This window comes from Oreochromis aureus, linkage group 5 (assembly GCF_013358895.1).
Source record: "Oreochromis aureus strain Israel breed Guangdong linkage group 5, ZZ_aureus, whole genome shotgun sequence".
Classification (NCBI taxonomy): domain Eukaryota; kingdom Metazoa; phylum Chordata; class Actinopteri; order Cichliformes; family Cichlidae; genus Oreochromis; species Oreochromis aureus.
In genome coordinates, this window is record NC_052946.1 from 9,559,904 (window position 1) to 9,703,497 (window position 143,594).

Sequence of the window (143,594 nt, forward strand, 5' to 3'; positions counted from 1 at the left end):
GGTTGAGCAAGCGTGCGTGTCGGCATAAGACGACTCATGTGCAGGCTATTACACTTAAGGATATTTAAATCATGTGCAGCAGCTCACTGAAAAATATAAGCCCCAGTTCCATTATCGGTCTTGTCACATCTTTTCACCATATAACAGAGACTAAGTTTAGTAAGCTGCTACTTTGTAGCATGCAGTGAAAGTGAAGTTGGAGTCCTCCCATCCTCCTGATCCTAATGGATTACCCGCCTTTAAAGCAGCTTATGGAACATGTTCTCCAGGTTAAATAGGTGACTTCAGACCACTGCCTCCTCCAGGTATTGTTTCCCTCAGTGGGATTGGGTCACACAGGAAACTCTGTGAGGAGCCGTAGTGTGCAAAACTCTGCTAACGTCCACCTGTGCACATCAGACGCCTGGGAGACAGTTCCCTCTAGCATATGGATATGGTGTGTCATATTGATTATGCCGTAACCAAGGTGACGTGGTGAAGTGATTCTCTGGTCTGCGCACATTGCTTTTGAAGAGGAGACTCATCGGCCGTGAAATATCCAAAGCACACTTCTATCTAGATGCTATCAGACTCACTGTTACATTTTTTTTTAGAGTGAGTGGGTTACATTTGCTATAAATTGAATATAGATCCAGCACAAAATGATTTTTCTTATATGAAAAAAAAATCACAAGGCCTAATTAGAAAATCTCTGCAGCTGGTCTAATCAGACTATTTCCATTGGGGATATGCAGGCCATTATACCAGCATAATTGTCTGGTATTTTTAGTGAGGTAGATCTCTACTTTATGCCCCAGTGTCTTACTAATACCTGTTGTCTTACAGGCTATAAAATAGCTAGGATCTGTATTTCTTTACAGCTTTGAGATGGAAAAAACCCCATCTCTTATCTCCTTCTGGTTAATTATGTTCTCCCATTTCACTTCTTTTGCTGTCATTGGTCAACCACTAAGCACATACAGGAAGCTTCCTCCGAGCAGCCTGCTTTCATGCATCGTTGAGCTGCCAACTACCCTGCTTACCACTTGTCTGCATGTGGTTCTGTGTGTGTAATCTGACTAAAACTGAAGTACCATGTGTGGACTCGACTCCACGGGGGTGTGATGTCATTCACAGCCTGCATACGTCACGTACTGAAAAAGGCTGTGAGACCAAGAGAGGAAAGCAGATTGTTGTCTCTTTTCTGACTTTGCAAGAAGATCCTGTGCTCAGTTAGTGTGTTTTTACGCCACATTTGTTTACGGCACATTTGCTTACGCCATCTGCCGCACAATTGTGCTTGTTGCATGCTGATATTGACTAAACTATTGGTTTAGGAAGTCCAATAATAATAATTTCCGTCGGGATTTAGAAGTAGTATTAAAAAAGCACCAGGAGTCAGCCAACCTAAAACAGAAATGAGCCTTTATAAGCTGATGCAACAAACTGAGAAACACAAAGCAAGAACCTGATACAGGAACACTAGAGAGGCTATACAAAACAGGGTAAAGAAGGGACTAGTACATGCACACACATACACACTGGGTGACCTGTGATTAAGCATAGGTGGGAAATAAATACGTGAAGCTAAGACAGTGGGACAGGCAGTCATGGAGGATGGAAAGGAAGAAATAATATCACAACACATAATAAAACATGCCTTCAAAGTAAAAACAGGAAATAACTAACTTCACTTCTTAGTGTTAGAAAATACCACTGCAAGAGAATCTCGAAACAAAACCAAACAAAGAAGTATAACAGGAACCATGACAGTGAAGTTCTACCAGTATTCTACATTTAGCTTGAAATTGCTAATAAGTCATTATCTATGGTTCTTGCTCCCAGTGGCTTCATGCCTTGAGTGGTTTCCTGTCCCAGATCCACAACACCAATAAGAGAGTGATAGGGTTACAGAGCCCTCTTTTCCTCCTTTTTTCAACACTGTAGAGCTTATGTGGACTTGGGAACTTAACGTTATAACAGTGAACAGTCTGTCAACAAGAAATAATCTAAACTGAGCAGTTGCCTTTTAATATATTTTTTCCTCCATTTCCCCTATTTTGCTCGTATACCATCATTTCTGATGAATGCGGGGCTTGGTTTCGCAAGCGTGGCCCACACAGGGCCTATCTGAGGCTCAGAAGAGAATACTACCAGCCATTGTGCCTACACATTGCTGCAAAGGGAAGGCCTGGAATCTGCATGAGAATACTCGCTCTAACACATGCACAATGATGAGTCTCACAATCTGTGCTCCCACACAGATGGTCGCTACATTTTGTCATCCCACTGTCTCCTTTGCACTCCCAGCATGCAGATGTTGTATTTACTAATTTGATAGTCATTTGTAAATTTAATGCATCTCCGTCAGCTACGAGATGAATCACCCATCCTTCCAACCAATCTTGGGCTCTTGTCCACGACCCTTAAATTACACGAGAGATCAAGCTGTCTCCACACCTATCCTGCTTCATATCTATCTATACCGCTGAGTCTGTTGTGTTCATGCATCGTATGTGTGAGTGTGTGTGTGTCTTCCTGGAGCACATGACTTCTTCACATTAAAGGAGGCTACTAGAATTAAAACACTGACCAAAGGAACCCAGAGAATAAAGAGGGCACTGTGTTCACCAAGCTACAAATCAAGCCATTTCTGACATCGTTTTCTGCAATTCACAAAACACAGCAGCAGTTGTGTCCAGTTTTATATTTATAAACTTCCTCCCTAGCCAGTCGTCTGTACAGTGTATCCATGACAACTGAGTACTCAGTGATTTGTGTTCAACTTCACTTAATGTCAAATTCAATCAAAGCTTTAAAATATTTTAGAGTAAAGAAAGGTTAGTGTCTCTGATGCCGTGAAGTCCTAACTCACTGACAGTGATGCTGAGAGACAAGTCACCCACCTCCCATCTGTCCCCCAATGATTAGAGCAGTCTGTTTTTACATTGTGGTTTTTAATGCTCTTTTGATCGAGATTGTTTCATAGTTGGGTAACGATGATGGATTGGACAGCCGTTAAGCTGGAAGAGCAATTTACTGTACAGAAAGTGACGTAACACGCGCAGTAATTATAAGTGGTTTTGTACAAGTAGACTGCTAGATGTGGTCAACACAAAGAATACAGAGCATCAGAGCATGAATATCAGAGGGGTTTTGGCCTTAGATAGCTCTACTACACAACAACATGCAGCCATTTACATGTGAAAGACCCCACTGTGTGTGTAAAAAGCAAATGTGGAATGTAGAAAGTGAAAAGAAGCACTTTTATGGTAATGGACACTTGTCCATCCCCATTTAGTCCTCTTACAATCTCTCCACATCCGGTAGCTAAGAAACCAAATCAAGAGCTAATTGATGGGCTTGGTTAATACCACTGGGCCCATTTTCGGGATGAAAGTGCTCTTTCTCCTCATACATCTCTTTCTTCCTCATTGAAATTGCAATTAGGATTCATTATGAATAATCAAGCTTTTAAGGATTTTCGGATATTCATGTTTTGGAAGAATTGCTAGGATCACTTTAAGGATTTTCTCTTTCCTATTTTTTATTAATATTTGTAAATTTGGTATCTGGCAGTGCTTACAACTATTTCAGTGCACAGAAGAGTCTGTTCCAGTTCAGTAGCCTAAAATGACACACTGTGGTTTTACTGGGTCGGCTGCCAAAAAAAAAAAAAAAAAAAAATAGATCACTCAAAATTGACTGAGAGAGACTGAGATTGTGAGGTTGCCAAAGCTTACATTACAAATTTAAAAACTTGTTGGCAAGTAGGCAGGTCCATCTCTGTTTCTATGATGCATAGACCATTCAATTTAATGGAAGTAAGCAAATAAATACATTACAAACCCAGGAATCTGACTGCTGTGACTCAATCAGTGTTCCTGACAGGAGCCTGCCCACACAATGGATGTCTTTATCTCGTGTCCTTTCACTTTGGCATGCACAGCATGACCCCCTCTTTACAAGGCAGTGTGTTTGCCTCTGTTTTTGACATCATATACATAAAATAATGTAGACACTAAAAAAAACAAGTCACATGCATGTGACCCCCCCAGAGATATGTTTACTAGTCCAAAACACGTGTCTATGTGTTTTATTTGTCTTCAAAAGGCTTACGGCATGTGATATTCCACTGGGTGTCTGTAACTCAGGAGGTAGAGCAGGTCATTTGCTGATCAGAAGGTTGGAAGTTTGATCCCTGACTGCTCCAGTCTACGTGCCAAATGAGCAAGATACTAACCCTGAGTTGCTTTCTGATGCATCTCTTGGAATATCAGTGTTAGATAGAAAGAGTGCTTGTGTCAGCAAGTTGTGTAATGTACTTTGAGTGCTCAGATAGAGTACCATTTAACTACAGAGTATTTAAAAGACACCATAGTTTCTTCATTCTTATGGCTAATTATAAATTTTAAAAAATATACATATTTTACTTTTTTTTATTATTATACCACTTGTCATAAATACATTTTTTTTTTTTTTTTTTTTTTACAATAAATAAGGCCACGTATTTCCGCTCCAGGTTGAAAATGTTTCTGTTTGCGAGTTAAATGCCTAAAGAACTACATTACCCAAGAAGCACTGCCGCATTATAAATAGTAACGAAAGGGGCGTTCCTGCGGTGACATGTGGAGGAGGTAAGAAGAGGATTGTTGCCGAGGACCCATTCAGCTGTCAGAGATAACGTCGCTCAGGCTGCTCTTACCTGGAGTTTCATTGCCATGGACTTAACCGAGGATAGGACTGTGGAAATTATCCCGTGCTGACCCACTTCTTCCCGCGGTTCTCTCTGCCTCTATCCTTTGACGCCTTCATTTTAGTTCTGTCAGGTAAAGTCCTTGCCTGTGCGCGCTAGTTTTTTTCCAGGCTCGGGCTTTGTTCATTTTGTCACTGAGATGCAAGCATCCCTGTCAAGGAAGTAGCCCACGCGCTCGTTTGTTTCTGTTGTCTTGCTGCAGCTCGTGCGACCTGACATGTAATGTAGCTAGAATGCTCGTGCAACTCGGTTCAATTGTGCCACGAGACGTTTAAATGAGTTTACGTGCTTTGACACAGGGCTGTAGAGAAGGGAATAGAAAGTTTATATGTGTAGCGTGGAGTGCGACTTCTGATTTCATTTTTTTATTTCAATCTTTTATTATTTATGGTTAAATGTCTCTGTTGCTTCACAATCACATCCAGGATTATAAATATGTTTGCCCCTTATCTAGTGATGTTTGATGCTACAGTGTTACAGACAATGAGTTTCTCAGTCTGAAATGATGGTGACATTGGTTTTGGGTGGTTCTTAGTAACTGCAAAAACCACAGATTCTATAGACCACAGAAGGTATAGCTGGTGGTCTTTCATTCGAGCTGAGGTCTGGAAGCCTGAAAACAAACAGTTGACCTAAATGCCAGACCTATTGCTTTCACCCAGCTATAACAACACAATGCACATGCACGCTTTTACAGTTTCATTTCTAACAAATCTATGAACGAATATTGCATAAATATGTCCAACTTGTACTAGCTGTACTGTTAGGCAGAACCGGCAGCAAAATAAAGCCATACAAGGGGAATGGATGGTTTTGTAGTTCAGTTATTTGTGGTTAATGTATATAATAGTAGTTTTTGTTATAGCCACTGGTGATTTTGCATTAGTTGGTGCTCTGAGGATGGCCTAAAAAAATCAAGTAGACAACATATGGGTAGCAAAATCATAAAGGTAATAATAGTTTAAATAGGTGATCATAACCACTGCAGCTTACAGTATAGGTACACCTGAATAGTATTACTACATGAAATGATTTAAATGTCTTAAATAAGTATGGCTTGGTTGTATTTGCTGTCTATCGTGATTCTTTAAATTCTCATTTTGTCAACTTTTTGCAGGTGTTATCACCACAGAGAAACCATGTCAGACAAAATGTCCAGTTTCCTCCATATCGGGGACATTTGTTCCCTGTATGCAGAAGGCTCCACCAGTGGATTTATCAGCACTTTAGGGTAAGCCTATCTGTTTTTATCTTAATTTTCATGACTCCTCCACCATCTCCCTATTCCAGCACACTGCAAAACCAATATACTAACCCATGTAATGAATGAGTTGTTTTGAGCCAAGGCCAAAAGACCAAGTGTTTTTTTTCTTTAAGTATCTCACCCAATTTTCTTTCATAAGCTTCACTCATAATGTAAAACATGAATGGCAATACCAATGTATATATTGGCCTCTAACAAAGGTCAGATTGGCCAGTCAACATAAAAAAGGTTATAGTGAATGACTGATTTAACCAAAATTAATGAAAAAGAAAGATGAGGTTTTTTCCAATGTTTCCAGTTCAGTTGAGGTATTGCAGAGACTGGGATAGAAAAATAATTGGACTAGGCAGGAAAATGCAACAGGATTTGGTCCTTTGGAGGCTTTATTTTGCACACTGTTTAGCCTGTCTTGGAGATGGCCAGGCATCAATTTTTGAGCTCAAATATTAGTACAGTAATGGGTAGAACTTGTTTGCTATGCTGCAGTTTTGTTGCTTGGTTTTACCAGCAGTGGCTGGTAAACGCTGTCTCTTAGTAAATTATTTAAAATAGAACACAGTATCTAGCAGCTTTTACAGAAGACGCTGATACACCTCGCTTGTAATCTTCAAATTTGAGGACATCTATGCTGTGTGTACTTGATGTGTTGCAACTTACTTCAATCAAATGTGTAGCTTTTCTTGTCTATGAATACACAGCAACATACCATGTCACTCTGGATAACTGTGTCAGTCCAGTGTTCTTATCTGAGAAGTGCTAGGTCCTGTAGTCGTAGCTTTTTATTTATTTTATTTATTTATTTTTTTTGTTTGCTTGCTGTTCTGTGCCTGAAATTACTCTCCCGGTACATGCTGAGTACCATGTTTTCAACTAGTTGACATCTCCACTCCTTCCTAATTGTAGGCAGTGAGTTAAAAGTGCATCTCATTATGTGGAAATTGAGAAAGTCTCGACACACAACTGGCACACAGAGGAAAAACAGAAGGCTAAAAGAGGAACAGCGGGCGATCATTGATGTGAATGTTCCTGTCCAGCGTCTGGCATATTAGGCTTCAGCACCTAGAATTAGCCTGTCTCTCTCCCTCCTGCTTCTTTCTGTTTGCTGTCCTGGGGAGTTTGTTTTTCTTCTCCTGAGGTGAAAATGGGCACAGCATCTGTATTGTCCTGTCCTCCCTCTCCCTTTTAAGAGCTGTAGTTTTTCTGCGCTTGCCTTGTCACCATTTCAGTTTGCCGTTTACCAGAGGATGAGTCGAGCCCTCCTCCTTGCCTTCAGACGCCATGCTCTTAAACAATTTTAGTGTTATGCGTCACCTACCATAGCAACAAATGTGAGCACAGCTTTGAAGGCTACCACCATGACGGAGCTTGTCAATTTTCCTATCTTGTGTTGTTATGCCAAGTAATCCCCCCTCCCAGCCCATCCGCTTCTGTGAGCGCTCTCTGTTAAAGGGAATAGCTTAGAGGACGTACCTATAAATAGATTTATTGTATTAAGTGTTGCACTCCCGAGAGACAGTTGCATTCACCTGGATCACAGCTGGTGCGGGAAGGCTGACAATCAATGATAGTGTAGCCCTGAAGGCCACTTTCTGCCCTTGGATTTCACTGACTCCTGAGTTTCATGTTTCTTTTGGAGCTCGGCCCATCGGTGCATCAGTGTAATCGAGACAATCAGCTCTTCATTTCTGCAGAGAAGTTTCTCACGACATGTGACTTCTGCGTCGTCACAGGGCTCCTGCAGCGTGCAAGTGTGTACAGAATGACCTATAAAAAGATGCACCTGAATCAACCTGCTCGAGCATCCTACACAAGTGTCCTGTTTGTGACAATATACTGTCTTATAGTTTTCCCAGGGGCTTCCCCTGAATTGTAATTATCGTACTACTGACTTTAAATTTGTGCTTTCACTGGAGGTTGATGATTTAGAAAACTATGATTCAAAGAGGAATAATGTTCCCAAAATAGAGCGCCTTGAAAGACAAGGGAATTGCTTACAGCTTATAATTTTAAGCTACAGGAATGATTTGAGCAACTTCTCGAACCCCTTTGAAATGTGGTGGTTTACACTGTTCAGATTCTAAAAAAGTGTTTCAGACACCTAATATCTGTCCAGTTCTTTGAACTCAGGTGTCACATCTGAACTTGGACAGATTTCTCTTTTGCAGCAAAGGGAGAGCTGACAGTAAGGCTGAAACCGTCAATGTACTGGTCAGTCTGTGTTCCCACCTTCACCTATAGTGATAAATTGTGGATGGTAGCCAAAATGATACGATAAATAGATACAAAGCAGCAAAAATATCTGCAAAGATTACCTGGGCTCAGCCTTAGGTTGAGGAGCTTATTTATTTGTGAGGGGGTAAGAATAGATTTGCTTCTCCTCTGCATCAGAAGAAATTTGAGGTAGCTAGGATGCCTCCAGGGACATCTTCTAGATGAGGTCATTAAGGTGAGTCCCACTGGAAGGAGAACCTGGGGCAGACCCAAGACATGCTGGAGAGATTGTGTGCCTTTGCTTGCTTGGGAACATTTTAGGGACATCATAAAAAAAGATTTGTCATCACAATGAAACTTGTATTTCCTCTGACTGACAGAGCTGTGACAGAGCAGAATTAATATTGCATATACTATTGTGTAAGATTAATTCATCTATGATTGTAGAAGCATGTAAAATAAGGAGGAAAGTAGCAGTTAGTAATTAGTTTCAAACAAGCAATTTATTTATATAGCACTTTCAGACAACTCCCAGCTGAAAACAAAGTGCTGTACACTTGACACGCCAAAAAACAATACCTTGAATAAGTTAAAAAATTTGTAGTAGTTACAAGCTACATATGCTGGGATGGGGCTCCTCTGTTATGTTTGAGCTGGCAAGACTGCAACCATCCATGAATGGCTGCATTGAGTGTTTGCCCCATGGATGTCTACTAGAGGTAACCTTGCTTCTCTATTCTGAACTGAGCAGTTGCTTTCACATTTCAGGTCTGCTTTCAGAACAGAATGATTTGGTGTGCATCAAAAGTTATAGTGAGAGCGACCTCTGCCTATATACACATTATTGCCAAACTTATTCTCTCACCCATCCAAATCATTGAATTCAGGTGTTCCAATCACATCCATGGTCACAGGTGCGTTACATCAACCTAGTACCTAGGCATCAGCTCAGTGAATTCCAGCGTGGTACCGTGATAGGACGTCACCTGCGCAACATGTCCATTCATGACATTTCCTTGTTACTAAATATTCCACAGTCAGCTGTTAGTGGTAACAAAGTGTAAGTGATTGGGAACAACAACAACCCAGCCACTAACTTGTAGACCATGTAAAATCACAGACTAGGATCAGCAGATGTTGAGGAACATCATGTGTAGAGGTCACCAACTTTGCTATAGACCTGCAAACTTCATGTGGCCTTCAGATTACTTCAAGAACAGTGTGTAGAGAACTTTATGGAATTGGTTTCCATGGCCGAGCAGCTGCATCCAAGCCTTACATCACCATTGCAATGCAAAGTGTTGAATGCAGTGGTGTAAAGCATGTTGCCACTGGACTCTAAAGCAGTGGAGAGATTGGAGTAACGAATCACAATTCTTCAACTGGCAATCTGATGGCTGAGTCTGGGTTTGGTGGTACGAGAATTAGTATAAGAATATTTCCAGACTGCATTGTGCCAAGTATAAGGTTTGGTGGAAGGTGGGTTTTTCAGGAGTTAGCCTCAGCCCCCTCTGTTAAATGAACTCTTAATCCTTTGTCATTCAGAGACATTTTGGAGAATTTCATGCTCCCAGCTTTGTGGGATCAGTTTGGGGATGGCCCCTTCTTTTTACAACAACACTATTCACCAGCACACAAAGCAAGGTCCATAAAGACCTAGATGGGCGAGATTGGTGTGAAAAAACTTCACTGGCCTGCACAGAGTCCTGACCTCAACACATTGGGATGAATTAGAGCGGAGTCAGGCCGTCTTGTCCAACAACAGTGTCTAACCTCACAAATGTATTTCTGGAAGAGTAGTCAAAAATTCCCAGCAACCCACTCCTGAACCTTGTGGAACAGTTTAGGCTGATATAGCTGCAAAGGGTGGACTGACAACATATTAAACCCTATGGATTAAGAATGGGATGTCACTCAAGTTCATATGGCTGTGAAGGCAGATGAGTGAATATTTTTGGCAATATAGCGTAGCTTACTGGAGCTATCATTGGGGAAAAATCTGTAATCTATTCTAATGGTCATCAAACCATCTTTATTGATAAATACTGAAGTGTTAAAATTCATCATTAAGGGTACAGTGGAGGTTGGCAAAACAGTCTACAGTGAAGTTTGACCGGTCAGTGCAGTACCTCTAAGTTAAGTCAAGTTCAGGGTTTTTTTGTTTTGTTTTTATTATTCTTTTTTTCATTTGTTTTTCTTTTTGATGTTCTGTGCATTCGCACTGAGGTGATTAAAGTTGGTCAGCACATGCTTACGTGTCCCACAAATCCAGGCCAGTGAGTCAACGTTCATAATACCAGAATAGTACTCATAGATTCTGGATATTTGGTCGAGGGATGTACACTAGTAGTTAACTCCATGTTTAAAAGTTGCTGCCTTTGGGAGTCTGCACCAGAAATACTACAAACATAAACAAATTATTCTATAAATGCATAAAAGCATTAGAGCATTGGTTTTAAGATTTTATGATGCCACTGTCACTATAAGGGGTTGCAGCCCTGACTGAAGGCTATGCCCCCTACCCTTTGTGTGATGGGTTTAAACAAGCTAGGTGAAGAGTAAGTGGATGACACTTGTGTAAACCAATACAGTTCTGCAGGACTTTAAATGAAGAAAATGAGAGCATCTATATAGGCTGTGTCAGGGTAAAGCGGCAATATGACCAGTCAACTAAAGCAATTCATAACCACCTTTGATACAGCTGTGTTGATGCTAGCATGCAAGAAAAGCGGGATACTGCTGCTAGCATTCCTTACATTTGCCACACTTGGAGTGTTTGTTCGTGTGTGTGTTTGTGTGTGTGCGTGCGTGCACAATTTTGTGATGGCATAAACAGAAGCATGTCAAAAGTAGCCTATTTTCCATACATTTAAAGCATTAAATTTGATTATCAAAGTATGTATCTTGAATATTCATGCACTGTTTGCATGGTCAGTATTTAACCTTTTCCAGTAGATTATGCTTTTCGGTATTTTGAGTGTTTTGCTGTTATACTTGATTGGTAAGACATCAGAAAGCCTTTAATTGTCATTGTACTTGGCATTACAATGAAGTTAGTAGTTCTGCTCTAATGTGGTGCTTTAAAATAAACACATACATAAAATATATTTAAAATACATAAAATGGTATATGTTTAAGTGCACAGTATAAAACCGTTATGGAGCTATCTTTATTTGTTGGGAGCGATTACTGGATTTGGAAAAAGCTGTGAGTGAATCTGGTACCTCTGGATTTCATGGATCAGTAACGCCTACAGACCTGGGTAAGATGGTCGTTGATAATTTTTTGGGCTCTGCAGAGAATGTGGCTGTTCAAAATGTCTGTCCCAAGCAACATCCCTATTTTTACTATAAACTGTTAAGATACAGCACAAGATTTGCATTCCTAATTCCCATGAAACACCAACTTGTGGCCAGAAGTTATTGAGTTTGTAGCTATATGTTACTAGTTCAAGGCCACACAATAATCATTTTTGTCTCTACAGGGCTCCATATATATGCTACTGTGAACAAAATACCTCAAGTAAAAAGTGTTGGAAACACAATACTTTGCTTATTTAAAAAAGGGGTGTTTTTTGTTTTGTTTTTGTATTCAGTCATATTTTAGGTACATAAGCTGCATGAATTAGAATAATCCAGACAGTGATGGGTTTTACATGAATTATCGCCCTAATTTAATATGACTCTCTCATAGCTGTAATATCATTAGGAATGCTGTTATTCAAAAATTTATTAAAGACCTTCTGATGATTAAAGCAAATTTCATTTGCATATGTGCTTATTGACTCACTCATAATGATGGCTGTCTGTGCAGGCTTGTGGATGATCGCTGTGTGGTACAACCAGATACAGGTGACCTCAACAACCCCCCTAAGAAATTCAGAGGTAAGGTCTAAAAATCACTTGCTTCTCTCTTGATGAAAATTTCATGAAATGAGTCTGTGTTGCTGCCATTTTATGCTCACTGCTGCATATTACATTCAAACTCTACTGAAAGATGCCGTAGAGACATGCAGGAGAACGCATCAGTCTCACCTGTTATTCACGAGAAAATTGGTTTAATTGTTTTGTGCTCATTTGTGCCCATGCTCACAGTGGATTATATGCATACATTTTCTGCTTGGATCTTCTTTTTAAAAAACAATTTAGAAAATGCAGAGTATAATAGAACCCCAATAAGCTATATAAGCCCTGTTTGTTTTCAGAACAACTAACAATATATTTTAAATGGTCTTTACTCTTTTTTTGGATATTAACCCTCACAACTAAAGGCGGCTAACTTGGAAGCTGTGTGCACAACTCTTAAAGTTTTTTTGTGCTTGTCAAATAATTTCGAGATGGAAATGGCAATAGGATGTCGAGTAGGGAAAATCTAGAAGGACTGTGTTGCCATGATTAATTGAAGCAGTTGAGTACTGTTCAGATATGCTCTCTTGGCAGCAAAGGGAGTAAGAATACATTTGACATATCATTGTACAGCAAACCCTTTTTAGCTCTAATGGATTCATGAATTTTGCTTCTCATATTACAAATTCTGACCCTATTTTGAGTTGTTTGGCAACAGGTAATTCAAAGTGAAATGGCACAGTTGCCAAGGACACATCCACTGACTTGTAGCAGCACTCCTTCCAAACAGATTAAATTGGTCTCATTAGACATGAGAAGCCTAGCAGGACTTCAAGTGTCCCTGTCATGTCTCAATTGATGATCACTTATGTCAGGTCATCCCTGAGTGATGATATCCAGCAGGGGAATAGTGTCCCCAGAGCCAAAAAGCCAAAGATAAACCTGCACATTATTTGACCGAAAGAAAAATCAAGAATGAATAAAAAGAAGTGTCATTGTGATGGTTGTCTTCATATAGTATCAGTACCAGGCAGCCAGAAATGGCCGATCCTTTATATCTACTGGCCTAGGGTAAGCAGTTTCCCAAATAGTACGCTGATGGTTTCAGATTCAAGTCTTCTAGTCTAGCAAATGTTGTTGTGTGGACATAATAGCTTTGTCTCTATCACATATGGTTGTGTTATTGTTCTTATATGTAGTTTCTTTCAGGCAGACTGCCAGGCAGCTGTAAACAAAAAGCTTGTCACAGGAACTTGCCATCCCTGCTTAATAGCAGGGTCTAAACTGACAGCGTGAACACATGCACAGATTAACTAGGAGGCATGTGTCTAAAAATACAATAAGACTGTGTTTTGCTTTTGAACACCAAGTGTAGTTCTGCGTTTGATTGTATGCCAATGCTATCAAAGAGGATTTATACATCACCTTCCTCATTCATTGAGATCAGACTGGTTTTGTTAAGAGCTGTGTGAGCTCCAACAGTGTTTACAAAATATAACCAAAGCCTCTATGATGTGCATTCACGGGCCAACCTATTGTTAAGTACAACAAAAGGCTTTCAGTCTTATCATATTTCTTTTTTTTATGCAGATGGCGTTCAGTGTACCTCTCGGATGTAGATAATTTGTGTCACATGCTCTGAATCACTGAGTTTAGCTTCTTCTAGCTTCTCTTTCAGTTTTCATACACATTCTTTAATCGCTGACTTTATTTCCGTGTTTCCTGAAATTAGTCTTAGTTTCATAACTAAGATTTTTTAAAAAGCACAGAATATTTTCACTTTAGTGCTTAGAACTCATCCTGTTCTTCCTTTGAAAACCTGTGAATACCTGGTTCAAAACTAATTTAGTTCTTTAAATCATGGTATTCTTTTGAAAATGCATTATGCTTTTCATCAGTTTAGCTGTATTGTCTGTTTGGCACTGTGTAGGAAAACACCACATGTGTGAACCATTTCTTTGTTCAGTTACATTCATAGTTTAGCTATAATTACTTTCCACATAGCATGCTAACCATAGACTGACCTGATTTACTGAAGCATCAGATTCAAAGTAGAACATTTGCAGCGTGTGTGATGAGATGGGGATCTGATTGAGTCACTACTGGGAGAGTGGAGCATTTTAGGTTTAATAAAATGGTATAATTTTCATAACCACTTAGTGGGAGCAGTCAACCGGGAAGTAAAGTAAATTGTCCTTAGTGAGTCCTATTCATGTTTTTAACACACAGGAAAACATCACATCAGGGCATGAACGTTATCTTCAGGAATCATGCAGATCTTTTGATTTCTTTACGACAACATTGCCCTCAGGCAACACTGCAGTAAAAGTGGCCACAGTTCTGTAGTGGAAATGACAGCTTAGGTACGGGAACACATTTTATTGCTGTGAAGTTGGAAGTTAAAACTAGTACACAGAAAAAAATATCCAGAGATGCTGTATTCTTCTCAGTCTGAATTACTTTTGTCGTCAGCACACAGTTCAGACGCACTACCCTTGTGAGTCTTGCACATTTAAAGCCCTATATGCTGCTTTCCTGTACCAGGAAAAATTTGGATGAATAGCAGATAGGCAGCAGTCTTTTATGAGTTTAAACAAGGCCTGCTTTTTCAGTTGAGGATGCAAAGAAATGACTTGTGTTCATGTCTGACTGACCTATTCAAATCATATTCAGAGATGTGGTTAATGAATACACTGCAGTAACTGCACAGGGGAACTGTATAAATGTACTTCTGGTATCAAGCTAGGGTTCCTTTTATGACATAAACTTACATATATTATCCTAAATAAAATGGCATATTTAGATTACAGATCATTTTTATGAGTCAAAGTAGCAATAAAAAGATTTTGGGGGGGGGTATTGTGAAGTAATACATAATCCAGCCACAGACAGTAGTATCACCTCTTCTATTAAGGCTAGTGTTCAATAGAAACGGAGTGAAACCAGAGCTAAATCCTGACGTCTTGGTTTGGTAATAATAGAACCTGTAAGCTGTTTAAAAAGTCTTTATCTCGAGGATGTATGTGGGGAACCAGTTTTATTTAAATCTACATGCTATGATATGCGTATGTCAGTCTATGTTCACATACAGGTTAACTTCATGATTGCATGTCATTTTAAAACTTTGTGGGTGCAGGAAAGCTTGGCTCTCAGCTCTGCTCAGTCGTCCTCTCGTGCACAATATTATGACTGTTTTTGTTGTTAGAAACACGAAATCCAGGAAACTGATAAATATTATATAATTTGAGATGCCATCCAAGCTGCAGTTTGCACATAATTAGTAAAAGCTGGAATGTGTTGTTGGACTCATTTGTTATTTATCTGAGAAAGAACAGGTAGGAAGATGCTCTAAGGGGAAAAGGGCAAGAACAAAAAGCCATGTTTAACAGGGGAAACGTTTGGCTTTGGCATTTATGTGAGTTCTATGCTTCAGACCGCATACATCCCTGCATGGGATGTTTTAAAAAGGTAATATACCTGCCCTGTCACACTGTAAGAAACTGTTCATGACTGCTTTGGGAATTGATGCGATTTAGCATCAGCTGTCTGTGGCATGTGCTAGACAAGCAAGTCAAATCCCTGGAGGCCTCATTTTCTTCTTAACCACCGGACACCTTCAGAGCTCTTTGAGAAGTCCACAATGCAGTGGATCAGAGCTGTTTTGGTGCCCAAAATGTACGTCATGCACAAAATGTGCAAGTAAAATTTATGACATCAATGTCCCAATTTCTGTTCTACCTGCTGTTATTAAATAAATTCAAAACATTAACTAATGTGTAAGAAAACTGCAAAGAGGTTTTGGCCTTTTAGAATTTCATTTATTACCCTGACTGTGACTTCTTTTGCTTTACTGCTATTTTTTTTTTTTTTTTTTTTTATCCATTTACCATCAAGTCAGTCAACTTTTGAGATATTTAACGGTACAGTTATGTAGGAGAGGGGGTTTTAATCAGTTTCAGCTGCGTTGGTGTTAGTGAAATTAAAAGGTGCACTAGAGGGGCAACACTGAGACAACACCCAAAATGGTTTTTGAGCTGACATTTTTCCTCCTCGTCTTCTTTGACTGTTTTTGCTAGTTTGCATTTGGCTAGGGTCGGTGTCGCTGCTGCATTTCTGTCAAACAATGCATCTTTGATAGCATCTTTTAATTCCTAAGACATTATTCAGTCCCTATCAGGATACGGGAGTTTTCCCCCCTTTGAGATAAGATGTTTTGAAATTTTTCCCTTGAATTTTTTTAAAGAATGTATGTATACCAATCTTACGTATGTTTTTTTTCCGGGCTCAGATTAAACATATTACTTCTTCACAAGTATTTTCAGTGGGGCTTGAGTGCACATGAAGAATGAAAAATGTGAATTTAAACTGTAGCATCCAGTCGAACTGAGAAGGCCAGAACTGATGGTTGTTGAATGACTTTTATTATTTCTTGCCGTGTATCAGACAACAAACCAACGTAAGAGCTAGACAAACAAATAAAACAATTACCATGCTATTCATGTAACAGCATTTTAACAGCTCATTACATTGGTCTAACCGTTTTCTATTAAACTACAATAAATACAATACAAATTATATATTTCCGATTGCTCAAATTAAATCATGTACATTACATACCTTGTTCCCCTGTTGATTGTAGCTAGAACCATTCATTTTTATACGATTTAACCTTGTTTTTCTCTCCCTTTTCTCCGTTAGCAGTAGTTTAATGTTTCCTTGCGTCTTGTTTTGGACATCAAGCTAGTTTCCGTTAAAACATTCACTTCCGGTCACACAGGAAGTTACCACAAACATTATATTACGTGTTTATGAGCTAGCTTTACATATCCACCTTTACATAAACCATTTAAATTAATGAAAAAGGTTGTTATTTATGACAGGTTTCGGTTAGGAATTAGGAAACCAAAGTCATGAAATCAAGCAAGAGACTGAATTAGAGATGTTTAAGAACCATCACTCAGGCACTGACATCTCCTTTTGAAGTTTGTCATGATTAGCTTGTTAAAGAAACAGGAAATGTTAAGTAATCAGTTGGGGAAAACTACCTACTCTGAGGTTTTTGTTTTGCTCTGTTACATTAGGATGCCTGGGGGAACTACACTGGTAGGCTTAACAGAGCTAAGGCAGAGAGACGGGGACCAATAAAAGAGAAAGAAGCAGTGGTCTGTATGAGTGAAAAAATTACTCACTTGTATTGGGGATTGTATTGGATGCACTGTGTAAGGCCTTCATTTGATGAAAATATGATTCTCTGTAGAAGTCTCTGTAGCTTCTTCTTACTTCTTAAACCCAGATAAAATTCACTGTTATTACTATGAATCAGGGATCAGGGCTGCCTCACTTCACTCTGTTGGAGCAAATTGCAAGCTTTAATTCAGAGGCCAAATGTGAAATTCATTTTCTACAATGCAGTATTTCTAAAACAGGAAATACTGGTTTACCTATTTTTTTTCTTTCACCATTCACTGATGTTACAGAGTAGAATGATGCTACCATTTATTAAAATGAATCCACTTGTAGTTTTTTGCTATGACAACTTGTGATGCTCTCTAAAATGCCAATGATGACAGGGAAGTGTATATAAATCTCTTTATTTTGTTATTTCTGTGATTTTCCCTTAACAACCTACATACTTATTGCTCTTCACATATTAATTAGTTAAGTGTGCAAAAGGTGTGCTTTAGAGTTTTATTGTTCAAAGATTGGGTTTGGAGCAGTTAAAAATTGAAATTTTACTAATGAGTATAGAAGAAAGGGCTCAATTTCTTTGCTCATTAGTGATTTTTTTTTATGCTAGTTTCTTACTTCCATCTCTTTTTGTTTTTCTTTCGCTTTTGGTTGAGCCTAATTGTGGTAAATGCTGTAAAAAAATGTAGCAAGTCTTTTAGGTTAATTACACTATTCTCTAATGTCATCATCGTTCCTTCAAGCAAATACTTCTCTGCCCATAATATTTAGGTTCTTCCCAGTCTATTTTTGTCTTTTCCTGGCTGCTCACCCCGTCAGACAGATGTTTTTGCCACTGCCCACTTTTCTCTATTGGTCCTTGGCCTCCTGTCATCCGGTCCTCCCTCTTCTACCCATGCCACATGATAGATAACTCTGGGATGCTCCTGCAGTGGCCGCATTTCCAACAGCAGCATCCACTCGGGCTTTAAAAAAACTGTACCACATTTATAGCTCACTGGGTCTCCTGTTCCACTTACCATATACAGTACAGTATCTACAGTATACTATAAAGAATTGAGCATGTTTGCTTCTTGTGTGTAATTCAGTCTGAACAGATAAAAGACGATTAATTTACTTCATGTTGCATACATTAGCTATAAATACCTGCAACACAAGGAAATTTCATTTTGTTCTACTGTTATAATCATTACTATTTGTGGATTTAGTAGTTCACTGTTTTGACGTGTTGTTTTTGAGAGACTGGCAATTTATCCTTAATCTTGACACGAACAGCTAAATGTGAAGCTGCTGAGGTCGTCGCTGTCACATTGAAATCAACCACTGGTTCTTAGATTTAGCAATTTGAAGCTTCTGTGTTAGCATTTTGTCCATCACTGTGTTACTTGGAGCCACAAGTTACCATGTTTGGATGAAATGTCGGAGTGATAAGTCATCAGCTAATACAAGCAAGCCTGTCCATGTACCGCACAGTCACATATAGCTGATTATTAGTGCTATGTAACACTCTAAAAAATATTTGTTTCCCCTATTAAAAGTTATTGCATGTACCTCACAGTAAGCCAGCTGAATCTGCCCATAACTCTCACATCCTTTAGGAAGTAGGTGTCCAATAAAATTCAAAGCTTTTTGAACCCAAAGCTTTAAAAATGTTTAATGCTGTAAACTTTGAGGGCATTTTACTTTGTAAGTCTGTAGAGATTAACTCTGTTATGGAGCCAGACCGTATATCTTCAGACACTCCTGACGCTTTTTTGATACCGTTTACTGTTTTTTTCATGAATTACGATTGTTTCAGGATAGGAAATCCGTCCTTCTCTCAGATTTCAAACTCTGGAATTGAAGCCGTTTTTTTCTCTCTTCATATCTGTCTCTGGGATTGCACACGGGTTTTCCTCATTGAGATGAGCAGGCACCCAGAGAGCGGGTGGTGCAGGTTTGAATCCTAGCCATGGCTGTTGCTGCATGTCTTCCCCGCTCTTGCTCCCTCTGATTTCTTGACACTCTTCAGTGTACCCTTTCAAATAAAGCCATCTTCAGCAGGCAGTCCAGCTTCTTCAGCTGTTTTCGGCACATGATTTCTGCTACATGGCATTCACCCGGCATTTTCACAGGAAATGCAACTTTTTCTAGTATGACATTGTATTAAGGTTATATCTTGTAAAATGAATGCAGGGTAAAGTATTATATAGTATTGAGTATCTTGCACAAACTCTGGAGAGGAGTATCCTGTGCCATTTGTGTTGACAAAATAACTTATATATATATATAAACTCAGGAGCATACAGTGTTTGGTGCGACACATTTAAAACAATCAACCTAAATTGCTCACAGGTAATCATTTTCAGTTCCACAGTGTGCCAAAACCTTGCTTTGTTCTACTGAGACATTCCTCTGTTTGCTGAGGTCAAGCAGACCACTGCTAATATGAAAAGATGAAGTGTAACTCGTCACCTTTCTCTTCTTATTTCCCCCCTAGATTGCCTTTTCAAACTGTGTCCTATGAACAGATACTCGGCACAGAAACAGTTCTGGAAGGCAGCAAAACCTGGAGGCAACAGCACTACTGACACAGTCCTCCTCAATAAACTTCATGTAAGGCTGACATCACCATTCCAAGATCTTGCAGTGCTGTGTAACTTTGTGCTGTTGTGTAGAAAATGTGCACAGACAAAAAATGCTGCATGTTTCCATCTCTGTACCTCTGTTCTGTGCATTAGCATGCTGCTGATCTTGAGAAGAAGCAGAATGAGTCTGAAAACCGAAAGCTGCTGGGGACAGTTATCCAGTATGGAAATGTCATTCAGGTGCGTTTAAGGCCCAGTGAGATAAGGTTCTTTGCTTAACAGAAAAGCTGCAGTATTTAAGATCGAAGATAACTCTATTTAATGAAAGAGGAGTTTTAAATAACTGCTACAGCACAAAGATGTGCTGTAAAGTTATCTGTTGCAGGCTCTCTTATCTTTACACATTACAAATGAATGTTTTGCACTCGAGTATGAGATCATTGGTAACCAGAAATGTAGTCTATGACACGCACAAGGACTACAGTAGGTCATGGGTAAATAGGTATACAGTGTATATGTTAGTATATCAGTGACTTGTTGGTTAACTGGTTTCAGGGGAGATCATTTAAAAAATATTAATAAAAAAAGGCTTTTGTATCTCTCAGCTTATATGATCCATGCTCTGTAATTCTTTCCACTGTCTTTATTATGATAGTAGCTGTGGGGCTTGTGACCGTGTGATTCTGTTTTTTGTTTTTGCCAACAGTTGCTGCACTTGAAAAGCAATAAATACCTGACAGTGAACAAGCGCTTACCTGCACTGTTGGAGAAGAATGCCATGAGAGTGACGTTGGACTCGGCAGGAAACGAGGGATCCTGGTTCTACATCCAGCCTTTCTACAAGCTCAGATCCCTGGGAGACAGTGTGGGTAGAGCAGGGTGTGGGAGTCAAGTTAATTATGCTCAGCAAGAGAAATCAAGGATATATTTTTAGACTTTTAAAGAGGTTTGAAAACAGGAGTTACGTAGACTGATGTGTAGCGCAGAAAATTGGAACACCAGAATAGGTTTACATTTAGCAATTGTACACTCACCTGCTGACTACTAAACTACTGATAAACTTTTTCAAGTCTTCCCAGTACTGTAAACATTCGCTTCAGTTTTACTAGTTTACACTGATAATGTTAAATACCAGAGGAATTCAGGGGAAAGCCATGTATTTATATGACAGCCAGTTCTTATTAAATACATAACTACATGGTAACAAATTATTATATCCACTCACTGGACACTTTATTAGGTATCAGGCTGAACCCTTTTCCGCTTTGACCTACCATAATTAATTGTGGCAGATATTCAGCCAGGTGAGGGACATTTCTTGGAGATTTTGGTCCTTATTGACATGATGGCATCGCAAAGTTGCTGCAGATTTGTCTCCTTCTGCTGCATCTTAAAAGTGCTTTAATGATTTGAGCTATGATTGGTGCACTGTGGTCCTAAAGGACATGGTCAGCAGCAATACTCAGGTTAGATGTGACAATGTTTATGCCAAATTCTGTCCCCACTGTGCAAATGTTGCAGCAGAAATGAAGTATCAGATCAAGCAACATTTTTCCAATTTTCTGTTGTCCAATCCTGATGAGCACGTGTTAAATGTAGCGTCAGTTTCCTGTTTTAGGCTGACTAGAGTGGCACCCGGAGTGGTCTTTTACTGCTGTAGCCCATCTGCCTGCTGCGTATTCAGTGATGTCCTTTTATCTGAGTGACTGTTGTCTTCCTGTCATCTCGAAGTCGAATGGTTTGAACATCAGCAGGCTGTGCTGTCCATATCCATTGAGTTGAATTGCTAACATTTGATTGGCTGGTTAGCGTTGTATTAGTGATTAGTATTACAGTTAAAGTTGTATACCTAATAAAGTGACCAGTGAGTGCATATGAGTTAATGTCCTTCTGTAAACTGTCTTTAAGTGGATTTAATGGAAAACTATAGATTTTATTGTTTTTGTATTTGTGTTTGGGAGTTTTAGGTGCATGAAATCTGAAATATTAAAATAAAAAATATTCATGTAACTGCACTCAACCTCTTAAGAAGTCTACAAGTTTGAAAAACATTTGGGTGTGTTCAGTTAAATAGAAGTGGATTTACCTTACCTGGCCTTACCTGTGGTACACTTGCCTCTAGCAGCTACATTGGAGGCTACTGGTGTAACAAACTTTAACTATTAGTAGTGTAGTTATGTTGTGGATATTGTTGGTGCCAGGTTTTGACCTGGAAAGTAAGATGTGGTGATATGGAAAGAGCACATACTACACTGACATAACCTCTAATCCTCGGGCTCCTTTTTCTACTCCTGGTGGATGGAAGCTAATAGAGTTAAGCCGGCTGATCAGCTAATTAATTTGCATTTTATAAATCCGCTTGGACCAGTTTTTCTTCTGCATATGATTCATCCTCCCTACATAGGAACAGGGGCTGCTCCACTGCAGAACTTATACATTGCACCAGCGCCACCAGTGGAAATGACAGGAGAGGCTAAATGCTTTAACTATTCTGTTTGAATATGAAGGTTTTTTTTTGAGGGACAAATGTCTCATACTTGTCAGCTGGACTGGTTGCAGAAAGTAGAAGTTTGTCTATTAAAGTTAATCTGGTTCCTTGCCTGAAAGGCAGACATTTGAAACTTGTTGTGAGACTGTTTTTAAAATACTTCACCTAATTCGGATTTCTTTTAATGTTCAGATTGTTGACCAAAAGATGTTTGTTAGACTCAAGCTTGTTTTGTGTTTTTTTTATTATTTGCTAATACCTGCTCTTATTCATATGTGGTGAATGTGTAATGTTAGAGACAAGGGCTACAATTTCATTATTTTCCTCAGGCTCTTTCCCACTCAATATGGTCTACAGCAGCACCTAGTGGTTATCTGGAAGCTGGCCTCGTCCACTTGCTTCAGTATTGCAAAATAATATACAGTAGTTATCCCAACCATCCTCCATTTAATGCGTCATTTTTCTTCGTGTTTCTTGTTGCTCCTGCAGGTGGTGATTGGAGATAAAGTAGTCCTTAACCCCGTCAATGCTGGACAACCTCTGCATGCAAGCAGCCACCAGCTAGTTGACAACCCAGGGTGCAATGAGGTACACAAACACACAGTTTTATTAAACTTCATTTCTGTCCATCCAATTCTGAGTGAATGCACATGCACTTTATTATATTATATATATAACATAAAATAAAATACTTCTATCTTTCAGGTTAATTCTGTGAATTGCAACACAAGTTGGAAAGTTGTTCTCTTCATGAAATGGAGCGACAACAAGGAAACGATACTCAAGGGGGTCAGTGAGCTCAGATTTCTGCATGTGTTTTTTTTTGTTTTTGTTTTTGTTTTTTTTACATTAAGCAGTTTTTCCCAAATGTACATATAACATCCTTACTGGCTACAAAGCACGCATATTAGAACACATGAAACACAGTTTAATAGGAACAACAGTAACCTAAAAACACCATAAAGGTTTGAAAATAAAACAGTCGAAAGAGAATAAAAACCATGGTAACTGTCCACATGTGTTTATCAATGTAACTGCAGGGCGATGTAGTCCGGTTGTTCCATGCGGAGCAGGAGAAGTTTCTCACTTGTGACGACTATAGGAAGAAGCAATATGTTTTTCTTAGGACAACCGGTCGGCAGTCTGCGACTTCTGCCACAAGCAGCAAAGCACTGTGGGAAGTTGAGGTTAGTAATTATGCAAATGCACAATGCCTTTGAAGCTCAGTTTTCTGATAATTGAGTACTCAAAACTTAATGTTCACCACTATCTTTGAGCACAATAAAAGTGATCAGAAGTTGCTCAAATAAATAATGCGGGTTTATTGTAATTTGTGTTTGTGTGTTTTGCCGTTGCCAGGTGGTTCACCATGACCCATGCAGGGGAGGTGCAGGCTACTGGAACAGCCTTTTCAGGTTTAAACATTTGGCCACAGGGTGCTATTTGGCTGCTGAGGTGGGTGAGGTGTGTGTCAGCATGTTTACTTTTGTATTTTTGATTTGCAGTTATCACTTTGTACCCATGCCACTTTGTTATGGACTTTCAGAACAATACTCTGAAGTGTTTGGTTCAAAGCTTTGTTACTGTATATACACATGCTGGGATGTTGAAAGCACAGCAAAGGGGCAGCAATATGAAAAGTAATGATGCTGAGGAGGCTGTTTTAATGTATGTTTACCAGGTGAATCCCGACTTTGAGGAGGAGAATGCCGAGCAGCGGCCCTCTGTAAGTAAGCCTGATCGCTTCCCCTCTGAGTGCTCTGCAATGCCCTGCTGGTTGCCTCGCCGTTATCAGTCTTGCTTGTTAAAATCTCTGCTGGGTCTGTGCTTCCTGCTCTAGGTGGTGGACTTTACACCCTTTAATTTCCAGGTACTGTCAGACAGTCTTTACGTAGCTGCAGCAACGTATGTCAAACATTTCTTGTTGTCTCAATGTTGATCATGCATGCTTGTTGTCTTTTTTTTCGCTGCAGTTTTTGTGGCACCTTGTTCGTGTGTGTGTGTGTGTGTGTGTGTGTGTGTGTGTGTGTGTGTGTGTGTGTGTGTGTGTGTGTGTGTGTGTGTGTGTGTGTGTGTGTGTGTGTGTGTGTGTGTGTGTGTCCTCATTTTTAGTTGCACTTGATAACCACAGGGTGTCACCATTCCAGCATCCCACCTGATGCATGTCTTAAGTGAAATTGCCATTAGGTGTCAGTGTTGTTATCTATGGTTTGATCATGCTGTTGGTCCAGCAAAGTCCAGCTGTATGATCAATTGTTTGTTTGTTTGGTTTTTTTCAACTTCCATCAGATATGAAATCTAATTTGTAAAATCAGATTAGCTGGTGGCTAGTAGGTTGATGTAAGAAGACAACCTGGATATGCCTTCGCCTCAGTATAGTTGAATAGTGTAGCCACATTTTATCCGTAAGCTGCAATCATTTTGTGTTTTAGTGGTTGGCACCTCCTCACTGCGTGCTTTCTTCCTTTAGCTGGATGGAGATAATGAAGCTTTACGCGGTCGCCTGCGGGGTCCACAGGAGAAAATCATGTACACTTTGGTGCCTGTTCCTGATGGTATGGATATTTCCTCCATCTTTGAGCTGGACCCAACCACTCTGAGAGGCGGGGACTCCATGGTGCCCAGGTTTGGCATTTAACACAAACTTTTATATTCACATACGCATGCCACAAATACTGCTTCTGAAGCCACTGAATTTATGCAAGTTCACAGTATGCAGAAATCAAAAGTAAAATGTTCCTAGTGTACAATCATAAAAGATGTTAAGATTAGTGTTCAGACAAATCCAATCAGACCAATAAGTGGTTTCATAGATGCCTTAGTCTTTTTTTTTTTTTCAGTGGGGGAAAAAAAGCATCAGGAATGTTGTAAAATATGGGGGAAATATGCAGATGACAAATATCTCAACAACACCTTGGCTAATCAAAAAGACCGCAATGATGTCAAGACTTCAGCAGTTCAAACAGTGACAATAGTAAACTTTTGACTCATGTGCATTGTGAGGGGGAATTTGGAACGCCAGTGGAAAGGGAGTTTCTGAGGTGATGACTGCGTTTTGCAAGGCTGGACAAGGGCCAGTTTTGTTATGAGTGGTCTGACACATCTTTCAAAGCAGAGACAGACAAAGACGTAGTTGTGTTGTTTGGGTAAATTTTTGTTTTTTTGTTTTATTTACTTTCAGAAATCATGGACTGTGTGTGTGTGTGTGTGTGTGTGTGTGTGTGTGTGTGTGTGTGTGTGTGTGCGCGCGCGTGTGCGCGTGTGTGCGCACGCGCGTGTGCGCGTGTGCGCGTGTGTGTGTGTGTGTGTGTGTGTGTGCGCACGCGCGTGTGCGCGCGCGCATGTGTGTGTGCGCATGTGTGTGTGCGCATGTGTGTGTGCGCATGTGTGTGTGTGTGTTACACTGGTAATCTTGAGATTGTGTGAAACTTACCAAGGAGAGTTAGGAAAGTCCCAGTATGGCATGAAACAGGAAACCGCTGAGGCTTGGATAGTGTTCACAATAAGGGAAAAACTTTCAGTTTTCTAAGACGACATGCACTGTCACTTAAAAACACACTTTAAAAAAACAAAAACATCTGGCAGAAATGTTTTTTGGATTTATTTTCTTAGATTAAAATTTGATGATGCAAAAGCAGTCACATGATGCAATATATCATGTAGTCTGTGTCCTAAGGTTGGTGATAAGCCTCTGGCTTATTCATAATGAGCCTCAGTTTGGTTTCTCAATTCCAGCTGACAGCATTGTGTTAAAGAGAGAATGTGTCGTTCTAACATTACAATTGTGTAATCGTCATTGTCACTGCACATAAGGTTAGCTTAGATTCTCCCCACCTTCTCTCAAAGCCTCTATTGTGTGGCATAGTCAGGTGTGTGTCTGCATGATGCAGGCTACTACTACGCCTCCCACTCCAACCTAAAATAACCTTGTCCCTCAAACTTCAGCCAGGGGACTAACTAATGCCTGGCAGAACCGGTACACAAAGGTAAGCCTGTTAGCCTCAGTAGGCGGTTATGTAATGCCTGCCAAGAATATGGCTGCTGTCTGCTGCCTGTGCTGAAGACCTCTCCCTCTCTCTCACACACACACACACACACACTCTTACTCACTCACACACGTGGAGCTGGCTGGATGCTTTGAGAATGAAGGACGTAGTTGGCTCAGACTTTACTATGTGTAAAGGTTCAGTGCTTAATGCAAGAGAGATAATACTGTACAGGTCACTGCTGGCTAATCTGTACAAGCAACACACAGTTTCCTGAGGAAGCCACTGTAAGCAGCCTTTTCCAGACCCAGGAAGCTTGTTTACAATTATCAGCTGCACGTTTGTCACATAACAGCGTACAATAATAAATCTAATCACAGTGCTTATGGCCTTCTGTGTTTTTTCAGAGAGGAGTTGATTTATGGTCTTTTGTAAGTCTTAATTGTGAGCCATGTTGTGAACTGAAAATGGAGGTCTTGGCCTGAGAATAAAAAGCTTGTTGAATGGAGCTGTCTGTCTTAATGAACACTCAAAGCCTCCTTAAATCTGTCTAATTATCATAAAACACAACATGATTTAAAACAGAAGATCTGGAAAGTTATTAAAGAAAGAGAAGACAATGTATGTTCCTACCTATTCTTGATCACAGAATGCCCACAGCGTTAAAACAAGGTTGCGTTTGTAGCTGTTGATAGCATCAAAGGCTTATACAGTGGCTAACAATGATTTTACTCCATGATTAGTCTGATTATTGAAGCGCTATGCTAACTTGTCCCCATCACACTCCACTGTGCTCTGTAGCTGATTCGCAGCTTCTATTTGTCTTTTGTTTTATTTCATCACATCAGCTTCCTCTCTTATTTATAGGAGCTCCTATGTGAGGCTACGACATCTGTGCACCAACACATGGGTTCATAGCACCAACCTCCCCATTGACAAAGAGGAGGAGAAGCCTGTTATGCTACGGGTGAGTAGCTGCTGTGTGGATCAACAAGCGAATGAGTCTTTATTAACAGTTACAGTGAGTGATTTGATGTTTTTTCCAGATTGGAACATCAGCAGTAAAGGAAGACAAAGAAGCGTTTGCCATTGTCCCAGTGCCACCAGCAGAAGTGCGTGATTTAGACTTTGCTAACGATGCAAGTAAAGTGTTGGCGTCCATTGCTGGAAAGCTGGAAAAGGGTACCATTACACAAAATGAAAGGAGGTATGTATGACACCAGACTGCTAACTTTCTTATTGGGTTTTATATTTTATTTGTATGTTGTTTATTTGGATAGTATAAGTATAGAAGGAAATTTTTCACTGAAATTAAGACTAAACTGTTGAGGTGGAACTTGTACCCTCTCCAGGTTTGTGACAAAGCTCCTGGAAGATTTAGTTTTTTTCGTGGTAGACATCCCCAACAGTGGGCAGGATGTCTTGGAGATCATGGTCAACAAACCTAACAGGGAAAGACAGAAACTCATGAGAGAGCAGAATATTCTTAAACAGGTAGGCCTTAAACCTATGAGACCATTTATGTACTGGTTTAAAATGTTCACTTTAGGCACTAAAACAAATCCCTGTTGCCTTCTACAGATTTTCAAACTTCTTCAAGCCCCTTTCACTGACAGCGGTGATGGTCCCATGCTCCGACTGGAAGAGCTGGGAGACCAGCGCCACGCACCGTTTAGACATATTTGCAGACTTTGCTACAGAGTGCTCCGCCATTCCCAGCAGGATTACAGGAAGAACCAAGTAGGTTCAACACCACAGCTTCACTCAGAGCTTGGATAGTGCGACATTTTCTCTGCATTGATTACCCCCTCCTTTATCTGATTTGCAGGAATATATAGCCAAACAGTTTCGCTTCATGCAGAAACAGATAGGATATGATGTATTGGCAGAAGACACAATAACGGCTTTACTTCACAACAACCGGAAGCTGCTGGAAAAACACATAACTGCTGCTGAGATAGACACATTCGTCACACTAGTGAGGAAGAACCGGGAACCAAGGTAAGGCTTACAGAAAGAGACGGGCCCTGGCTGCTCTCTTCAAACTGTAACAGAAGGAGCCCCTGTGGCTAGACTGGGTCAGATTTGCTTATATAACAGCTCTGAAGGAATGCAAATCTATGTAAATGTATTCAAATGAGTGCAGTACGAATATGAGTGGAATTGCTTGTGCAGGACCTTGGTACTAGAGGGAATATGCTGACAGCTAGTGCGTAAATGTGTTTTGTTTATGTCATGTAAATTGCTGTTAATGATGTGTGAATGAGGTGGATCCAGCGGTTCAAACAGAGAGGACTTCACAGTTTGAACTGTTACCGTACTGAGGCAGGGGGAGCAACCAAGAACATTTTAATATAAAGTAGTTTATTTATTCTTCCTCACATAGGATAGTATGTAGTCTGAAATTTGATTCTTTATTTTTTAATTTAATATATTGTGATCTGTCACCAGGTTTCTGGACTACCTGTCAGATCTCTGTGTGTCCATGAACAAATCCATACCTGTGACACAGGAGCTCATCTGCAATGCTGTGCTGGACTCTAGCAATGCTGACATCCTCATTGAAACCAAGTGAGATGCTCATTTTCATCAGGTGTTTTAATCTGGTAAACTGAAATGAGACCTTAGAAAAAAATGTTGGTGTTGTGTACCAGATTGGTTCTGTCGAGGTTTGAGATTGAGGTGGCGACAAACGGGGACAATCCAGTGGAGGCGGAAGATGAAGAGGAGGTGTGGCTCTTCTGGAAAGATAACTCTAAGGAGATCCGGAGCAAGAGCATCCGGGAGTTGGCCCAGGATGCAAAGGAAGGCCAGAAGGAGGATCAGGAAGTGGTCAGCTACTACAGGTATTGTGTCTTTATGATGATAATTTTAGTGAAAAGATTACAGCTCAGATTTAGAAAGGACTACAAATACCACGCGGCCATTTTTCTTCCCAGGTGCCAGCTGAACCTTTTTGCCCGGATGTGTCTGGACCGTCAATATCTCGCCATCAACAAGATCTCCGGTCAGCTGGACGTGGATTTGATCCTGCGCTGTATGTCCGATGAGGACCTGCCGTACGACTTGAGAGCATCTTTCTGCCGTCTGATGCTGCACATGCATGTCGACCGTGACCCTCAGGAGCAGGTCACGCCTGTCAAATATGCTCGTCTGTGGTCTGAGATTCCGTCTAAAATCGCTATTGATGAGTGAGTTCATATCGTAAACCCTTTAAAGGGGCGTGTATCGCCATTCCAGAAATGACGCAGTATCTTTTAAAAGCGATTCTCCTCTAATTATCCAGCTATGACAACGATGGGACCACACGGGATGAGATCAAAGAGCGCTTCAGCCTCACCATGGATTTTGTGGAGAACTACCTGAGAGAGGTGGTGTCGCAGAATATTCCCTTCTCTGACAAGGAGAAAAACAAGCTTACTTTCGAGGTAACGCTTCTTTGTTCGTGGTAGATGAGAAGTGACATCAGTTTTTTAAAGTTGTAAATCATTTGTTGGTTCTTTTCTTGCTTGTAGGTTGTGAACCTGGCAAGGAACCTCATATACTTTGGTTTTTACAACTTCAGTGACCTGCTTCGACTGACAAAGATCTTACTGAACATTTTAGACTGCGTACACGTCAACACCATCTACCCCATTAACAAGATAGAGAAGGAAGAGGAAAACAAAGGTAAAGAGTGAATGTTTTCCCTTAGCCTGAATACTTTGTTGTAGCAATGTTGCTTAAACAATATTTAAGGGCAGATTTTATCAAGCTCTCACTTTTCCAGGTGTGCAGAGTTTTAAGGAGAAATAGTATCAACAAATAACATTTGACCTAAAATTAAATAGAACTTCATTTCATTTCACTATTTTTTTTCCTTTATGCAGATTTGAATGTCTTCTTGCTCTGTCTGTATTATAGGTGGCAGTAATGTGATGAAGTCCATTCACGGAGTTGGGGAGCTGATGACCCAGGTGGTGCTGCGAGGAGGCGGTTTGCTGCCCACCACACCAACTCATCAGCCTGAGGGCGATGTGGTTAAAACTCAGACTGAACCGGAGAGAGAAGATATCATGGTCATGGACACAAAACTCAAGATCATTGAGATTCTGCAGGTACGACATCAGAATCATCATTATTATTTTTTAAAAATCCTCAGACTATATTGTAACTTTTTATCTGTTTTATTCAGTTTATTTTGAACGTACGGCTAGACTACAGGATCTCCTGCCTGCTCTGTATTTTCAAACGAGAATTTGATGAGAACAACCCACAAGGAGACAACACTGCTATTCAGAATGGATCCATTAATGTCACAGGTCCGATGCCAGGTGTGAAACTCTTAACCATGTTAATTACATTGTTTAACATATATGCATATGATTATAAAGAACTTATTTGAAGTATTTTTTCTTTTTTTTTCTTTTTTTAGGAAATTTTGACTTTGAAAACATTGAGGAACAAGCAGAAGGGATCTTTGGAGGAAGGTGATTCTTAAATTGGATTCTTAAGCTTTTTAATGGGCTTTAATTGCCTGTAGTAACTTTTTTTTTTATAAAGTAAAATTGAGGTAGTGTTTGTAATTTTTTTTTGTTTAGTGAAGAAAACACCCCACTAGACCTGGATGACCATGGTGGTCGCACTTTCCTGCGGGTCCTTCTGCACCTGACCATGCATGACTACCCGCCCCTCGTGTCTGGAGCGCTTCACCTGCTCTTCAGACACTTCAGCCAGAGACAAGAGGTCCTCATGGCCTTCAAACAAGTAAATCATCCACACCTGATTTTAATAGCAAGTCATCATCTGAAATAATTCTAATAACTTGACATTTTACAGATGAAGTTAAAAAAAAATTTTGTTAAACCTTAAAAGGTCCAGCTCCTGGTGACCAGTCAGGATGTTGAGAACTACAAGCAGATCAAGTCAGATCTGGACCAGCTGCGTTCTATTGTGGAGAAGTCTGAACTGTGGGTTTACAAAAGGCAAGGAGAAGATGGGATGGATGGAGATGGCCCCTCAGAATCTGACAACAAAAAGAAGGTACGCTGAAAATTTGAAGCAATGTGGAAAGGTTTTCAGTAATGTAGTGTTATTATTGAAAGGACTCATAATTGCGTCTTGATTTGCAGGGAGATTCAGATAAGAAGAAGACTGAAAGTACCAGCAGTTACAACTACAGAGTTGTAAAAGAGGTATAATCGTTTGCCTTTAAAGTTATATTTTCATTTTAGATTTACTGTTGATTATTAAAATGTTGCTTCTGTGTGTGTCTGTGTTTTTTAGATCCTGCTGCGCCTCAGTAAGCTGTGTGTCCAGGAGGGAAGCTCAGGGAAAAAGAGCAGGAAACAGCAGCAGAGGCTGCTGAGGAACATGGGAGCTCACAGTGTGGTGCTAGAACTCCTACAGATCCCCTATGAGAAGGTCAGACACTGAAACCGAATACAAATGCAGAATCGTTAGAAAGCTTTAAAGATCATCATTGCTTTCCCTTGCTTGCAAATGTCCATTAATGCTACATAACTGAAAAGAAGCTCTGTATTATCTGCACCAGGGTGAGGATGTACGGATGCAGGAAATCATGAAATTGGCCCACGAGTTTCTGCAGAATTTCTGTGCAGGAAATCAGCAGAACCAGGCTCTTCTCCACAAGCATATAAACTTATTTCTCAACCCAGGGGTAAGCATCACAGGCATCTCACAGCTACTCCTTGGGCGAGTCGAAGAGTTAAATATCCCAAAATGCCACATATTGGGAAAATGTATGTTCTCGTCTGTTTCATTCCCAGATCCTGGAGGCTGTCACCATGCAGCACATCTTCATGAATAACTTCCAGCTCTGCAGCGAGATTAACGAGCGTGTGGTTCAGCACTTTGTCCACTGTACTGAGTCGCATGGTCGCCATGTTCAGTATCTCAAGTTTCTGCAAACCATTGTCAAGGCCGAGAACAAGTTCATCAAGAAGTGTCAGGACATTGTCATGGCAGAGGTCTGTTGTTTGAGTAATGCTTGTGGTTTCTAATACAGGGGCGACAGTTTGGGAATAACAGTGTACACTCGGCTGTGACTCTCTCCCACTCAGCTGGTAAACTCCGGCGAGGATGTCCTGGTGTTCTACAACGACCGTGCCTCATTTCAGACACTTGTCCAGATGATGCGTTCAGAGCGGGATCGCATGGATGAAAACAGTCCCCTGATGTACCACATACACCTGGTCGAACTGCTGGCCGTTTGCACCGAGGGCAAGAACGTCTACACCGAGATCAAGTGCAACTCTCTGCTGCCCCTGGATGATATTGTGCGGGTTGTCACCCATGAAGATTGTATTCCTGAGGTATGGAAGACTTTTTCTTCACTCACTTTAAAGTTGAGTGAATACACTTTATTCTATTTTATTCTGATCGAGAAGAGCATCAGGAATACATGTTTTAAAAACTACTGTGATTACCAGTGCACTCATTTAGTTTCCAACAATCCAACAGGTGAAGATTGCCTATATCAACTTCCTGAACCACTGCTATGTGGATACAGAGGTGGAGATGAAGGAGATTTATACATCCAACCACATGTGGAAGCTGTTTGAGAACTTCCTGGTGGACATTTGTAGGGTAAGCTGCAAAATATTTGACAATAAATAGACAGAGAATCCAGTCAGCACATCGTGAAGCGAACACACAGCAAGTTACCTGTCGGCCACATGCAGGAAGTCTGATCCAGTGGCCGTGTGTCATGCTAACGTCTCTTCTATCCTTGCTTAGGTGTGCAACAACACCAGTGACAGGAAGCACGCGGACACCATGCTGGAGCGTTATGTAACCGAAACAGTCATGAGTATTGTCACATGTTTCTTCAGCTCTCCTTTTTCTGACCAGAGCACAAGCCTTCAGGTAAAATGGGCATGTCTTTTTAATAGATATTCCAAGCAGTTTTGCTATTGCGAGTTCTTTGTGCTGTCTAGAAATCGGAGACTTTCTCAGCGCTGTTTGGGGGGAAAAAAAGGGACTGTACTCATACATGTACCGTACATACCATGAAATGTGACATTTTCCCCTTTACATAGCTGGCTCGTCATATATATGTAAGTAATGCGTGCACTTCCCCAAATTTGATTTCCCAACTTTTGGCTGTGAGTGTGAAGAAGTATTCAGTGTGTGGGTTTTTATATGGTCATAGTTTAGTCAGCACACAGACTCTGTTCTTCCCAGATCTGTGGGTGTGTTGCACAAGGTTTTGCTGGGACTTTGCTGGTGCAGATGATGTACTGATGCAATGTGGTTACTGTGTTTCTTAGACCTTGTTCTAGCCCTGTTTCTTCTCCCCCACGACTTTCCAATAAGTCATGACCAATAACCTCCTTCAATTTCCAAATCCCTGGTACAGTAACTTTGAGGTTTTTTGTGTTAGACACTTGATTCCCTGTTATCTGTGTATCGAGCTTTTTTGTTGCTATTTGGTTCCACTAGAAAATGTCTATTATCCTTTATGTAACTGCACTTTCTGGGAACTACGCTCGCTACAGTGTACCATTACGTGATGATTCCGCAACCCTTTTCCTTTTTCTCTTGCAACAGGCAGCCATTGTTGGAAAGATAACTGAGGTACTTATTGTACTTTAGGGCTGTGGCCAGGTAGAAATCTGTTGTACTCTCTGTTAAACACCGGTTTGGTTTGTTTTAAGGGGAATGCATGTGATTAGGAAGCTTGCCCAATGGATCTTAAGCTGTTAACCCGTATGCCTTTGATGGCCTTATATGCACACATTGTCATGTCTACCACAAACGGGGTTATGAATTCAAGCTATTCAGAGAGCACAATAGTCACTCTGTGTGTTATTAAATATTTGTTAACAGTTTCCCTCCTTTACACCACGATTCCTCCTTCCTTCTTTTGTTGAAAGGCAAGATGTAATTAGTTTTCGCCCTGTCTTACAGACCCGTCAGCCCGTTTTTGTACAGCTTCTTCAAGGAGTGTTTAGGGTTTACCACTGTAACTGGCTTAACCCTGTCCAGAAGGCCTCAGTTGAGGCTTGCATTAAAGTACTGTCAGACGTGGGTAAGATATTAAGACTAACACAGATTATGAATTTCAGTAAAACCTCTCAGTGTTAAAAAGTGGCGCATATTATATGCACTTTCTGCTTCTGCTTAGCTAAGAGCAGAGCCATTGCTATCCCAGTGGACCTGGACAGTCAGGTGAACAACTTGTTTGTCAAGTCCAACAATGTCGTGCAGAAGAGCATCCTCAACTGGAGACTGTCTGCTAAGAACACATCCAGGCGAGACTCCGGCCTGACCACCTCAAAAGACTACAGAAACATCATTGAGAGGCTACAGGTCAGTAGAGAGTCTGTTGGTGTTTCAGTGTAATAAACTTAATCCATTTTCATCCATTTTAATTTTTTTGTGTACTTTATTTAATCGTAAGCCAAACATCCTGTAAAATGAAACACAAACATAAATGAAAGCAATAAAAGCTATAAAAATAACGCAAACATACACAGAAAAAAAACACTGACTGCATTAAACATTGCTAAAGTAAATGCATTGGTTAAAAAAATAAAAAGGAGAATATTTTGAAAACTTTATTTTTAGGTTGTGTACTGTTACCTGTGTGTTCATAAAGGCCAGTATATCAAGGGGCACAGAAAGCAGTAAGTGCTTTTATGAAGCCCATTATCGTCAGATGCCATGGTGGTACAGGACATCCAGTTCTGTTAGTTGTGGTAATATGACCATTTGTGCCATTGTCAGTCTGGCACACAGGAGCTCTCTTAAAGAGGGTGTAGATGTCACACATGCAGCTTTTTTTGCTTTTCTCTCCAGGCTGATTACATAAATGGATCTGTACTGATTCATTGTTTATGATATTTGTGTTTTGCAGTAAAATTCAAATTTTAAAAAATGAAAGTTTTGCTCTAATATTGATGTCTTATCTTTTAGGGTATTTGGTGTTTCTCTGAAGAAGAGGTGATTAAAATCAATAAAAGTCACTTAAAGCAACATGACTGTCTGATATTTACCACAGGTTTCTACCTATCAGGCAGTAGAATGAGTGCAGTGAATCTCCACTTCCTCTTTGGGTTTTTTGTGGAAGAAAGTTAATAGTATATCAAGACAGCTCAGTCTGCCTTTTTATCATAACTGAAAACTCCAATGTGAAAGTACAATGGGTTAATTAAGCCCCCTCACCCTTGCTGTTAACTGTTGCCAGTATGCACAGGAGTGACATAATGTTTTTGGTAACTGTGTGGCAATCAAAAAACCATAAAAGACGTTTCCAATTACATCCTAGAAAAATATGTGGTTTTAGCAGTAGACCATGTTGCTCCACCTTATTCTCTAGTAACACATGACTCAGTATTCACTGGAAGACTGAAAAATCAAGCCAAGGATCAGTCAGCACACTGTTGACACTACTTATGAAACCTTAGGGCTTTTTTATCCTGTAATTCCAACGATAAAACAAAGCTATTTTGTTATGGAAATAGATTTTCAGTGATGTTTTAGATGTTTCCTTCCTAATCCACCCGTTTCTAGACAGGGTTTTATGTGGTTCCCAAAAAACTGTGTACTTCCCAAATTCCTGTTGTCTTTACAAAGAATAATAATAATAAAAATAATAATAATGATAATGATGGATTGCATTTATATAGTGCTTTTCGAGACCCTCAAAGCGCTTTACAATTCCACTATTCATTCACTCTCATATTCACACACTGGTGGAGGTAAGCTACAAGCTGCCATATCGCGCCATCAGCCCCTCTGGCCATCACCAGTAGGTGAAGTGTCTTGCCCAAGGACACAATGACCAAGACAGAGAGCTGGGGATCAGACCGGCAACAAGATGAGCTTCCCAACCCCCTGAACCACGGTCGCCCTAAAGTTTAACAGCTTCAGTGGTTTTTCCCAACTCCCGATGTTCTCAAACTTCTTTAATCACCACCCAACACTCTTCATAACGCAGCATCACTCATTTTCACAGTAATCATCACCAGGCGTGACAGGAAGTGCACTGCAAAAGGTGGCACGGTGGTGTTTATTATGGTGTGATTTGATGTGTAATGCACTGGATGTGTCCCTTCCTGTTTCTATATTAAATGAATATTAAAGCAAAATAATGTGAGGCTGACTGTAGCTGGATGTCTTTGAATGAAATGCAGGAATAGGAGGACTGTGTTAATTATACATAACAGTGTAGCTGTTTGCCATAAAACACAGTTCTGGGTTATTTCTAACCTTTGGTTCTGCTCAATAGGACATCGTGTCTGCCCTAGAGGACCGTTTGAGACCTCTGGTCCAGGCTGAGCTCTCGGTGCTGGTGGATGTCCTGCATCGTCCGGAGCTGCTCTTCCCTGAAAACACGGACGCTCGCAAGAAATGTGAAAGTGGAGGATTCATATCAAAGTGAGTCTAAAGTTGTCTGAACCACTTCCAGTGCTGTTGCTATTTTTGGAACGCTTTTGGAAGTCCCCTTGTAACCACTCGCATGTGTGCGTTTGTAGTTTTGTCTTGTACCTCAAACATGAATGGAGACAAGCACCTTTGTCAACCTGATGAGACTAGTTTTTCAGCAGGTCTGTAGCAGGGCCAGGAGCGCGCTTGTTGTTGTTTTTTTTTCCCTGGATATTCATGTGGTTGTGCACAGTAAATTCGTTCCTCATAATCAGTTCTACTGTAACATTCTGAAACATCTGAAGGTGAAAAAGCAGAGAAAACTATCTCAACTGTGGCTGCTGGCATCAGCCTGCACTGCACATCACTTAGTCTTTAAGTTTTCTGTGAACATGAAGCATCTGCTGTAGTCATTTTCTTAAATCACCGTTTTCAGTTATGCCCAAGGCACCTAAATATGCTTTAGGCCCATAACTTCCAAATCTCTTGTTTAGAACAAGGATAATCACTGTGTCACAGAAATGATTTATGTCACTGTGAGACTTGAAGTATATAGAGTTTTGGAGGAAGGTGATGAGTTCATCAGTCTCTTTGTATTGTTTGTGCTGATTCTGCCACCCCTGTTCTCTTTGATCAGACTGATCAAACACACCAAACAGTTGCTAGAAGAGAACGAGGAGCGCCTGTGCATCAAAGTACTGCAGACACTGAGGGAAATGATGTCAAAAGACCGGGGCTATGGGGAGAAGGTATGTTCCTCCTTCATTCCTGTTTCTCATTCTCTGGTTCTAGTGTTGCCCAAGATTCTCCCACATGTCTTCTTCTGACATGTCAGGATATTCTGCGTCAAAACTTGGAGTAAGACACGACATCACAGAGCAAAAACGAAAAAACTGAGTGCTCTCTGCTTACCTCTGGAGCCTCTGTAGAACACAAAAAAAGGAAATGACTCATACACAGCGAACGTCATCAAGTCTTTCATTTGATATTCCTGCAGCCAGGGCAGTTTGTGATTTTTCTTTTCTAGTTTTAGTGCTTTTAAGAGTTTGCAAAAAGTAATGATAAAAAGATTCCCACATTGCTTTTCTCCTTAAATAAAAGAAAACAAACAAAAAACAGTGTTATATGTATCAGCTTTATTAACTCTATTAACAATGTGCATGATCCAACATTGTCTCTCAACCATTTTACGCATTTGAGAATGCATCAAGACATTTTACGCACCATTCATTGGCTACTAATGATCACTTGTACTAATCCCAAATAAATTGTCTCAACTGTGCCAACTTGTTTTCCAGTAAAAGGATAAAGCGCTTTAACATCAGATGAAAACATTAAAACAACTTTTTAAAATCTTGTTGTTTTTTTTAACTGCTAAAATAAAACTATTTTTATCTAGATTTGCTGCCAGGGAATTTTTTGTACGTTACCCTGTGATTTATTTATTTAAACTTTTTTTAATTACTTTTCGAGTGCTTAGTAATGACTGGATTGTGTGTGTCAGCGTGTGCACACTGTGTGTGTAGCAAGCATGACTGACGGTAACAGAGAAGGTGAGAAGCTTGTAAGGGATCAGGTCCTTACTGTTGCATGGCAATGCTTCCCCAACAGATGGATAATTGAACATCAACATATGGTTATTTCAAATCGAGGCTCCTCTTTGCCCTTTTTAGAGATTATTAGAGATTAAAAAAATAGTTAAATCTGATATTTAACAGGGAATGATGGCTAACGTCCCTTTGAGTTTGGTCTAAGAATCTATGAAGCTTTAAGAACATTTTAATCAGGCCAAGTAAGGTTAACACGAGAGTGTACTTTAATCAGTCAATCTCTCATTTTATTGGTTTGCAAACTGAACCTGTTTGGTCCATTACAGACTGAGCTCATTCTGAAAAAAAAAAATCTGCTTGCTTGTCTTTGTGATGAAAGCACTTCAGAAAGGGTTTTATTTATTTATGATTTTTTTTGTTTGTTTGTTTTTTTGTAGCGTTTGAAAATAGTTAAACTTTTTTAATTAGATCTTTAATTTCAACTTCAAAATCTGCTGGATGGACTATTTCATGTTTTATTGTTTAACAAAACTCAACCATAACTGATAAAATAAAGACATTATTTTTTTGTTGATAAACAGGGAGGGAAAGAAAGCAACTGGTTGGGGAAAAATACTAAATATCTCACCTTCTCAACCAAACGGTGTTTAAAAACAAAGACTTGCACTTTTATAGTCAGTTCTCTTAACATGAAAATATTTGATGTAATACAGTGATGATGTAAAAAAGGTGTCTTTACTACAATTAACTTGTTCTGTTTTTGAGCCTTGACATGCCCTTTCTTCACTCTTTTTCACTAACCTGACGTGCTGCGTGTGTGTCTGTGTGTGGGTTTCAGAAGCTTTACATTTGCACACTTGTTACAGAGCTCTAACTCACTAATCTAGCTCTACTAACTCTCTGCCCCCTATACTTCTTCTCTTGCAGCTGATTGCCTTTGATGATGAAATGGATGTGGCTGAGGTTGATCACTTTACTTACTATTGCGATGTTCATTTGTCTCCCACTAACAGCATAGATGTGCTTGTGTTTCACGTAGGCTTTCTAGCGTTTCAATCCCCCATCTGTGTCAGCAGCTTAGTCCATTTCCCCGCCGTGTGCCTGTTAAGAGTTGCTCCTGAATTTCATGGAAAATTGTAGCATAATGCTAAAATGTCTAGCTCACAAACTCTGTATGGCCAATAGTACTGGGCCACCAACACAGCTGCCGGGCCATGGAAACTCACAAAGCTCCCGGTTCGCAGTTTTTGTGCTGATGTTAATGCCAGAGGAGCATTGAGCTCTGAAGTCAGTGAGTCAGGTATCTTTTATGCACGTCAGCACAGAGTGCAGCTACCAAGTACTGCAGCTCAGCAACTTCATGGCTGAGTTTTTGTGGTTCCTAAACACTTCCACTTTGCAGTATTACCATGTGTAGTTAATGCTGGAATATGTAGTAGGGGGAAAAAATTTCACTTGTTGCAACTGCTTTTTGCAATGGTGGCTTCCTATTGCAGTACCACAAGTGAATTCGGTAAGCTTGTTAGAAAAAAGCATTCTTTCATAAATATTTGTAAAGGCAGACTGCACGGCTAGATTTTATTCAGCTGTGGTAATGGGACTGAGGTGTGGCCCAGTGCTTTTGTCAGTGTATGTGCTTTTGTGTCATGCTGTACTTTGTTGTATATTTTTTTCGGAGTGAGCTGTTTAGGTAAAGACGTGTTACATTTGTAGAATATATCCTACAGAATTTTACTGTTACTGTTATTTTTAAATAACATAACATATTTTGGTTAGACCCTGAATTGGTCGTGTTAATTTTGGGTCTCAAGATGAGACTGTGCTTATTGAATAGATCTTTTGTGCATGTGGTTTAAAGCTGGGTGTGAAGCATCCACCTGCTAGAATTTGAATCTTCTTCCTCGTTGCTTTGTGCCCTTTTTAAAGCACTGTCTGCTGTCATTGCTACAAGTTTGTGGACTGTCAGAACTGAATTTATGGGTCATGTTATTACTGCATATCTAGTAGAAGTCTGCAGAGACATGGATGTAAAGCATAACTTGGTTCAAACTTTCTTGAAGTAGTTGAGAAATTCGAGAGACATTCTATAATCAATAGTTACTAATGTTTGGATATAACATGTATACAAAAGTTATCCATCCATCAAACAACGATTTTATTTTTGTGCAGGTTAATTTTTTTGTATTTCATATTTTTTTTTTTTTTTTTTTTTTTTTTAAAGATAGCTAATACAGGCTCCTCGATAAATGTATTTATTCAGTGCGTCAGTGTCAGCACACAGGCGGCTTAGTAATAATATTTTTAAGGCCATTTTGTTACACTGCATTACATCGTAGAGCTGTTTCTATTTGTGGCACGAGTCACTCTAAATGTCGCACAGCCCCCTGATGATGGATGGTGATAAGATGCCATATTTTTTCCTCTAAGCCCTTTGCCACAATTACAAGAGCAGGTGTGAGTGTATATATAGCTGGGAATACTCCATCTATGCTTGGTAAAACAGGCCATCGGGCCGTGTGTGGTGGTCATGCCTTTTGGCCTTTAAAATTGCTGATGAAACCTGTTTCTGCTCTCTGAAGATTATGAGTACCACCACAACCACAACATATCTGAAATGTCACTTCAGACCAGTATTGCGAAAAGATTACTATTTTACACGAATGTAGATGTTTTGTGAGGAGTTTCATTTTATTTGATGTTTACACCTTATTTTACAAATCTTTTAAGCTCATTTTGTAGGAGTTATTCACACTTTGCTCTCTCTCTCCTACTGACCTATTGCCAGATCTTTACTCATAGTAGATGTCAGTTCACCAGCCTTCAGCTTTCTCAGGCTAGCTGCTATATTTTAGCCATTTTAAGTATAGGACTGTGGGTTCTAGACTCAGTTTTAGGACTGTATTTTTGCTTTACTGACTGTATTGTTGTTTTAAATTGGTACACAGACTTCTTTGGTTTCTGGCCAGGGTTATTGAGCCCTTTCAACAAGCGCCCCCTAGCATTGGAATTTCTTTAAATATTTAAAAGAACTGGAACCAGATTTAAAGTGTTTTATTGTAAAGCACTTTGTATTTTTTTCCAATTTTGCTCTAATTGGATAAAACGACCTGAACCCATTCCTCTGCTCACTTTTTTTTTTTTATCGGGTTTTTATCGGGACTTCTGCTGGCTGTCTTCAAAGCATCAAAGTTAATTCTTGACCTTGTGATTCACAGTTTGATTTAAAATATACTGAAACCGTAATGCTCTGAATAATAGAAAGCTTGTATATCTATATGTCTAGCCTAGTCGGGAGCTTGTATTGTAATCACTAAATTGATTCAAACTGAAAGTATTGCACGGGAGGAAGCGTTTCTGTAGCAGCAGGAAACACTGTAGTTAAAAGCACGCCAACATCACAATAGCCGCTTAATCCAGAGTGTGGTGCAGGGCATGCGTCTGTGTGTAAGAGAAGTGAACAAAGCTGTTAAGTAAGGAAATGGAGAAATTGTCGGAAAGGGTCTTTCCAGAGTTGCCAGGAAGCAGCGTGCTCTCAGTTTCTCTGTTATGTCTCTGTCTTGCTTTCCCTCCTTCCCTCTCTCCCCGTATATACTGCTCAAGTGATGGAAATCCCCAGCTTCCACAAAAACAGGGCTGTTCTCACAGAGCACCACTTTGTTTCATCAACTCCTCCCACGTGCAGCATCCTAAGAATGTCCACACACTCTCTAACCCCACGGCACATGTTCTCTGCCACTCATTCACGTTAACAACACCATGCAGCGGCGTGGCTGATGGCTGGCTGCACGTCTCTGGGTACTCGGGATTGATGGCAGGAAGGCAGACAGGCCAAAACCCCAACTTCCCCTCATCACCAGCAAGATAAACTGCCATTATAGCTGTTACGTAACCCAAGTGTGTAGCCTGCTGCTGCTCCCTGACCTTTTACAACACGCCCCCTCTCTTTCAGAATCACCCACCCAGAGACCTCTAGGAATGAGTGCAGCTGTTAGTTCACTACTGTCTGACAGACTCCATCGTGCTTCTTGTTGCTGCACGCCCAGACGCTGTGCTGGATTTTGCATATCCAGTCAGGCTGATGAGGGAGCAGGATCAAGTGGAATGACTTTTCACCCATTAGGAAGAGCTTATCTCATTCTTCCAGAAATAGCAACGTGATAAAATGCAAGCCGGGAGAAAACAAGACCTGACCAGCTAGGCGGACTCATTGTCAGGCCTTATCGCATCAATCACTGCGCTTGTTTGTTCTCGCTTCGTGTGCACGGCTTTCGTTTGAGAGGCTGCACGAGCATAAGGGAGCGAGATGGAGATCATTTCTCCTTCTAATTCAGGTGATACAGAGAGGTTAGCTGAGGATGAGGCTGAGCGTGTAACCAGACACGAAGCTTATATAAGGGAACTATTTCTTTGCGAGCAGAGTGCGACGGTCTCTCTGTGTGGGCGCAAATGTCTTTTTCCAGTTCGCCAAATTCTTTTTGTTCGCCGTCAACCAGTAACAGTCTCTTCATTATCTCAGCCAATTACAGTTTGTGTTTGGGAGGTTTTGAATATACTATTTCCTCTATTTTTCTTGTGCATTTTTTTTTTGTCACCACAATCTTTCCAATCCCCACACAAACATTGTTGTTTTGTCTCTTTGCCTTTACCTACTTCCTCTTTTAGCCTTCTCTTTATTTACCAGTTGCCACTCCCATCATTCTCTGTGCCAAACTGCCTCAGATAGCCTGCTCCTGTCCTCATTTATCCTCCTGCCCACTACAGTGACTGAATTATGGAGACTCCGAGCTGTTCTGTTTTTTCTTCTCAACAGGGGGAGCTGCGGACATTTCTCAGCAACAGGCAGCACTGTCCCAGTTTCCTTAACTTAAGTTGCACGATTCTTGGGCTCAAGCCAGCTATCAGGCAGCAGTTACATAAGAGCCAAAAGCATTTTTTTCCCCCTCTGTTTTCCTGGAATTTTAAACTCTCCGCTGATGTGTGATCTGCAGTGGTAATTGGAAATAAAAGCACATCAGACACGTCTTCCAGGAGACGGTAGGATTGCTGGAGCTCAAGTTAGGTTAGACGGACTGCCATGAGAAAATTAAAGATTTAACTTGGTTAGTAATGAGCACATGGTACAGGGCCAGCTTTCTACTCCTGGTAAACTTATATAAATATAAAAAAAAAATAGATAATATAGCTCCATCTAATCCTATGTAGGTGTAGGCTTTCAGTTCTAATATTCTTAATAGAGAGATGGTTTGAAAACTGACTCTCCAGAGAAAGTGCAACAGATTTTCCTGGTCACTGAGACCATGTGACCCTTGCTGCCACTATTTATTGCAAGTGTTCACGGTGCCATTGTGTTTATTTGCCAGGCCTCGCCTCTGTAGTCATTTTAATCACACATTCTGGAAACCTTACAAACGCTGGCAATTATATGATCGGGCTGTCCTCATGGTCATATTTCGATGCACGTGTTAGTTTTTGAAGTATATTAAGAGAAGTTAGTTTTGCTGCTAACTAGCTGCTGAATATAACTTGAGTTGCATGATGTGTGATGCATCACCGTTGTTCTGTGGAAGTCAGTGTGTTGACATTAAAGGAGGCTTGATGCAGGGAAATTCCTGTCCAGTTGCACAATTAATCAGCATAAAGCAGCATGACTGGGTTACAGACAGAGGCGAATGCCCATGTTTGGTTGTGTATTTGTTATTTAGTCTTTTTTTTCTTGCATTATCTGCAGTGAGATGTTTTGTGTGTGTGTGTGTGTGTGCGTGTGTGTGCGTGTGTGTGCGTGTGTGTGCGTGTGTGTGCGTGTGTGTGTGCGTGCGTGTGGATAGACTTTTATTTTTTAAAATTTTTTTAAATAGGCATTCACAGAAAATAATCATCTACTGAATAGGCTAGCATTAGCACTTTATTTTGTTTTAACTCATTTGAGGTAAATGTCTACAAAGGGTCTCTGTATAATTATGCCACCAAAGTATTCAGTGTTTTATTATGTGGTAGGAAATTATTAGAATTTCTATTATTTTTTTTAATTTATTCTTTTTTACTCTTTCTCTCTCTCTGAATTATGTATCTATTGTTTTGGGTTGGTTTCAGTACTTTGGGATATGTATTGAAAATAAGTTGTACTTTTTGCATCTCTGACCATGTAATACATACATTTACTGTTCAAACAGCTTGCATGGGAAAAGTTTGGTAATTTTTTACTTTTGTTAATTATTTTTTTTATTTTATTAATTTATTTTTAGGCAAACTTTCCAATTGTAACAATATGATTGTAGTTAAACCAAACATATTATGACAATGGTTTGAAAACGTGCTCAGTCGTAAATATTACTTGTTTCTTTATATCCTTAAAAAAATCAAAGTGTGCATATTTGCTTCTGCCATCTTTGGTTTGTAATGTTATTATCATTTTATTAAGAGGGAACCACACAATACCAAGCACACCAGTGTTGCTTTAATAACCAGCAGTCTGTGGTGAGGTGGGGGCAAACTGAGCTTTTGCTGTTTTGCTGCGATGCGGTAATGCTGCTTATCACTCATGCTCTGTCATCAAGCAAACCCCATGAAAACTAAAGTGAGAAACACTTCAAAAAAACAAAAAAACAAACACTTTGCCATAACATCATTTTGTGTCTGCTTTCTCTGCTCCTGGCTCTTTGCACATTGATGATGAATCGTTGGTGTTACTGGTAATAGAGAGTTTTTGTTTTGGAAGCTGCTCTTGGAGGGAGAAGTGACCTAACTAATCCGACTACTTCTAACCCCAACTAACTGCGTCCTTTTATTTCCAATCAGCTGGCACCTCCACCTGAGCCCGAAATCCCGGCCGAGGTGTGTTTTACTCATATTGGCCCGTTGCCCACTAACATGCGTCACTACTGATCATCACTCATTCTCATGATCGGCCACCATCCTGTATTATTTGTGCTGTGTGTTTTCCAGATCCTTATTTAAACAAAGAAAAGTCACAACCTTTCCTTATGCATTTCCACTTTCATCTCCACCCCCCCGCCCGTCCTGCATCACTGCTCTGTCACTGCTGCTTCTGTGGAACTTGCTACATATGTGCCCTTGTTTGCATACAGTTTTCCGCTTTTCTACTGATCCTTTCCTCCCTCCCTCCGTCATTTCTCCCATCCGCCCATCTGTCCTTCTAGCTCTTTGATGAAAGTCCAATCCCCTGACCTCTTTTCATTGGGGTTGCTGTAAGGGTGGGGTGGGGGTTGGAGTCATGGGTGAGGTGTTTTTCCATCCCAGATTGGTGCTTACAGTGTATGTCAGTAGCTCACTGCTCTGTTATGTAACCTGGAGTGTTTCTTTCTCAAGGCTTGTTTCTTTCCCTCCAGCAGCCTATCATTCTTTTATGTAAATAATTTAGGCACTTTTTCCACTGTGAGCGTAAAGTAATGAGGGAGGTAGTCTGACAAGTGGTTATAATTTTAGATATTAAAACTGTAAGATTTTTACTTCAAAAACTTCTTGAAGGTGTTAAAAAAAAGCATGTCAGTCCTCCTCTGCATGAAGCCCTGCACGCCTTTGACTCGACCTCACATCTTCCCTGACACAACCACTTCCCTCTTAACTGCATGATCAATTTTGCACCCAGTTTCCTGCATGCTTGTAAAGTAACTAATTTGCACTGTATTGACACCCTATTTTTGTTTCCCCCAACTTTCCTTTCCAACCTTTTTTTTTTCTTTCTTATTTTAATGCTTTCTGCTAACTCACCTCACCTTTAAGGAGCTTGATCCCAACCAGCCACTGAAGCAACTGGAGGATCAAAGGAGGGTAGGTAAAGAGTTTGGTTTGCTGTGGTCTGGCACAGGCCTGCATCTCACTGACTGACTGATTGTGATGCCCTCACTGTTGCACTGCTGCTACAGCATGGCACTCACTCACTCCCCTCCCAGTTATGATACAAAACATGTGACAGAGATCAACCAGGAAACACTAATGTGGGTTCTCAGTCTGCGCTTTGTTTTTGCTACAGACTGACACAGAGGTGACACACTGCTGTGATTTACATACGAGGCCAAGTGTTAATGCATATGTTGAGACGGAGAAAGAGCACAGTGTCAACTCTGAACATCACTGACTGAGGTCAGAGTGCAAGGATCAAATAAAAAGTGTGTGTGTGTGTGTGTGTGTGTGTGTGTGCTCTATTTTTCCCAGGTGGACATCTTGATAAGATTAATCTTTATTTGATTTTTTTTTTCTCTTTCTTTTTATGTTTTGTTTTATTTGCACAAAAGTTCAAGGCACGTGTATGGCCATAAAATGCCATAAAACACCAAGATGACATGAAAGACCAAAAGGAAACCTTTCAAGTGAAGCGAGGAGATACGATTTCAGAAATTCGTTTTACAAAATGAAGTTTCATTTTTGGTTTATGTGGAACCTTGTAACCCTTTATGGCTTTATGTTGTGGCTTTGTCTATGTAGGACATACTACTATGAGTGCAATTCTGCATGAATTTGATAGTCTTGTGTCAGCATAGTAACTCTGGGTTCAAGTTCCATTTCTATTGCAGAAATAGATCTTCATCTCCTAACATTCATTTTCCTGATAGGGAGAGGCTCTGCGGCAGATTTTGGTCAATCGATACTATGGTAATATCAAAGCTGGCCAGAGGAGAGATAGCCTTACAACCTTCAGTAACGGCCCACTCACGCCAGGAGCGCAAGGGAAATCACCTACAGGTTTGTGTAACGATGCTCTACGTGTCTGTGTGTCTGTATGGTTATGCTGTAAAGATAAGATGAAATTAAATGATTTACTTGGGGAAGGTGGGACAGTGCTGCACACACAACATAAAAATTAGATCGCTAATAGTTTTTAGTCTGCCAGCTATAATATATGACAGCTAGCTAGAAAACCATGAAAAATTTCAGCTTCAGTTGTGCAATTATGTAAATGTGGTTTTAAAAAAAGTTAAATAATTAGGTTTTCAGCTCCTGTAATGAAATCTTTCGACCATTGCAATCTGCTTCCACTATTTATCTCCATCTATCGCTGCATAGCTCCATCTAGTTCTATTAAACCATCTGTTTTGATAGCTGCAGTCATTACAGTTTCATTAGAAAATAATTATTTATATCCAAGTCAAACCATGTGTGCATAAGCTTCTGTAAAAGTAATTTTATTTAATTTTTATTCAGATATTTTTTAAACAAAACAAGCTGTTAAAAATTGCTGTTTTAATGAATTAAATACAGTAACAATGCTCACAGAGTTTTAACCTAACCTAATTAAAAATAAATAAGTAAATTGATCATAGACTAATCTGACCACATTTTGTTTGTCAGTATTCAAAATAACTTTTTAAGACTTTCTTTCTCCCCTTCCTTTTTTTTTTTATTAGTCAGTATTTTTTAAATTGGTTAATTGCTACTTATTACAACCAGATGCTCATGTACATAAATGAAATGTTACCAAATTTATCTTCTTAAGGAGGAAAACTTTTAACTTTTGACAATAATAAAAGAGTTATTATTACTCTGTAAAGAGTCATTTAACTCTTTGCAGAGTAATTGGTTTTTGTCAACAGTATAAATTATTTAAAAAAAAAATGCTGGAAATATTTCTGTTATTTGCACAGATTACAAGGAAAAGTGAGTGAGTGACAGTTTCCAGTGGGTAGCAGTAAACACAGCGTGTCTCGAGCATTGTATTGGAACATACTTTGTAAATGTTGTATTTTAAACTCAGCGCCCACATTCACAGTCATTTACCTGATAGACGCTGTGCATTTACTTGAAAATAGTAAAGGACAACACGGCAAATGATGAATCTGTACTGAATTTTGAAATTGACATTTATCACTGTCGTAAGTCTTCAGTGTTTAGGAACTGAGGAGACTCATTGCTGTAGTACTGAAAGTGATTTCAGGTGCTCAGGCTGTCTTGGTCCTCTGTTGTCATACTGCTTTGGATTTTTTGTGAAGCAGTGGAAACTGGTAGGCTGAACTGTGGCTCTTTAACTTTGGATACATTTTATAGGTTGAGAATGTGGGTTGGCATTGTGTTGCCAAAAAATCAAGCGCTTAACTGAAAAAGCCATCATCTGAATGTTAGCATATTTTCAAAAAACTGTTTATTAGGTCAAATTAAAGCCATCAAGGTCATCTTCTGCTGCCACTCTGGACCACTCTGAGCTTTGCTTATTTTCCCATCGCATCTGTCTGCATGCACTTGTACCACTGCCATGCCTGTTTCTTCTCCACTGTGTCTAAATAGTGAGCCTTAAACTTGAATTTCATTTCTGGAAAATGGACATAGTTACAGGGAGGCAAATCTGGTGAGTTAGGCAAGTGGTGAACGACATTTGGGGCAAGGAAGTTGCAGTAAAACTCTTCTTGGCTGTCTGAATTTCTGCTTCTGGTTAAGCTTCTGACCAGTGAGCCTAATTAGTCAAAATATAGTTTTTCACTTCACCTTAGTTGGCCCTAAATGACAGAGAAAAAGCAGCAGTACTTCTGGAACTGTCATGTGTGTATACATAATTTTTTTTTAACTTACGGTAAAAATAAATAAATAAATAACCTTTTTTATTTTTTTCTGGTCCATTTAAAAAAAAAAAACAGTACATATAATTTATTGTAATATATACTGCTGGCATCAGATTTGAAAATGCCTCAATTTGCCTCAATGAAACTGAATAAAATATCCCTTTATCAACATTTAATATTTTGCCATTTTAATATTTACAGAGAAATATACAGTAGAGTATAAAGGATTTGCAAATGTGTCCTTAGTTATTTACCAAGGGTCTCACCAAATCAGGAATTTGTACAGGAAATAGTTAAAGTGGTGTTTTGATTCCCCCTCACTCACTTTTTGCTTACATGAGATTGACATTCATAAATTTTATAGATTATTCGTAAGTGACATTTACCCATTCCAGTGAGTCACGTCGTGTCTCTCATCAGCGATGACTCATATTTTTCTATAATGTTTTAGAAGGCATGAAAAAGAAAAAAAGATCTTATTCACAGCTGTGGCCTTACACTGCTTTAAACCCTTGGACCTGGGGGGCTCTGCTATTGAGCGTACTGGCTCTGTCTCCCGCATAACGCAGGCCGTGTTGTTGCCAGGCGACCAAAGAGCCAAGCTCCATCTAGAATGGGATGTGTTGTTGATTCAGTGACTCGCCCAGCCAGAGACGGCTCTGATGGGTGCTGTTATCTCACCAGTTCTTCTCTTACTGGCTGTGGTAGGCAGCAGTAGGAGTTAAAGTACCTCAGTGGATTAGAGACACATCTAATGTGCTTTTTTTTTTGCTTTTTTTTTTGAGTGTGTGGTGTCTGAAAAGACACCTGTGGCTTATTACATGACTCACAATCGCCTTACTTCCTCCTTACCCAATAGCATCTTAAATAAAATAAACCAAACTGAAACAATCGCTCACGACTGAATCAACCACATGTAGATTTTTTTTTAAATATAATTATTAGGACTTTCCCAAATGTCATTGTGATTTTAGTTATAATTATAAGCTAAATGCACTGCACTGTCCATCGTGTCCACCTTTTAAAAACACACAAAAAAGATACAAATCCTGAAATTAAAAAGCAAATACCTGCGCAAATACTTAGCAATTTGATCCTTTAGATCAATCTATTGACCATTAAGGAGACGGTCAGAGGTCAAAACCAATTGCTCATTAAGTTGACCTTGAATACCTTGGTGGAGCTAAAAACTTTTATTCGATTGTTTACCTGACCCCACTCTACACCCCTACAAAGTTTTAGCAGACTTCAGTCAAAACTTTTTAAGCTGTCATGTTTACAGACATAATGTAAGAATGATCTCCACACTACTGAAAACATAATGTCCTTGGTAAAGGTAATAAGGGTATAACCCAGTGTTTATAGTATCTCTCTGGTTATTCAGGTTGGTCTGAAGGCCAGCAGTAAACTGTTTTGCGTATGCACTAAATACCTGATACTAACAGTGACAGTAATCCACCTGTATTCATGGTTGATATCCCACTTTCTTTGTTAGTTGAGTTAGTTTACAGAGTTCCTAAATAAATGCTGCACTAAATGTTCCATTTCACTCAGTGTCGAGATAGAGCTGCTGCTCTTTGTACTTTGATGGAAACAGTGAAAGGGAATAATCGGACTTCTGACTTCTTTGCCCCTAGTTGTCAGCTCCGGGGTCGGAGGTCGAGGGGAGCTGAGCTTAGCAGAGGTCCAGTGTCACCTGGACAAAGAAGGGGCTTCTGATCTGGTCATTGACCTCATCATGAACGCCACCAGCGATCGGATTTTCCAAGAGAGCATATTATTAGCCATTGCACTCCTGGAGGGTGGAAACACAGTCATTCAGGTAAGTGAGGGCAGTGGGGGGAGTGGGTCACAGGGTTCACAAGTAAAAGTTCAACACTTGCAAGTCTAACCAGCAATTAAATGCACTGAAGCCTTTCCCTACACAGAGGCATGAGCAGAATCTCAATAAGATGCTATCTCATGTGTTCACCCGCAATGTCAAGAATTTAAGTCAGTGCTGCTCTCCTGCTGTCAACTTAAAAAAACAGAGGCTAAAGATGCCTTCAGGAAAAGGGCGCATATTTGTTGTCAGAGTATCAGCCTGGCTGTATTTTAAAATGTCGACTTCACAACAATGCAGAAAGCATGTTATCGTCACATTTTCTATGTTTAAAAAAAAAAAAGCTCAGGCCAAGAACCAGAAAGGAAGACGAACAGTAGTCTGCTGGGAGATGTCCAAGCTGTGCAGCTGAGCACGTCATCACCTCTCTACTGTCAGGCAGGGGTTGCTACGGCAACACTAACTCTTTGCAAACCTCACAGAAAGCAGGTTGAGAGTGGAGACAACCACTGTGTACTATTGCATTATTTCAGCCTTGCAGTCTGTCTGTGTGTCTGTGTGTCTATGCATGTGTGTGTGTGTGTGTGTGTGTGTTTGTATGTGCATGCTGCTTATAAGCTGTCTATCAGAATATTCTGGTTTTGTGGTTTATGCATGTGTGCTCTAGTATTTGTGTTGCATAAACAAGGCTGTTGCATAATAGCCTCCTATTTGCATAGTATCGTTACCTGACAAGGCCTGACTTTGTATGCAAAGGCTCTCACATGACTCCTGTTACAAAAGCTGCTGCCTCTCTCTGTGTCTAGGTGAATAATACACAGAGCCCCAGCCACAGCCCCAGTCCTTCTAACAGACTCCTATCTGGGTCATGTTTTGCTCCTTTTAAGAGGGCAATGAAAGGTGTGATCCTTAAAGGCTTCGAAAGAGAGCCGTTAAATTTCATACAGTCTTTGCTGCTACCTTTGGAAAGACCTGTAGCCTTCTTTAGGATTGCTTTTGTAACTTTTTAAAATCTGGGCATAATTAAAAAGCTTGATGTCCACTACTGAAAGCAGTCTGTAGCTTACTTTTGTCTAACTGCAGCTTTCAGTGAGTCTCTTGTGCACATTACAAGTGTAGAAGCAGTTTTGAGCCGTTAGTAAATGTATACATTTCTACCTGTGACACCTACTGTGACGAGGCATTTTGCCTACACTTGCTGGTACAGAAGCACCTCAAAGTGAACTTGATAAGCAAAACAGTTCATGATCTTAAATAAGAACATGTTTATCAAGTAAGGTCCTGTTTTTGAGTTAATGTGTTTTTCTGCTTCCTTGGAATGATGCTGGGACAAGTAAGCTTTGTTGAGGAGTCATGTATGATCCAAAGTTAATTCACAGCATATCAGCAGATGCATCACATTTTCCTGTCTTACACAAGGATTGGTTGCCTGCCCTTCTTTTAGGACAGAAGGGTTCTTGTTGTCTAAATGAAAAGCAGGACAACAACATGGCCCCAGATTTCTCCAAGAAGGCTGCTTGTTTGTTTTCTAGGTAATCCAGGTTTGTAGCCTAGCCAATGCAATTTCTAGAAAATAAATAAAAGAAAGAGGGAGAGAGACACAGAGAGAGAGCACGCTTCCTTTGCTTCAGAAAGGGTTCACACAGGGCCCAGAGCTCTGTGCTAGCTGGACTTAATATCACAGCCCTGAGAAAAGGAGTCAATGTGTTAGTAAAGACAGAAAGAAATGGGTCATAGCACAGTCCTACCTGTCGTTTCTCTTACTCAAGCGTGTCTGTCTGATGAAAATAGAGCTTTAGAAACTGGAGATCTAAAACATCATGCGTTCACCGAGTCATGGGAATCCTATCTAGGCCTGTCAAGATATGCCAACTTTGTTTAGTAACACTTAGGACTCACTGATGTCACCGATGCACCTCATCAAACACGCAACCATTGGTAGATGAACAAAAGATGTTTTTGATGCATCGTCAGTAAATTTTTAAGCCTTTTTGTATCTACTTATCTACATATCTACCCAAAAGGCAAAGCTGTCACCAGTAAGTAAGTCAACCCCGCATGTGTTCATACTCATGTCACGTACTCAGCAGTCACGTAGTAGGCGTCTCACTATGTTGGTCTAAGTAAGAATAAGATCTTCACTTTCAATTACATAAAGTAACAACATTTATTTTAAATCAACAAAATCTGCCAACTTTGCTTCTGTACATTTTGGCTGACAGTAAAATGACACACTGCCTGTCTTGTTCAGCATACATGCTGTAGGTTGACATTACTTTTTGACCTACATAACTCTCATATTATGACCAAAACCTGCACGGCTCACGTTGGACAGGATAACATGTTGCGTGACACGTATGCTCGTGCCCTGCAGGTGGTTCAGAGATGAGCAGTAAAACACTGTGACAGCCCCTGAGTAATTTTCAGCATTCACACAGCAAAACTAGAGTGATCATAAAACCTCACTCGTGCATACTCAAATGTACACTCCATCAGCACATGCACGCAGCCATACTGCAGGTTATACTTAGAGTCTACAAAGCTTATTTGACAAACAGCCTTAGAGTTTGTGGGAGTGTGTCTATGAGTTATGTAAGAGACGAAGTGTAAAGTCTCTGCTTCTCCGAGCCCACCATCCATCTTGTGATCGCTGTCATCATGACCTCAGATCCCTAACTGTCACAGGCACGAACAGGTGCGACTGCTCTTACTCAATAGGCTTGTTGTGGCACACCGCTGCCCTCAGCCCCCTCCAAGTGTGATTTACCCCCTCCCACCTCTCATCGGTTCAGTTTCACTTCACAGCTACCTCTTGGAAAGCTTTAAAAAGATTCTGCAAAGTGAGTTTCCAGGCATTGGTGCCCTCAGCATACCAGCTCTCGTTTAACTGCGGCGTGGGCAAGGAAATTACTGTTTAGATCCCAGTTTATAGTTTATGAAAGTCCAATTATTTCAGTCCTGCCATGTGTACCTTTTTCTTTCAATCATTACTTGCCGAAGTCACTGCATGCATTTTTAGACTCTGTGCGGATGGTTGCTCGTGCAGATTTCTGAGAAAACGCACTCACGTGTAGATTGCTTTGATTTAAACCTGCTATCTGGCAGTCTTGTTATAGCTTCAAAGAGCAGATCTCGGTGGATACCAGCTGGGCGGTGGCAGAGTACGCAACTGAAGCCCTCCAATAAGCACAGAGATGGCTTTGTCACTCACCAAGGTGTCAGGCTGCAAAGGCGGGAGACGGATAAAAAGAAAGGGAGAGCTGGTGGTATAAACAGGCCTTACATAACTGGCTCGTGTTGATGCCAGAAGCTGGGGTAGCAGCTGACGGGAAATGGAGGGAAAAGTAGAAGTGCAGAATAATCAGACAGGAGGGCCTGCTGTGCTGTCCTATTGATTCTGTAAGATAGGAGGAAGATTTCAAGTCAGCCTAAAGCAGCAGGATCAAAACTGCTCCCAGGAGGCTTATTGGCTCTTTAGTGGGAGACGTAGAGGGTTTAAACTGCCTCAGATGGCAAAGCAGAGACTCGCTAGGTGATGGCAGTTTTCTCTACAGAATGACTCAGCAGTCAGCAAAGAAGCTGCAGCTAGACACATTCTTCAAAGGGTTATAAAAGTTGTTACCGGGACTTTTTTTTAAATGTTAAAATCTTTCAATTCTATCTCATCGTGGTACACGATAGCTAGCTGTGCTCTCTCTCTGCTAGGAAGTAAGCCACAATGTGGCAGTTAGCATGTGGTTGGACCTGTACTCTTACTCTCTCACTGCTTCCCAAGTACACAGATAAGACAAAACTTGAGTTCACACCCACCTAATATACTGTTTGCTCCACCTCCAACAAGCTGTAGCTACTCAGCAAAGATAACCAGATCTAAAGCCTTATTGTTTATGAGGTCCTACAATCCAGCAATAAAGATGCGATCCATGCCAAAGTGTTGCAGTACAAGTGTAAGAAAGGATTTAAGTCTTTATACAAACCCATTTCATTGTCTAGGTGTATCCTTGAAGACTTATTAGTGTTGCTAATTTAGCCTGCAACATGTGTATAAATGATTATCTGAGTTAGGCTTGAGATCCTGTCATATTGAAGGAAATTGGACTCTCTTATTGAGTGAATTGCCATCTAACAATGCTGTCAGCTACAGAGCTATAGAGTTGCTTAGCAAAGCAGCCTTTAACTTCTAAAAAAAATGGAAATATCTAACAAAGGAGTGTGAGTAAGCAACTTACGCTAGCTTTTGACAGTTTTTAATGTTTTCAACATGACACAGATGCCCAACCCTGACTGTGTGCAGACAGGAAAACAGCTGTTGCTTGCTGTTCAGTAAAAATAACAAGCAAGTGTTGACAAAATAATTTTCTTCACATTAGTGAAGAAATTGAGTTTTTATGGCCGCAGTCATGAGTTCTGTTTAATATAGTTATCTTGTAAAGCTGCTGTCCTGGAGCTGTTGTTGGGAGAAGTATGTCTGCTTGCATAAGTCTGACTTTTAATCAGATCACTATCAGTGAATGACCCTTGTCAACAACACAATGTTAAAGGCTTGAAAAAGGAACTGTTGCATAAAGGAAGGGAGGGAAAACAACTTAATACACTGAGTGCTCTGCTCCTCTCGGGATTTGAGTCAGGTGATTTTTGCAGAAAGATGTCTCAATAGTTGTCTTGATTTTCTGCACATGTGTTGCTTATCTCTTACAGCGTAATGCACTGCTGATGTTGTACTGTTTCTATGCTTTGCTCCTTTTTTTCAAACTTAACTGAGTTTAGCTAAACCTGGAGAGAGTCTTATGTAACAGACTTTGAAAGCTGCCCCAGAATCTCAGTACGTGATAACTCCTGCTTGCATCAACCCCACCTCCCACTTTCGGACCCTTTCTCCACCTCCCTCTCACACCACACGCTCACTTCGTGCCGCTCTGGCAGTGAAAAGTAGGGCAGGGTTTTCCTCTCTTCCTCTCCCGCTCCCTTTTTCTTTCTCCCTCCACTGCTCGCCCTCTGCGGCTGATGTAACAGTGTTGGCGCTCTGTGCCCTCACTGTAACCACTCAGCTGATTACAGGTCTTATGTAAGGAGGGATTGTTGAGAGGAAAATGGGACAGAACATATGAGCCTGTTGCAGAAAAACAACAGCTCCGTGTAACAGGGCTTTCAAGCCAGATTGGCCTTTGTGTAGCTGTAGGTCGCAGAATATTTCCTTTGCTCCAGTATGAGTAAGAGGTTTGTGAAGAAAATGTCTCGTGTTTCATATTTGAACGCTTATAAAAGTAAAAAGTAATTGCTTTTTTGCCATTAAACAAATGCACTCAGCACGAGTGAGCCCTATTCTATGAACACGTTTATACAGCTGTGTGCATTTTCCTGCTCACATGTACTCCTCACATGTTCGTGTGAAGTACAGGTTGCAGGACAGGTTGTGTAGCTGCTTCTTTTGGTATCTGCATGTTTTTAAATGTGGCTGCATGCTAATCCCAGAGCTCGTCTTCGTTTCTGCCCTTGGTCATATACTTGTGCATGTTAAGACCCATCTGAGTACTCTGGGTGCCAGAAGCAAGTTCTGATAAGGGGCAGAGAGCAGATAGTGTAAAATCAGGTGAGCCTTTAGAGCATGTTTTCCTGGCACTGTGAAAGCAGGATTATATAACTAATTCTCACTAAACCTCTGGCTAACAGCGCTGCAGAACAATTAGCAGAGACAATGATAAGAAATGCCTGTAAGAGATTAAAATGTGTTTAAAATATTGGTGTAAATGCTGATTTTTAAGTAAACACTATAAGGTATTTAAAAACCTACAAGGATGTTGTCTGAGCGACTCGTATTATTTTATTTCTTTCTTTTGTGTCTCCACCCCAGAGGTCATTCTACCATCGTTTAACGGGAGACAACAAGTCTGAGAAATTCTTTAAAGTGTTTTATGAGCGGATGAAGCTGGCCCAGCAGGAGATCAAAGCCACTGTGACTGTCAATACCAGTGACCTGGGCAGCAAGAAAAAGGACGAGGAACCACCAGACAAAGACACACCGGCACGCAAGAAAGGTCAGCGGACAAGTGTTGGCGTTACCAACATAACAATGCAGAGAAGGAAGTGTTTGACTGTATTGTCAAATAACTCACACATGACACCATCAAACTGGAAAAGCAAACCTCTGCTGCACTCTTCGTACGAGGCAGTAAATCCGTTTCTTCATTATTAATTATACCCGTGTACAAAAATGTTATTTATTATTTACCACATGTATCATTTCTACATATCTCTGTATGTGTAAATGATAGCAAGGATCAGTACATAAATTCTTAACTTGTCAAATGAACAGTCATTGTAACAGTTGTCTTGTCCAGTGGTCTGTGGTGTTTGACTGCCTCTTCTTTACCTGTGGTTAGTGAAAGATATGCCGGTAGTGGCGATGGTGACTGAGGAAGTGAAGGAGCAGCTAGTTGAGGCCTCTGCGGTCACCAAGAAGGCTTACACAACTTATCGTCGTGAGGCTGAAGCCGAAGAGCACCAAGCTGCAGCCGATGGCTCTCCTGTCCCAGCTGCTGATAAGAGCCAGGAAGAGGGCGAGATGAGCGTTACCATCACTATCATGCAGCCCATCTTGCGCCTCATGCAGCTGCTGTGTGAGAACCACAACAGAGATCTGCAGGTCAGCCATCATCAGACCAGCTTGTTGTTACTAGAAGTCCTTTATTTATATATATATGACACTTACTGACACTTACTGACACTGTCACTTTATCAATGCTGATCATCATGCCCTTTGCTGCGGAAGTATTTATACCTACACTCTACATCCATACTCCATACTGGTACTTGTTGTACCAGGTTGTTGCACTCTACTTATCGTATTATGTATCGTATTATTTTATTACTTGTTATTCTGTTTGTTTAAAAAAAAAAAAACAGCTATTTATTTATTACTTTTAAAAAAAAGAAAAGAAATTCTGTTTCTTCATTATTTTGTTTCATTTCGCTCCGGGACCGTGTGCACATAATTTCGTTCCAGCTCATGTTAACATGATGCGAATGACAATAAAGCTCCTTGAATCCTTGAATATATATACATATAATATATAGCCTGCCATGGGCTGATGGGAGCAAGGTTAACATTTTCTGTCCCGTGTTCTGAATTTCAGTCATCACACCATCTTATACAGAAATGAAACTGTTGAAAATAGGCACCAGTTGCAGAACTTCCTGACGCAGTCTTGTATGTGCTGGTCTGGTTTCACTATGATGAGTGTGCTCGTGTTTGGTAGTGGCTAGCTCCGGCAGCCCAGACAGAAAACTTCCTGCTTGCACTGATTCAGTTTTCCACTCCAAACTGGGACAGGCCTTCATTAAATGCTGGTTGGCTCTGTGCTGTCTCTCCCATTCTGAACCTGTGTGGGAGCCAGATATTGATTTACCGCTAGCCTCGCTGCACAGATGATCAGTTCACTGAGATGTTTGTGTTCTTTCCAAAGACGTCACTGCAGTAATTGTCTTGCTGCCGTATACAGTAGATTTGGAAAAGCCATCACGACTTTTTATATTTAGTTCTCACGTCAGCGAGAAAGAGAAAATGGTTTAGATTACCTAAGTAGAGGAATTTCTCTTCTGCCAACCATCCCTGCAGATTCCGACACCCTCGTGAATCATCTCGTATTAAGTCTCTTGGTTTTACCTCATGCCACATACATTTTAATTTTGCGACTAACTGTTAACAAAGAGTTTGTTTCTGTTTCCCTACAGGGGCTATTAAAGTTTTTGATGAGACGAGTCCAAGTAAAGAAAGAGATTCCATGTTGAGTGTTTATTTTCATGTTGTCCTTCTGTAGAATTTTCTACGCAACCAGAATAACAAGAACAACTATAATCTGGTGTGTGAGACTCTTCAGTTCTTGGACTGCATCTGTGGCAGCACCACAGGAGGACTGGGGCTTCTGGGACTTTACATCAATGAGAAGAATGTAGGACTCATCAACCAGACTGTGGAGAGCCTTACTGAATACTGCCAAGGCCCCTGCCACGAGAACCAGGTAACACACTGTACGCCTGTGTGCAACGTGAGCTTTTTATATTCTGTATCTATCAAATCGATGTCAGGCTTTGATCGTGATGTTAGTTTTGCTTGAGCTCTCTGTAGTCAGGAATGTGTCGGGCTCTTGTCTTTCCTAAGCACGCTAACACCAGCCTACTCCGGGCAGGACGCCTCTGTTTGTTCTTTGGCATAGGTTAGTAGTCTTCTCACATGATGGTGGCATCCTCTGTTCCTGCCGCTGCGCGGTCATTTTTATAACAAGTGTGAAACTGGCATGACTAAACAAGCAACTGGCTAAATACAGTCACTGTTTGAACTGATTCCAGTTCCTTTACACAGTGCCAGAGGGGCATTGCCAGACTAAATACAGCGTTTTGTTCACAAAGAGAGAATAAACGGGAACAAGTGCTGGAATTCTTTTTATTCGTGCTTTGCATGTTCTGTTTGTAACATTGTATCAAGTCACTCCAAACCATTTGGCTTCCACACTTTTTTATTGTTCAGCTCTGAGGTGTGGTATATGTGTGTGTGATTTATGATTGCGAAGCCACCGAAACTTGGCCAGTATTTATGACATGTGACCTGCCTTGTCACTACCTTACTGTGCCAGGAATGAAAACCTGAGGGCAATCTGATCGGTGTTAGTCAAGCTTCAAATGAAATCTGGAACAAAGTTGTTTTGTTTTTGTTTTTGTCTTTGTTTGCTTTTTTTATGCCCTTTTTTTTTGTCATCCCACCTGTTTTCTCCAGGATCCTCTCAGAACAGTGATTCTTAATCTCAGTAGTTTCACTTCCTGGTTAAATAAAGATTAAGAAACTTAATTGAGTGTTTTATAACACTGCGTGAAATTTACAGTCCCTGAAATTAGAGTGAGAATTCCTTCAAAGAACATATGAGATGTAAATAATGTTGCCACTCTCGCCTTTAGAATGGTGCTGGTTGTTTTAGATACCTACCTGACAGATGGTTGATAGATGGATAACTCACTGTTGTTTCCTGTTCTTGTAATTCCACTTTGTTAGTGAATACATAATCTGTTGAGAGACACAGTTAATGTTGTCTTTGAAGTTGGCACCTTATAACTGGCTGTAGGTTTGAGACAGCTGTCACATTACATGAAGGAATTTGTGATGCACTATCAAATTTGCCATTTCAGACATAAACCCCTCCAATTCATCCATCTCGCACTTATTAAAATCTTTATCTGTAAGTGTGCATAAGTACAAATAATAGATGCAGAAAAAGGAGAAGAGCTTGACTTACAGGAAAGTGGATCAGGCTGTTATCTCATTACTGCTAAAGAAAAAAAATCTTGTCTGCTGTCCTGCTGGTTTTACAGATTATATCATGAAAAACACCAACAGCAGAGATTAAACATTATTTTTAACCCAGAACTACTGTCAATCTTGTGTTTTGCCATTTCTTTTTCTTTGCTCCTTAGAACTGCATTGCCACACATGAGTGCAATGGCATTGACATCATCATTGCTCTCATCCTGAATGACATCAACCCCCTTGGCAAGAAGAGGATGGATCTGGTGTTGGAACTCAAAGTGAGTGTTCTGAAGTGGTGTGATACTTTTAGTAATCTGTCTAAAGGTGTTATTTGATTTGATTATGCAGGCGTTACATGTCTGTAGGAGAAGTAATGTGGTAGTTCTGTCATTAGACGGTGTCAAAAGCTTTAGGTACAACATTCAAATTCATGGAATTGCAGTTTCACTGACAGTAGCTGAAAGTAGAACACCTCAAAATCATTACAGGAAAATGTCGAGAGAATGTTGACTGGAAGTAGTTAGAGCAGCGCGGGTTCTTCCTGTGCTCCATCACAAATTGCATAAGTAAAGCGTGACAGAGAACACTTGCATTTGATTTACTGTCTCTGGAAGTCTGGAATGCTGACAATCAGGTAAAAAAGCCAATCTGTCTCTTGTCATCTTTTGCCCAGAATAATGCCTCCAAGCTGCTTCTCGCAATAATGGAGAGTCGCCATGACAGCGAGAATGCCGAGAGGATACTGTATAATATGAGACCTAAAGAGCTGGTATGTGTGTAATGCAAACAATTGCATAGTAACAAGCAGGTGCTGTTATGACAGTCGTTTTTTCCTGCAGGTGGAGGTGATCAAAAAGGCCTACATGCAGGGAGAGATAGAGGTTGAGGAGCCGCAGGAGGGTGAGGATGGAGAGGAGGAGCACTCCGCGTCTCCACGCAATGTCGGTCATAACATCTACATCTTGGCACATCAAGTAAGCTGCTATAAAATAGGTGTGGAAAGGGGAACACCCCATGAGCAAATAAGACCAGTGGATTTCCAGTAACTCCTGAAAACACACGATACCTTTGATTTTATACTCATCTCCTCTTTGAAAGCTTTCAGGCTGTGGGCTGCTCAGTAACTGAGGGCCTGTTTATACAATCAATTAGTGGAATGACAGTAATTATGGGGCTAAACAGCCCCACCCTGCAGCCTTACTGGTGAATGAAAGCTGATGCATTCAAACAAAGGAAAAGTAGCATGTAGAGTTAACGTAGTTTCTAAATACGAGCAGTGTTGCCCAACCTTTTTGACATGCTGGAAGTAACAATTGTGACGACTGTCTGTCAATCATCTGTTTTCAGTTAGCCCGCCACAACAAGGAGCTGCAAGCTATGTTAAAGCCAGGAGGGACATATGGCGAGGGCGACGAGGCCCTGGAGTTCTATGCTAAACACACCGCTCAGATTGAGGTCAGTGTTTGGCTCCATGTCGTAAATAAACTCCGCTAATGTTCACCTGCTGCCGTCTGTCTTGTATGTTATTTTCAATTCATCATTTTCCCACAGTTTTATTTCTGGATGAGCTCTATCTAACATCTCTGTTGCAAGATGCCAGTCTTGGTTTAAGGGGACTGTGACATGTTTTGGCTTAACTATTGACTTGAAGCATGTGATACTTTTTTTTTTCTTGGTTTGTTTTTGTGTTTCTTTGTGTCGCGTGACAGAATGACGAGTGCCTTTGGCATGTTTGCTCATTCTCTTGTGCGCACTCGATGAGTAAGAGGAATGCAGATTGCTGGCAGTATTCCAAGCTCAAGTTGTTGGTTCAGTTCATGAGCTGCTTTTGGAAAGAAAACAACCCTGTTTTTGTTTTTTTCCTCTAAAGAGCAGTTTATGCCAGGCAGTCCATTTGAATCAGAGGTGTCATGGTGGTTATATTTGTAATTTTTTTCCCATTTTTACTTTTTGTTTTTAGTTCAGTTTAGCTTCAGCGAGTTTCCAGAGTGGGTTTGCTGGTTTCAGTTTAGTTCATATTGTTTGAAAATATTTAGATTTACTTTATTTTTTATTAGCTTCAGTGTTTTAGTTTTTTTTTTGTTTTAGTTTCGATAAGCTCATCCATCAAAGCCTCATCAGTCAAGTTATGATAGATTTTGCCAAACTAATAAATACTAAAACCAAGGAGATTTCCTCTGTTTTTTATTTATTTTGGTTAGTTTATAAAATCTTTTTTTTTCCTCAGTTACTACAATAATCTTGACTTCTTTAAGGATACAACCTGTTTTCATATAAGAAAAGAATAAGGAAGTATTTGCCTGCCGCAGTCATGGATGTTTTGATCGGTGACTGCTGCTCTGTTTGGTGTCCAGATTGTGCGGCTGGATCGCACTATGGAGCAGATTGTCTTCCCTGTGCCCAACATCTGCGAGTTCCTCACTCAGGAGTCCAAGCTGCGTGTATACTACACCACAGAGCGAGATGAGCAAGGTAGCAAGATCAATGACTTCTTCCTGCGCTCTGAGGATCTCTTCAATGAGATGAATTGGCAGAAGAAGCTGCGAGGTACTCAAGAGGCTACTGGTAACACAAACACCGTTCCCTGTGCGTTTTTCTCCTCAACTCTTTATGAACTAGTGCCTGGTTTACGCTCTTTCTTCTTGCATCCCTCCAGGCCCCAAGGCCCTTTCTCACACATACACTGCATACAGGTTATGTTTTACATATTGGCATGATCAGCAAAAAGTGAGCACAAAGTTTCCCTCCCTGTCACTCTAGTAGGATTACTCCAAATGTGTCTTCCACAAACAACAGTATTACAAAAACACATATCCCAATAAAGAATATAAAGGCCTCAACTACAACAGCATTTATGGGGTTTTTTTAATGTTTTATCAGCAGACAGAAACTCACAGCTATATTGTACCTCAGACAGGTCTCACTCATAGCTTCAACTTTGAATTGTGCTAACCACTGATCTGTCCGAGATTAGCTGCAGCAGCATTACAAGATGTGTTGCAGAGTAAATTGGACCTACCTCGCACAAACACGAACAAAACACAAAAACTCAAAAATGAGTTTGGTTTAAAGTTTTGCAGGTACGGTTCTTTCTTGGTAGCGGAATAAAGCTGACCCATAGAGACCTGCTGTGATGAGGGTCCATGTCTGAAAGAGGCTGCCAAAATGCCGAACCCTGGAGAGATGAAAGTCGAGAGAGCATGTAAACTTTTATAAGCTGCTTGTATTTAAATTGCACTGTAATCACTGAGCTAGTAAGTAATAAATATTAGTAGCGAAGCATACAGCATATAGCTCCCATTGTTGTGATATTATCACATTACATCTTCTAATCTCGATAAAAACAAAGTATACTCCTGTGATATTACAATGTTCGGGTTCCTGTATTTTGTTTTTCTGGAAACTAAAAGCCTGAATTTCCCAACATAATGGGATTAATGGTTTGATGTACTTTACCTACATACCAGCTGTAAGGTTCTCGCAATGTCATCAATTGAAGCAGGGGTAAAAGAAAGCAGGAACAGGACACAAAGGCAAAGCATTAAAAACTCAGTCCTGATGTCATTTTCACTTTAATCTTTTGTTGTTCATTAATCTTAAGTTATTTTAGTTATGCACTCAAGCGCACTACTTTGACTTTCCCTTTAAGGTCAGGTCCGGTTCCTGCCGACTGCCTACCTGACTCTGTCAGTTTTTGCTTTTGTTTGTCTTTGCTGGTTAAAGAAAAGGTTGTGGTTTGTCATACGGTCAGACCAGAAGAGACAGGGTTAGCCTATAATGTGAAAAAAAAAATATGAAGAGACCAGCCTCTTTCCTATGTGAATGAATCAGCACAGCTGGAGACTGTGCTGTTCCACTGGTGCTAACCGCTTGTCATCAATATAGTGACTTCTGTTGCCAAAAGTCCCCACCCGCAGTTCTTCTTTTCTAATGAATAGCCGAGCTCAAAATAGCATTAGCCACGATACTGATCTCCTGACCAAGGTCTAATATGCTGTGTCTGTGTGAGTGTGCGGCCAAATATGTGCATGCAAGTGCAACTAAAGGAGGAAAAACCTTTAGTGCGAAACCCTGTTTCCAAAAAAACTCTGTCGCTGTCTAAAATGGAAAATACACAAAAAGAATCAACAGCAAAATAAAAGAACAAAATAATTTGCATTATTTTTTTAACTTCAACATTTTAGCACAGATCGCATATTAAGTGTTAAGTCTAAGAAGCTATTTGTTAACCTGTGCTTTGATTGAGGAGAAACGGCACAAAACAGGACGCTGACATCACCATGCTTCACATATAAAGTTCCGCTGCTGGGATGTCGTGCTTTCCTTTTTCCAAATATGAAGATTCTCGTTTATACCAAAGGTTCTGTGCAACGTCGTGTGCATGTCTTATTTGTCAAACCAGTAGCAGTGTCGTTTTTGAAGATCAGTGGCTTTCCCCTTGCTCTGTTTACGCTCACGCACACACACACTATTATTTTTGGTGCATTCATTAACGTGAACGCAAGCCGATGCGTCGCCTTTAATTGCTCGGATGTTACTCGTGGTTCCGTTGTGACCTTGCATATGACCTTTTCTTTTTACACAAACTCTGGTGCTCAGACTTTTAAGTTAGGTTTTGCAAACGCACTTCTTTTCTTTTTCGTGCTGTGAATCACTTCCCTAAATGTGTGAAAGTCAAACTTTGATAAATCCCCATTCGTTGAATAAAACCGAGCCCCCACCCACACCTGACTGAAAACATGTGACTCTGATTTCACCTTCAAAATAACTCAGATCCTAAACTTCAATGAGGCTTTAGGACATAATAAAGCAGAAATACGGAAAATTTAAAAGGATTCACAAACTTTCAAACAGTATGTCTACGTGTGGAAGTAATTTGGTTGATGAACAGATTGTCAGTAAATTAATGGGTCACTAATTGCAGCAGTGCACAGAGGTTATAATGATTTGGAAAACTCAAGAGAATTTCCAGATTTCATCATCTATGGTAAATCATAAAAATGTTGAGAATCCAGAGAAATCCCTGAACACAAGGGACAGTCTGAAAACCTACAGGCGTAAATCTGAAGGCCAAATCACTTGAAAGCCTCGGGGATACTTCAGAAAACATTCAGCATCCAAAAATTCCAAATGTTCATACCACCGTGAAACAACATCAAATAAAATAAGCGGCTCAAAACACTAGTACCTGCTGTGTGCCTTAGGTAATTCGGGATGGTCTAAGCAGAAGTGAAAAATGTCCTGTGGTCTGATGAATCATAATTTGAAATTCTATTCAGATGCTTATTGTTTAAATGATTTGCAGATTGTTGCATTCTTTTGTTTACATTTTCCACAGAGTCCCAAGTTTGTTTGGGCTTTTCTGAGGGTATTTTTTTCCCTTTTCAAATGTGAAATGTGTGTGATTTTTGATTCCTTAAATGGATTTGAGGTGTCCCAGATTATTCTGTTTAGGTGGTTATGTTAGCAGTAAATGTACACACTCGCATTCTGACTTGTTTGACTGTGTTTCACACCAAATTTACTAACCAATTCAAATATCGAGAATATTCACTCAGCGAGTTTTGGTTCTTCTAAACCAAAGAAGGAGAGCTGCTCACTGTGGTTGCCACTTGTGACAAGGGAGTAGCTGTAATTGGCTTTACAAAAGAAACTATTAATGGCACCAGTTTTATAGTTGCCATGCTCAGTGTTTGTAGAGAGCGACAGAAAGAGTTCACACACTTCATGTAATTTAGGGTTGGTGCAAAGTTGGTTATCTGTATAAATCTTTTTTTTTCAGCTTTGACTCAAAGGTATTGAAAGTGAAACTTGGTTGATCTGAAACACTGGACAGTTTTTGGAGTACAGACATGTACGCACTACATCTGAGTGCTTTAGCATAGCCATCTGTGTTAATGTGCTTCACTATGCTGTCCTCTAGCCCAGCCCATCCTGTATTGGTGCTCCAGGAACATGTCATTCTGGAGCAGCATCTCCTTCAACCTGGCTGTGCTCATGAACCTCCTCGTGGCCTTCTTCTACCCTCTGGAAGGCATCCGTGGAGGTCAGTCACTCTGTCTTTCTCTGTGTATGATACCCAGTCATTGCCATTGCCCTGTTAAGATGACTTCTGTTAAGTTTCTTTTGGATCAGAGTTTAAAACGCATAAACAAAACGTCATTCTGCAGCTGAGATCATGCTCTTAAACACAGAACAAATATTGTAAATATTCTGTGTAGGTACTGCCATCTGATTCAGAGTGTATGGCTACTAGGAGTAGAAACGATTAATCGACTCGATCCTCGGAGCTGGTTATGGTCGAACACCCAGCAGTAGAAGTGGTGTGCTGTAGCAGAAATGTCTGAGGTGAAATGTGAGATAAGCTTTGCTCTGTAGGTCAATTTGAAGCAGCATTATGAGAAATCTGCAGCTTTATAGATAAACAAAGTTTTGTTTTATGTGAACATTCTGTTAGCATGTCTCAATTCATGGCTGCTTATATTCTCGTCCCTGAGCTGAAGATATGCATGCGGACACCATGACAGACCCTTGGTCTTCGTCCTTTAACACTTGAGAATAACAGATTGCTTATGCTCTGATTGTTATCTGTGTGTGTGTGTGTGTGTGTGCGCGTGTGTGTGTGTGTGTGTGTGTGTGTGTGTGTGTGTGTGTGTGTGCGTGTGCACTGTGGTTAACACAATGAGTGTGACTACTACAACACAGGAAATGGGAGTGAGTGACACAAGCATTACTGCTGAGATCAGGGGTGGGGCGGGATGCAGAGAGTACAAAATGTGTGTTATCAGAGACCTGGTTAAAAAGAACAGGAAAGAAACTGAGTGTTTACTCTTCAATTTCTTCATTTTATGATCGGGTATACCGCAACACCTCAGCACATTTAGACCTTCCAGCTCACAGAAAGTAGTCCTCGACCACCCGAGGCAAACTGTGATCTAAAAAGTGTAGATTAGCCTGTAAAAGTTATGGCAGGAATCTTTTTGATATTTGGAGAGAAAGGCAATAGTTTATTTTTTCCTTCACCAAGTTTCCGTTACCAGTATGTGACTGGCACAGAGCAATTAAAAAAGGCGTTGTGTGTAGCTGTCCAATGACTCAAAAAATGTGCATAATGTCACATTTGCTTATTTTCGGTCTTTTAATCTGAAGTAAACACAAAAAAACTAAAATCAATTTGAGATCTGGCTGCTGTTTAGAGATGTATGAGGGGTTTGTGGCTTGTTGATTTGCGTCCCAATTTTCACATCCTTTACGAAATGCTCTATATTTAGACCTTTTTAATATTCATTTCCACAGTAGCAGCCAGTACTTGATCAGATTGCCACAGTAAAAGGAATTATTAGTGCATAGCTTTAAAGGACCTTACAGAACACTATGTTCCCATGCTTGTGGTTTGGGTGTAGCCTCACACCTTCCTAACCAAAGTTAGGGAGGTGTGAGCATCACTACAGCCGTGAAGAGAATGTCATCCTAGTTGAAGAGCTGGATCTTGAACTGCAGTGGTGTCATAAAAGATTGATTTTGCACTTCTTTTCCCCTGATACTGGTTTAAGAGGTCTTTTTTTTCTCCCTTTGCATCACTTCAGGTAATTAGGGTATGTGATAGTTTGTTCACCCAGACTATGAATACTGTGACCACCTTAAAAAGCCAGAATCACATCAGGGACACATACAGCGAGATGAATATTTGTCCAAGAGGTGATCTGTTTTAAACGAAGTTTTAAATGTAAAAGCGAACTCATAATGCTTTACAATACAAACCATTTTTTAAGGTCAATTTACAATCACAAATTAACTGATCGTGGATGTCTGTGGACTGTGGGAGGCAGTACCCAGAGAGATCCCACGCAGCACAGGGAAAACATGCCACACATGAAGGAACCATGAGATTTCACCCAGGAGCCTTCTTGCTGCTACTTGTGCAGAGAAAGTGTGAACTACTGTATCAATGCCAGTCATAGTGAATTTTAGATTTTAGTGTTTAGTTCAACACCAGGGGCTGTTATGCTATTATTTATTGATCAAAATGACTGTATTTATAAGTGTGAACATAGTTGAACATGAAATGCTATCAGAACACATTATGACTGAAATCATAAAGTTTCCCTATTAAAGTGGAAGACTGCACCACGGTCTCCTTCACTCAGACACAACATGATTTGCCAACTATGATAGGACTGTTCCACATGTGCTCACATGACAAATGACACTGATGACTGATCATTGTCTTCTCACAGACATGCTTTATCTAAACGGTTATCAGTAAAGTAAGCTCTGGTGTATGATTCAGTGATATCTGCAGAGATATGAAGAAGGAAGATTTAAAGATTGTATTCACAGCTAAAAATTGGTCAACAGCATTTGTCATCACATTGGTGACCGATTCTTCATAAAAGCCGTCATGTTAAAACAATTCCCTGGTAATAGCTTGATGTCTCAATGTTGTTTGATGTTTAACACCAAGTGCATGTCTTTATAAAGTTTTTGTATCAGTGAGGAAACCAATCAAATTTCACACAGCTGCTTCAGACTCGGAAAAGGGAAGACATCGCAAAGAAACTCTGTGTTTGTTGAAGAAACCCTGCCAGGGAACAGGTGGATTCAGACTCCATTAATAACTAATGAGTAACCCAGAGTTTTATTTAGCTCTGTCTGAAACAAAAAACCCAGTGGATCCTTCATCTCTCAGTTTCACTAAACCCATTTCCTGAAACGGACCTCTGCATTTTGATACAGCCAGTTAGCAGTGGTCACAACTTTAAGACGAGAGCAGACTTTGTGATTGATACACACACCCCCACCCCACACAACAAATGCTACAAGGCATCTAGAAGCATTTACGTTTTTACAAAACCAAATTGAGATCCAATCTTAGCCAGAATTTAAAAACTGAGGTCATTCATTTCGATACTGAAACTACAGATGGTGTTATTCATTCCTTAACATCGGTATTTTCTGTGTGCCATCCTTCTTTTAGAGTCACCGTTTGCCGACGCTGATTGGATTTAAAGGTGTTTCCAAACAGTTTTTTTTCTTTTTTGTTTTTAGCAAAGGGTGTCTTCAGAGTGATGCTCCATTCATGCCCTATCAGTTTCTGACATGGGTTATGGTTAGGTTTTGATATGTCAACCAAAGTCCATCATCCCCATATGCACAACTATGGAAATTATGTAAGCATATAAGCACCTACAGAAATTCAGTGCTCTGCTGATTTAATTGATTTTCAGCTCTAAAGCGTCTTTCGTGTCTCTTGTGCCTAAAGTGTAGATTTTGGCTCAAAGTATGAAGTAATCACCCTGAAGCATATATGTCAGTTTAATGCCTACAAACAATTGAATGTATTGAGTACAAAGGAGAAAAAAGTGAAAAAAAAACCCCAAAACATACCAGCGTAATGAATATTGATCTTCATTTAAAATGCATAAAATACACTCCTTTTCTTTTAACCAACAAGGATGTTGACATAAAAAGTTGTTATCCCTGAGATCTCCAAATTTGACCTTCTTCCCCAAATGATTATAATCCCAGATTAGTCTGGGCTGTCACGAGGCTTTCATTTCTAAATTTAGGGGTAGGGAAAACTCTGTCTGGTGTTTGGTCACAAGGTGTAACTTCAAAGACTGAATATTCATTCAAACAGAGATTCTGAGTGATTACAGGAGATTCTTCACAAACCAAAGGAATAAGCAGACCTGAGCATGTTTTTGTGTGAAGTTTCAGTTTTCTTTTTGATTTGCCGTCTCTTATTCCCTTCCGTTTTTTCTCAGTTCTGCTTTAGGGCAATATTTGTGGGGACGCGAAAAGCCTCAGCCGTTAAGGCCTCCATTGTTCCAGTGCAAAGAGAAGACGGACATTGTTTTTCGCATAAACTTTCAATTGTTCTGTCTGGGGTCAAACGGCGAGGTCCCTTTTGTTTGAACTTCCTCGCAGTGGTGTAGAGCAGAGAAAAAAAGAGGTTGTTAGCTTAGCTTTAGAAACCCGATGTGGTTTTCAGTGTTAAAGGCCTTCTGAGAGCTTACAAGTTCATTCCAGGATACACCATTCACTGCAAAATTAGGTGTTTTGGGCATCTAGAGTGTGAAATGGTGAATGCTTACCGCCACACGGATGCATGCATGAAAACATGTCCTATTTTCTTACCAGCTGAGACGCTTCATTTGAATATTAAAACCAGCTGCTTGCAAAGAAATACCAAATTTTTCCAGTGAAGCTAAACTGGTCAGAAATGTTGTTTATTGCAAGTTTGCCATCTAGACATAGCAAGCCTCACTTGCATACTGTCTTAGACTACATGGAATCCCCTTAAACACTATTGAAAACCTCACTTACAATGACCGTGGATGGTTCGCTGTAAGCGGTTTGTTTGGAGAGAATCTGTGGTCGCGAACTTCTAGTAGCAAGCAGAAGTGTGTAAGCCTTAAAAATAAACACCCTGAATAACTCCAAGTTGAGTAGCTTGATGCCGAGGTCCGAGTCAAGTGGTCAAACTGCCAGAGCCTCCACCCTGTCACAGGTGGCTGCTATAATATGAGGAGAAACGGATTGTTTCTGTCTGTCAACAATACAAGCCATGTGGATATGTGAAGTGTAGTGCAAGTAGTTCAATGTAAAGGTCAGTCTCGCTTGTCTTCTTATAGCTGCAGAGTAAGCAAGTAAGAGAGATGAATGGCCTTAGACAGTAGGTGTGTGACGTCAAAGCTGCTGTGTCTGGGTTGGCTGCCAAGTCTGAGCGCCCAGGCTGCCTGTTACGATGCAGTACCTGGGATGCATCTCTGATGCATTTGGCGGGAGCAAAGTATATTTTTAGCCAATGGGAGGTTATGTAACAACCTGTCATGTGATTGCTATACACGGAGAGACGAGAAGGAGGCCTCAGAAAGAAGGGAATGGAGGGAGACATCGAAAGTGCTCTTCTTCCTTACTCAGAGAAAAGCAAACCTGACACGAAAGTTGTTTTTCTTTTTTGTTTTCATGAAGAAATCAGAATATGGGGTGATGCCAGTGCACCATGAGCTCATAATACTGCTTTCCTGAACCACAATAACTGATATAGAACAAATCATGCATAGGGTAAATGTGAGTTAGATTTCTGTGGATTTCTGTAAGGCATCAACATTCACAACTAAAAATAAGCAAGCTTCAACTTTTCACCTGATGTCCACTTTGTGTCATTTACTTTTTGATGTAGTGGCACAAATGTTTTGTTCAATGTAGCAATTGTTCTGATACCACAGTTAGCACAAACAACTCTTGTTTCTTCTCTAAAAATGAAAGGCTTATTATTCTGTTTCCTGAAGCTTATTTATGAATGAATACATCTGAAAGATGGCCTTGTTGAAAAGGGCTTGTGTGCTCTGCTTGACTGCAACGATCACACAGCTGCTTTCGTGTTTAAACAGATAAACTGATGCATTTAAGTCATGGCGCACCGATGTTGGCGAGTGTGACTTGCCTCACTCCCGAGTGACTGGATTATCATTTGACTTGATAAAAGGATTAATAAGTTGGCTGTGATGGAAAAGATTGAGTGAAAGCTTTCTCACCTCGCCCTAATGACGTCTCCTTCATCCTCAGGCACTCTGGAGCCCCATCTGTCTGCCCTGCTGTGGATGGCTATGCTGGTTTCACTGGCTATTGTCATAGTGCTGCCTCAGCCTCACGGTATCAGGGCACTCATTGCCTCCACCATCCTGCGCCTGATCTTCTCGGTGGGCCTCGAGCCCACATTGCTCCTACTGGGAGCCTTTAATGTAAGTGTGCATGAACCTGACATTGAACTTGCATGCAGTACAGAAACACAGACTCTGTTCAAACAGCCGCTAATACAAATGTCACTCATTGAATCTTAAATCTTGTATATCAGGTCTGGGAGATTCCACACTACGCTGACAATGCAGCACTTGCACTGTATATTTAGTAGTCTGAACAATGACTGTTTGAAATTCTTCTTGCACTCCCTTTGAACAAACCATACCATACTAATTATACATGCTGTATGTTTTCCATTGTTTTTCAGTTATGTAATAAGGTCATCTTCCTGATGAGCTTCGTTGGAAACCGAGGAACCTTTACACGTGGATACAAAGCCATGATTATGGATGTCGAGTTCTTGTACCACCTGCTCTACCTGATTATCTGCACCTTGGGGGTCTTTGTCCATGTCTTCTTTTACAGTCTACTAGTATGTGAGCTCACACATACTTCATCCTATACACATATCATATATGACATTTAACCCAGTTCTTTTTGTCACATATAGATATTCCACACACATCTCTAAACCCTTGTTCTTTCCAGCTCTTTGACCTGGTTTACCGAGAAGAAACCCTGCTGAACGTAATAAAGAGCGTAACCCGCAATGGCCGCTCAATTGTTCTGACAGCTGTGTTGGCGCTTATCCTCGTCTACCTCTTCTCTATTGTGGGATACATCTTCTTCAAGGATGACTTTATTTTGGCTGTCGACCGGATACCCAACAAAACTCTCGGTAAGTTGGAATACAGGTTTCTTGCCATTTCCTTCCTGGAACCAAAATGCATGCCATGCTTTACCCAGATGGAATGTTTTTCCTCATGCATTCTGAATCACTAAAAAAACAAAGATGAAAATAGATGAAAAATATTAAGTGTGTTGGATCTTTGTACATTTACTTCAAGATCATCCAACTTGCTCTTAGCATCCAGCTAAACTATCACATATTCGTCGCCACCAAAATGCATTGTATAAAAATGAGTGTTTGACTCTCAAATGGGAACCTTGTATAGTTTGGATACTTGCATAATTTCTTCTGTTCCCAACTGAACAGAGCATGGAGCCAGCATGGTGGGAGAGTTTGTCTCTGGTGGAGTTTGTCAGAAAGAAAATGGAGAAAACTGCTCAGCAGAGGCCGCGATGGATGGTAGGTTGACAAAGTGAAAGGTAAATGTGAGTACGTGTACATGGGGTGGAGGCTAGGGTCAAAGGTTTCTTTTTAAGTGTAAATCCATGTGTTTGTTCGTGAATCTCATGAATTTTTCCACGTGGCTGGGTGCGTGTGTTTGTGTGAAGGGCTTTATGTTCTCACACATTTCTGACCTGCCCAGAAGAGATTCGTCCCACCGAGCTACAAATCTAGGCGACTGGGTGGTCATGGGATTAAAACTGACTGGGCCAACTGGGGGCTTTCAGGGAGCTGGGTCATACACCAGGGGTTTAGACTCTTTAGACTTTGTGGTCTCACAGTACCAAGCCTAAGACTTGATGTAGGGGCCCATAGCTGAAAGGTCAGAGATTAGAGCAGGTCGATGGGTCCACCCAGGGATGGTGCGGGGACTCTCTAACTGCAAACAATGAGTTTTTGCAAACCATCCGACCTTGTTGGGATAAAGCCACCGTTCAAAGGTGAACACGTAGCACCTTTAAATTGATTGGCCAACCATGTCGAATCCTCAAACTGCCTGGAGCTTGACCTTGTCTGAGCTTCCCATCCATCATCACCAGGCGGGCTAATTAGGGTAGTCTGGTGACTAGCCTTTGTGTGGGAAGTTAAAGAATGTCTTCAGTCACATTAAAACCTCCCAGTTTATTCTGGTATTATATTAGAGCTAATTGACCCTTTATGTAATGTAGCCACTTATTTTATTGAAACCATATATAAAGGTATTTTTGCTGGAGGATAGAAATGCAGAATAAACTTTAAAGGATCCTACAGTAACACTGCGCTGTGTCTTTGTAGCTTCCCTTGCCATCCAGCCATCAGCGGTAGTGATTGAAGACAAGGAGCGGACGTGCGATTCCTTGCTCATGTGCATTGTCACAGTACTGAGTCACGGCCTCAGGAGTGGGGGAGGTGTCGGGGACGTCCTACGGAAACCATCCAAAGAGGTATAAAAAAAACAGGAACCCAACAATGAGGAGAGTTCACACCTTTGAGGGTGTGAAGAAGTGTCATAAAATGACCAAATATTGTTTTTCCTGTTTTTTTCACTTTAAAGTCTAGCAACACAGATGAGATCTACTGGCACATCCCACTACCATACACAATAAGTCTAACTCGAGTTCAACTAAATTCAGAAGCTAACAGACATTTAAAGGTGTATTTAGTCTTGTAATAAGGAATTTAATGTTTGCATATTAAACATTATAAGCAAAAGTAGACGTGCTGCCAATTTAATATGTGTTGGATGAGGTAATAAGTGCAGTAGAGCAGCGGTCCCCAACCCCCGGGCCTCGGACCGGTACCGGTCCGTGAGTCGTTTGGTACCGGGCCGCGAGAGTTGAGGCTCAGGTGTGAAATGTATGTTTTTCAGGGTTTTTCAGCGTTATTTTGTTATCGTTTTTATCGTTTACTCGGTTTTCCTGGGTCTTTTCACGTGTGTTATGAATAAATCTTCTTTTTTTCGGTACCGGTACTAGTTTTATTTTGTTGTATTTATCCGCGACACCTTAAAGGCCGGTCCGTGAAAATATTGTCGGGCATAAACCGGTCCGTGGTGCAAAAAAGGTTGGGGACCGCTGCAGTAGAGGATAGGAAGCACTTTGAGTGCTCCAGTAGAGTAGAAAAGCGCTATATAAGAACCAGTCCATTTATCAGGAGTCCAGTATGTCTGAAAGTCTGTGATTGAAAGTTGTCCTTTACAAAGAGGATGTATTCAAAACTCCAAACATAGCAAAAACACACAGGATGAAGACAAGTTTGTGACTACCACGCATTAGACCTGCAGCTCAACCCACAAGATGACACAAAGAATTATGAATCATTCACACTTTTATTAACTTCATGTAAATTATTGCTCATTTGCATTGATGTCACAACTGTTTTCAGTTGTTCAGAAGCCTGCCAAACACAACCTTACAGCTGGATTGTACCCATGCAAAAGGGCACTGAGTCATACCAATGTCTTAACTTAGTTTTTATATATATATATGTACACTTCTCTCACAGGAGATAATATTTTTATGCATTCTTTTAGAAGTTTTCAGAATCACAGGTCAGTGCTTGTACTTGTAAGACTGCTTTGCAAACTTGTTCAGCTTTTTACTGTCTGTTCCTCACTGATCTTCTAAACTGAAAAATGTTCTCATTGGCTGACATAACGTGCTAGCTTTCATTGCCTTTCTCCATCACCCCCCTCACCCCCCACCCCCCACACCTGCCTTTGGCTTCAACAGGAACCACTTTTTGCAGCAAGAGTTATCTACGACCTGCTCTTCTTCTTCATGGTCATCATTATTGTCCTCAACCTCATCTTTGGTGTCATCATTGACACATTTGCTGACCTGAGAAGTGAGAAGCAGAAGAAAGAGGAAATTCTGAAGACAACATGTTTTATTTGCGGTGAGGAAAGAAGCAAAATAACTTTTTAGATTAGTTAAGACTGTTTATGTGCTGCTATTTATGCTTTCAATAGCCCCATTTTAATTCGTGCTCAAGGTTACTGTCCTATTCTCATGAACTTGAGACCGCTTTAATTTGGGAGGTATTTATACATTTCGCTGGTGTTCTCGCGGACTTCAGTGTGAACTGATTACATTTGGGTTATAAAGCATTACATGACCTCACATCAGTCCTGCTCTTGTGTTAGTTTCAAACAGATGAATACCTGGACTCAAAGCCCACTTCTTTCACACAAAGTTAAACGCACAGCTTACATTTTCTTTCTATTTTGGATGTGATTTTTTTTTTATTCTGAAGGTTCTGCCCAAACTGTCGATCTTTGTCTTTGTCCACCATGCTGTCTTTAGTTTATAAATAAAGTTACACATCCAATAGTGCTGAAATGATCAAGGCAAGGAAATTTATGTATGTGCATCCCTAATGTAATATATCAGGAAGACTTGGAGTGAATTTCTTGACATCACTTAAGCTTTTGAATGAAATGATTAGAAATTAGTGTCAAAGGTGAGGCTAACCATGACCTCACAAACACTGACATCTAATGGAATGAGTTGATGGAGTTGGTGAGAATTCAAGCACATTCAAACAAGGGTGGGAATGGAAACTTGTTTAGTTGGAGGAGGCCTACAACAGCAAGGTGGTAATTCTAGTTTTACTTTTAGAGCCATTCTGCCTACTCGGCAAACGCTGTAATATGTCAGCATTATGGGAATATGACTCATGACCTTTGACACTTCTTTTCCTGTCTTTTTAACCCTCATTTCTATTTGCTAGTAGCACTCCATTCTTCAAGTTTAAAAAAAAAAAAAAGCGGAAATGCCTTTTTAGTTCCATTCGAGTCGAAGCTACAGTCAATACGCAACACGTTTCGCTACAGACTCGGTAATTTTGCGGGTGTGAACGATGCAAATGGATGATGATGATGATGATGATGATGATGATGATGATGATGAAATTAAGGGAAATCAAACGAGTGCCCTGTTCTCAGCTCTCATATGAGCATGCTCCTGCTATGATGCAACTTCACATGAGGTCTGTTTTCAAATGGGGGCTTTTTTTTCTTTCTTTTTTTTTTCTTCTGGGTAAACAACCAAACGCCTCCTCTTCCCAGAATGAATGGTTAGTCATGGCAGGTGCTGATGTGGAGGAGGAGTGTTTCTTCCTGTTACCATATGGGTCTTGACCATGTTAGACAGTACACATACTCAGACACTGGCCTCATCTGTCACTGCACAGCCACTTTTTTTCTTCTTTTCTTCTTTTTTTTTATGTCAGGGGGGTAATTTCAACTAAATAATCAGTAATAAGTTGTAATTGTGCTCGCTTGTTTTGTCTGCCCATTCTCTCATACCCCCATTTCCTGTCTTTAAAAAAAAATTAAGTCATGATCATTCATCAGTCATTATTTAGGTCACAGGAATGATGATGCAATCTTGCATAAGAAAATGTATTTCCTCACTTTTCCTAAGAAATAAAGAGGACCGATTATTTGGTGTGTGTGTGTGTGTGTGTGTGTGTGTGTGTGTGTGTGTGTGTGTGTGTGTGTGTGTGTGTGTGTGTGTGTGTGTGTGTGTGTGTGTGTGTGTGTGTGTGAAATTGTGTCTTTTATTTATTTATTTATGTATTTTTAGGTTTGGAAAGAGATAAGTTTGACAACAAGACGGTCACCTTTGAAGAGCACATCAAAGTTGAGCACAACATGTGGCACTACTTGTTCTTCATTGTCCTGGTGAAGGTCAAGGACTCAACAGAGTACACTGGCCCAGAGAGCTATGTGGCTGAAATGATCCGGGTAAGGATGTTTTCACTGACATGCACATGCACTAGTTTAATGAGGGTCTTATTGGAGTAAGTACTAGTGTAGCTGCAAGTCTTCCGAGTCTTGATTTCAGTAGCGTCAAAAAAGCCCCAAAGAGGATGTTGAAAGACCTTTATTGTAACTAAGTTTGTTGTGGATATTTTCCTTCTTTGCTATAGATGTTAATTTAATTATTGCTAAAACTACTTCAGTAAAGTAATATGCGAGTCCCAGTTAAAAATAATAATTATAATATGAATTTACTTAAATTTGTTTTTCAACAGTGTATCTTTCCATCTATTTGCTCTCTGCATTGTTGGGGATGATACTAATTAAGAACTGAGCTACTAGGTACTTGCACTACAGACTGATTCATCTACCTGATCGTGAATCTTTGGTTTTTTTTTTGGTTTTTTTAATCCTTTAAATTCGCAGACACTCCGGAAATTTTGTAATCGACTTGTTTTTCACTTTCTTCTAGCTGCCTTCCTCTCAAAATAGAGCTCTCACCCATCTTCTTCAGTGCTACAGGTGTGCCTCAAAGACTACATTAGCAAAACGTACGGTGCAACACTGTATCTGCTACCGCTGTGGTCTTAACTGAGGTTAACCTTCACTCGTGAAGAACACTGTAGGCGCTTCGACTAGGCGTAAAGGTTTATATGGGTTCGGACAGAAGTGATTACTGCAGTCTTTTTCGCTTCCTGCGCTGTGACAGGCAGTAATATTTATTTTTTTTTCACCTCGTGTGCTCTAGTGTACCAGCACTGCTTTTATGTAATCCCTACCTCTGTGACCTTGAATCCTTCCAAAGCATTATCACATCAGTCCATTTTATGAATGGACAATTAACATTCAGGCACAGTCTGCCATTGGCATAAAAGGTTTTAATCCTCTGAAGGAGGCATGCATTGTTGTAATCATTAAACACACATGCATGCACCCTTTATATCACCACATGACAGCCACTTTGGCATGCAAACACACTGAAACCTTGAGTTATTTATTTTACTTTTTTCTATCCTGACATAATGCATATTTCTATGTGTTGTATAGAAAGTATGTCATCACTGTTATTAGTTCCAACAAAGGCTTTGCTATCATAAAAAACTATAAAATAGCAAATGCCAAGTGCTCGTGTTTATGCCAAACAGAGTGGCACATCAGATAAATGTACAGCCAGCGGAGAAAGTTATTCAAGCGGATATCTATAGAATTGTGCCTTTCAGAAAAATAAAAGGGCCTGAAAATTGATTGTTTTGATTGCTGCATCATACCTGTAGTCTGTGAGCAATTAGAAAGCATTTTAACTGCCACAGGAAAGCCCCTGTTTCTGAAGTGGTTGCTCCCCTGACGCACTTGTGCTGCTGTCAGTTTTTGACCCAGTTTCTCATTCGATGCCATTTAGCCCACTTTCCTGCTTTTTGCCTTGATCTGCTACCCTTAGTCTTGTGAGGAACCACCTGATTTGGGATTAACTCCCTGTCCTCTCACTCATTAGCGGTGTACTCCCACTGAGCCAAAATACGTTTGTCAAGGGTTCATTCCGACTGGGTTAAGGGTCTTAGCCAAACAGAAGAAGTTGCACATTGTGTGAAAGATGCCAGCGTGCCCAGTCATCCTTAACATCAACTCTCAGCAAGTGTCCTTGTGTCTTGTTACAAAGAGTATATCATTCATAGAGCGTCTGCCATAAAACACATTCAGTAAATCATTAACGGAGGTTTAATTGAGTCATGTTGTGTGCAAGGATATCGTTTTATCAGCTTTTAAAATGGGATGAAGTTTATTGGAATTTTTTGGTTTTATTTTTTGGTTGGGTGGCAGGCGGAAAACCATACATCACTTATTTATCTTTTAGATATTAAAAAAATCCTGCATGAAAAAAATGTAAGTAAACATGTAATGTTATGTACATTAAATAAAACTTCACAGTAATATTCATATTTTTTAAACCATAATAATGTAGAGTGCAGTAGTGCCAATAAATGATCGTACAGTCATACATATATCTAATTTTTTATACAACATACAGCTAATTTCATCTGTGCTGGTTTCTGATCTTTCTCCAATTTTTGGATACTTGCTGTGTTAAACTTTATTTGAATGCACAAAAGTTGCATGATGATAATAATAATGATAATGAATATAATTTCTGCCAACAGTAATAGGAGTTATTAATTAATTATTTTGTTATAGATTTTTCAGTTGTTGGCTCTTGTTTTTTCTTTTCTTTTATTACAAACATATTCCACTGTATTTACCAGTGATTTGATTAGCAGATGGTATATTTTCAGGCTCTTGTGTTTCAATCTGAGCTGCCTCTCTCCCACTGTGTTTCGATTTTTTTGATGCTGCACTAACGTGGAAGAAGCAGCGGGACATAAGGGGGTGTAGAAGTCAGACTACTCTGACAATGACTGGGACTGACGTCAATGGTGGAGGGCTCTGGGTGAAATGTCATATCTAAGGTGTTAAAAAGAAAAAAGTAAAAAAAGACGATGTTCAGTTTGCACCCATTGCCCTACTTCTAATTATGTCCGACGCTTAAAAAAAATGACGCCCATGCTCTATTTGCAGATTTCCAATCATCCGCTGCCGTAAACGTTCAAGACTGTGATAAATCTGGGAGGGGGGAGGAGGGGGGGCATTTATTTGCATATTTGTAAAGTGAGTGGGTCGTCAGCTCATCAGGTGGCTTGTGGCATGACTGTGACGTTTTCTGTTGCTGTTTTAACCACACAGCATCCTGTTTCTCTGTCATGGCCCGTGCGGTTTTAATAATGAAAAATGTACTTCCGTCATTTCCATTGAACCAGCACGTTGTAGACTCTTAAGTCATGCCTGCACTTCTCAGTTTACTGGAAGTGCTTTCATATGTAAACACTGGGGATGGAAAGAAGGCTAGGCCGTTAAGTGATAAAGTCGTCAAACAAACACACGTGTGGCTGCAGCCTGCGGGCGACATCCAAAAAAGGGGAAATGACCTCTGTCGTGTTTAGGTGATTTTTTGTTTTGTTTTGTTTTTTCAAGCAGAGCCGAGTCTGGGAACAGGAAGGTGTTTTCAAATTGTAATATCTGTGACAGTCAGCGAGAGATGACAATCTTTCTTAGAGAAACTGGAGCGTTCCAATAATCAAAATGGCACATTTGTACCTTTTTATTTAATTTAATTTCTTACACGTACCAAATATTGCAGTAGCTGTCCTCAGATATAGAAGTGCGTGTTAGAGTGGGAGGAGGCAGGTAAACTAGTAAACACAGCCTCTGTCTCTTTGCATTCAGGAAGTGGAACTTGCTCACAGCCATCCTCTCCTCCTTTCAGAATGACTGTTTGCCGCTCATTATTTTAGTGTTGTGTGATTCCCCCTCGGGCTACCGTCTGACCCAGGGCTGGTTTGCGGTATGCACGGCCACCTCACTTGCGTCGATGTCTCCAAATCGACCACTGAAACGCGGGGACTTTTTCAGCCCAGTTCTTTGGCACTGCACGATTTCTGGCCAGTGACTTCAGCGCCTGCAGCGCAGCACACTTGCATTTCATTCATGCAGCATTAGGGCAGATAGTTGTGCTGATTTAAGGAACATGACAGTGATAATATGCAAGTGTGTTGATTAAGATTTCAACATAAATGCCTCTTTGGGAGAACACACATTAACCGTGGCATGTGGGGAAAAGGCGCTAAAAACAGTTTACAACAACCTGTGAGGTGACTGCTGGCTTTTGTGTCTTTGCCCCTTCTGCATGCTGCTTCATCTAAATAACATTATTAACATTTTATAATTTTTATATATTAGTATTGCTTTATATATATATTTATATGATGCACATCAAATGTTGCTATCTATGGGTTGCTGCTGCAGGTGGAAGTCTCATTCCCGACACTCTACAAAAACTTTTTTAGCAAGCAGAACTGCTCCAGAGAGCATTTTGAAGTAGTGATGAGAACATTCGAGATCTCGGTGTTTATCTGTGTATATGATGCGAAGAATGTGGAGTCATATGAGAAAATTTCTGTACGCCTGCCAGTGTGATCGTCTGTTCTTTAAGATTAGGCGTGACAGAAACAGATCAAACAAGCAAGCTGCCTCGTGTGAGTGATTTCAAGAATGCCTGCATATCCCATGTGATTCTAATATGGAAAGTCCCATTCTAATTAGTTTGATTCCGCTTTTAGAGTCAGCTTCAAATCACTGCACACAAGCCAGACACTAAAACTGGGCGTTAGATGGAAAAAGAAAAAAAAAGACAAATTTCGTATGGCCTTTTGCCATTTAAGCTTGGTCTGAGTTAAAATTAGAATGAGAAGTGAAAAACTTCCTAGAAAATTGCAAAGGTTCCAGCACCCTGAAGGCAGTCACGGGGAACGTGATAAATACATTTCATTGTGTCTTCATACCCCTCCTAACAAATCAAATTTCTGTTTACCAGGAGCACAACTTGGACTGGTTTCCACGAATGCGGGCCATGTCTTTGGTCAGCAGTGACGCAGATGGGGAGCAAAATGAGATCAGAAATCTGCAGGAGAAACTGGAGTCCACAATGAAACTGGTGTCCAACCTCTCAGGCCAGCTGACCGAGCTCAAGGAACAGGTCGGTTTGAGCTAAAGTTGATCAAAAGACCAAGAATCTGATTTTGATGTCTGACACTTTGTCAGGGGGAGAAACATGAAGCATTAGAGGGGGTTTTTCTTTTTCTTTTTGAAAAGTGCAAAGCTGACGTTTTTTCAGTTTTGTTTGTTTGTTTGCTCCTCATTGCCCTTTAGGTGCAAAGCTTTCTAAATGCAAAAGGTGGTGAGTCATAGTTCACAGCAACGCTCATGAGATTCTCAATCTGATTTTATTTTCATCACTGAGCTATAAGCACATTTTTTGTTTCTCTGGATTATAGACCCGTTAGCTAAGCTTTTTTTCTTTGTATCTGTCTTATTTCGGTGTGTTATTAAACCAAACTTCAGTTCAGTTTGGTTATTCTGTAAAAGATTTTACTTTTTGCATTCCGCAGACACACTAAAAGTTGTGTAAGGATACAGTTCTGCTGGTATTGCATATCCAGGCAAACAAGACGATTGTTGCACAATCTGCTGTTTCTAGTAAACAGAATTGTAAAAAGCCTTTTACCCTCGAAATGAGAACTATTTGTGAGGAAGTGAATGTTTCAGAGACATTTTGACCCAGACAGGGGGGAAATGATTATTGTGCCTCCGAGAGCGATGACGGGCAGAGGAACATCTGTCACATCGCGCTGCAACGCACAAATGCTCGCGTAGCCTGCTTTGATTTCTTTTCCTTCACTTGATGAATTTAAACTCTTTACTTTCTCAGGAACAAACCGACGTTTATTCACCGGAGAGTGAAAATTATGCCATGAGCGCTCTCCATGTTGTGTCACTCAAAAGAAAATTGCCATAATTAGCTAATTACAGCGCAAAAGGGACAGCATGCTATTGCCGTCTGACTTTAAATGATATTTTTCTCTAACACGTCCCTCTGCGCAGAATTATTTCTGCTGGAACACTCATTACAGGACCACTTTGTCTTCTCACTTTTAATATTGTTGTGTTTCACTGCCGAGGTGCAAATCACCACTTTATGTCAATTAAAGTAAATTCTTAGCAGAAAACCCTCTCTTGTTCCTGCTCGTATAAAGGTTAGCACCTGCGTTTTGACTCATGTGCTTCTCTTGATCTCTGAAATTTCTCTTGACTGAGTTTCAGGATTAGTAGTTTGTATTCGGCTGCTTTCGTCAGAAGACACAGCAAAGTGGATGACAAGGCTGGCAGGATTTCAGAAGAATGTGTTTCAGTTGAGCTGCATGCAGAGTTTGCTGCTGCATTTTGTCAGTTTCTATAAGGTGCTGCGAAAGACTGAATCGATTAAGACTGCAGAGCAGAGAAGTTGGAATTACTTTTTTCTTTTTTCTTCTTTTAACAAAACGAGCCCTCTCTGTTCCCCTCAGATGACAGAGCAGAGGAAGCAGAAGCAGCGGATCGGCCTTTTGGGACACCCTCAGCACATGAACGTCAACCCTCAGCAGCCTGCGTGAGGTCGACCGGCACACAGCCCTGAAGGAGCTCAGCGCTGGCTTTGCGCCCAGGTGGAGCGCACACTCCTCACGCCGAGGTTGCACATAATGTATACTGCACTGAGTGTAACTTATAACGGTAGGGAAACACTGTAACATAGGTAGTCATAAGGCGATGTGTAGCTCTACCCACCACGCATGTGTTACTCTAGAACGTGACACTCACCCACCTCATTCTGTTCAGGCCTGTCAGAACTGGTGCCAAATGTTTCCTAGGTAGAAATCATTTGGATTTCTCAACACATGGCCTTCACTGGTTGAACTTGAAATGGGGGGAAAAAGCTGTCTGGACAAGAGGGAATAGTCCCATTTGTTGTTCTTTTTTTTAATTTTATTGTTCTCTATTTATATTTCTAGAATAATGAGCAGTATTACACGTCTTATTTTTGTATGTTGTGCAATATATTAACTTAAATATGCAACCTCTTTGGTGTGTGGGTTTAAATTCCATCAGTTATGTCGTATTTAAAAGCACAGCCCAATGTTTTGTCTCTGGATAAAATAGAGAGCTGTTGGTTGTCTGTACTTACACACAGATAGGGATAATATTTAATAAGCTGGCCTTCTCAGTTTTACTTTCTTCTTTTATTTCTTGAAAATGTGCATACTTGTTGAGGGGCAACGGCACTCAGTATAGATAGCATATTGTTTGAGAGCAATATATACGGATAGTTTACTTTCACCTGTGTAAAGCCAACAGTGTCATATCTCAGTGCTAACTAATTTTATGATATATTTGCTTTCTTATTTAACTGGGTCGTAAAAGACATTTAGTGCCACTCATGCTAATATTTGCTCAGGAGTTGTGTCATTTTTACAATAATAAGTGTCTGGAGTACAATTTGTCCAGTTTTTGCAGCAGACTTCTTCCATTTGTGCCTGTTTTTGGCCCTCGAGTTAAGTCTGAGACATGTTTGCTGCTTGTGCTGAGTCACTTTTATTTCCACCAAAACTCATTAGTTGCTACTGTTAGACTTCTCTCATTTTTGGACTGCCTATGTGTATATACAATTTGTTGCTTACCTTCGCTTTTGTATAGAAAAATGACAAGAGGGGGGAAAAAACTGTTACTTATGAATATTATAATTACTTTAAAAAATTTAGGCGCTATCAATTTGTATACTGGAGTAGAATTATTTATTAAAATTGATGTAATTATCCTTTACTCCCTTTGCTGTGTTTGATTATTATTGATGTGCTTTTACAGGATTTATAATGTGTTTTTGTTTACAAATGCACACCTTCGTACATTACCACATGACTCATTTCTTTTAATACCACCTTTGCATCTTCATTTCAGTAACTGCAGACCTATAAAGCAGAAAAATGTATGAATTTGTCTTTATCTGATCACACAAATGGATATTGAAATACTCATGCCGCTCACTGGCAATAAGCTAAATGTTCTATATGGGGTCACGCGGAAAGTTTGGTTTAAAAATTAAACTGGGCCACGTCCTGAATTATTCTTCTGGCTTTCAGAGAATCTGTCTATGCTGACTGGAAACGGGGAACATCTGAGTAGAATATATCCTCACTGATCAGGGACTTTCCTTAAAGATTCTCTGACAGCCAAGTATACGTTCACCAAGCTCTACTTAATGTGTGACTGTCCAGGTTCAGTCAGTTGGTGTCGTGATATTTAAAAGCACTTGATTTTTTTAAATTCATTTTTTAATGAAATGTCTGTGTATAAGAGCCATTCATTTGTCAGTCATTTCCAGAAAAATAAAAACAATTTTCTACATAATTATCCCTCCAAAACCCTTACACGAGTACCTCGGGGCAAAATGAGCATTCTTGCTTGAGTATTTTTCAGCAGATAAACTGTGGTCAGAGAAGCTCATGCTTCATAATTCCGATTCTTGCATAAGGAAGGTGGTACTAGGTGCAGACTTGCTGCATCTGTAAATGCAAATTATAAGGGTGCAGCGTGGTTACAATGATTCTTAAACAACTTAATTAGGAAGTTAATATTTTAGGGCAAGGAGAACGAGTGCAAATTTTCTACACTAGTGGGAGTATATATGCACACAGTTCGGGGTAATCAGATATTCGCATCTGTTAATATTATTTTAAAACCACACAGTTTGGCACCTACTTGTGTGAAATGATAAGAAATGCGGACAGTTTAATCTCCACAGAACAAAGTGAAAACGGAAAGATGAGTTGCAAACAGTAGTTGACACCCCCTCCCCCCTTATCGGAATTTAGAACAAATCTTATCTGGAACCCCTTCCCGTTCCCTCCTCTCCTCTCCGTTGTTTTGAAGCCGTTTCTATATTTAGTCTGTCTGCTTCGGGACGTCGGCGGGTGGAACCGACCAACCAGTCGGGCATTCTCGGTCGTCTGCTCGACTGACGTCACCGACAGGGATCCGCTCTTCGGCTCTCTCCCGGCCATGAGGAGCTCAACGTGACAGCGCGCTGGGTACAAGCAGGTCTAAGTACCAGCGCGGTGCGGGCTTGTAGAGAGAGGGGGAAAAAAACAAAACACTCCACCACAGGGACTCTGTCATCCTGCCGCAGGTGCACGTGCCGCACACCAGACCCGTACAGAATGAAATTGCACGGTGTCCACGCCACATTGAGCGCGTGACACTTGGCAGGCTCTGAAAATGCGGAGAGTTAAAATGAGTGGCCCGCTGGCCGCAGTGAAACGTTGAGACCCCATAGATAATTATCGCGTGACTCGCCGTGTCGCAACTGTTTGTCTCACCCGCATTGAGCCCAGTGTAAGTACGTTAGCGTGAGAAAGTAATTTAAAGCGTGTAAAATGAGCCAAGTCTTGGAAAACTTATTGTAAACAAGTTTTGCAACTTAATGAGAAATGCTTATTCGGTGTTATAATTTCTACATGTTAACTGGTTTCGCTTAATTTTACCACGTTTTTTTTTTTCATCTCAACATACAGGCCTTTTGCTAATACCGAATAGGCTTTAAAAAAAAGTTGTATTTCAACGTCGAGGCTATCGTATTTTATGCTAGTGTTTCTATAGTGCAGCTTACTATGAAGCTTACTATGCCAGTTAAAAGGGGGGAAAACAGCTCCACACTTCCTAACTGTCCAGGGGAAATCTGTTGCTCTACTTTCTGCCTCTATAAACACGCTCTGCTCTGCAAACACGACTCAACCCCCGAGATCCGAAGCGTGGTGGTACACGAGACTCGGCCCCGGTGGAGGAGTACTATACAAATGGGTGTGCTCCAGCAGCAGGCAGAGGGGGGCGGGGCGAGCGGGGAGGTGAGGAGTTGAAAGCACCGTCCAACACGTGAGGCTCATGTGACGAAGCGGAGTCTGTGTCTGTAGCTGAGAGACGTGCCTGCAGTCACAGGGTTTATTTAACACGTAGTCAGAAATCCACCCAGCTCTCACACATTGCGCCGGGCGTGGAGCCTCCTTAGACATACTACTGAGTCCCGGACCTCAGGGCGACAAAACTCCAGCTGCGCTCGACTGCAGCTCACAACAGGAAAACACACACACTGGATAAGAGGAAATACTTTTTTCTCCTTTTATTTCTTTTATCTTGGAAAGTTTTTTCAGTTTGAATTGCGGCTGCTGGGACACATTTTGGAGCTTTTTTTTTAAAAAAAAAAAGCATTTTCTTCTGGTTTTACATTTAATCGACATGGAGAGGATTACCAGCGCGCAACCACCTCCCTGTATGCCAAAACACTCCTCTCTGGATATAGCTGACATGCAAGGGTAAACGGAGCAATTTCTAATACTTTTTTAAAAATCTCATTCTGCACTTTATACTGAAGCTCTGTGAAATCAACTAATTTAATCTTCTCTCCAAAGAATGGATTTTCCAATTTATGTGTACAAACCCAGGAGGGGCATGAAGCGAGATAATGAGAGCAAGGTAAGTTCTAGTTTTTACACGTGTAATATATTTAAACAGTTAAATCTGAGCAGAATTTCACTGACCACCTTTCACAACCCTCTCCAGGAGACCTACAAGTTGCCCCACCGACTTATCGAGAAGAAGAGACGCGACAGAATAAACGAATGCATTGCCCAACTGAAAGATTTATTGCCAGAACATCTTAAGCTTACAGTGAGTATTATTTCTGCATATGGCAGGTTTGCTAACAGCCAGGGAATCTGAGACGCCACATGGTTCTGCTGAGCAGTTTGTTTGCGCCAGACTTTCTGTTCAGTTTTGAAGCTTTAAAAAAAAATTTTTTTTTATATATATATGTCTATATTTATTTTATCTTAAGAGAAGAACTGAATAATAATATATTTTAAAAAGTTTTATTTTTTAAATTTTATTTGCAATTGCACTCTTCTTCTTTTTTTTTAAATATTCATTTAAGTTCTTTGATATTTTAAAATTTGTTACTAGACGTTTTTGTACGTGTGTACATGGACTGCATGACTTCCCGGGTGTTCCAGACTTGTCCTCTGTTCAGCTGCAGAATGTGTTACATAAGAAAGATCAACATGCTTATTGAAGGTCTTCCTGTTTTAGACGCTGGGTCATTTGGAGAAAGCTGTGGTGCTGGAACTCACTCTCAAGCATGTGAAAGCCCTGAGTTCTCTCCTGGAGCAGCAGCAGCAGAAAATTATCGCTCTACAGAAGGACCTGCAGCTTGGTAAGTTTGAGTTTTCTTTTTTTTTTTTTTTTTATTTGTTTACGGCTGTGAAGTGGAAATGGTACAGAGGCGTCACTGGGACTGGCACTATGTGGTCTGATGTGTTTTATTGAGGTAAAACTTGCTGTAAAGAGGATTTAAACTTTTTTTTTTTTTTTTTTTTTTTTAAATCACCTAGGTGATCATGGTGGTGACAGCGCTGAGAGCAGCGAGGAGATGTTCCGCTCTGGCTTTCACTTATGCGCCAAAGAGGTTCTGCACTATATGGCCAGCCAAGAAAGCAGCAGGGACTTGACTCCTTCGCACGTAATCACTCACATCCAAAAGGTAGCAGCGGAAGTGCTGCAGCATCGAAGCAGCCTTCGGCCGGATGAGGATGTGGGCTCTTCTGAAAAAGTGAAGAAATCCGCCGGACAGCCACAGAGGACCTCTGAAGGGCCCGCTAAGAACTGCGTCCCAGTCATTCAAAGGACTTATCCCCACGGGACAGGGGAGCTGAGCGGTAGTGACACAGACACTGACAGTGGCTATGGGGGAGAACATGACAAGCGGGACCCCAAAGCCCAGTGGTCAGAAAGCCACTCGATGGAGGGGGAGCTCAAGCATTCGGGATCTGAGCGCATGGCCAGTGCCATCAAGCAGGAGGACGATGAGCCTCGGGCCAAGAAGCTGAGATCGGACTCCCCGGAACATGAAATTCTCTCCAGTCACACGACAGGAGTTCCTGGTAGTTACATGAGCTTCTCCCCTAACCAGAACCCGTTTTGCCTTCCCTTCTACCTCATCCCCCCTGCAGCGGCAGCAGCAGCAGCGTATCTGCCCATGCTGGAGAAATGCTGGTACCCTGGGGGCATGCCTGTCATGTACCCAGGCATGAGCGGTTCTGCAGCAGGCCTACCCCCAGAGGCACTTCCCTCGTCTCTGATGATGTCCATGTCCCCGAGGGCAGGATCTCCAGTACACCACCAGAGTCGCATGGACTCCCCCACGCTTCACAAAGCTTTAAAGCAGGTCTCTCCCTTGAATCTGGAAACCAAAGACTGAGCAGATGTGTCACAAATCGTGTCCTCTGAATGTCGAATGGGATAAACGAACACAAAAGCACTGGTATCCCTTTAAACAGCAGCTGTAGTTTGACCCATTGTGTCCCACCTCCATCTATCATGAACTCCTGAAGTGAAATAAGACTTTCTGTGGGGATTCTGGCGTGGCCATGAGAAGGCTCATGTTAGACCTGTTGCATGGCTCTGAAATACTGTGAGTTTTAATACGGTCAGTTTAGAGTGCATGAGAGAGCGCGCAAGTGTTTTTCTGCAATACCTGTCATCTCAGCACTTATTGTTGAATGTCAAAGGTTAACCTAGAATGTAAGGTGTAGACTAACCCTTCCACACACAAACACACACCCCATTTGAAAACATTTTGGAGCTAATTTCTTTGCGCACACACACACACACACACGCGCCAGTCTGTAATGAATGTAAAGATTGAACAAAAGCTCCGTCGTAGATGCTGCTTGAATGACTTTTATGGATGATCTACTTTCAGTGTTTGTTGCTCCTGTAACTGCAACAAACTATCGTTTTAGACCTACCACAAAAAAAAAAAAAAAAAATATTGCCCCTTTAACCCCTTCAGTTATGGCAAAGCTAAATGAACGCAAAGAGTTTAGAGTTCAAAGAATTCAGGGCGTTGTCGCCGTACGAGGTGTGTCACTCATGTCTGTCGATGAATGATGTGGCCATACACGCTTTTATGATTTAATTTGTTGCTCATGACTGTTTGTGCATTTTTTAGGTGGAGTTCCTGTGAAGCAGTGTCTTGTAATTATTTCTTTTGCTTATACTACTCGTACATCTCTATTTTTGATACGTGACCCACTGAGTGTATTTTGTAGGGAAAGGCTGAGGGAGCGATTGGCTGTACGCTGCGACATCGTGTACAGTATACATACGGCGTCAGCCTGATTTGCATATTGCCCACTGCTTTCCAGTCAAGTCCAGGCCTGTTTTTAGCTCATGCTGTTGCCTTTACTCGTTTTAACACAGACACAAACAGTGGCAGGTGATTCAAACGTATTTGCTTTAAATGTGTCTGTGGCAAAGAGAGTGAATGTAAAGTTCAAACAAATATAATAGTTTTGTATAGAAAGAGGTACTTGGGATTTTTATTTTGAAATGTAACGCAAAGGATGTACATATTTTGTATATAAAGTATTATTGATATATATTAAAGTATTAATAAAGCTTTTTTCCCCTCCCTGTGGAATTTGTGTTGGACTGCCTGTTGGCTTAAACGTGTTGTAGCCAGCCACCCTGACAGTTTCTCATAACAAGGCATACTTACATAACACTTACATAACCCATAAAGCAGCACAGTCTCTGTAAATCAATAGCATGTCTTAGACTACTGTAAAGGCTGTGAACATTTTCAATTCCGAATGATATCTACAGAAATGTGCAAAGGAATCGTTGATATTTATTTAACCGTCGGCTATTTGCAGGCTGTTACAGATGAGTAACAGTGGAAAGGAAGAACTTGCCATTATAACCCACTAGTATGACGGTCCATAGTGTGAGTCTGAAACCTGGAGATAATGTTCCTAAAAAAATGAAGTGGGCATGAACTTCGTATTCACCGAATTACGAGAAGTTTACCTTTTGTGGTTTAATTCTCAAGTGGGCCATACCTGTGTCTGGAGATAAGCTGTGTCTGGCAGCTTTAGAAGACCACAGTGGAAATGGTATTTGAGGTTATGAGGGAAAGGACTTTTAAGCCTTTGATTTACTTTCATGTTTAATATGGAATACGTGTCTCCGCCGACCTTCTGCTGCTCGTTTGGGGGCTGTTTCCTGCGTGGTAATGCAGCTGTAGCTGTAGTAATAGTGAAAATAAAAAGGCCGATATCATGAGCTGCTTACCACAGACTACGTCTCCATGAGGCGCGTGGAAATGACAGTTTTTCTTTTCTTGTAAACAGTATGTTGATTTTTTTTTATTTTTTTTTTTTTAATTTAGTCTACAAATACTGTTAAGGTTGCAAATACGCCTGACTACTTCAACCATGCGACACAAGCGCCACCTTGTGGAATTAGGGCTTCATTTCATGTGATACATTTTAATAAGAGCAAAATATTTCAGGGAACGTTTCAGTAACGATTATATTTTATAAAAGTTTGCTAAAAGCACTCATCAAAATAAAATACATTCTCACTGTTGCCTTGGTCAGCGTGTGTGTTTGCAGAATTTGCAGAAAACTGCACTAATCAATGAATAGCAACAGTGTATCAGATTACTTCATGGGGTGTGAAATGGGTTTCCATTAGTAATGAAATTCAAATGCGTTTTCTTTTTCTTTTACCCAGCTCAACGGTGAGGTCAAGCTTTTCCACCGGTAGCTAACAGCTGTTCATCAGCACCAAACAATGAGCAAATAAAATGACAACAGCTGGCCAGTCTAGCCGTTACTACGTCATTTTTCTCATGATTTGGTGGAACCAGACCAGAGTCTAATAAGCCTTGGATATAATCAAAAACAACATTTAATTGTGTGTGTTTTTTAAATTGGTTTATTTACTCAGCGCATTCTTAAATTAAAATAAGTCTGGAGATGAATACCTGACAAAACAGGCGGAAAAATGTGGGACTGGGCAGAGCTCTGTGTGATTTTTGTTGGTTTGCTGTACAGAAGTTCCACAAGGGACTGTGCTGTCTTTATTTCCGTTCACCTTGTACACCTCAGACTTTCAGTGCAAATCCAGGTCATCCTACTTACAGAAGTACTCTGATAATTCTGTAGTGGTTGAGTATATTAGTGATGGGCTGAGGAGGAGTGTAGAGCACTAGTGGATGATTTATGGAGTTGTCTGAGAGGAATTGTGTGCTTCTGAATGTGAATGAGACTAAAAAAGATGGCGATGGACTTTAAAAGAAAGAGGACGGGTACACGGCCCATGTCTATCCTGGGACAGGATGCTGACTTAGGGGGAAGAGGACAAGCCTGAAATGAAAGACTAACACAGATGCTGTGTACTCACAGGGGACGAGCAGGCTGTCCCTAAAATGATTTATTTTATTTTATTTTATTTTTTCTGCCTGTCCCATTTGGTACTTTAGCAATCAGAATTATTGTCTGAAGGCCGAGAAAGATGCCCAACGGATTTATTTTACCAAGTGGATCATTATGGTCCACTTGATTGACCTTTCTTGTTATTATTTATTTTTATTTTATCTAATTTATTACAGACTGGACAGACATGACTGGGGGATGGGAAAGGGAGAAAGAAAGGGAGGCAAAGAAAAACAGAGAGGAAGAGGGACAGTGAGAGAAGAGAAAAAAGAAGAAAACAAGCAAAAAGAGAGCAACACAATATGGAGACCACAGCAATAACCTAGACAAGTGTAAGTAACAGTAAATACTAAGTAGTGAATGTTATTTTGCAGCACGCAAGACCGACAGCGCATGTTGTGCTTTGAGGTAGCAGCCAAGAAAGATATAGTGTGTGTCTGTGATCACCCGTGTGTACACCTGTGTGCACACCTGTGTGGATGAGCGCTTGTATTCAGAAGGTTTCTCCATGTAAGGTTCTGCTAGAGGTTGTGGGGAGCCATAGCCCTGCCCCCCAGGGCATGAAGCAGGCATGCAGGAGATCCAGGCCCCAGACTTCCAGAAGCCCCCAGAGTGCGAGAGCGGAGGACCATCGGAGCCGCGCCACCCTCCCAGAAAGAGCTGAAGAGAGCCCGAGACGTGGGGTCACCCAGCAGGCACAGTGCAGAAGCCCCCCACCCACCAGAAGGGACCCAACTGAGCCACGGGTGCCAGGCCCTGCCAAGCAGGCACCGGTAGTAAACCGGTACATACCTGAGCGCCCAGCCCTGGACAGCAAGAACCACCAACGCACCGACGTCTGAGGGCACCTGAGATGTTCCCAGATAGTCTAAGACCCGACCTGACACAGGCACACACATACACAAACATGCATTCCCACCCTCATGCACACATATATAAATACTCGACACTCGCCCAACATGGAAACAAACAGAAATGGACACTGTACACACACTCACACTCCCCAAACATACTCTATACCCCAGGTCCATTTAACATCACCCCCAGAGGGGCAATCCGCCCCTAGACCCAGGAGATGTTATCCTTTTCCCTGGGGAAGAGACAAGCAAACCGCCTGCAGTCCTGCAGCAGCCAGGAGGCCCAGCATCCCAGACCCCAACCAAAAGGCCAGCCCCCTGCCCCAACTAGCAAACAGCAGGTCTGCTAGTCTGCAGCCTTCAGATCCACCCCAAAAATCGTTCAGTGCTCAGAGAAACTGCACTATACCCAGGAGCTGCATCTGAGCCTCTACAGGCCTCAGACAGGATGTTAAATGTTAACGTTCACGACAGTATAATTAGAAAAAGACCGAACAAGTACGGTTTGTTTGGAAGGGCCGGCAGGAGAAAGCTTCTTCTTTCTAAAAAGAACAACTCTCTTGAGGTTTGCAAATTTGCCCTTGGAGAAGACTTCTGGGGAAACGTCTTCTTAACAGATGAGACCAAAGTGGAGGTTTGGCCATAATGCACAGCAGTAGCTTCAGCAAAAATAAAACACCTCAAACCAACTGTCAACTATGCTGGTTCAAGGGTGGTGATTTTTTTCAAAAAGAGTTTCTTCGGCAGCCACAAGAGATAGTCACCTTGCAGCTGACAAACTCCTCTGTATGCCAAAGTTTTCTAGAGTCAAATGTGAGGCCGTCTGTCCGACAGCTAAAGCTTCTCCTAAATTAGGCCATGCAACAGGATAATGACCCCAAATACAGCAGCAAATCTACAATGATCTACAATGATTACACAATGATAGCCTGAGCCTATTCTTGTTAAATGATGACAAACTCAAAGGGCACGTTTCGGCACTGGATCTGTGTGAAATCAGCAACTTGCAAAACTAAATCAAAATTTGGACTATTGATTCTAAAAACAGAAATCGCAACAAAGTTCAACATTCACTAAAACCGCAATTCAATCATCTGAGAATCTTTAGTCATAAAATGATAACAGTTAGCTGAATTTATATGCAGTGAGATGTACTGATCAATGATCAAAGGGGAGATTTATGCCACAAAGATTGTCATGAAAAGTAGGGGGCATCTGATCTCCTGTAACCTGTTGAGCTAAGCTGTCTTACCAGCTCTGCTCTCTGATTTTTCTTTTTTCTTTTATAAAAAAAAATGTTGTCAAAGTTATTTGATTGCAAATATATTTCAGAAATATCGACATACATTTTTCAATTAGCAGAAACTTTATGTCAGTAATGCGAAAACCTGCACTGCTCTTACCTAATTTCTTCCTCATCTTGATTCCTGACCTGGGAAGGGAGAGAAATATATTTTTGTTCTTGTTTTATTTAATTCCTCCTGGGATTTGGATCCAACAAGTAAAGTATGCATATTATGCACACACACAAACACACATGCAGCTATTACCCATTTCTTGTATTCTTGACTAAAGACATTGATTTGACACATTTAAAATGCAGCCAATTGTTTTTATTGTTATATTATTAAGAAAAAAAAAAAGGTGGGGGTGGTGGGGGAGAAAGGAGTAAAGGGGAAGAAAGGTAAAAGAGAGGAGAGAAAACCCCAACAATCCCCTCTGAGCAAGCACTAGGCGACAGTGGATAGGAAAAACTCCCTTTAAAGGAAGAAACCTATGACAGAACCAGGCTCTAGAGGGGGCAGTCAACTGTCGGGACTGGTTGGGGGGTGAGTGTGAAAAAAGAGAGGGGTGGGGGAGGGGGGGAGGTGTTAGTAATTAAAGGGGGGAGGGGGGGATTAAGTTGGAACGGAGGTGGAGGAAGACGAGGTGACATCGGCAGCAGTGAAAGAAGGAGTGTCCCTCCTCCGGAAGAAGCGGAAGAAGCGTCTTTTCTTCTTCTCCAGATGCTTTTCTATGAGCACTTTTTTCTCGAGGATGAGGATTTTCAACTCCTCGATTGTTTCGGTATTTTGCTGCTCCAGTTTATTGCATTTTTTCTCCACTTCTTCTAATTCAGCTTGTTTGTCTTCCAACCTTTCTTTCAGTACTTTAGATGTTGCCTCCTGTTTTTGCAGTTTTTCATTTTCTCCTTCCAGCTCAGTTACTTTGTACTTCATTTTGTTATGAAGTTCTCGCAGCTCTTGATATTTCTGCAGTGTCTCATCAAACTTTACCTGCAGCATCCTGTCTTTTCCCTCCATGTGCTGGAGTTGGCACTCCATGTCTCCCTGCTTTCTGTCCAGCTGCTTTTTCTCTTGGAGGATTTCTTTATTTTGTCGCAGAGCTTCATCAAGCTTTCCTTGCAAGCTTTCATTTTGTTGCTCGATGCTCTGAAGCTTGCAATCCATTTCCTTTTGTTTGATCTCTTGTTCCCTTTTCTCTTGAAGAAGCTTCTCATTTGCTTGCAGTGTGTCACCAAGTTTTTTTTCTCGATACTGTACATTAACTCCACGTCTAGGAGATTGCGGTCCATCCTCTCTTCTTCATGTCCTCATGTTTCTTCCCTTGGACAAGTTTTTTATTTTGTCGCAGAGCTTCATCAAGCTTTCCTTGCAAGCTTTCATTGTGTTGCTTGATGCTCTGAAGCTTCCGATCCATTTCTTTTTGTTTGATCTCCTGTTGCCTTTTCTCTTGAAGAAGCTTTTCATTTGCTTGCAGTGTGTCACCAAGCCTTTTTTTCTCTACACTGTACATTAACTCCACATCTAGGAGATTGCGGTCCATCCCTCTCTTCTTCATGTCCTCATGTTTCTTCTCTTGGATGAGTTTTTTATTTTGTCGCAGAGCTTGATCAAGCTTTCCTTGAAGCTCCTGGTTCTTTTTGTCCATGTCCCGGAGATCCTGTTGTTTCTCCTCAATAATAGCTTCCTTTTCTTGAAGCTGGTAGGACAACTTTTTTAATTCAGCCCTGTTTCTCTCATTTTCCTCCATCAATAACTTAACCTTCTCTGCGTTCATGAGCATTTCATCCTCCATTTCTTCCAAGCGCTTTTCCTCTATTTCTACTTGGTCACACCAAGGAAGAGAGGAGAGGTAAGGGTCTAGTGGCTGATCCCAGGGAAGAGCGTAGGGGTCAACTTCTTGTCCCTTTGGATATTCTGTTTGAGACATGTTGAGTCTGGAAACAGTGACTATGCAAAGGATCCAAATATTTCAAAAGGCTTTTCTGGCGAACGGTTCAATGCTGCAAAGATTGCTGCGAGAAACGGACTAAAAGTCATTGCGTTTCACCGCTATTTATGGGTTTTAAGGATCAAAGGACCAAAGGATCAAAGTGGTGGTAAGATTCTACATGTGCGTGACGTCATGATTCTGTAAGGCAATGAGGTTGTCACATGATATTTTTGGAGGAGGGCATTTTTCAACTTGGACAAATTATCAGTAAAGTTTCAATCTCTGTTATTTTCCCCCAAAAACGTGTTGTCGCAATAATGTTTTCTACGGTCATTGGTGCCAACAGATGGCGGCAGTTTAAAGTTGGGTGTTACTCTGCCCAGGCTGCTACCATAGAAGAAGAATGTAGACCAATAGTACTTTAACGATTTCCGCTGATCGTTTCCGTGTAAATCTTAGCATTGCGTTAGCTGTCAAGCTAAAAGTTTAGCTTCATACAGCCATATTTTCAGAGTAACAAAATATTTAAACGGTCTCAGATCATGGTGAGTATTTTGAAAAAAATATTTATATAATGTGAAGCCTATGATGTGGAAAGGCTAGCGAGCGTAATTTTGCCTATTGTGTTATACACGGGTGCTTACATCCGAGTAGTGTTGATCTTTTCTAAGGTCCATGGGTTTATCCAACAGGCAGCTAAGTCACCGTTATATCTTTAATTTTGTGTGCAACATCTTAATGCAAAAAAACAACAACAAAAAAAACAAATCAAAGCAACAAAACAAAAACTAAACAAAAAAACACAATGCATTTTTAAGCTCTCTCTGCGTTCACAGCCTCTGCAAGTGTCAAACTTCCTCGCTTTAGCTGATGCTAACCAACATTAGCGCTTACGGTTCGTATATAAACGCAACTGTCAGCCCTTCACTTTTGGTGCCGACAACATTTTAAGCATTTTCTACAGTTTGTGAAATGGTCGTCATTGGCATTACATGCCAGTAGTGTTCGCTAACTGACTTTACCGGGGATTATATTTATTACAACGTTACTGCGTGGAAGTGATCATAGTGTACGCATATGAACGTGAGTGGTAGGTGTTATTAGTGCGACTTTACCCTTAATTAGTTTTCCCAACGAAAGTAGAGTATTTTATGCGACGTGGTTCCTAGACCAGTCCCAAACAATTGATCGCGTTCATTAACAGACCAATCTCTCCAAAATTTTAGGGTAAGCTAGAATAGGGATATGGTTGCAATAATACGAATAAGAGCGCAACAGCATATTGACAATGGCGAGAACTCTAATATTTACATTGTGTTAGTGCACCCATCGCTCCGCGTCCTGACCCTCATCCTTAACGCTACATTGATGTAGAGAGTCTCTGACACAGCTGTGCTCTGCAGCCCAGACACCCTGCTTATCTGTGATTCGGCCAGACTGGTGTTGAACTCCTCCAAAGACATGCACGGGGTTAGGTTAGTTGGCTGTAGGTGTGAGTGGTTGTCTGCGTCTTTCTAATAATCCTCCGACAGACTGGCGACCTGTCCAGGGTGTACTTTTGCCCTATGACAGCTGGAATGCACCCTGAATAAAATAAGTAGGAGAAAATGAATGATGTTTATGAACTGCAGTTAATGTAGTCAGACAATAGGCCACAAGTCTTGGTCCAGAAGCGTACTAAGATTTAAAACTAAAATGTTGGCACTGGTGTTTGAAACAGTATACTGTCAGTAAGACTGGAGCAACTGCACACAACTGGAAACTAATAACTAGAGTAGCTGAGTAACATTTTGTTACTGCATCCATTTAGCCAGGTAATTAGCATGTCTACATATATGTCATTTCTAATGTGGTTCTATGTGGTATGTTGTAGGACAGTGAAGTGTCTGACACTGACCATGTACCAGTGCCTGAGAACACTGGTATGGAGGGGAGAACGCACCTCTTTACTGTATTTGTTGGAAACCAGACATCAACTGCTTCATGATGTAAGTATATATCAGTTTTATATTTGCAGTACATGCAGTAGGGCTGGGCGCTAGCTTCATCAATGTTATCAGCGATTTTTTTTTTTTTTAATGAAGATCTTCTATTTCAAGAAAACTACCAATAATGATATCCACAGATATAGAAAACAATACCGTAACATTTTATTGATGCTTGCAGTTTGGAGGCAGCAGTATTTGCAAGTGTAACTAAATTCCAGGCATTTTCCATCCTTCTTTTCCCATCAGCTTTTTTCTAATTGTCAGTGTGAACCAAGGTGTCAGCAGCAGCATTATAGTGCAAAAGTAGTGAACCAGCATATATCAAATATAACCACAAAAGTAGCCAAGTTAGTGTTTTTCCTGGAAATTTTAAGTGAAAGGATAAAGTAACTGCTTAACACTTTAGTTTAACAATGATTAATGAAATGTAACGGTGTAACTCATCAGCAGTCTGCACAGTATGGTCACATATTAAAACTGAAGAATATTTTGTACTTGTACTGTTTCATCATGGGTCCAGTTTTTACCCAGGTGCTTAAAGCCCTCCTTTACCCTCATGTAACACCAACAGTAATTTCCAACCGCTGTTTCCTGTTCCTGTCAGTCAAACGAACAGACGACAAACATCTTCTATAAACAGGAATAATGTCATTTTATCGGATTAGAAAACATCTAATCTAGCATTGATGTTACACTGCTGTTTAGTGTCTCGCTAATCTCAGTGTCACCAAAATATCTGCCCTACATGTCAAACAATGACAGAACTTGAAACAGTAACATCACCTAGCAGCTTATGTTAATTAGTGCTAACGTTTTGTTTGCTGGCTAACATTGCTATTATTATAGTCACAGTTAATTGACTTTGAGAAGCTTTATTTCAAAAGTAACTTTACAATTTCACACCCATTTAGCTGTGTTATCTGTACATGCTGTATAGGTCATAAGGCATGCATGGATCATTTTTATAATCAGCCTCTTATCTTTTTTCCACCACAGCCTTTGCCATGATAAATTGGTCAGTTTACAACCAGGAGCCGTACACCTTAACCTCAGAGGCCAGGACATCCAGGGGCAGTGTGAACACGCACTTCTTTAAATGGGATGCAGTACTGTCTATAGAGGGCCACCCCCTCGCCAGACAACCAAGTGCTGTCCCTGTGCACGGCCAGTGTGAGAAGGACTCTCACTAAAGTCAACCCACACAAAGCTGCTGGACCAGACAATATACCCGGACGTGTGCTCGGAGCCTGTGCTGACCAGCTGACTGATGTCCTAGCGGGCATCTTTAACATCTCCCTGAGTCAAGCTGTTGTGCCAAGTGCTTTAAAACCACCACCATCTTACCTGTACCAAAGACAGCTACAGCCTCGCAGTTCGAAGACAATGGACGATGCGATCTCATTGGCACTCCACCTAGCCCTATCACAACTGGATCAATGCAACGTCCACCTAAGAATGCTGTTCACTGATTTCATCTTAGCATTCAACACCATCATTGCCCAGCAGCTGATCGGCAAGCTGGACCTGCTCAGACTTAACACCTCCACCTGCAACAGGATCCTGGTCTTTCTTACTGATGGACCCCAGACAGTACAGGTTGGAAATATAAGATCCAGCACCATCACACTGAGCACAGCCCACCCCCCCGGGGATGTGTGCTGAGCCCGCTACTCTTCACGCTGCTGACCCACGACTGCACCTCCAGCTCCAACATGTGATGAGTCAATGTTGTGATTGTTTGTGATTTATGTGGGACTCCTCCCACCAAAGGATGGCTGTGGGTTTTTTGTTTCTCTTCTCTCTCTCAGGTGTGTACACCTAGGTGTGTCTTACTGGAGTCCAGCGCCTGCTGAGTCATTGGGTGGAATTCATTCCTGTTCTGGGATTGAATAGTTGGTTGATCACCCCAGTAGTGATGACAACCCCCTGGTCCCCTCTCTCCTAGCCTCCACCACCCAACAAACAGTCTGTGCTTCCAAGTGTTACTTAGTGTCTTTGTCTGAAAACTTAATAAATTGTTAACTGTTGACTCAGTTTTCTCCTGTTTTTCACTTAGAAGGTCAGGTAAGTAAATTGTCTTTTGGTTGGATTTTTTTTTTCTTTTTTAGGGACGCTTAGGAATGTTTAGGTATTTGTTGTTTGTTATTTTTGGCATTGCTCACTGCCGATGTAAATAAATGGCTGCTTAGCACTTTGAAAAGTACTCTGTTTTTGCTCTTTCTTGGGTGGTGGGTGAGTGGGGGTGTCACATCGCTTGTTGTTTTCCAATCACTGGTAGACCGAGAATGTAACACAAACCACATTATCAAGTTTGCAGATGACACCACAGTGGTGCTACTCATCAGGGACGATGATGATGCAGCATACAGGGAGGACATGGAGCGGCTGTCACATATGCTAAGCCAGGACAAGAATCTGTGTCTCAATGTTGATAAAACAAAAAAAGCTGATTTTTGACTTTAGGAAGACCGAGGCTGTCCATCTCCTGCTCAGCATTGCTGGTGTCAGAGTAGACGGAGTGAAGAGCACCAGATTCCGCAGTGTTCACTTTATAGAGGACCTGTCCAAGGGCAGATCAAGAAGGGTGGGATGTGCCACCCTTAAATGAGCTCTTCCACTCCAAGTGCCACCCTAGTTTTGCATATGGCAGTGTTGTTTATTAAAATAAGGCAGCATTAACAGTTTGAGTCTAGCTACAGTAAACACTGAATATAAATTCTAAAACTGAACATTAACAAATGGTTCAGCCCATAGCGCGGACCGGCTTTTTTTTTCTTGTTTTCAGTAGTAAGCGATGCCTATGATTGTGCAAGAGCACATTTTGAATCAACACCATGGACATTTCAAATTTCACACAGGTGGTTGGTTGTTGCACTGTGGAAATGGAATGAAGGTGCGTGTTATTAACCCTCTGGGGTCCACGGACACACCCACCTCCAAATGACGTGACTGATTTAAGCTGACATAGCAACAAGCTGCAGCCATGCTGAATCTCTATTTTAGCTTGTGTTGAAAGTTTGGACTTCAAAGTATACACCAGTTTTTAAATTTTAATGACAGGCTGCTAAATCCAGAGTTATGATTAAAAAATATGTATAAGCCATGCTTTTTTCTAAATACTATTGTCATGGTTTGAAAAATAAAAGCTTTTCTAATGACAGCGCGTAAACAGTAAAGAAAGAAAAATGTATCATGTTGACCAATAAAAGAAAAAAAAAAAATGGCAAACAGTGGGATTTGGTTAGGAAGAGGGAAAGTTTTGGAAGTGACGGCAGCGAGATAGAGCGAGCAACCAAGTGAGAGAGGGAGAGCGAGTTTTGAGATGTTAGAGATTTGTGACGTTTAGTGTATAGTTGGTGTGTTGTGTAGTTGTTGTTTTGTGTGTTAGTGAGGGCACTAATGAATGTCACATAGTGTTTACACTGCATTCTGCCTGTCTCCAGGTGGAAAACAGAGGGAGTGATACACCTGCTGTCAGGCCTGCAGGTTTCTCCCTGTGCTGTTTTTCTCTGTCTTGTGGCGGACATTTTTTTATTTACTGGCACAAATAATTTGTGGGGCATCTTATTGTGACACCTGATTGTTCTCTCGTTTTAGTTAAGTAGTGTTTTTAAATGGCTGTACAAAAAACAAAACAAAAAAACAAAGCGCCTGATGCATTGGCTGCATTTTTAGATGAATAGTTATATATAATTTTATTGTTTACAAAATTTGTCCATAAGTTTTAAAAATTTACCATTTATATTTGCATTTCAAGATATGAAAATAATTTACTAAACATGTCTGTGGTTTTACAGTAAAAAGAAAATATAACTCCTACTAGGATTTTATGTTTTGTGTGATTTCAGATCAGTTAATACAGTATGTCAATGAAAAAGTAACTGTAAATTCAGACATGTGAGGTTGTTCTGAAAAGAATGATACCAAGCAAGGCAAGGTTTAAAAAAAAAAAAACCCAAACAATTTGAAGGTGAAATACAAATGTAAAATCAAAAGTAGCCAAAAATGGCCAGTTGTTTTTTGGGCCTCAGAATATTAACCCAACAAATCATGAAAAATTAGGTTTAATGACAGTGCAGATTTCTGACATTTTGTGTAAATTTAACAGTGTGAAACCTAAGTTAGACTTGTGTTTGTAAAGAACCCCTCCCATGTTGTGTAGCTTCCTGGATTTTATACTTATTGGGTAAATATTGATTTATCATACAGGCTATACAGTACATAAAATCTAAATTCAAATGTGTTATGTAACTGAATTGTTTAATTATTTGAACTACAGAAAATAATTAAGTTATAGACAATATTTATATGAAGTATGCATATTATGCACACACAAACACACATGCAGCTATTACCCATTTCTTGTATTCTTGACTAAAGACATTGATGTGACACATTTAAAATGCAGCCAATTGTTTTTTATTGTTATATTATTAAGAAAAAAAAAAGGTGGGGGTGGTGGGGGAGAAAGGAGTAAAGGGAAGAAAGGAGGTAAAGAGATAGAGGAGAAACCCCAACAATCCCTCTGAGCAAGCACTAGGCGACAGTGGATAGGAAAAACTCCCTTTAAAGGAAGAAACCTATGACAGAACCAGGCTCTAGAGGGGGCAGTCAACTGTCGGGACTGGTTGGGGGTGAGTGTGAAAAAAAGAGGGGGGGGGAGTAAAGGGGAAGAAAGGAGGTAAAGAGATAGAGGAGAAAACCCCAACAATCCCTCTGAGCAAGCACTAGGCGACAGTGGATAGGAAAAACTCCCTTTAAAGGAAGAAACCTATGACAGAACCAGGCTCTAGAGGGGCAGTCAACTGTCGGGACTGGTTGGGGGTGAGTGTGAAAAGGGGGGATGGGAGAGGTGTTAGTAATTAAAGGGGAGGGGGATTAAGTTGGAACGGAGGTGGAGGAAGACAAGGTGACATCGGCAGCGGTGAAAGGAGTGTCCCTCCTCCGGAAGAAGCGAAAGAAGCGTCTTTTCTTCTTCTCCAGTTGCTTTTCCACGAGCACTTTTTTCTCGAGGATGAGGATTTTCAACTCCTCGATTGTTTCGGTATTTTGCTGCTCCAGTTTATTGCATTTTTTCTCCACTTCTTCTAATTCAGCTTGTTTGTCTTCCAACCTTTCTTTCAGTACTTTAGATGTTGCCTCCTGTTTTTGCAGTTTTTCATTTTCTCCTTCCAGCTCAGTTACTTTGTACTTCATTTTGTTATGAAGTTCTTGCAGCTCTTGATATTTCTGCAGTGTCTCATCAAACTTTACCTGCAGCATCCTGTCTTTTCCCTCCATGTGCTGGAGTTGGCACTCCATGTCTCCCTGCTTTCTGTCCAGCTGCTTTTTCTCTTGGAGGATTTCTTTATTTTGTCGCAGAGCTTCATCAAGCTTTCCTTGCAAGCTTTCATTTTGTTGCTCGATGCTCTGAAGCTTGCAATCCATTTCCTTTTGTTTGATCTCTTGTTCCCTTTTCTCTTGAAGAAGCTTCTCATTTGCTTGCAGTGTGTCACCAAGCCTTTTTTTGTCAACACTGTAAATTAGCTCCATGTCTCTGAGATCGCAGCGCATCCCTCTCTTCTTCATGCTCTCTTGTTTCTTTTCTTGGACGAGTTTTTTATTTTGTCGCAGAGCTTCATCAAGCTTTCCTTGCAAGCTTTCATTGTGTTGCTTGATGCTCTGAAGCTTGTGATCCATTTCTTTTTGTTTGATCTCCTGTTGCCTTTTCTCTTGAAGAAGCTTTTCATTTGCTTGCAGTGTGTCATCAAGCCTTTTTTTCTCTACACTGTACATTAACTCCAAGTCTCGGAGATTGCGGTCCATCCCTCTCTTCTTCGTGCCCTCTAGTTTCTTCTCTTGGAGGAGTTTTTTATTTTGCTGCAGAGCTTGATCAAGCTTTCCTTGAAGCTCCTGGTTCTTTTTGTCCATGTCCCGGAGATCCTGTTGTTTCTCCTCAATAATAGCTTCCTTTTCTAGAAGCTGGTAGGACAACTTTATTAATTCAGCCCTGTTTCTTTCATTTTCCTCCATCAATAACTTAACCTTCTCTGTGTCCGTGAGCGTTTCATCCTCCATTTCTTCCAAGCACGTTTCCTCTATTTCTACTTGGTCACCCCAAGGAAGAGAGGAGAGGTAAGGGTCTAGTGGCTGATCCCAGGGCTGATCCGTGAGCGTTTCATCCTCCATTTCTTCCAAGCACGTTTCCTCTATTTCTACTTGGTCACCCCAAGGAAGGGAGGAGAGGTAAGGGTCTAGTGGCTGATCCCAGGGAAGAGCGTAGGGGTCAACTTCTTGTCCCTTTGGATCTTCTGTTTGAGACATGTTGGGTCTGGAAACAGTGACTATTGCAAAGGATCCAAATATTTCAAAAGGCTTTTCTGGCGAACGGTTCAATGCTGCAAAGATCAGTGCAGCGAGAAACGGACTAAAAGTCATTGCGTTTCACCGCTATTTGTGGGTTTTAAGGATCAAAGGACCAAAGGATCAAAGTGGTGGTAAGATTCTACATGTGCGTGACGTCATGATTCTGTAAGGCAATGAGGTTGTCACATGATATTTTTGGAGGAGGGCATTTTTCAACTTGGACAAATTATCAGTAAAGTTTCAATCTCTGTTATTTTCCCCAAAAAACGTGTTGTCGCAATAATGTTTTCTACGGTCATTGGTGCCAACAGATGGCGGCAGTTTAAAGTTGGGTGTTACTCTGCCCAGGCTGCTACCATAGAAGAAGAATGTAGACCAATAGTACTTTAACGATTTCCGCTGATCGTTTCCGTGTAAATCTTAGCATTGCGTTACCCGTTAGGCTGAAAGTTTAGTTTCATACTGCCATATTTTCGGAGTAACAAAATATTTAAACGGTCTCAGATCATGGTGAGTATTTGGAAAAATATTTATTTAATGCGAAGCCTATGATGTGGAAAGGCTAGCAAGCGTAATTTTGCCTATTGTGTTATACACGGGTGCTTACATCCGAGTAGTGTTGATCTTTTCTGAGGTCCATGGGTTTATCCAACGAGCAGCTAAGTCACCGTTATATCTTTAATTTTGTGTGCAACATCTTAATGCAAAAAAATCCCAAATCAAAGCAACAAAACAAAAACTAAACAACAAAAAAACACAATGCATTTTTAAGCTCTCTCTGCGTTCACAGCCTCTGCAAGTGTCAAACTTCCTCGCTTTAGCTGATGCTAACCAACATTAGCGCTTACGGTTCGTATATAAACGCAACTGTCAGCCCTTCACTTTTGGTGCCGACAACATTTTGAGCATTTTCTACAGTTTGTGAAATGGTCGTCATTGGCATTACATGCCAGTAGTGTTCGCTAACTGACTTTACCGGGGATTATATTTATTACAACGCTACTGCGTGGAAGTGGTCATAGTGTATGCTTATAAAAGTGAGTGGTAGGTGTTATTAGTGCGACTTTTCCTTTAATTAGTTTTCCCACCGGAAGTAGAGTTGTTTATGCGACGTGTCCTGGCCCGCATCCTTAACGCTACATTGATGTAGAGAGTCTCTGACACAGCTGTGCTCTGCAGCCCAGACACCCTGCTTATCTGTGATTCGGCCAGACTGGTGTTGAACTCCTCCAAAGGCATGCGCGGGGTTAGGTTAGTTGGCTGTAGGTGTGAGTGGTTGTCTGGGTCTCTCTAATAACCGTCCAACAGCCTGCCGACCTGTCCAGGGTGTACTTTTGCCCTATGACAGCTGGAATGCACCCTGAATAAAATAAGTAGGAGAAAATGAATGATGTTTATGAACTGCAGTTAATGTAGTCAGACAATAGGCCACAAGTCTTGGTCCAGAAGCGTACTAAGATTTAAAAACTAAAATGTTGGCACTGGTGTTTGAAACAGTATACTGTCAGTAAGACTGGAGCAACTGCACACAACTGGAAACTAATAACTAGAGTAGCTGAGTAACATTTTGTTACTGCATCCATTTAGCCAGGTATAATTAGCATGTCTACATATATGTCATTTCTAATGTGGTTCTATGTGGTATGTTGTAGGACAGTGAAGTGTCTGACACTGACCATGTACCAGTGCCTGAGAACACTGGTATGGAGGGGGAGAACGCACCTCTTTACTGCATTTGTCGGAAACCAGACATCAACTGCTTCATGATGTAAGTATATATCAGTTTTATATTTGCAGTACATGCAGTAGGGCTGGGCGCTAGCTTCATCAATGTTATCAGCGATTTTTTTTTTTTTAATGAAGATCTTCTATTTCAAGAAAACTACCAATAATGATATCCACAGATATAGAAAACAATACCGTAACATTTTATTGATGCTTGCAGTTTGGAGGCAGCAGTATTTGCAAGTGTAACTAAATTCCAGGCATTTTCCATCCTTCTTTTCCCATCAGCTTTTTCTAATTGTCAGTGTGAACCAAGGTGTCAGCAGCAGCATTATAGTGCAAAAGTAGTGAACCAGCATATATCAAATATAACCACAAAAGTAGCCAAGTTAGTGTTTTTCCTGGAAATTTTAAGTGAAAGGATAAAGTAACTGCTTAACACTTTAGTTTAACAATGATTAATGAAATGTAACGGTGTAACTCATCAGCAGTCTGCACAGTATGGTCACATATTAAAACTGAAGAATATTTTGTACTTGTACTGTTTCATCATGGGTCCAGTTTTACCCAGGTGCTTAAAGCCCTCCTTTACCCTCATGTAACACCAACAGTAATTTCAACCGCTGTTTCCTGTTCCTGTCAGTCAAACGAACAGACGACAAACATCTTCTATAAACAGGAATAATGTCATTTTATCGGATTAGAAAACATCTAATCTAGCATTGATGTTACACTGCTGTTTAGTGTCTCGCTAATCTCAGTGTCACCAAAATATCTGCCCTACATGTCAAACAATGACAGAACTTGAAACAGTAACATCACCTAGCAGCTTATGTTAATTAGTGCTAACGTTTTGTTTGCTGGCTAACATTGCTATTATTATAGTCACAGTTAATTGACTTTGAGAAGCTTTATTTCAAAAGTAACTTCACAATTTCACACCCATTTAGCTGTGTTATCTGTACATGCTGTATAGGTCATAAGGCATGCATGGATCATTTTTATAATCAGCCTCTTATCTTTTTTCCACCACAGCCTTTGCCATGATAAATTGGTCAGTTTACAACCAGGAGCCGTACACCTTAACCTCAGAGGCCAGGACATCCAGGGCAGTGTGAAACACACTTCTTTAAATGGGATGTAGTACTGTCTATAGAGGGCCACCCCTCGCCAGACAACCAAGTGCTGTCCCTGTGCACGGCCAGTGTGAGAAGGACTCTCACTAAAGTCAACCCACACAAAGCTGCTGGACCAGACAATATACCCGGACGTGTGCTCGGAGCCTGTGCTGACCAGCTGACTGATGTCCTAGCGGGCATCTTTAACATCTCCCTGAGTCAAGCTGTTGTGCCAAGTGCTTTAAAACCACCACCATCTTACCTGTACCAAAGACAGCTACAGCCTCGCAGTTCGAAGACAATGGACGATGCGATCTCATTGGCACTCCACCTAGCCCTATCACAACTGGATCAATGCAACGTCCACCTAAGAATGCTGTTCACTGATTTCATCTTAGCATTCAACACCATCATTGCCCAGCAGCTGATCGGCAAGCTGGACCTGCTCAGACTTAACACCTCCACCTGCAACAGGATCCTGGTCTTTCTTACTGATGGACCCCAGACAGTACAGGTTGGAAATATAAGATCCAACACCATCACACTGAGCACAGCCCACCCCCCCGGGGATGTGTGCTGAGCCCGCTACTCTTCACGCTGCTGACCCACGACTGCACCTCCAGCTCCAACATGTGATGAGTCAATGTTGTGATTGTTTGTGATTTATGTGGGACTCCTCCCACCAAAGGATGGCTGTGGGTTTTTGTTTCTCTCTCTCTCTCAGGTGTGTACACCTAGGTGTGTCTTACTGGAGTCCAGCGCCTGCTGAGTCATTGGGTGGAATTCATTCCTGTTCTGGGATTGAATAGTTGGTTGATCACCCCAGTAGTGATGACAACCCCCTGGTCCCCTCTCTCCTAGCCTCCACCACCCAACAAACAGTCTGTGCTTCCAAGTGTTACTTAGTGTCTTTGTCTGAAAACTTAATAAATTGTTAACTGTTGACTCAGTTTTCTCCTGTTTTTCACTTAGAAGGTCAGGTAAGTAAATTGTCTTTTGGTTGGATTTTTTTTTCTTTTTAGGACGCTTAGGAATGTTTAGGTATTTGTTGTTTGTTATTTTTGGCATTGCTCACTGCCGATGTAAATAAATGGCTGCTTAGCACTTTGAAAAGTACTCTGTTTTTGCTCTTTCTTGGGTGGTGGGTGAGTGGCGGTGTCACATCGCTTGTTGTTTTCCAATCACTGGTAGACCGAGAATGTAACACAAACCACATTATCAAGTTTGCAGATGACACCACAGTGGTGCTACTCATCAGGGACGATGATGATGCAGCATACAGGGAGGACATGGGCGGCTGTCACATATGCTAAGCCAGGACAAGAATCTGTGTCTCAATGTTGATAAAACAAAAAAGCTGATTTTTGACTTTAGGAAGACCGAGGCTGTCCATCTCCTGCTCAGCATTGCTGGTGTCGGAGTAGACTGAGTGAAGAGCACCAGATTCCGCGGTGTTCACTTTATAGAGGACCTGTCCAAGGGCAGATCAAGAAGGGTGGGATGTGCCACCCTTAAATGAGCTCTTCCCACTCCAAGTGCCACCCTAGTTTTGCATATGGCAGTGTTGTTTATTAAAATAAGGCAGCATTAACAGTTTGAGCCTGGCTACAGTAAACACTGAATATAAATTCTAAAACTGAACATTAACAAATGGTTCAGCCCATAGCTGGACCGGCTTTTTTTTTTTCTTGTTTTCAGTAGTAAGCGATGCCTATGATTGTGCAAGAGCACATTTTGAATCAACACCATGGACATTTCAAATTTCACACAGGTGGTTGGTTGTTGCACTGTGGAAATGGAATGAAGGTGCGTGTTATTAACCCTCTGGGGTCCACGGACACACCCACCTCCAAATGACGTGACTGATTTAAGCTGACATAGCAACAAGCTGCAGCCATGCTGAGTCTCTATTTTAGCTTGTGTTGAAAGTTTGGACTTCAAAGTATACACCAGTTTTTAAATTTTAATGACAGGCTGCTAAATCCAGAGTTATGATTAAAAAATATGTATAAGCCATGCTTTTTTCTAAATACTATTGTCATGGTTTGAAAAATAAAAGCTTTTCTAATGACAGCGCGTAAACAGTAAAGAAAGAGAAAAATGTATCATGTTGACCAATAAAAGAAAAAAGAAAAATGGCAAACAGTGGGATTTGGTTAGGAAGAGGGGAAAGTTTTGGAAGTGACGGCAGCGAGATAGAGCGAGCAACCAAGCGAGAGAGGGAGAGCGAGTTTTGAGATGTTAGAGATTTGTGACGTTTAGTGTATAGTTGGTGTGTTGTGTTAACTTGTGTGGTTAGTGTGTTGTGTAGTTGTTGTTTTGTGTGTCAGTGAGGGCACTAATGAATGTCACATAGGCAGAATGCAGTGTAAACACTGTCTCCAGGTGGAAAACAGAGGGAGTGATACACCTGCTGTCAGGCCTGCAGGTTTCTCCCTGTGCTGTTTTTCTCTGTCTTGTGGCGGACATTTTTTTATTTACTGGCACAAATAATTTGTGGGGCATCTTATTGTGACACCTGATTGTTCTCTCGTTTTAGTTAAGTAGTGTTTTTAAATGGCTGTACAAAAAACAAAACAAAAAAACAAAGCGCCTGATGCATTGGCTGCATTTTTAGATGAATAGTTATATATAATTTTATTGTTTACAAAATTTGTCCATAAGTTTTAAAAATTTACCATTTATATTTGCATTTCAAGATATGAAAATAATTTACTAAACATGTCTGTGGTTTTTACAGTAAAAAGAAAATATAACTCCTACTAGGATTTTATGTTTTTGTGTGATTTCAGATCAGTTAATACAGTATGTCAATGAAAAAGTAACTGTAAATTCAGACATGTGAGGTTGTTCTGAAAAGAATGATACCAAGCAAGGCAAGGTTTAAAAAAAAAAAAAAACCCAAACAATTTGAAGGTGAAATACAAATGTAAAATCAAAGTAGCCAAAAATGGCCAGTTGTTTTTTGGGCCTCAGAATATTAACCCAACAAATCATGAAAAATTAGGTTTAATGACAGTGCAGATTTCTGACATTTTGTGTAAATTTAACAGTGTGAAACCTAAGTTAGACTTGTGTTTGTAAAGAACCCCTCCCATGTTGTGTAGCTTTCTGGATTTTATACTTATTGGGTAAATATTTATTTATCATACAGGCTATACAGTACATAAAATCTAAATTCAAATGTGTTATGTAACCGAATTGTTTAATTATTTGAACTACAGAAAATAATTAAGTTATAGACAATATTTATATGAAACATGTGTAGACTTACTGCATTTTAATCATTTTAACCATATGTAACACCTGCATACGTGTTTAAAAAAAGGCTTTGATTTTGCCACCCCATTTGATTTTCATGCCACCCCAGGAAAATTTCTCTAGGTCCGCCCCTGGGCTAAAAAGCCTCCATTCAGACCGACAAGGTGGGCTAACCGAGGCAGAAGAGCTATCACAAGAACCTGATTCAAAAACCTTATGCTATCTGAGTATTGCATGTTTAGACCTGGACCTGCATGCATCCACATTCCTCTCATTAAGCAGGCATTAAAACCAAAGGTTACAATTCCATGAACAGCGGAAACATGTCCAAAACCAGTCAATCCTACAGTCATTTTACATGAATGAAAATCAGTTAATAGAGGTGGGCGGATTGATCCCAAATTGATCCCAACCTATAATAATAATATGATCTTGATATAATATCCTTAAGTTGTTTGACAACATTCATTTGACAACATTCATTTCTGTACAATATTGTCTGGCTTTACCACAGTCTGCTAGAGGTGGGCGGATCAATCGATTGATACCAATCAGTATCAAAAGTGTTATTGGCAATATTGATCCTGCAGTTACTTGGTATCAGATCAATAATTGGCAGTAGCAGAAAGATTGCACCTGCTGTGGACTCCTAACCCCTTTTGTGAGTGATTATCTAACATGCCAACATGTCCTGCTGCTTTGGGCACATCTGTGATATGAAGATCACACGGTGATGTGCTTAAACAGAGAAGACTGAAGCCCAAAACTCATATTTTAGATCACATATTCTCTTCCAGATCTCTGCCACTTTTTGATTAATGGCAAATGACCCATGTAGGGTTGCTATAGTTTGATAGTAGTTTCAAGTTTATTTATTTATATAGCACTTTTAAGAACAACAGTTGTTGACAAAAGTACTGTACAATAAAATAGTCAAAGCAGAAGACATACCAAATAAAATAGAATATAGATTAAGAGAAAATAGAATCATGGAAAGAACAAGTCATCTTGATTTAAAAGCCAGAGAATAAGAGTGGGTCTTTAGATGTGTTTTGAAAGTCTCAAGTGTTGGAGAGGTCCTGATATGCAAGGGCAATGAGTACACTGCTATGGCATAATAAAGCGTTTCAACTTATAATAACAATAATATGATCTTGGTATAATATCCTTGAGTTGTTTGACAACATTAGTATAATGTGTATAACCACAGTCGATCCAGATATTGATATTATCAGTACCAATGTTGGTATTAGTAGATTGATATACTTTGTTTGTATCCTCTAAGTTCAGTATGTGTACCACTGAACTGGGTCAAATACATAAAAAAAGACTACCTCAAACATCTACTATGAAAAATGTTGAAACCTTTTTGTCTTGACTGCCGCGTTTCTTTTATTTACAGCCTATATCACATTTAAACAACAGAAGCTGACTGAAAGTGTGTTAGTGAGAGGCACATTTATATTCCAGGTCTCCAAAAAAAACACAGTTTCGAGATACACAAAAAGCTAAAAGGTGTGTTTCTGTTCCTGTTTTTGCTTATGAGACTATATATAGATGACCTTTTACTGCTGATTGAAATGGCGATGTAGGAGTCTAAATTGGTTTGTCTACTCAAAATCTGAGACAAGCTGGAATCTCAGTGACCTAAGGTCAAAGCAGAGGTCAAATTTTCTGAAAATCTTGTGAATGTGATAACTCCAGAAGGGAGTCACCTAGGATTCTCAAAATGATACCACAGATGGAGTTTGAATCCTGCTGACATCCATGTCAAGGTCAGAGGTCAGCTTACTGAAAATCAACCAAATCACCACTGGGTTTACTTTTACTGTCTTCCTGTTTCTAGCTGGGAAGAATGGTAACTGCGGATGAGAGAACATTATTAGTAGTAGTAGTTGAAGGAGGAGGAGCAGCACTTAATGTATAATAGTTGTCCATTGATGTTCCAATTTTGCGATCAAGTTCCACGCCTTCGTTTTGCGGAAGCTGCTCAGTTTGTGTAAGTTCGCAGTTTCTTCCTTTTATTGTGAAAAGCTTGAAGCGGAAATGTCGTTATCGTTGCCCGCCAGAGGAACGCAGAGGAGTCGGCTGTCTCCGGTGCAGACGATCGAAAGATGGAGCGGACAACGCTGCTGCTGCTTCTCGGACTCGCAGTGTCGTGCCGGGCACAGTTTGCTCCACCCACGGTGAACATCAGTCTGGATGAAGATCCAGAAGTGCGATGGATGCCTCTTGCGAAAGTCTTCGACGTAGAATACGTGAATAAAGCTGCTGCAGAGGTCATTGAGTAAGTTTGCCAGAAAAAATGCATAAAAAATGAAAAAAAAAGGGAAAGGAAAGAAGAAGCTGACCGTACATTTAAACCACCTATTAATGTTTTTATCACCAAAAAGTGACAATTGCGAACTTTATCTTCGAAGTGGGTTTTGGGGGGTTGCTGGAGTTTGAAGGGTCACATTAAAAATGCAGCAGTTTCATCGCAGATTACAAAATCTGTGGTGTTAAATGGAGTTGGTGACGTATTGCATTAGGCTGCTCAAAGCGATTAACATGTTTGAAGTACTCGGTAATTCTACATCATTGTTTGCTTGATCTTGTGTAACGATGTGATTTAAAAGTGATCTTCACATAATATTGCTACCGGAAGAAAGCAGGGGGTCGCTCTCACGAGGTCCTCCTGGCAAGAATTTTTTTCTTGACCTTTTGTTTTCCACGGTACTATTTTTTAGGTTGTGCAATCAAAAAAGTGGTTCCCGTGTGAATCCTCGACGGTCCAACCCCTCGTAAGCCTATATGCCTCCAAGCAGTTATTGTTTTAACTGACATCAAACCTCATTGGCAGGTGAACCAGACACAAGGCTTACAAGAAAAACTGGCATTTCTACACGCGGTTTTACCAACTTTTAAATTCTGTGAAACGTTAAGAATGCATGTCAGTATTAAAAGTTGCCTCATTATGTCTTAATTTAACCTGGGGTCTGTTTAACATGAACGACTGGGAGGCATGTCTAACAAATAGTGGGAGAAAAATATGGCCGGTAACACTGATGTTATAGAGTGTTACCAGAGTGAAAGGGCAGAGCAACTAGTTGTTACTGTTTTATTACTTTATTATATGCATACAAATATTAACTATCTTTAGCTGACTTTATCTGGCGTGTACACACCTGTAAATTTATGACTGGGTCTTGTGAAAGGCAGTTTTGTTCAAAGGGGGGGAGTGGGAGTCCTTTTTACATGAGGTGTCTTCAGGGCTGTGGTTGCTCTCACAAACACATTCACACCTACAAGTAAAGATCTGCTCGTATATTTGTCATCCATCCACTGTCAGCGCCTGCAGCAGCTCTAGTTTCCTGATAGTTTGACCGGTTGGAAATTCGAGCAGCAAGAATCCAGTTAAACTAGAAACTGCTTTTCAATTTTAGTATCATGGTCCTTTGAATTTTTTTGGATTTGTGTTTATTCTTTTTGGTTTCACTGCTGCTTTAGTGCTCTTAGCTTTTGATTATTGTCAGGAGTTTTTTGGTTTCTGTTTCGTTTTCATCGTCTTTCTGTTCATTTGGATTTTGGCTCTTGTTGCATTTAGAGGTCTAGTTAATGTTTAAGTCAGATTCTTGGTAATGTAACAAGATTAGTTTTCCAGCTCTGGTCTTGTGACATTACTGTCTTCCTGGGTGTGTGTTTTGTTTAAGTTTTGGTTCCTGTCACGTTTGTCTGTTCCCCCTTCTGTCTGATTTTTCTGTTAGTGATATATTAACATGTTCAGTGTGAGCCCTCTTGTTCTGTGGGCTGGTTCCTGTTCTACTTTGACTTTGGCTTTCTCTTGAGCCATGTTTTGGTGTTATTTCCTGTTTGTCCAATTGTGGTTGTTACTTTCAGCTGTGTGTTTCTCCTTCAGCTTCTGTTTATCAGCCCCGGTCAGCCCTCTGGTTTTGAAAACATTTTGTTGTGTCCTTTCTGGACTCTATTATCAGCTATTATCTACAGTGGCCCGGAGAGATCAAATGTACAGCAGCTTAAGAAAACACCAGCAAATAGAAAAAGGCTGTAGAAGAACAAAACACAGTGGAAGTTGAATAAGACACAAAAATGTCTCAAAAGCTCACAAAAATAAATAAATACAAAAAGAAAAGTTCACAAAAAAAATACTTGTTGTATTTATTTAATTAATTTATTTAATTTATTTGTTTAACTTTTGTTGTGTTCTGTTTTGTCTCTATAAACCTCTATTGTGTTTTATTCAACTTTCACTGTGTTTTTTTTTGCTTTTGCAGCATTTTTCTGTTGCCTGGTGTTTCTTTAATTTGCATTATGTTTGACCCCTTAGGGCCACTGTACCCAAGGTGTACCCCAGCATTTGGGTACACCTTTTAACTTAATCGTGATTTTCATACATAATACAGACTTTTATAGAGTAAACTGTAAAATTTCATTTTGCAGTCTGCTTACTACCCGTTTTTGGGGGGTCTAGATTCTTAAGACTTAGCTCTAACATGCAATGGTGTCCAGTTTCCAATGAAAATCGAAAACTTTATTGATTCGTTGACTTTATTGACTTTATCGGACTCGTGTCTCTTTCATTCGCCTGCGATCTAAAAATAGCAGCAGCTCTGAAAGCGTTCCACAGGCGTACAGAACATTAACTTGAAGGGGAGGACGGCCAAAATTTAATCAAGGATGGTTTTTGACTTCCTTACGCCACACCACTTTAAGCTACATGTAGTCGGCGTATTAGAAAGTGGGTTAGCTGTGTGAAGATACTGATGCGAGCGGTGCCTAAGCTAAGCAATGCACTGCTGTGCATGTATGTAGGGAACCACTGTTAGCCACTTAAACACAGGCTGCCTGAAAAACGCCAAGGCAGTCAGTCCAGGGGAAGCATTGCAGGCACTACACACAACTAGCTCTACAGCAGAAAAGCAGAGTATCTTCAGAGACTGACACCATCAAGCTCACACTGTGTTGCTTTGAGACACCAAAACACAAAAGATTATTGTTTTTTTATTGTGTTTTTGTTGCTTTTTTCCCAGCCATTGTTTGAGTAGTTTCAAAGGACAACTCCCTGAAACCCTCACAGCATCGATTAAACTTAACCACCTCACTCTCTCTCATTGCTTTATCTTATTTCTGCCTTTTCTTGGAGTAATTGTAATCTTTGTTTATTTTTAAAATGGGTATATGGATGAAGGACTTTAATGGGCTTTCTGGCAGAAAAATGTTGAACTAAATGGGCGTAGTGCTGTGCAGCTGCTATAATACTGATTGCCCAGGGCACAGACAGAATAGCAGGGCTATGTATGAGCGGGTCTGGTTAATGACTGCTGTGGTGTCATGTTTATCTTCCACTACATCTTTGCTGACAGAGACAGCAGACCAACATGCTAAATTTGCTTTCTTTTCTCCAGTTCCACGATTCCAAAATGGTTGCATCATGCAGTCAAACCTATTGTGATGGCCCTGGAAAAGTACGTTCCCCAGCCATATGCGGGGGAGATCCGCGGCCTGGCCTCACACTTGGGAGGAACGCTGTCCGATGTCATCCTGCTCAACTTTGCCTATGAAGTATCCGCGTATGTGTCATTTTTAAATCCACCTAGACATTCGTAGAGAAGCCCCACAGTGCCAAACAAAAGTTCAATCCTCTCATGCTCACTAAACAACTTCATCCACTTCCAGATTCTGCACCAGCATCGTGGCTCAGGACACAAAGGGGCACGTGTACCATGGCAGGAACCTCGATTACCCGCATCCTGTTCTGAAGAATCTGACTTTTAACGCAGTCTTCCTCAAGAATGGAAAGGTACATCATGCATTAGCACAGCTAAAGTTATTACGTGACAACTTGAATTTTATGGACGTTAAATCTGGTTTGTGTTTTATTGACACACCATTTCAGGAGGTATACCGTGGAACTTCGTTTGCGGGCTACGTCGGCTTGTGGACGGGACAAAGCCCCAACAAGTTTACTGTCTCAGGTGACCAGCGAGGTAAGACCACACATGGCTGTGGAAAAGGTAACATCTTTATTTTTCTTCTTGTCTCCAAGCTTGTTTTTTTTTCCTAAGGAACTGAACACTGGTATAACTGGTGGAAGAACATCGTCTCTGCTTTCCTGTATAAGAGATCCCCCGTTAGTTGGCTGGTGAGGGAGGTGAGAAAAGTTAGTGTAGGGAAAAAGAAAAAAAAACAAACAGTTGACAATATGTGGAAGTGAAAGTATTCTTTGTGTGGCCTGACAGACACTGGAGGAAGCAGAGGACTTTCAGGATGCAGTCATGCGTCTTTCAAAAGTCCCCATCATCACCGGGGTGTATTACATAGTGGGCGGGGTGCGGGCCGGGGAAGGGGTCGTGATCACCAGAGATCGAGAGGGCCCTGCTGATATCTGGCCTCTGGATACTGTGAAGGGAGGGTAGGTGAAAAAAATAAATAAATAAAAGATCTGAGGAGGAGGATGGAAAATGATTGCATCACTCAGTAAGCATTTCAATGTGTGTTTTGGGGATTGCTTTCAGATGGTACAGAGTGGAAACAAACTTTGACCACTGGCTTCCTCCTCCTGCTAAAGATCATCGGAGGTGAGTCATGTCTCATGATGCGCACGCTTGCTGTGTTGCTGCTGCTGTTATTACACTGCTGCTGTGTGCTCATTTCTTAGAGAAGCGGCTAACAAAGCTCTAAATTCTACTGGCCAGGCGCACATCAATATGAATACACTCTATGGGGTAAGTCAACTAACTTCAACCTTGGTTCACAAAGTCACACTTCTGGTAATCGGAGACGATGTATGAGCTTATAACTCTGTCTCTTCCTCCAGGTTTTGTCCCTGAATCCAGTGTGTAATGGGTAAGAAAGACGTTATTCCTGTTTGATGCCCTTATTTATCCTCAGGCAACTCTATAAATGCTTGTGTTGCTTAGATGGGATAGTTCACTTAGTGTGTTCATCACTTTTACTTCCCCTTTTCCAACTTCAGCGGTTATGTCAGTGGGCCCTTCTTTGACATGTAGCACATACACTGTATTGCCAAACGTATTCACTCACCCATCCAAATGATTGAGTTCAGGTGTTCCAATCACGTCCATGGCCACAGGTGTATAAAATCAAACACCTAGGCATGGAGGCCGCTTCTACAAACGTTTGTGAAAGAATGGGTCCCTCTCAGGAGCTCAGTGAATCCCAGTGTGGTACTGTGATAGGATGCCAGCTGTGCAACAAGTCCAGACGTGAAATTTCCTCACAATTCAAAATTCCACAGTCAACTGTTAGTGGTATTATAACAGTGTGTAAATGACTGGGAACGACAGCAGCTCAGCCATGAAGTGATAGGCCACGCATTGTTGGGATTGTGGGATCGTTGTTTAGAAGTTGGGCTCAACTCTTTAATTCCAGTGAAAGGAACTCTTCATGCTCCAACATACCAAGAGATTTTGGATGATTCCATGCGCCCAACTTTGAGGGGACAGTTTGGGGATGGCTCCTTCCTGTTACAACATGACTGTGCACACCAGCACACAAAACAATATCCATGAAGACACGGATGAGCGAGTTTGGTGTGGGAGATCTTAACTGGCCTGCACAGAGTCCCGGCCAAATCTGATAGGACACCTTTGGGTTGAATTAGAGTGGAGACTGCGAGCCAGGCCTTCTCATCCAACATCAATGTCTGACCTCTCTGACATTATATTAAACCCTATGGATTAAGAATGGGATGTCACTCAAATCCATATGTTTAAGCAGAAGAGTGAATACTTTTGTCAGTATAGTGTAGCGAGTAGATTACAGAGAAACAATCGCTGAATGAATATCTTGATGTTTATTTTTCTGCTTTTTAAAAAATAAAAGCTCACGCACTGACTCGCATTAAATAGTGACCGTCGTCTGTCCTGATATCCTCCCAGAATTACTGTTTACACGACAGTGATGAGCGCAGCAGCCCCAGAGAAATACATCACACTCCTTAGGCTGCAGGTAATTTAGTTTACACCTTAAACATTTATGCTCAATGAGGCGGTGATAATGTCAATGAAAAAAAAACGAAACAAAACATTTACTCACTTGTCTCTTCAAATCTTTTTCAAGGACTGCAACAAAACAGACTGAGCTGACAGAGGTGGAGCAGTAAAAGACGCAAAGAATCCTTTTTCTTGCGGCAGGCAGCGATCTCATGACTACGTGGAGACTCAATGAGGTGACAAGGGAATGCACCTGAGATATTCAATGACACTGTGCTAGTGCCTTTAATAAAAGAACATTTGCTGTGATTGTTTTTGCCATCTTATGCACCTTATCTTCAATAAAATGTGGCTTTATTTTAATCCATGTTTTGTTGTCCTCACTTTATAAACAAGACAAGGAGGACGCCCTGCCATTTTCACGTTGTTAACTGCCAAATGCAACAGATAATGCGATGCAGTGCGTTCATGTTGTTTGCATTGAGCTACAGAGCACACTTCGAAGCGCATGTACATGTTTGTTACTAAAATTAACATTACAGCACTGGCGAGAGGTTGCGGGTGGAAAAATCAGAGTCAGCTTTCATGTTTTGGTGACCCAAAACACACTAAAACCCTGGTGCCAGCTGGAGCAGAGACACCTATGCACTAACCTTTATTTCAGAGAGTTGATCAAGACCTGCTAAATCCTGTGAAAAGACATGCGAAAAATAATAACTTCTGCATTTCCAAATGGTGGAATAGTGAGTCAACTGGCACACAACAAGCAAATTCACATATTTCTAGCTGAACAAAGGTTAACTCTAGCCAGAAGGCTTAAACGTTTAAGGAAACATGCACATGATTGGTCATAGGACGAAAGAGTGCGATCACAGGCACACACATATTTGTTTATTAGAAAAAGACGGAGAGGAAACTGTGTGGGAAGAGTGGGAAGGGACCTGGGCTTTTTAGATACAGCTCATGTTGAAACTCCTTTTTCTGTCAGTGTAAAGAAGTTTAACTACTCATTTAATTGATGGGATATCTTCAGTTTTTATAATATAAAAAGTATATTTTCAACAGTATGTCTCACTTTTTATTGCACGATAAAATTGTGCCTCTGTAGTAAATGAAAGAAATCTGTCAGCGTGGTTTTTTCAGTAAGAAGTAAAAGTTTAAAATACAGAAATCTATTATTTAATTATTTTGGTGTAGTATGAATGCTCACTGGGAGGTCTTTATTGATAGAAATAGCTGTAAAACCTGTGAAAATACAGTTAAAATTAAAAAAATTACATCTTCCTTCATGATGATGTGATTTGAGTCTTTGCTGGGCTGATTTTGCCCCTGTTGTATGATACAGTCATAATCAGTAACTGGGGAAAGTAATGTTTTTGTAACTACTGTCAGGTGTCATAAACAGAGCACGCGCTTATTAGTCACAGGAACTTTGACTGTAACATGATACAAGGAAAGAGTAGCAGGAGTAAAGATCATATCGGAGCAGGAAGAGCGTCACTGTGCACCAGACCTGACAGCCTGGACAGGGTTTCTCCAGGAGATGGCAGTAGTGCACCACATAGGATGCAGACTGCCATTAAAACCCCTCAGAAGAAGAAGAGAATCACTTCTCCTGTCGCCAGGATCACATGATATGACAAAGCAGCTAGCTGCTTCCTGTGAACACCGCTTCCCAATTTCCATCCTGACGGCCGCATAGACTTGCGACTACAGTTTCATCCGAGATGCTGGCCCTTATAAACAGGCTCTTGGACTGGTTCAGGTCCCTCTTTTGGAAAGAAGAGATGGAGCTTACTTTAGTGGGACTTCAGTACTCCGGAAAAACCACATTCGTCAATGTGATAGCGGTAAGCAGCTGACGATTGCGAAGTCGCACAGTCACAGTGCGGGCCCAGGCTGTTACCTTGGACAGGTCGCAGAAGGAGGTTTCAGTGCGTGCTGTGTATAACTTTAACTTGTCTGCATTTTTTACACCATAACATCTAAAGATAATACGACATGGCTGCTTAGCCGGGTCGCAAAGCTACAAGTGTACCGCAGTAGCTGCAGCATTAGCTGCGGTACTCCCTGTCGTTGTTTTGCTAGCTGCGGTGACGAACTTGGTTGGTATGATATGCGCTTACGTGTGAAACGGTCATGTGAACGGAGCCGTCAGTGCTTTCGTTGCTGCCAATGTGTCAACACGAGCGGTATGTCGACAACACGGGGTGTTATTTGGTTTTGAACACAGTCTGCCTCGTCATGTTGCTAGCAGGGTGTACCGGAGGGGACGACACTTGAGTAATCATGGCTGCAGGCTGCCAGCTGCGAATACTTGCATATTCTGTCATCAAAATATTTCCTAATCTTTCAAAGTGACATCCTGTAAGCGCACAAGAGCAGTCTTCCTACTTCCTTTCGTTTGAGTTGTATTTTTATGGCTTGTTGTCATGCAGCAGGCAGCGTGGACGCTGTAAAAGTTAACCCCTCCACCCCTCAGTTTGTTGTTGTGTCTGACAGTCACAGTGACAGCTGTGGGCGGATGTGAGGTTAGTGATGATTCCACGTTTGATTGTGTCATGCCATGGTGTCATTTTTAAGAAGGGCTCGAGTCCTTTTCTGTCACACATTGATTGCATACATGACAGTTTAGACCGTTTTGCATATGTAAATCTGTAAGATAAACGGTAGACGTCTTATATATTTTCCTCGAATCTTTCTAAACGTACAAAGTTTTCACTGCTGAGTCATGACCTCAGTCGATGTAAGACTGTGTTGTACTGACCAAAACAGTTTCCCATTTAGAATTAAGGCATTTGGTGCTTTAAACCTGTGGAATGTGTGATCACGGTGCAAAAGTTGGTATCAGAAAGCGTGGTTATTACAGGAGGTATGTGAGCAGTTTACACAATTTTGTTGTTTTGGTTCTCTGTTCCTGCATGTTTAGTTTGAAATAATAAAGTACATCCAAGTGCCACGTCATAGTGTGTCAGAGTTGAGGGCTTCAAAAGTATTTGGATTCTTTGATATTAAGTTAAAAGTTGCCAGGCTAAATATGTGAATATACAAAAAAAAAAACAAAGGATAATCAAACATCTGTCAAAGGTAGTTTGTTGGGCATAATCACCAGGACAGGTAGGTGAGGAAAGATCACATCTTGTGGATGCCTGGGACAAGAATCCTCTTCAGGATGTACACTACATAAATGTTTTTTTTTCTTTGTCAGTGGGTGAGACAAATCTTTGAGATCAGAACCTCATGGGACTCAGTACAGAATGAAACCTCATGCTAAGCATTCAAAAACACACAGATTGGGTAAAACTGTGAAACAAAGTACGTTGAAAGGCAAGTGTGAAGAAAGTGGGAGACCTTGTGAGCCAAAGCATACCCACCCTCCATTTGGCAAGCCTGATGGCGCTGTTATGGTTGCCAGGGGAACTGGCACACTGGCATTTATTGATGATTTCTCTGCTGTCAGAAGCAGCAGTGTTAATGTAGAAGCTTATAGGAGGATTTTTGTGTTTTTAGATCCCACCAGTTTCACTGGACCTTTATTAATAATTAAATGTAAAGAGGTGCAATATCCATGCCTGGCTGAGTCACTCTCCTGATCACGATGACTGGCCAAAGCGCAGACTAAACAGAGAAAGACCTTGTAGCAACCCAAAGCTGTTAGCTGCAGTGAAGGCCTGGGAGAATCACCAGGGAAGATGCACGCAGTGTGTTTGAGTCTGTGGGTTCAGATACTGGCTGCAGTACAGTTTGTCTTCATGTGAATGTGTCCAATTTTTTTTTTTTTTTCTAACCTTTAGACCATTTCCATCCAATTTCATTTTCCAGTGATGCAAACCCACTCCAATTACAGCTGAAACGTCATGACTTTATTCTTTATCCATTATTGTATTTCATATTGATTGAGCTGAAACAAAACACGAAGCCGTCCGATTACTTGCGATGTGAACTTTGTGCTGACACATAGATGACACCATCTTATGATTCATGGAGTGAAAATGGCAAATGCTCAAATTCAGCTAGAAGAAAATAACCCTTGTAATTAAATTATTTCCTAATTTAATCATGCACAGAAGTGACTAGTGTGCACAGTGTTTTTCATGTGGCTTTTAGATCAGATTAAAGCATGCTGACTTCAAGAAGGAAGCATGCAGTCTTGACTAACATGAGATTGTCCTTTGTCTGCCATTTGTCTCGTGCAGTCAGGACAGTTCAGTGAAGACATGATCCCCACAGTTGGTTTCAACATGCGGAAGGTTACTAAAGGCAACGTGACAATAAAGGTAAGCTAGCAAAAATTGGCATGCAGCTGGTTGCTAAGTGTTTGCATCACAGCTGCAGATCAAAGTTAAAATGTAAATGGGACCATTTACAGAGTTTACAAATAAAATGGAGTGCTTGTGTTGCTTCTGACTCGATTTTGTGCTTTCTTGCGTCAGATATGGGACATAGGTGGACAGCCCCGCTTCAGAAGCATGTGGGAGCGCTACTGTAGAGGAGTCAATGCTATTGTGTAAGTGTGTTGCCAAAAAGGTACAGCATGTTCCCTTCGTGGCTGCATGAAAAATGTAGCAAATTGCACATTAATATTCAGAAATGCCTTGTTTCACTGAGCTCTAATTTGATTATCTCTCCTCATCCTTAGTTACATGGTGGACGCAGCAGACCGAGAGAAGATAGAAGCTTCCAGAAATGAACTGCACAACCTTTTAGACAAACCACAGCTACAAGGAATTCCAGTAAGAGACCTCTTGTTAAATTCTTCTTTTTTTTTAATATATAAAAACACCAGAAGCTTGTGATGTCACAGCAAGCACTCGATGATCAGGATCCAGTGACAGTCACAAGCAGTCATTAAACTCATAGTTAGCAATTGCAGAAAGCCATTAGTTGCAGTGACTCAGGCTTGATGATGTTACACTTGTTGGTAATATGAAACAGAGCTTGAATTATGGATGTATTTTTTTTATTTTTTTTTATTGAGTTGATAGAGTGCGACATGCTGAATCCATAAGATTTCCTGCTTCCTCGACTCAACACTTCACACAGGCAGTTTATTTTGCCTTGACAGTAAAGATTGTGTGATGGTTGAGGCATGTGATTGAGTGAAGAGTGTGAAAATGCTGATACATTGCTGCACTAGGTATTGATCAGCCCCGTCTTTCTTTTGCAGGTGCTAGTCCTTGGTAACAAACGAGACCTACCCAATGCACTTGATGAGAAGCAGCTTATTGAAAAAATGTAAGAAATGAACTCCTGGCAAATGTTCTGTTAGTGGTGTTGCTACATAACGAGTGTCTACTTGACCAGTGTTTGATGATTCCTAATAACCCCATAGGCTTTTTCTAAGATGAACATGGATTCCAAGTTTGAAAATTGAGGCCACTGCATTCTTTCTAATAGCCAGCAGGGGTCCTTGTTTGCAAAAAAATATGCCATGTACAGAAGTCCATGAGAAAATTTCCATACTCCTCAATTGCTGTAACCTGAGTAAACAATTTTCTTATGAGTTTATGATCCCATCACTAGTTTCATGAAAAAAAAAAAAAAAAAAATCAATCCACTTTCATGTAAAATTTGTAATTTATGGTCACAATTATTAACTTGTATGATAAAGTAGGGTTTGCTTTAGGGCGGGGCTTCACACTGTACATGTGTACAGTGTGCTTGGTTTCTCAGTCAGCTCATCATGGTTCAAGAAACCAAACCGCTCAGGTCGATTCTTGAACTTGGACTTGATAAGCTGATGGGTAACATTGTAGTTTGTACAGTCTATGGGATATTTGCGAATGTCAATCTGTAAGATAAGCTAGTGACTGATGCAGTGGTCACGTGTCCATGGACTACTACAATTTGAATTTCAAATTTCTCACTTTCCTCATTACAGGAATCTATCTGCCATTCAGGACCGAGAGATCTGCTGCTACTCTGTGTCCTGCAAAGAGAAAGACAACATAGGTAAGTATCCGAGGATTTGTGGAAATCATGAAATGATCATTCAGGGGTTTAAAAGAGCTTGAATCAACTTAACCTTCTTTTTCAGTCTCAGGTTAATGTCAGGCATTGTTGGCAATGCTGTGACTATTCTGCGTGAAAATGAAGCTATCTCGGCATGATCTTTAATGCAGCATAACTGAAATGAAGCTCAGTATACATGGGATGTAGGCAGTTACATAAAGTATTTAGTCTGTTGATATGGATTATGATTTGTTCTCATATTCTAACCAGGTATTATTCTACATGATAGAGAAGTATAGCATGCAGAACTATTCTTCATAGTCATCAGTTAGGTCCTCTTTCAGCCTTCAGTGTTGATTTGGTTGATATCTTGTGGTTTCCTCTTGTCTGTCATGCTGATTAAAGTGCCGTGCAGCAGACAGTTTAAACAGCAAAACAATCTGATGTAGAAGGAATGAATACATGCATAAAGGAATAGCATTTATGATACAAAGAAATTAATAAAGTGAGCAGACCAAGAAATCCATTGTGGCCGTCATCAGTTTAAGTGTGCTGCCTAATGCTTCAAAGATGGTGTTTGCTTGGGTGTTAAAGATCTGTTGACTGTTCCTCCTCCACCCGCAGATATCACACTGCAGTGGCTCATCCAGCATTCAAAGTCACGGAGAAGCTGAAAGTGAAGCCCCGCCCTCCTCTCCCTCCCGGTCGCAGCTCTGGCCTCAGCCCCACTTTACAGTCATGGGTCCTTGACAGTCAATCCCTTCCACTGCCTCTGTGACGTATTCCAGCTCTCTCCGCTCACTACTGTCGCCACGCGCACCATCCACTACACTACCATAGATGTGTAGCCTCCCCCTGTACAGCACTACCGCCACCCCAAAAACCATCTGGAGTCTTGAAAAGTTGTCTCACTACTGTGCTAGCAGGTGGATTGTTCATACCCATCATGCCTTATCATTACAGACATGATGTGGGTCTGTGTACATCATGGAGTTTTTCTTCTTTCTTTTAAATGTTGTTGCAGTATACTGTTCCCCAGCTACATTAGGATGGAGTTCCTCTAATCCCACAATCAAACATGTGCTCTGTTGCCTGTCAACATTTGGTGTTTACGTGACATTGTGCGATTGTAGTTTTTAACAGTTATTTGCCAAATGGTGATGATAATGATGATGATGGTCACTTGTGCTAAATGCCTTCAATTCCTGATAATCTCTTTAGCAATGTAGCCTGCGTTTTTATTTGCTAGTGTATGGAAGCGCTGTTCTAATAAATGACTTGAATCAAAGTTTACACATAACATAACGATCAATTGAAGGTAAGACTTTAAGTGGCTGTTGCGTTTGGGGCAAAAATCCTGAGCAAAGTTTTAAGTGCCTTCAGCTGAGAGCGTTCCCGATCAGACGGTTATTGCCCAACGCAGTTTTTGAAGCCTCTATTATAAACAAACACAAAGTACAGACACAGCAGAAATCCCTTGATTACACTTAACGCCGCCTCTCGACAATCCCATTCTGTTTTGTAATCACACAAACGCATTACGGCGTCTGAGAAAAAGGCAGTACCGGGCTAACGCTGAGGAATGAAGTAATGAATGAGTGACGGGCGAGTGAGAGAATGTTACATTTTGTTTGGTTGCTGGGTACTTTGAAGCCTGCAGGCTGTGAATTCTTATGTAGCTTTTTGAAGCGTAACTTTTGCTTGCAGTTCTCAGGTCGTTCTCAGTCTGAGCGCAGCATGGGCGTGCCCGAGTCTGTGTGTCCATAATCTTCTTGTTTGAATTGGATAAGTGGAAGGCAGTGTTAGTCGTGATGATGGAGCATACTGAGAACAGAGGGCAGTCCATGAGTTCAGTGTTGAATGCTTGATGTCATCCATTCTTTGTGATACTCTTATCTGAGTCCTGATGTCGGATTTTTTTTTTCTTTTTTCTTTTCTTGTTCTTGTGAAAGCCTTAGCAGTCCAAGGACAGCACTGTGTCCTCAGAAAACGACATATTGATTGACGGGCAGTTTCCTTGCAGCGAAAAGACAATGACACCCCCGGCCCCCCCAAAAAAGTATGACCACTGTATACTATTAATCCACCCCCTGCTTGGCCAGTACATCACTATGAAATGGTTTTCTATGCCCCCCTCCCCCCAGGTTAAAGTGACCTATTCCTTCTGCTCCCATATTTGTATGTAGGCCTGCCCGGCTCGTGTATTTCACTGCAAAGTCCATCACGCTCCGTCGTCTCACATGGTTGTTCAGCGTCTGTTGGAAATCGTCGTAATCATAGGTGTCGATTGTTGGGACCACAGCAGCGGTGAGGGGCTGTATAATCTGGTGACTGTATGGGAAATTTGGGGAAAGCTTTTGTTAACTGTGTAATAATCTAGCCTATTTGCAATTTGTATGTGCATGTGCTCAACTTATTCACATTCAACTGCAGACTTTGTAAATAAGAAGTTGGCGTTTTTATTCCAACAAATGCTCTGTAGATGTCATGCATTCTTTCCCTGTGATTGCTAATAAATTTGTTTTTATTTTTAAGGATTTCAAGTGTGACATCACTTATTTTGTCTGTGTGTGTGTGTGTGTGTGTGTGTGTGTGTGTGGATTGTCTATAAATGTTTTGCCACTAGATGGAAGCAGAGGACTTTGCAAAGCTGGAGGTTTAGTGTTTCTTAAACACTCCCAGGTTTTATCAGAGGGTTTGTTCTGCTGCATTGTCCTGCGGCTTTCCTCTGCCCTGGGACTCTGGAGTAAACTCTTAACTCAAAGGTTATTACTTTGAGTGGTCCATAGCACTAGAAATGTATATTTATTATTGGCAGACATTTAGAATGAGACAAAGTGTATGTGATCACAATAATCATGCCATATTTTTCATGTATTTTTTCATCTTTCATTCAGTTAAATTTGATTTTATTTACATAGCACTAAATCACAACAACAGTCACCTCAAAGATATTTATATATTAAGGTAAAGACCCTACAGTAATAGAGAGGAAACCCCAACAATCAGCTGCCCCGAATGAGCAAGAAATGGGCGATGGTGGGAAGGAAAAACTCCCTTTTAATAGGAAGGAACCCCCAGCAGAACCAGGCTGAGGGAGGAGTGGCCATCTGCCATCTGGCTGGATGAGAGGAGACCCTGTGGAAGAGAGCAAGACATTAATAATGACTAATTAAATGTAGAGAGACATATAAACATATAGTGAGTAAAGAAGAAACACTCAGGGCTGGTGGCTTCCCATGATGCACTAACTATGTTTTATCAAAACAAAGTTTTAAGCGTAATCTTAAAAGTAGAGAAGATTTGGGAGCTGGTTTCACAGAAGAGAGGCTCCTATATAAAAACAACAAAATAAAACTCGATCCCCCTAATGTAGAAAAGAAAACCTTCACTTGGTGTTACGTTTGTGGATATATTGTTTTACTGCTATTGTGTAATAGAAGATTAACACCTCTCAGTGTTTCTTGGCAGCAAATTGACTATTATGCAAAGAAATGTAACACCCATAATGTTAAGGCAAACGCAGGGAGGGGCGTCACAAACTAGGGGGCAATAAAGCGAACTGTGATCTCGCAGCCTTTGGATTGCGCGCCTGTGCCGTTCAAGCTGGAACACCTTAATTAATCTCATTTCTTAAATGCAGCGTTTAATGAACACCATCTGGCATTTACTGCAGTCAGAAGGTGCGGAGAGATCCAGGTGTTTTCCGGTGGAGAAACGCAGGGTGTGCGTGTCCACATGGGGTCTTTATGTATGTGCGTCTGCGGTTTACAGTTGCTGTAGGGATTGTGCAGTGCTTACAAACCACAGAGGGAAGGTCACACAGACGACCTAAAGGCGTGACAAACTCTTAGCGTAGCTGCATCCCGTTACTAGTTCACCCATGCTGTAACCACCTGCCACTGCAGCATTGTTGGCATTTCTTGTGTGTACAAACTTGCGAGCCTGCCCTGTGAATGATCGTCAGCCAAATTACAGGAGCTCTAATGAGAAGAATTCCTCAGAGTTCCTGCAAATATGATTTGCTTTTTCTCTACTTCACAGCTACGACTCTGAGCTTAATGAGCTTAAACTTTCCTAATTAATGACAATGCAACTGAGCTGCTCTACAGCTATCTGACATCCATTCAGCCTCCTGTCTATAAAATACTCCCTGTATAAATGTGAATAACAGGCTCACTTTGAAGCTGCTGTCACTCATACAGGGAGTGCAGAATTATTAGGCAAGTTGTATTTTTGAGGAATAATTTTATTATTGAACAACAACCATGTTCTCAATGAACCCCAAAAACTCATTAATATCAAAGCTGAATGTTTTTGGAAGTAGTTTTTAGTTTGTTTTTAGTTTTAGCTATTTTAGGGGATATCTGTGTGTGCAGGTGACTATTACTGTGCATAATTATTAGGCAACTTAACAAAAACAAATATATACCCATTTCAATTATTTATTTTTAACAGTGAAACCAATATAACATCTCCACATTCACAAATATACATTTCTGACATTCAAAAACAAAACAAAAACAAATCAGCGACCAATATAGCCACCTTTCTTTGCAAGGACACTCAAAAGCCTGCCATCCATGGATTCTGTCAGTGTTTTGATCTGTTCACCATCAACATTGCGTGCAGCAGCAACCACAGCCTCCCAGACACTGTTCAGAGAGGTGTACTGTTTTCCCTCCTTGTAAATCTCACATTTGATGATGGACCACAGGTTCTCAATGGGGTTCAGATCAGGTGAACAAGGAGGCCATGTCATTAGTTTTTCTTCTTTTATACCCTTTCTTGCCAGCCACGCTGTGGAGTACTTGGACGCGTGTGATGGAGCATTGTCCTGCATGAAAATCATGTTTTTCTTGAAGGATGCAGACTTCTACCTGTACCACTGCTTGGAAGGTGTCTTCCAGAAACTGGCAGTAAGACTGGGAGTTGAGCTTGACTCCATCCTCAACCCGAAAAGGCCCCACAAGCTCATCTTTGATGATACCAGCCCAAACCAGTACTCCACCTCCACCTTGCTGGCGTCTGAGTCGGACTGGAGCTCTCTGCCCTTTACCAATCCAGCCACGGGCCCATCCATCTGGCCCATCAAGACTCACTCTCATTTCATCAGTCCATAAACCTTAGAAAAATCAGTCTTGAGATATTTCTTGGCCCAGTCTTGACGTTTCAGCTTGTGTGTCTTGTTCAGTGGTGGTCGTCTTTCAGCCTTTCTTACCTTGGCCATGTCTCTGAGTATTGCACACCTTGTGCTTTTGGGCACTCCAGTGATGTTGCAGCTCTGAAATATGGCCAAACTGGTGGCAAGTGGCATCTTGGCAGCTGCACGCTTGACTTTTCTCAGTTCATGGGCAGTTATTTTGCGCCTTGGTTTTTCCACACGCTTCTTGCGACCCTGTTGACTATTTTGAATGAAACGCTTGATTGTTCGACGATCACGCTTCAGAAGCTTTGCAATTTTAAGACTGCTGCATCCCTCTGCAAGATATCTCACTATTTTTGACTTTTCTGAGCCTGTCAAGTCCTTCTTTTGACCCATTTTGCCAAAGGAAAGGAAGTTGCCTAATAATTATGCACACCTGATATAGGGTGTTGATGTCATTAGACCACACCCCTTCTCATTACAGAGATGCACATCACCTAATATGCTTAATTGGTAGTGGGCTTTCGAGCCTATAAAGCTTGGAGTAAGACAACATGCATGAAGAGGATGATGTGGACAAAATACTCATTTGCCTAATAATTCTGCACTCCCTGTATATTGAGTGTATTCTCACTCAGCGCTGGTGCTGTGCAATACTTCAAATTTTTGATATGATGCCAAGTAAACCTCTGCTCAGCACTGCAGGTGTATGGAAGCCTGTGTTTTCCCTTCATCCAGTCAGTGTAACAAGAAAACTTATCACACTTATTCCAAACATGGAGACAGTGTTGCACTTTTATCTGTTTTAAAAAGGGGAAATATTAAATATCTGCCCAGTTACAGGATAACTTCCTCCTGAAGTACAGTCATAGGCACGCTGAGTTTATTTAGCTGGTTCCACTGAAGCATTAGTGACGACTGTACTATCCCTATAAAAGCAAGAGCATTCCCATTTCCTTCCTTCCTTCCTTCATTCTTCCTCTACCTTGGTGTCATTATAAACTGTTTTTATGTCTTCCAGACAGGGCTGTAATAATATTTAGTTCACTTCCAGCATTTAGACTTTTAGGTCATGCTGTTTATAATATACAGTATTTGCAGCGCACCCATGGAGCATCTCACTAAATCCTGGAGCTGAGAACATGTAGTTCAAGGAGGTCACGGTTGTTTCGTGTCTGATTTACAGCATCTGTGTTGATATGAGTTTTAAACAACAAGCTATTAAATCTAAACTTCAGCTCAGTTACAAAGAAGATGTATGGCATGAAAATGACAGAAAACTAAAATTCAAACCGCCACACGCTGAGTACGTATGTAAGACAACCAACTCCTGGACTCTTGACTTTCATATTTAAGATTTTTTTTTTCAGGTCTTTGTCAGACCGCTTTGTTCATGTGACAGCAGCGAGGGCAGAGTATCACTGTGTTTAGCTGAGCTAAGTGTGGGGTAATTTGTCCAGGGATTTGAAAGGCTTGTTTTATGATACATACATAATGTGTTCCAAAGTTGTTAAAACTATAGTGTTGGGATTAGAGGTTTGGAGCTCAGCATTGACAGGCATCTGCAAGCACTTCATTCAGTTCCCTGTGCGGACCGTAATTTGGCACTAATCACTATGTGTGGAATGTCACATGATTCATACAGAGCTGCATGGTACATATCACCATCCTTAGTGCTCGGCACCCTGTAAAAGACAGATGGTGACGTGCACACACACACACCCTGTAATAATCCAGCTTAATGGGGCTCCATAGACAACTACATTCCTGCACTTAGCTGTTTTACCCCAGCCTTTTATGAATGTTTATTAGTGTGGATACACAAGTGAGTGTTTGAGTCAAATTAGCTGTGGTTAAGCAATCTCATTAGACTTTTTTTCTCTTTAATGAAACTTTCTTAGATAAATGAAAGCTTCTCTCAGGAGCTCCCTTATTCACAAGGCGGCACCACAGCATGTAGAGCCATATATTTGATTTGGCAGATCTTTACATCCTGATATAACCTCCAGGGGATTTATGTCTCCTCCAGGGAGTATGGGATCCCTCACTTCTTTGTTAAATATGTAAAGTACTACACTATGAAGCCACTGATTACTTGGTTAAATTAAATACAAAATTAAATTGTTTACACCAAAAGAATTTATTGTATGTAGAAGTGACCCACCTTGCATTCTTTTTAATATCCAGAAGGGGGCGACTCCTGGGATGCAAAATAATTTGGTCGTACTGTCTGTGGAAAAAAGGCATTGCGCTCCCTCATTCTGTAAGCTAAGTTAATGTTTCCTGGATGCCTTTATCCTCTATTTTATATTGTTAACTGAATATGAAATTCATTTAAGAAATGATGGTTATTATTAGAATCAGAAGGGAGATTTCCCAGTGTGTGCTCAATAAATAATAACTTTACAGTAATAACCAGTGAACGTACAACGACCAAAGTTTCACAGTCAGAGCCACCACTCACTCATCATGCCTGGTTTCTCGTTTACACCATAGATGATACTAAATGATAGATGTAGCTACTATGATTCATTTATTTATTCATTTATTTCCCTGTGTGGACCTGCATTCTATTTAATGGCCAGCAGGGGGCGATCCCTCTGGTTGCACAAGAATTCTGGTTGTATAGAAGTCTGTGGAGAAAACCTTATTTAAGCGAGTGAGTGTGTCCTCTTGGGTGGGTCTGACTGAAGCTATATGCTTATTAGCTGCCAACTTCTCAGTCACACGTTGGCATCCAATGAGCATATCTTGGATAATCCTCCTTTCTCAAACTTAGACTGACTAAAATTTACAAAATAGCTCATTGTTTTATATAATATCAACCGAAATGAGCAACTGAAAACACGAACTCAGCTGCAAAGTGTTTATGGAGGTCCTGGCAATTTCCCATAGACTTCTATAGGACCTAAAGTCTTTTTGCAACCCCACTTATTGCCCCCTGGTGGCCATTAAATAGAATAGCTTGACTTTTGAGCTATGGAAGCTATGCCATAACCATGTTAGCAAGCTATTACTAGCATTAGGCGAGGTACTGCAAGCATGGTTGTATGCAGGCATTGTTAATAATAAGCATATTATTTTATATTAATACTTATCTGTTCAAGGTTCTTTTTTGTAATTTTTTGTGAAACAACCAAGTTTTCTTTCATTACTATTTTTTTCAACCAATTATTCGGGTAAAACGCAAAAATAAATGACAAAAACTGCTTCAACCAACACACATGCTTTATACTTGAAACAGAGATTTTCATTAGTCACATAGTTAAGAGTGTACTTGAGCTGCTGTTTGAGCAGCAAGTGAGAAACTTGTTTTTGATTTGGCATAAACCTTTTTTTTTTTTTTTGCGTGATTGTAGGTGTCCAGAAAGCTGCTGAGACCTCCAAATGCAATAATTCCATTTCCACTCAGTGAGAGTAATCTTTCAGGTCCATTCTGTTATCCGGTGTCCTCTCAGATAGCCAGCTCCCCCGTGAATGCTTTCATACTCTCACCTCCCTGCCTCGGCTCTGACACTCTCCCCTCCTCTGATTCCATTAAAAATCATAACTTCAGCTCCTGGGGCTCTGATCAAACAGGGCGGCTAATGCATTTTCACTGCGTTTTGATTTTTTTTCCCAGTGTACCTCATATTTACATATAGATTGAGTATTTATCAGTCTACGTTTTAAGGCAGATTCACTGTAGTCCACTTTATTAAACCATGTTGGATTTATGTATATTTAATGAAAAGTTGGTGTAGGGAGTGTAATTCTTTGAACAAGGGAGTATATTTGCTATGTGGGGTGAATAGTAATGCAGGGACTGAGCACAAGCCTGCACCTCTTCTCTCAGGAGCTCCACACATGTGCAATCTTCAACATGTGATTAATAATGCAAAACAATACATCAAAATCTTCCTCCGAGCACAAAAATCTTTATTGGTTGTCTGGACTCCAGGAAGTCATTGCACCTGGCTAAGACATAGTCCCACACATAATTCACTACTGTTTTTTAAGGCATATATTATATATATAGATGCAATAATTTGAGGTGCTGACATCTAATTTTGCTACGTTTGGGCCAATCTGGCTCCTTTCATCTCCTTCCGGTCCGTAGCTAAGCTAAATTAAGTAGCTAGCAGCACAGCAATAGTAGAAAGCAAGTGGTAATATGCTAACTGTTACACAGCACACAGGAGAGGTGAAAAAAAGGCTTTTTTGTTACCCATACAATGCATACAATTAGTTTTCATTAGTGCAAACACAACACTGTTCTCTGTCTCACTGTAATTAGGTGGGTTTATTCATTAACATGCCCTGGGAGGTCTTTAAACCATGACAAACGCAATTATGAAGAGTAGAATAAAAGAGCATGTCGCCATAAAATGTGTCTTTTCTGATAAATGTTGTCCAAATCCCTACAAAGGAAGTCTTCACTGTGCACTCCCAGCGTTCATAGCTGAAGGCTTGAAGAATCCGCTGCTCTTTGTTTGCCTTAGCACCAGGTATGAGTGTGTTAAGAGGACATTGCAGGGGCCGCGTGACTCCTTTATCCTCCAGTCACCGTAACTTCAGGTTGACAATGGCTGTAAACCCCCATGGATCATGAATAGAGAGCACTGACAGGACAAATGGTGCACTGTAGGCTGGAATGTTGAGGGGAAAAAAAAAGATTAACAATAGGGGCAAAATAATGTGGTGCAGACAATGTAGCAAATGAGCAAAGGGTCAGCCCTGCTGATTTTTTCCCCCTTTCAAAAACATGGAGTGTTGTTTCACTTCCATTGCTCCAAGCAATAAGCCTGGCTGCCAGAAAGAGTTAAATATCATAGGCCACCTTTATTCCTCAAAATAAGGCCTTGATGAGACTTTGGACTCAGTTCAGTGCGAGGGACAGATGTTCTCAAACGAATTGGAAATCAAGCGACAGCTGGATTTAGACCAGGTAGCCTGCCTTTGATATCAGCACTGCAGGTAGCCTTGGCAGAGAACATGAGGCCAATCAGATGGAAGTACAGCCTTACCTTGGTTTGATCCCCTGCCAGGGCACACCCTGCACCTCCAAGCTGACACGGTGTGCATATTCATCCTTACTGCGTGTCAAGTTGCATCGGCAGCAATGATGGAGTTAGCATAGCTCCAGATAAAAAGTGATTTATGAAGAAGCCTCCAGTCTTTTGTGAGATGGCGATCTGTTGCTCTTCTTCTGACTCAGTCTTCTTGGCTACATTTGTTTGAATTTTGTTCTTCTTCTATTTTTTTCAGATTACCTGAGGGAAATATCTGCAGCACTGTCTCTCGAGCACCATGATTTATCCTTGCTCATACAGTACAAGTAACATTTGTCCCTCTGGGTTTGGGCTCCATTATAAACTATGAAGAGGCTGAAGTTTTGCTGATGAGAAACAGCTGCAGCACAAGTTACCTCAGTCGCATGAAGACATAGGAAAAAATAGCAACTTGGCAACTTTCAGCCACCTACCTGGACATGCACACTTTTCAGCTACAAGCAGCCTGCAGAGGGAAACAGAGAAAAGCGTGCTATGGGACAGCAATGTCTCTCAAATGCATACTAGATACTGAGTTTCGCTATGACATCCTTTTTTCCTTCCTGTAACATGTTCATGTTTTCCACACTGTATTCTAAGTGTGTGACTTTAATGGATTGTCCGTTTTAATTATGCTGACTTGCTCGCACCGGTTTGCAAATGGTAGTTTTGCTTTAGCAGTGTTGTTGTTGAGATTTTTCCAAAGCAAACTTTCCAGTCATTAATTCGCTCGCCTATACAACCACTTCTATGTGTTATGGTGTAATTAAAGAAGTGTTTGAACATGATCTGATGAAGAAAAGTGTTTGGGTACACAGGAAAGGAGATGAGGCATGGCAATCACAGCCGAAGAAAGAATTACATTCTTTGACATAGTTAGCATGTCCTTCACACTCACTCTGTTGCCAAGTTAAAAGCATTTCTGGGAGCCTGATTAAAGGTTGCATACAGAACAGCACTGGAGCACAGCATATGCAGGTCTTTGAGAGCAGAGTCCTTCCATAAAAAAGCATGATGAAGCAGGACTGGAACGCTATTGTTTTTTCAGGAATGTTGTTTCCTTGCTGCTGGCATTCGCCTCCGAAATGAGAACATGTTACTATTTCTGGTGCAGAATGTCTCATTGTGTCAGACCACAATGAGGACAATGCCCTCTGAAGGTGACACTTCATAAAGGTTGGGTGGTGGTAAACAATAACCCGGGCCAGGGATCCAATGCCTGGGAGCTCAAAACTAAATGCCAGTTCAGAAGAGAACTCAGAGGCAATAAAAAAGCTGTGCACCTTACACTCCATTCATACCTCCAGATATTATTCTTACAGGAGTTTGAACTGTTGGAAAATGGAATTTTTTAAAATCAGAAGTTTATTATTTGTAAATGAGCTACTTTAAAGTATGTGGTATTTAGGTATTTGCTTGGTTACTAAACCTGCTCTATTTCCTGAGCTGCAGCCACCCCAAAGGTAGAGATATTTAACATGTAAGTAAAATCTGTTTTCTGCATGTTAATCTAGAAGTTTTGAAATTTTAGGTATCATAAAAAAGTAAAAAATTGACATTTAAGATGCTAGTCTAGTCTCTTGCATGCATCATATTTTAGGCTGTTAAGAAAATTACTGCAATTTTAAGAATTCTGACTTAAACATATTAATTAACTCTGTTATAAACAGAAATTGATGCGTTATTATTTGTCATAAAACACCTTTTTCCTTCACTTAGAGAACATAGTAAAATTTCAGGTTGCTATGTCGACAGCAGGCTAGCTGTCTCTTTCAGTTTCCACTCTTTCAGGCACTGGCTGTAGCTTTGCACTTGGCTTGCTAGCTAATTAGCGAGTGGCACAAATCTTCTATTCTAACTGTTGCACAGAATACAAATAAAACGATAAACAAAAACAAAAAGAAAAAAGAAAAAATGGAGTGATGAGATTTTTTTTCACCAGCAGCCCTAAGTCGGGTCATTTCCAGCTTCCATCAACTTACCATTAACATGGTCCAGACACTACAAATACTGAGGTAACTTATTTTAAGCATGCAAATAAATCTAATGCTTGGAAACAATTAAAAGCACTATCTTTTAATGTCAACAGAAAAGAGAATTAAATCACGTTTGCAGACTTCCTGTTCTCTTCCCATCATGTGCACCTGCAAGAGGCTAATTCTGAGTAAACATGAGAGGGAAATTATTATTTGTTCTTGTGAAATTGGTTATATTTTCTTTGGAGCCACACAGACAAGTTCCTGGCTTGAGCCCACAGTATGAGGCTGAGAGGATATGGACACAGAGAGAGGTTGTCCATACTGACAAGCTACAGAAAAGGTTTTCCAGTTTATATGTTTGCACTGAATAGTTTACAGTCTTGGCTATTTCTCATTTTAAAAGAAATGTTTTTGTGGATTTTTTTTTCAATCTCCAAGCATATCCTATTTTTATATCTGAAATATGGCCTCTAGTTGTAAAAAAGGCTTTCATTTTCCTGTGACACTTGCATTGTGTGCCTTTTTTACAGGCCTGACGTGTGGAATGCATTTGTAGCTTTCCCTGGCTTATTGCATTCTCATTAAGCTATAAAGGTTCTCTGGAGCTGGCCTGCTTTCTGCAGCTACGGTGGTCTTCTCAGTGAAAGACGTGTCATGTCCCACGTCATTGTGGACTACCGTCTCCACCCTTTCACTCAGAGACACGGCACCTCTGCCTCTCAACATGCGAAACGTCACAAACTCCTACTAATCGCCATGCATGATTTCTCTGGAGAGGGTTGACAACTATCTTTGTGTCCTCAGCGCTGCCTCTCGAGAGCGAGAGGCTCTGTGCATTCCTGCAGCCGTTGGTCACTGAGTCGTTTCCATTGTGGCTGGAGAGCATGGGAGAGCTGTGCGTCTCCGGACTGATGGATGGCCTGTCTGACTTTATCTGAGCAGGACGGACGCTGCGTTGGCTGTGACCCAGAGATTGTCACTTCTGACTGCTTTATCAGGGCCTGACTTATAGAGCTGTCATCCTCTTAGAGCAAGGTTCCCAGGCACCTCGTCCAGCCATTCCCTCCTTCTGTCTGTCACAGTGCCACCCAGGGACCTTGGCCTGTATGGCTTCATGCTTGACTGGATGCCTGCATCCTACCCACCCAGGGACACATTCATTAAAAAAAAAAAAACTTGTCTTGATCCATCAGCCCCACCCTTACTTGTTGTAAGAGCCACTCTATTGCCAAGTGGTTTAGATGTTCAGGTTTTAGATATACAGCAGATAGACTGTGAGTGTAAGTATAAGATGTTTCCTGAGCAATTTCATAAGATGCCCGTTCCTGTTACATCCTCCTTGTCTTATGTGCTCAAAAGACATGACTTTCAAACACTTTCAGTACCATGGTGGATATGCCTCTTTTTCTGCTCTTCACACTACAAAGCCTGAGTGTAAAAAAACAGAAGAAGAGAGAGAGAAAAAAGATGGCAATTTTTCAAACATATTCTTAAAAGCTCAGTCCAAGCTCCAGCTTGCTATGAAACCACAGCGGAGTTCCTTCCTTATTCTCACTTTGATGAGCCATTGGAGAGCTTGGCAGGAAGCCAAGCGAAGTCTGGGGCCCTCTTGCACATTCTGATGTTTTGTTTCAAACAGAGCAGCTTTTGTTCAGCTGTCGGAAAGGGAGGGATTGGCAGCACGTCGGAGTGTGTTTAGCAACCACAAACACACTGCGTGTGTTTATTTTTCTTTTTTAATTTTTTTTTTACCAAGGTAATAAAGACGCAGTTACACGTGTTTCATACCGCCACCATGAGCATCATCAATTAAGAATGCGAGGAATCGTGCCCGTGTTTGCGTGTGTGTGTACGCTCATCTTTAACAGATAAATGGGTTCAAGGATATTCCAGAGGGTAAAAGATCAGTTACAGAGTTTCGTCTTCAGATCTGTCCTTTGACTTCTGTTGACAAAACCCGATGTCCTTTGAGCAAATCCATAAATAAAATATAAAAATGACCATTAAATTCTTTTCAGAATGGTTTGTCACTTAGAGGCTACCAATGGCAAGGTCTTTTGGTTACTTTGCTCATCGTAGACTTTATTTGTACAAAACTGTATAAACTGTAAATAAGGCACATGCCATTCGGGACGGCAGCTCACTGCTCATCGGTACTTTGCTTTAATGCATATTGTGACCATCAAAACTGAGACACCAGGGACTCGTTAGGATCACACGGCATTTTGACTCCAGATGTGAGGCCGTTTGAGTGCATTCACACTAATTTCCTCAAGAGACTGAGAGTGTAAATGACTGCGGTTTCACTGAGAGTGGCTTTCTGAACAGTAATGGCAAAAACAAAACCTTCCCCCCCCTACAAACTGTGTTTATCCTATTCGTAGCCATCGCCACAGGTGTGTTAATCTGTCAGTGTGTTGCTGCTTTATCATCTGGCATAATGGCGTATCATATATCTAACTTCTGTGGGACGTCTGAGAGCGCAGATACAAACTTGGCTTTTCACGACGAGTCCTATTTCACTACGTGGGTGAATGGGCCGTTACATTATCATGCACACTGTGATCCTTCACTTAAATTTGATGTATAGCACTAGACTGGATTTTGACCATCAGAAATCAAATGCACCAACAGGCCTATGGTAATAAACCTTGAGAGTGGAGAATGGGGCCAGTGTGTCAGCCAGAGTCATTCCAGGCAAGCTGGAGTCTTTCCTGTAGCCCCCTCCATTGCTCTGCTTTCCATCCAATCTGGATCATATGCCTTTAATAGTGTGTAATCTCTTAAAGGGTGAGATTTATGTCCTCCTCCTCTAGAGTAGGGGCCTGCGATCTTTTAGGAAGAGTGAGCGAATGCTCCTGTGGGAAGAAACGATCAACCTTCTGTAAATTTGTGTGGGAAAAACTTCAAGCAAAGCATCTATAGTATTTAAGAACGAGCTTAAGCTGGATACATTTTTCATGTACCTTTCTCACTTTTAACGTACTGCCCGAGATTCTAAATTATACAGAGCAGGTAACAAATATGTGGACAGCTTGGCCATCAGCCTGCAGCTTATATAACCTCAATAACTGCATTGTGCCAGTTTATTTCCTGAAACTGTTGCTGTGATGGTTCTGTGAAACTTAGTATTGTGTTAGATGATGGAATTCATGCAGAAACAATGCACATTTGTTGAGCTTATAAAAGAACAATGCCTTTGCTGATTTATGGCAACTCTCTTTGGTGGGTTGAAGTTGCTCATAGTTTTGATATACTGGCTAGTTCCTCGATAAGCTGCTCTGCTACTCCAGCTTCAGTGTGTATGGAACATATTAACTCGGGAAAATCTCAGATCAGAATTAAATGCTCAGTCAAAAAGTGAACTTCCAAAATTCAAATTTCAGTACTTGTCAAATTAAATGCTCAAACCTTCACATTAATATGACTAAAGGTTATCAGCTCTGTGTTTATCTGCCTGTACTAAGCCCATAGACGGTATAAAAGATGCATGTAACTACCATGACACTCACTGATTTGTGGTGTCCCTTTCTGGAGGCTTGAGGTGAACGTTTCCACTGTTGCGGTTCCAAAAATCTGGATGCAACGAGGCGGTGCGTCTGACTATGAAACCACACGCTCACTGGCTAATGACTTGTGATTGATAAGCCTTTAGCCAATGACTGCAGTTTCATACCACAGAAAATACCACAATCTGAAACATGGTTTGACCAAGATTTAGAAAATACCCTTGTGTTTATATTCACTTTTATTCATTTATCTCACTTATTTTGGGTCATTTATTATCAAAAATGAGTGAAAGAGCCATCAACTCAACAGGAAATGTTTACAGGGGTCAACTCAGAGAGCCATTTTCCCATTACTATTATAATTTAGGGTGTTAACATTTGCTGTTTGGCCATAAACACAAATTACAACTGTAGGCTCCAACAGTTGCAGGTCACTGAGCAATGTTTGGGACAAAGTTGGTGAGCTGTGTAAAAAAACCTAATCATGCTTGTGCAAATTGCCTCGATGAATATCCAATAGATGCTGAGGCATTTCAAGAGAAAAGCATGCTGTCAGCACAATGCCATAACTTTTTTTCCTAACGTGTTTTAATATATCAGGTTAATCTGTTCGGTCCCTGTCGCCACTATGTAACCGTTTTACAGACTTCAGTATCTTTCTTTGATCAAGCTTGTGTTGCATTTCTCAGAAGAACAAATGAGCCACTTAACATACTAATCCAAGCCAGCCTGTTGAGGTTAACCAGGAGAATATTTCTTGCAATGGCAGCTCACAGCCCACATACATCATGACAAGCACATTTCTGGACATGTAACATGTAACATTAACTGCGCTTCTCTACGCATTAGCTTGTCCAGCTTGTGAAATTCTAGCCTTTCTTGATTATAGCTGATGCATAAATCAAGGATGACTTTATCTTGTGAAAGCAACACAGTCTCGATGAGCGGAAAGGTTATTGGATTAATGGTACCGGCAGCAGTATTTACAAGGCTGCAGTACCTTTGATGTCTCGCTTAATGCAAGCCTCATGGATGAAGGACATACATCTATCATCACAGACTGATGAGTTTGTTTGGCTGAAATATAGAAGCCAAGTAAGATTCAGTGGCCTTACCTCACTCTCTGTGCTGAGGTCAGACTTTGAAGTAGATGCAGGTCCTTTCAGATGAAACTTTGCCATTATTTTCAATGATTTATGCATTGTTTGCATCAAAGAAATAATTGTGATTGTATTCATATGGTGCTGGTGAAGGATTACTTCAAGTATCATATCCTGCTGATTTATCTACATATCTGCCGCAGGGATTTAATGACCTGAAGAAGAAACTTTTCGGCTGAAAGCACAGCAGCTGTGGCAACAGATGCTTCAAGAATTACTTGTATTTGTTTTAGATAAACGCTGATTGGTTGAGTCAATTTCTTGTACTCAGCTGCATTTATGTCTACTCACGTTCCCATTTTTAAAAGAAGCCAAACTTCCTTCTGTGAACAGCACTGCAGCAAAGACACTAAGACATTTTGAGTTCAAAGTCTTAGACGCTTACCAGCTGTTTTGTCTCTCACTCCAGCAATGCCCTGTCGCTGAGGTTACATGTCTGTACGCAGAACTGACCCATGTGACCTGGCAGAGTGCCCAGGTAGACAGTGCCACCCTCTGCCAAGGTGACCTGTCACCACAGGCTTTTATACCAGTCTGCCATGGGCCTTGCATTGCCCAGGGGAGCTGTAAAAGTGTTAACACCATGCTCACTTGGAGCACTGGTATTAATGAAAGGCCTGGTTACAAGAATAGCCACCTGTTCTCATCTGGTCTGGGATGACTGCCCTGACTGTCCCCAAGGACCCCATTCCAACCACAGCTTCCACAGACACACTGACAGGAGAGGCAAAGCAAAACAAACACACCACTGTGGCTCATTGTGGAACTCAGTTTGTGGACTGTCACTCAAAGTAGTATTGCACTTTGAGTGGCCTCTGACAGAATATCTACAATAGCTGAAATTGTTGAAATCCTATTAAAACAAACTGATTCTTCTGTTCAATGTTACTATTTTTTTTTTAGGCTACTTAAAAAAAGCCCAACAGAATTTTATAGTCATAACTATACACTGATTAGTTTGTAATTATGTCTTCCAATGTAGTGATGAGTTTTTGTAAACGTATATTATTGCATTAAAAATACAAGTCACCAAGTTTCCCCGACATTCTTAATACAGTGGCTGAGATGGACATCGCTGTTTAGCATGATTATGTTTTATGTATGCAACTAGACAGTGGCCACAGATATATGTTACTTTTAATTTAAAGAACAATTAATAGCTCTTTCAAATTATGTATGACCATGTAACATTTGTACATGTATATTTTCATCATCTCTTCCTCATTTTGTCTTTCATGTCCTCCACCATAGCTTTCTCTCCTCTCTCTTCCTCGTTAACTCAAGCATCATCCCCTAAACTGAAGTCAAGGATCTCGTTCCTGAAAATGTGCATACAAATGCTTATTTATTTCCAATATTGTTGCAATTACTGTCAGCAGATTAGACAGGCAACCGTCCTGACTCCGGAAAGCTAACAACAAGCCAGCTAAAAAACAGCTGCTGGTTGTAAGCTAACACTTTACTAGCTAATACTAGGCTAGAGTGTCCTAAAGATCACACGTTCTCTCTGATACACAGTTTGATTACATGCTCACGTCATGTGAGAGCTTAAGTGTTTGAGTCCAACAATTCTAGATCCACTTCAAAGAAAGTTTCACTAATGCCAGCTAACAGCGACAAACACAGCAGCGCCTACCGACAGAAATGTTGAGGATATCATCAACAACTCACCTCATTATCACTGTAATTGGACAGAAGTGATATTCACGGATTCCTCAACTCATATTGGACTCCTTTCACAAAGTTTTATAGCCTCCTCGAGATGAAATAGCTGGTCATTTGAAGCTAATAGCAGACTGACAGCCTACTCTAACTACAGAAGAATGGTTGCCAGAGTTGTTTGTCCTACATCGTGGCCACTATAGCGAGGATCATGCACATGAATTGGGAGAGGTAAGAAAACAAAATCCTGATGACTGCACTCTGCAATCTACCAACACCTAGTGGTGAACCTTTACACTCTACAACCTAAATGTGAATTCCTACTACAGTACTTGATTTTCCCTCAAATACACAGTTGTACCAGCTGCTGACTTCCATCCTGTATTCACAAATGTACTGTATATATGTAGGATATTTAATATCATTTTTATTTGTATTTTTTAAGGCATCACACGGGAACATTTAATGTAATCTAAAGCCTAATTAGCTATTCATAACTTTAAAACCTTGTTTTAAAACGATCAGGGATTTCTAGCATGACTCTTGAAATTGACACGTAGCCCTGAGTAGCTTTTTCACTGGTAGCCTGAGCACTCAGCAAAATGGCCAAGAATATTTTAAACGGTTGTCAACTTGTCACAATGCTGGCCTAACTACACATTGGCTTCTCCAACAGTCTAAACTGGCAAAATCAAAACACACTCCAGCTTTCACACTTATGCAGCAGCAATGGGAGGTTCCTCCACATCACAACAGGTTTTTGTTTCGGTTACAATAGAAGAAATGTCCTGATAGTGCTTCCAAATTTTCACTGCACCAACCATGTTTGGAGTTTATAAAGTGCAATTTAAGCTAACACAACTGATATCAAGTGAAGACAAAATGCTTTAAGATGGCGCAGTTATCTGCACACCTCTATAAATTTAATT

General features: G+C 40.8%; 4 protein-coding genes and 2 long non-coding RNA genes across 14 annotated transcripts; all 6 read left to right on the top strand.

Annotated features, from left to right (window-relative positions):
- The first annotated feature begins 4,619 nt into the window (after positions 1–4,619).
- On the top strand, positions 4,620–84,249 carry itpr1b (inositol 1,4,5-trisphosphate receptor, type 1b). Of its 8 annotated transcripts, none has more exons than XM_039612769.1 (64): positions 4,620–4,808; positions 5,853–5,966; positions 12,024–12,094; positions 19,722–19,837; positions 19,963–20,049; positions 20,516–20,674; positions 22,787–22,885; positions 23,003–23,086; positions 23,338–23,484; positions 23,657–23,761; positions 23,979–24,023; positions 24,138–24,167; positions 24,768–24,922; positions 27,151–27,250; positions 27,330–27,490; positions 27,636–27,777; positions 27,865–28,023; positions 28,112–28,284; positions 28,735–28,854; positions 28,938–29,129; positions 29,223–29,474; positions 29,570–29,711; positions 29,799–29,952; positions 30,187–30,380; positions 30,458–30,596; positions 30,698–30,752; positions 30,864–31,029; positions 31,138–31,305; positions 31,395–31,457; positions 31,549–31,686; positions 31,817–31,942; positions 32,052–32,252; positions 32,346–32,597; positions 32,746–32,871; positions 33,022–33,150; positions 33,324–33,341; positions 33,835–33,861; positions 34,195–34,315; positions 34,412–34,596; positions 36,518–36,666; positions 37,292–37,403; positions 39,132–39,167; positions 45,000–45,035; positions 45,945–45,992; positions 46,775–46,904; positions 50,350–50,534; positions 56,386–56,569; positions 56,915–57,177; positions 58,352–58,552; positions 59,997–60,107; positions 60,503–60,598; positions 60,669–60,803; positions 61,177–61,284; positions 62,184–62,415; positions 65,753–65,875; positions 71,404–71,579; positions 71,846–72,010; positions 72,127–72,316; positions 72,635–72,727; positions 73,544–73,692; positions 74,980–75,145; positions 76,837–76,997; positions 81,436–81,597; positions 82,964–84,249. In XM_039612769.1, exons 2-64 carry the CDS (start codon positions 5,875–5,877, stop codon positions 83,048–83,050), a joined length of 8,391 nt encoding a protein of 2,796 aa, XP_039468703.1. In that variant the 5' UTR covers positions 4,620–4,808; positions 5,853–5,874; the 3' UTR covers positions 83,051–84,249. The 8 variants fall into 8 exon arrangements, with proteins under 8 accessions (XP_039468703.1, XP_039468706.1, XP_039468704.1 ...); XM_039612772.1 differs by having other exon boundaries at positions 62,184–62,376; XM_039612770.1 differs by having other exon boundaries at positions 23,657–23,752.
- Positions 84,250–85,566: 1,317 nt separating this feature from the next.
- Positions 85,567–89,961, top strand: bhlhe40 (basic helix-loop-helix family, member e40). The gene is made up of 5 exons (XM_031731788.2): positions 85,567–86,797; positions 86,894–86,957; positions 87,045–87,152; positions 87,570–87,693; positions 87,872–89,961. Exons 1-5 carry the CDS (start codon positions 86,721–86,723, stop codon positions 88,735–88,737), a joined length of 1,239 nt encoding a protein of 412 aa, XP_031587648.1. The 5' UTR covers positions 85,567–86,720; the 3' UTR covers positions 88,738–89,961.
- A 6,070-nt stretch (positions 89,962–96,031) lies between these two features.
- Positions 96,032–100,045, top strand: LOC120440395. The gene is made up of 3 exons (XR_005613231.1): positions 96,032–96,380; positions 97,709–97,823; positions 98,820–100,045. It is a non-coding gene; the product is annotated as an uncharacterized LOC120440395 (long non-coding RNA).
- Positions 100,046–104,439: 4,394 nt separating this feature from the next.
- LOC120440394 lies at positions 104,440–107,003 on the top strand. The gene is made up of 3 exons (XR_005613230.1): positions 104,440–104,678; positions 105,821–105,936; positions 106,929–107,003. It is a non-coding gene; the product is annotated as an uncharacterized LOC120440394 (long non-coding RNA).
- Positions 107,004–112,335: 5,332 nt separating this feature from the next.
- On the top strand, positions 112,336–118,594 carry LOC116314867 (N-acylethanolamine-hydrolyzing acid amidase). Of its 2 annotated transcripts, XM_031733002.2 has the most exons (11): positions 112,337–112,559; positions 115,678–115,842; positions 115,949–116,072; positions 116,169–116,259; positions 116,338–116,423; positions 116,512–116,684; positions 116,788–116,850; positions 116,931–116,997; positions 117,090–117,118; positions 118,174–118,243; positions 118,355–118,594. In XM_031733002.2, exons 1-11 carry the CDS (start codon positions 112,387–112,389, stop codon positions 118,373–118,375), a joined length of 1,062 nt encoding a protein of 353 aa, XP_031588862.1. In that variant the 5' UTR covers positions 112,337–112,386; the 3' UTR covers positions 118,376–118,594. The 2 variants fall into 2 exon arrangements, with proteins under 2 accessions (XP_031588863.1, XP_031588862.1); XM_031733003.2 differs by lacking the exon at positions 118,355–118,594 and having other exon boundaries at positions 112,336–112,559; positions 118,174–118,252.
- A 1,243-nt stretch (positions 118,595–119,837) lies between these two features.
- arl8bb (ADP-ribosylation factor-like 8Bb) lies at positions 119,838–126,716 on the top strand. The gene is made up of 7 exons (XM_031733004.2): positions 119,838–120,077; positions 122,424–122,504; positions 122,661–122,734; positions 122,867–122,960; positions 123,395–123,462; positions 124,109–124,179; positions 124,804–126,716. The coding sequence occupies exons 1-7, from the start codon at positions 119,955–119,957 to the stop codon at positions 124,851–124,853; spliced, it is 561 nt and encodes a 186-aa protein (XP_031588864.1). The 5' UTR covers positions 119,838–119,954; the 3' UTR covers positions 124,854–126,716.
- The last annotated feature ends 16,878 nt before the right edge of the window (positions 126,717–143,594 follow it).

Excerpts from the sequence above, each read along its gene's own strand:
- itpr1b (XM_039612769.1), top strand. The coding sequence starts at position 5,875 with ATGTCAGACAAAATGTCCAGTTTCCTCCATATCGGGGACATTTGTTCC. Across the intron at positions 31,943-32,051 it reads ACTTATTTCTCAACCCAGGG|ATCCTGGAGGCTGTCACCAT; the intron begins GTAAGCATCACA and ends TTTCATTCCCAG. Across the intron at positions 72,011-72,126 it reads TCTTCTTTTACAGTCTACTA|CTCTTTGACCTGGTTTACCG; the intron begins GTATGTGAGCTC and ends TGTTCTTTCCAG.
- bhlhe40 (XM_031731788.2), top strand. The coding sequence starts at position 86,721 with ATGGAGAGGATTACCAGCGCGCAACCACCTCCCTGTATGCCAAAACAC. Across the intron at positions 86,798-86,893 it reads GATATAGCTGACATGCAAGG|AATGGATTTTCCAATTTATG; the intron begins GTAAACGGAGCA and ends TTCTCTCCAAAG. Across the intron at positions 87,153-87,569 it reads CAGAACATCTTAAGCTTACA|ACGCTGGGTCATTTGGAGAA; the intron begins GTGAGTATTATT and ends TTCCTGTTTTAG.
- LOC116314867 (XM_031733002.2), top strand. The coding sequence starts at position 112,387 with ATGGAGCGGACAACGCTGCTGCTGCTTCTCGGACTCGCAGTGTCGTGC. Across the intron at positions 116,998-117,089 it reads ATATGAATACACTCTATGGG|GTTTTGTCCCTGAATCCAGT; the intron begins GTAAGTCAACTA and ends CTCTTCCTCCAG. Across the intron at positions 117,119-118,173 it reads CTGAATCCAGTGTGTAATGG|AATTACTGTTTACACGACAG; the intron begins GTAAGAAAGACG and ends ATATCCTCCCAG.
- arl8bb (XM_031733004.2), top strand. The coding sequence starts at position 119,955 with ATGCTGGCCCTTATAAACAGGCTCTTGGACTGGTTCAGGTCCCTCTTT. Across the intron at positions 120,078-122,423 it reads CATTCGTCAATGTGATAGCG|TCAGGACAGTTCAGTGAAGA; the intron begins GTAAGCAGCTGA and ends TGTCTCGTGCAG. Across the intron at positions 122,735-122,866 it reads AGAGGAGTCAATGCTATTGT|TTACATGGTGGACGCAGCAG; the intron begins GTAAGTGTGTTG and ends CCTCATCCTTAG.